Below are 144,179 nucleotides of genomic sequence, written 5' to 3'. Positions count from 1 at the left end.
AAAAACGTCCAAACATTGCCTAGAAATGGATGAGGAGCTACTGATTGAGGAGGAGGAAGAAGACATACACACGGCAAGGGTAGAACAACCCTTGCCGCAACCCCCTAAGCCTTCTACCCCACCCACCACAAGTAAGGACGTCCCAATTTCATTTCATTCTAATGTTATTCCTCCCAATGTCCCTTTTCCTAGTAGGTTTTTGATTCCCAAGCAAGAAGAGAGTGAAAAAGACATTGTGGAAGCTCTTCCAAAGGTGCAAAAGGATATTCCAATTCTTGGTGCAACAAAGCAAGTTCTAGATCGTGTTGAATATGTCAAAGGCCTTTGTTTCCCAAGAAGAATGATTCAAGAGAAAGTAGTGGCTAAAGAATGTCAAGACTTCACCAAAGAGGACAAAATTGAAACAACAAAGCCCAAAGAAGTTGAATTTGATGACATTGGACAAGTCACAACCATCATAGTAAATCTGGCCAAGTCCAATATCCCTGAAACTTTCAAAGGAGTGGTGTTTGTCATTGAATTCTTGTCGGACAAAGCAAGTAAGTCATCTTCTCCAATTTCCATTACATTTTATACTAACTTGATGATTTTGATGAATCAGGTACCTACACTAGAATCTAAACCAATGCCGGTTCATTTCAAGTATCATCGTCCATTCAAAGATCAAATCCATGCCGTGGGACCTAGGAATTGCTCTAACAACCAGATTTGAGTTTCTAAAACCCTTCACTTTGTTGCTTGTTTCTAATCTGCCAGTTTTGTTTTTAACTTGCTGTTTGTGTGAGTTTATGCTTGAAACATTGAGGACAATGTTTGATTTAAGTGTGGGGGGGGTAAATAAGTGTTTTTGATGCAAATTCGTGGGATTGTACCACCCATTACTTAGAGACTTGTTCCTTGCTGTTTTTAAGTGTTTTTGAGCTGTTTTAGAGTGTTTTAGTGTGTTTTGACAAAAAAATCCGAAAATCCCATAAAAATTTGAAAAATTGTTTTGAAAACCCAAAAAGAATTGTTTTAAGTTGTTTTTGTGTGTGTGTTTGTGTCTTAGGTTACCTTCCAACACAATGATGAGGATTCGGTTTGTAATTGCATGACTGTTAAAGAGAGTTATAAACATGGATAAAAGTTTGATTTACTCTTTGTTTATGCTTGGTTGTGGTTATAACTTATGAATTCACATGTAATCATAAAGAAAAAAATTAGTTTTTGTAACATGCTTGAAGGAAGGAACTCAAACAAACGCTACAACTTTGTGAGACTTGAGCCTGAACGTTTATTTGGAGAGTTAAAATCTGTGCATTATTGTTTTCTAAAAGTCGTTGCATGATCTCATTCTTCCTTGCTTGGTTACTACTTAGAAGGCGTTTCATCATTTAGTTCCAAATGCTAGAACTCATGCCCATTTCATTCAAAGCATGTTATTGATTTGCATAACACATATTCAAGATGAAGTTGTGTAGTTACCACCACCTTAGCCAAAAAGCCATGAATCCCCTATGTCATTATGTTTTGTAGGTTTTAACCCCATTGAGCCTTGTTTAGCCTTTTCTTTGTTAACCCACATTAACCTCACCTAGCCTAGTTTAGGACCATCCATACCCTTGTTCTTAAAGCATAGTAAAGCATGATTCGAATTGAATTCCTGTTGATCTATGTTGGCAGAAAACAAGTGTGGGGGAAGTATTTCTTTTGGAGATTTTGTGTGCCATAAGCACGGCAAAGAAAAGAAAAGAAAAGAAAAAAAAAAAAAATTCGTGGAAAAAGAAAAAATGAAGAAAAAAATATGAAAAGTATGAAAAAGAGTTGAAAAGTTGAGAAAAAGAGTTCCAAAGTATTGTTTGTTGAAGTGAGGGTCCAAAACAATGAATTCGGCCCTAAGGAGTTGTTCAATTCTCCCCCTTGTGTGTTAAAGTTAACTTCTGCACTCTAAGTGAATTCTAAGTCTCAATTTCATTGCTTTGCTTACTATTGCTTGAAGAACGTTTGTTTACCCTACCCTTTCTTTGTTAACCAAAACCCCAAGCCCCGTTACAACCCTTAACTTCTATCTTGAGTGTTGTGTATTTCAATTTGTAGAGTTTGAATTTGGTATGAGCATATGGTGTCACTGGTTCTCGCATCTAAGTAGTAGCATTCCATTCATGAGATCATATCGAAACATGCTTCTTAACTCTAGAAATTGCGTTCTTTGTGAAACATATATGTGAGCATTCGTTTTCATATCTACATCAATCTTCTCACATATGACTAGTGTAGGGTGTGGAGTTAGAAAATCTGAGTGAAAATAGAGTGTATATCTTGTAAGGAATTGAGGGAATTCTCTAAGGCATGTTACTACATTCAAAGCATTGTTTTAATTGATTACTTGTGAACTAGTAAGTTGTGGCTTTAATGAAGTATGTGCTTATGTGTAAAGATGACTCAAATTTGTGGGGATAACAATCTTTAATACGTCATGTGCATTGGAAATCCCTGAGGCAATTATTGGAAGGTTTAGATTGTGTTTTTGTTTTATTTTGCTCGAGGACTAGCAAAAGCTAAGTGTGGGGGAATTTGATAGGAGCATATTTATGCGCCTTAGTTTAGCTTGTTCTTGTGCATTTATAGTGTTTTTACTTAGTAAAGTAGTCTTTTAAGCTAGTTTTATGTGTTTTCAGGTTCTAAGGGCAAAGTATGCAAAGAGGTGCGAAATGGAGCATTTTAGAGCAAAATTGAGCTGGAATGGAGTGTATGCTAATGGAGCACAAGGAATGGACGAGTTTGAAGGTCAAAGGAGCTTAAGAAATGAAGAAATGCAAGTGAAGAACAAAGAATTCAGATTTGGAAACCAAAGTTTCTAAAGTTGGAAGTTTCTATTCTTGGAGGTTTCCATTTTCGAGAGTTTCTATTCTTGGCTTTGGGCTTTTAGATGACCTAAACCCTAATTCCTTGTGGACCCTAACCCTAGCCGCACCTAGGCCTCTAGAATATCTGATTTCCTTGCCTTGCAAGGCGTTCTAGAAGGCCCATCTCTAAACCCTAACCCTAGCCGCACCTTAGGCCTTATTCCCACTAAAAATCTGATTGTTTTAACCTAATTTCTAGTGGATTTGGGCTTCTAGAAACCCTAATCTGATTACCCTAGGGTTTTGGATGCCTATATATACTCATTACAACCCCTAGATCAGATCACAACCCTCTCCATAATCCAGAAATTAATCCTTCACGCCAGAAACCATTCCCCATCTTCAACAGCACCTATCCTTCATCATTCACCATATTTTCTGACCCAAAACCACCCTAGCCATCCCATACACCTATCCTACACACTTTTCCACCATTCTACACTATCCATAACCCCCAAAAACCATCACAAACCCCTGTGCCGCAACCAAGGAAGAGGAGGAAAGTTCTTAGATGTTCCTGCTGTGCAATTTAGATTGCTGGAATTTTTAGGTGTGATCTTTCTTATGTTTCAATGTTTCAATTCAATAAACTTTGTGTTGTGAGTATGAGGAACTAAACCCCTCTTAGTTAGGGGGTGATTCGAAACCATGTACATGCTTGCAATATGATTTGATTACATTCAGTTGTTATTTCATAAGTTGTGGATTCAATTCGTTCATCTATTTGATTGATAACTTATTTGTGTATGTTGATTGAGAGTGCACGCTTAGTTTTCATGCATGAATATGATGCTAGATTATGAGGGAGTTTCACCTAATAGTTACAATCTTATAATCACAAGTAGTGAAGGTCGCTTGAAAACGATCGCGTTGAATGAATTCTTGGCATAAGTTTCATGCAATTCATAGTAACGAATGCTTCGTCAATGCTTATGTTTTTCATAGAACTTAATGATTCTTGCTTGTATCTCTATTATGCAATTCATGTAGGGAACTTGTAGGGAATGTTTTGGGTTGTCGTATGCAATCATCCAACTTAATAACTTGTGGAGAAACTGAGGGTTAATTAGTGCAATTCACGGTTAATTTGGGGCGTTGAGTATTTATAATTTATTGGAAGAACAACTGAAAATCGTTTCGTTTGCAAGTGTGACATGTGTGGAGAAGAACCTCCTAACTAGCCTTTTATCCATCCTTTTCATCCAAAAACGTTTTACAATCTGTTTAGTTTTAAGTTTCTGTTTTGTTTTCAATTTTCGTCCAAAACAAATCCCCCTTTATTTTGAAGTCTTAGATTAGTTAGAAAGTGTTTTGATTTGTGTTTCTAAGTGTTTTGATTCAAGTTTTCACTCAAATTCGTCCAAGTTCTTGTTAGGTTCTCAAAACTGCCCAGAAAGTGGTTTTTAGGCAGTTTTGAGTCATTAGGTTGCTGTTATGAGTTTTAGGTTTGTTTAAGTGTTTTAACCTTTAGTTTTGCATTCTTTGAGTCTAGTTTAGTGGTTTAAACTTTGTTTTTGAGTTTTTAAGTCAGTTTCCAAGTGTTTAGCAATCCCTCCTAATCCCCGGTCTAGAACGATCCCTACTTACATCTCTACTACAATTTGACAAAAGAGGGTTTAATTTGTGTGCTTATATATTTCGCATCAAGTACCAAATGAGATTTAAGGAGTGCTGATAACAATTCCCCACACATTTAGATACATTAATTTAATATAATACATTTTGGTGCATATATTTCGGTACATACATTTCGGTACTAACATTTAAATACATTAGATCAATATAGTACATTTCGGTACTTGATAGGAGCATATTTATGCGACTTAGTGAGCTTGTTCTTGTGCATTTACATTGTGTTTTCTTAGTTAAATTAGTCTTTTAAGCTAGTTTCATGTGTTTTCAGGTTTTAAGGTCAAAGTATTCAAAACGATGCATTTTGGAGCCTTTTGGAGCAAGATTGAGCTTGGGATGGATATCACATGCTTGAAACGAAAGGAATGGACAAGAATGAAGGAGTCCTAATTGACGAAGGATTTCTAATCAACGAAGGAGTCCTAATTGAAGAAGGATTCCTAATCAACGAAGGATTCCTAATCAAAGATGGATTCCTAGAAGAAGGAGGATTCCTACTCAAACAAGGTTTCCTACTTGAAGTAGGAAAGTTAAGCCTAAAGTTTCCTATTTTGGGTTGATCTTTCCTAAACCTAAATGGCCTTAAGTTTCAGCAACATTGAAGATTTCCTAAGCATTTTTTGACACAAAGAAGGTTCTAGAACAATTTCCCATAGGTGTCGTACCAAATTCAGCAAGGGAACCTATTTTCCTTGCCTTGTAAGGCTTTCTAGAAGCCTTATCCTTCCCTCCCTATCCAGCTGCACCTCTTGGCCTTTTCCCTTGAAGATTCTGATTTTCTAAGCCTTTTTCTTGGTGGATTTGGTTTCTAGAAGCCCTAATCTAATTGCCCTAAGGTTTAGGTGCCTATAAATATGTATTTTACACCCCTTGCTGCAACTACCACCCCTCATACACATAAATTCACGCCAGAAACACTCCCCTTTCTCTGCCGCAGCCTTCCACTACCATTCTCCATAATTCCTGCCAAAAACCAACCCTTGTCGCACCACCAATCCATCATAAACACCACCATACTACCCCCATTCATTCTACACCATTCATAACCCCAAGAATCTGTCCTTAAGTTTTATGCCACAGCAAGGAGGAAGGAAGACAACCCATAGGCGTGCTTGTTGTTCAAGAGTTGATCGTTGGAGCGTCTAGGTGTTCTCTTTCTTTTGTTCTCAATGTCTAACTTTGTTTATCTTTGTTTCGTGAGTATGAGAACTTAAACCCCCCTTGGCTAGGGGGGATTTGAAACCATGTTTATGCTTGCTATATGATTTGATTACTTCTAATTGTGTTTCATAAGTTGTGAATTCAATTTGCTTATCGATATGAATTAAAACTGATTTGTGTGTGTTGGTTGGGAGTACACACTTAATTTTCATGCATAAATCTAATGCTAGGATATAAGGGAGTTTCACCTAATCGCTATGAACTTATATTCGCAAGTAGTAAAGGTTGTTGATCACAATCACGTTAGGTAAATTCTTGGCATAAGTTTCATGCAATTCATAGTAACAAGTGCCTCGTCAATGCTTATGGTTTTCGTAGAACTTAATGATTCTTGCTTGTATCTCTATTATGCAATTCATGTAGGGAACTTGTGGGCAATGCTTTGGGTTGTTGTATGCAATCATCCAATTCAATAACTTTAGGAAAATCTGAGGGTTAATTAGTGCAATTCACGGTTAATCTGGGGCGTTAAGAATTCATAATCTATTGAAAAGCAATTGGAAATCGTTTTGTATGCAAGTGTGACATGTGTGGAGAAGAACCCCTTAGCTAGCTTTCAATCCATTCACTTTAATCAAATTCGTTTTAAAATCTGTTCAGTTACAAAGTTTCTGTTTTGTTTTCAATTTCGTCAAAACCAAATCCCCATTTATTTTGAAGTGTTAGATTAGTTAGAAATCAATTTAGTTTGTGTTTCTAAGTGTCTTGAGTCAAGTTATAACCTATTTTCGTCCAAAATTGTGTTTTGTGTTCAAAACTGCCTAGATTGTGTTTTTAAGGCAGTTTTGAGTGTTTCTGTGCTGTTTTGAGTTGTTTAGTTTGTTTTAGTGTTTTAGAGTTTAGGTTTGCATTCTTTGAGTCTAGTTTAGTGTTTTAAACTTCGTTTTTACGTTTTTGAGTCAGTTTTCAAGTAATTTAGCAATCCCTACTAATCGCCGGCCTAGAACGATCCCTACTTACATACTTTGCTACAATTGATAAAAAGAGGGTTTAATTTGTGAGGTTATATATTTCGCATCAAATTTTTGGCGCCGTTGCTGGGGATTAGCAATTTTGCTAATCCCTTGGATTGTTTTATCTCAGTTGTTTAAATCGTTCCAGATTCTGACCTTGTTTTTGTTTTTTGTTTTAGGTACTAGTTTATGACTCGGAGTTCTCATCCGATTCGTGAACACATCTTGGACTTTGACGACGATTTCGAGCGAGAATTGAGACGAAAAGGAAGAATCCATAACCTAGTGAATCAAGTTCAAATTCAGAAGCCGAAGTTGAGTTTGAAGAAGAGGAACCCACGACAAGAGTGGGTGAAGTAGAGGAAGTCATGGCACAAGACAATCGTACAATCAAGGAACTTTCGGCTTCGAGATTGGACAATGTCGCACCCCTATGTATTCAATATCCCGCGGCTGCCCAAGGAAAGACCGAAGAGTTCGAGTTAAAATCAAGCTTGTTGCACCATATTCCAAAGTACCATGGATTGTCCATGGAGGATCCTAACAAGCACTTGAAAGAGTTCGAGGTGGTGTGTTCAAGCATGACTCCAATCAACGTCGATGTGAGCATATTGAAGATGAAGGCCTTTCCCTTTTCTCTCTTGGAAAAGGCGAAAGATTGGTTGTATGAATTAGCTCCCGGAACTGTCACATCTTGAGATAGCATGAAACGGGCTTTCTTGGAGAAGTTTTTCCCAACTTCTCGAGTTATTCTTCTACGAAAAAGGATAAGTGGAATTCAACAAGATGAAGGTGAATCTTTTCCTACTTATTATGAACATTTTAAATCTCTTGTTGCTTCTTGTCCACAACATCAAATGAAAGAGGAGCTTCTTCTACAATACTTCTACGAGGGGCTTCTACCAATTGAACGTCAAATACTAGATGCCTCAGCGGGAGGAGCTTTGGTGGACAAGACCCCCACGGCTGCAAAGACATTGATTGCTAATCGAGCATTGAATGCTCAACAATACGAAGGTGTTGGACAAAGGAGCACCCCACGGCAACACCAAGTGAATGAGGTAAGTGCCATCTCCGAACTTCAAAATCAAATGGCTAACCTTACTACTCTTCTTTCTCAGGTTGTGGAAGGACCAAAAGTAAAAAATGTAAGCGCTTGTGGCGTGTGCTCCACGCAATGACACCTTACGAACAAGTGCCCATAATTGATAGAGAATAGAGGGTAGGAGACCCTCAATGCCGTGGGTTTTGGCCAGCCATACCAACAAAGAAATGATCCCTTTTCTAATACATACAATCCGGGATGGAGGGATCATCTAAATTTCAAATGGCGAGAACCCCAACAAGGCCAACAACAAAGCACATTTAGGCAACAACCCCCGGGTTTCTATCAAAAGCCGTTTGCACCAACTCAACCCCAAACACAACCTGCCCAAAACAAATCAGGTTCTTCTATTGATAATGATTAGATTTTTTAATTACTAACTTTTATGGCGCAGGGTATGCAAACTAGGGACAAGAAGGTGGACGAGTTGGAGAAGCAAGTAGGGCAGATTGCGAAGTTTGTGGGCCAATTCCGAGAGCAAGGCAAGTTGCCTAGTTCAACCGTTGTCAACCCAAAAGGAGGATTTGAATCCGCCAAGGCAATCATGTTGCGAAGTGGGAAACAAGTGGGAACAGCCCCCCAACCATCTAAATCAGCCCCAAACGAGGTGGAAGAGTTGATAATTGAAGAGGAAGAGCAAAGCATGCCCACGGAAAAATGACGAACCACCTATGCCGCAAGCCTCAATGGCTCCTAAACCATCAAACTCGGCCAACAAGGTAAGGAAGTTCCAATTGTGATTAATTCTAACGTTGTTCCTCCAATTGTACCTTTTCCTCATAGGTTTATGCAATCAAAGAAAGAGGAGGCTGAAAAGGACATTTTGGAAACATTTAGAAAAGTTCAAGTCAATATCCCCCTTTTGGATGCAATTAAGCAAGTCCCGAGGTATGCCAAGTTTTTGAAGGAACTTTGCACCACTAGGAAGAGGATTTCAACCAAAGAGGTTGTAAAAGTAGGTGAAAACGTTTCAGCCATATTGCAACGCAAAATGCCCCCTAAATACGAAGATCCGGGTAGTTTTACAATTCCTTGTGTCATTGGTAATACTAGGTTTGAATCTGCCATGTTAGACTTAGGTGCATCTATAAATGTCATGCCATATTCAATTTATGCATCTATGAACCTAGGAGAGTTGAAAACTGATGGTGTAATCATACAATTGGCCGATAGATCTAATGCCTATCCAAAATGAGTTTTGGAAGATGTTTTAGTATAGGTTAATCGTTTGATCTTTTCGGTGGATTTCTACGTGCTTGAGATGGACGAGTCAGACCATGCCCCTTCATGGCCCATCCTCCTTGGAAGGCCATTCATGAAAACTGCTCTTACAAAGATTGATGTGTTTAATGGCACTTTGACGATGGAATTTTATAGGGAAGTCATTAATTTCAATCTTTCCGATTTTATGAAGTATCCTAGTGAGAATCATTTATGTTTTGCTATTGATGTAATTGACTCTTTGGCGCATGACCATTTTGACAAATTGAACGACGATGCACTTGAATTGGTCATTGCACGAGGAATGGACAAACAAAACATTGAAGCAACCACTTTGTGTTGGAAATATGCCCTGAAAATCAATCTTTGGAAGAAACCTTTCAAGACAAATAAATCGATGTATAGATGAATCTTATACATCAAATGGCAAAGATACTAATTAGGACTATCTCAATAAACGATATATGTCCTAAATAGTGTATCCATGGACAATGGATCGATTGAAGAAGTAATCTAATGATGTTAGACTACAGAGACCTTCTTCACATAACCAAATGTCCAAAAAGGTTCCTGGTCATTGGATTGTTGGAGGGATACTGACAATGCTTAGACCGGTTGATGTGAAAATTATGTTGACACACAAATTAACCCTCTTTTTATCAATTGTAGCAAAGTATGTAAGTAGGGATCGTTCTAAACCGGGGATTAGGAGGGATTGCAAAATCACTTGAAAACTGACTCAAATACGTAAAAACAAGTTTAAAACACTAAACTAGACTCAAAGAATGCAAAACTAAACTTTAAAACACCAAAACAAACCAAAAGACTCAAAACAGCCCAAAAACACTCAAAACTGCCTTAAAACCACAATCTGGGCAGTTTTGAACACTAGACACAAACTTGGACGAAAATTGGTTTTAACTTGACCTAAGACACTTAAAAACACAAACTAAAGTGATTTCTAACTACTATGACTCAACTAAGTAAAGGGGGATTGATTTTGGACGAATTTAACTTTGAAAACAAACTTTGACAAAAACGTTTTGATGAAAACTAAAATGGTGAAAGGCTAGTTAGAAGGTTCCTTCTCCACACATGAAACATATGCATACGACTCGATTTCCAATTACTCTTTCAATAAACCATGAATGACAATGCCCCAAATTAACTAGATTGACCAATTAATTCTCAGATTTCCCTAGATTCATTGAATTGAATGGGATACGCATTACAACCAAATTATTCTTATCAAGGACCCTACCTATGGAATACGCATGATAGAGACACATATCAAAGATCATTAAGTTCAATGGAAATCATAAGCATTGACGAGGCATTCATAACTATGGGATATGCATGTTACTCTTGCCTAAGATTCACTTAACACAATCGTGACTAGCGACTTTTACTACTTATGAATATAAGTTAATAACGATTAGGTGAAATTGCCTTATACTCTAGCATCAAATTCATGCATGCAAACTAAGTGTCGACCCTCAATCAACATACATAAACATGTTATCAATCAAATAGATAAGTAAACCACATTCACGATTCATGAAATCATAATTGGAAGAAATCAAGTTATATAAAACATATGATCATGGCTTTGAATTCCCCTCTAACTATAAAGAAATTAGTTCCTCATGTTCGCAAATAAACAAAGATAAATAAATTTAATCATTGACATAAAGATAGAAAACACCTAGAAACGCTCCATAATCCAAGCTCCTTGAATGGCATGCACGGCTCCAAGTTGTCTTCCTTCTTCTCCTTGCAAACTCACGGCACAATGAGGGATGGTTGGGGGTGAATGGTGTAGTGAAAATCTGGTAGAGGGTGGTGAATGAAAGGGTGCGGCAAGGCCTTGTATTTATAGGCTGAAAATCCCATCTCCTAGGTAGCCAAGGACAAGGTTTTAAAAGCCTAAGTTGCATAGGATAATAACATACAATCCTATAAGGAAAACAAGTCAAAAACCCAAAGGGATTGGGAGATAAGGTGCGGCACAAAGAGTGTGAAAAGATAAGGCTTCTAGAAATCTGAAATTCCAAGGGAATTAAGGTATAGGGTGCGGCACTTATCTAGGAAGGGATAGGGCTTCTAGAAATCCCATTTTAAGCATCCTAATCTAATTAGAAACCCTCCTAAGTGGCTGAAATGTGGATAGTTTAGGATAAGGATAAGATAGGATAGGATAAGATAAGCTAAGATAAGGTTATGGATGAGGTTTTGGATAAGATCCTTCTCTTGAGCTGATTCTTTGACTTTACTCTTCTTCTTCACATAGGAAACCTTGCTTGAGTCGGAAACTTCATTCGTCTAGGAATCCATTTTCAATTAGGACTCCTACATTGATTAGGAATCCTTCTTCATTTAGGAATCCTTCATGTAAGCTCTTTCCTACTTCAACTAGGAAACTTGGTATCTTCAATTCTTCAACTTTGAAACGCCTTCCAAGCTTCATCAATTCCTCAAATTCGTCCATCCCTTGTGCTTCATGTGCATGAACTCCATTCTAGCCCAATTTTGCTCCAAAATGCTCCAAATTGCATCCTTTTGCTCACTTTGTCTCTAAAACCTGAAAACACATGAAAATAGCTTAAAAGACTAACTTAACTAAGAAAACATAACATAAATGCATAAGAACTAGCTAACTAAGGCGCATAAATATGCTCCTATCACCGGTACATACTGTGTCTGCTTCAAATGGAAGGATGGAAAGCCTCATCCCATTCGTGTTGTGACACTAAGACAAGTATGTAGGTGCTCATTAAGGGAATGAGTTCACTGAACACAATCGAACGAGAGTACTTGCATGGAGGTCTACTCACATGTCAAGTAAGTAACTCTAATGGTTGGAATAACGTAAGTAGTCCTTTGACCTGAGGCATCGTCGTTGTCTTGTGGTTAAGTACTTAATCTTTGATTATGTCAAAGTCTCCCCATTCGCAGGTGTCCACGGCATAATTGGGGTTAAGCCACTTAGTCATGAAGGCAAGTGTATGCGCAACAAGGAATCTCTAATCCTCGATAAGAGAGGAAGAATACTCTAAGATATGATTCGGGAATCTTCGGCCGAAGTATCGAGCGTAATAAAGGAAAGCGTTCCTATACGACTCAAAAGAATCATATAAGAAGGAATAATCACATTAGGGGTTTGACATAATATTTCCATACCCTAGTAATGTGATTGAGAGTATTGTTTTAGAGAAGGATCGAATTACATTGTAATTCCAACTGAATAGGTTCTCCGAATAAACTTCTACATTAGCTTGGGTAGCCATGATATATGGTTAGATGTCACTCATGGCTTGTGAGTTCTTCTAAATGATTAAATGTAGTCGTCAAAGAAGAAGGTGAATTAAAAGTATGTTTTAATTCACTAAGTGATTGGATTAAATATAATCAATTGGATTGGTGCCAATCACCTCACTGTCTTGCTAATTAGAACCTAAAAGATTGTTCACCAATACACTATTGTAGTGAGTAACTAATGGATGATGGAAATAATTAATTGGATTAATTAAGTGTTGTGATTAATTTAGAAAGTCTAAAAAAATCATAAAAGCGATAAAGATCGTTTTGGGCTTAAAGAAACGTTCGGGTTTAATTGGGCCCATTGGGCCTAAACACATTGGGCTTTTATTCAAGCATTGGATGACTTGAAATATATAAAAGCCCAAAGCCCAAATCCAACACAAGAGGCCGGCCACTTTAAGTGGAAAGGGAGAGATATTTAGTCAAGTGGTTGACTAGGTTTCTTTTTGTCTATATAAGGAACTTTATAGAGATATTGTTCATTAGGGTTTTTGAAGTGTTAAAACAACAAAGAGGCAAAAGAAAAATAGCTCTCTAACACTACAAAGGCCGGCCACCTTAGGGGTTTTTTACTAACACATCTTTCACCCTTTTGGTTATTCCTTCATCCTTCTCACTACACTAGTAGGTGAGGATCTTTAGAGGTTTCCTACTTTGGAAACTTGAAGAGAACCTAGGAGCACTCATTCTAACAAAGTGGAGGAGGCAAGGAGGGAAGCTAGGCTCAAGGAGTTCAAGGAACAAAGGGCTTGGAGGTGGTCCATCCTTGGTCTCAAGTCTAGATCAAGAGGTATTAGACTAAACCTTCACTTTGTTCTTCTGTAAAATTGTTTTGATGCATAATATATAAACCTATGAACCTTGAAGGGGATTTGCATGACTATAGCTTTGATAATTTGTTATAAATGCTTCCGCTGCTTTCGTATATTAAATTTGATTTGTATATGCATGATAGTCATTTTGAAATCCCTATATGTGAAAACTCATATTTTTCCCTTCAATTGGTATCAGAGCCAAAGGTTTATGTATAATGTGTCCTGTTGGATTTTATGCATATGGGTATTAATATTATGTATGACATGATTATTGTTTCATTCAAAATATGTTTATCTTTTGTTTTTCAATAGTTGAAAAATGTTAGTCAAAAGTTGAGAAAGATATGTATGCAAAAATGTTTTGTATGCATGAATGAAAAATGAGTTTAGAACTAGTTTGACATATTATTTCTTCATTTAAAGTATGTTTGTCTTTTGTTTTTCAATGGTTGAAAAATATAAATCAAGAGTTGAAAAGATATGCATGTAAAAGTTGTTTTGTATGCATGAATGAAGAATAAGTCATGAACAAAATTTTGGGGTTTTGAACCAAAAGGGAGGGCACGGTTTTGGGGGTGGTTTTGGGTTGTGTTTGTGTTTTATTGTAAACCACTCACACATCCTTTTAAAGCTAGAAAAAAGGGTTCTTGTCACTTTTGTTTTTGGGTTTGAAAAATCACCAAGAATATACAAATCTTGAAAATGTGTTCATGGTTTTGTTCTTGGTGTTCATGGTTTGGTTTTAGGTGAAAATGGTTTTATTTGGTTTTCATGCATTGTTTTGTGGTTTTGGATGATGTTCATACCATCCATAACCATATCATATATTTATAAAACCCTAGACTTGACTAGGAGGATTTCCATCATTGTCGTGCACCACCATTACACTCCCTTTGGATTCCTATGCCATGCATCATCATCCATGTTCTTTCCATTGACTCATTTGTTGCATCATTCCACTTTTTTTCCTTTGTCTACCGTGTGCACAATATCCTTTCACCTTCATTATTTCAGATTTCATGCATCATTACATTGAATCATTTCACTCAATTGCTACACCATTCCTTGTTCCCTCCATCATTTCAAATTCATGCATCATTGCACTCAACACCAAGGTAAGCTTAAATTCAATTTATCTTGACCCCGTTTCACCAAATGTCCTTATTCCTTGTAGGATCAAGCAATCCAAGGAAGAACAATTCCAACAAGATGCATATTGGCAGCAAGAAAAGGAGTTCAATTCAAGACCTATGCAACCATGACAGCCTCATATACAATATGCTCAATCAAACTCAGGTTCGTCAATAGATTATGATCGAATTTTTGATGAAATAAATTCTTTGGTACAGGGCTCACAAAATCAAACCAAGGAGGCTCAACAAGATGGATATTGGCAGCAATCTGAGGAGTATTATTTAACACCTATGCAGCCACCACAGCTTCCCCTACAACAATTCCAATCAAATTCAAGTATGTCCACGGATAGTGATCAAATTTTTCAATTACTAACCTCTTTGGTGCAAGGGCAGCAAAATCAAAATGAAACAATGCTCAATCAAGCTAAGGAGATAAGCGAATTGAAAAATCAACTTGGAGAGATTATGGAGTTCACGGCACAAATTCAAGAGCAAAATGAACTCTCCAACTCAACTATTGAAAATTTGAAGGAAGATTTTGAAATCCATGATGCTATCACTTTGGGAAGTGCTATGGAGGTTGGAGGTGAACCCAAGACATCCAAACCAAGCCAAAACATGGATGAACAGCTGATGCTCGAAGAAGAGGAGAATAACAAAGTCGCGGCAAGGGAAGAACCACCCTTGCCGCAGCCCTATATGCCCTCTATGCCGTCCAATACAACCAAGGTAAGCTTAAATTCAATTTATCTTGACCCCGTTTCACCAAATGTCCTTATTCCTTGTAGGATCAAGCAATCCAAGGAAGAAGAGGGTGAGAAAGGCATATTCGAAACCTTTCCAAAGAATCAAGAGCAAGAAGTGGATGGGGAATGTCTAGAATTCATCAAAGAAGATACACTTGATACGAAAAATCCCAAAGAAGTTGAATTTTATGACACGGGACAAGTCATAACTCTCAAAACACCAAATCTAGCCAAGTCCCATATCCCTGCAACCTTCAAAGATGTGGTGTTCGTAATTGAGTTTGTGTCGGAACAAGTAAGTAAACCATCTTCTCCAACTTCGATTTTATTTTATACTAACTTGCTGATTTTGATGATTCAAACACCTACACTAGAATTTAAACCATTGCCGGATCACGTCAAGTATCACCTTCCATTCAAGGATCAATTCCAAGCTATGGGCCCTATCCAAGCTTAGAAGGAAGTTTCGTCCGGTTGGAAGACGTTAAAGCAAGCGCTTCTTGGGAGGCAACCCATGTATTCAAAAAAAGGAAGATCTTTGAATCGCTCCACAATCAGTTATGCGTTTCTAAAAACCTTCCATTTTCTGCAATTTTATTTCGCCATGATTGTCATTTTTATTTTTTGCTTGTGTAATTGTTTTTGGTGTGGGTTTATTTTGAAACATTGACAGATTTGCAGGGTATTTTTACATTCATTTTCATAAAAAAAAGGAACATTAAGCAGAAAATACAAGAGGAAGCCTTAACAAAGGCTGCTTTGGATAAGTCTCAGTAGTCGGCGGAGCCTCAGCAGTCGGCGGAGCCCCAGAAGGAGGAAACATCGGAGGTTGATTATTTGGAGCTTCATTACGCGGTATAGCCCCAGAAGACGAAGGCAAATGTTGTTGGAACAAACTCATAAACCTCTGATGATCAAGTAAAATCTGACCATCAGATTCCAGCATCTGGTTAATCTTCCTCTTCATGTTTGTAGCATAGTTATGTGCGAGCTTGTGCAACTGTTTATTCTCATGCTTGAGCCCTCTAATCTCCTATTTGAGACTCATCACTTCAGCCGCCAACGATTCAACTTGACGGGTTCGAGCAAATAGGCGCTGGACCATATTAGACACAGAACCTGCACACTGCACACTGAGAGCCAGAGAATCCTTAACAGCCAACTCATCAAACCGTTTGGAAAGTAATCTGTTATCTTTGGGAGTGACAAGGTTCCGAGCCACCACCGTAGCGGTCATATCATTATTCATCACCGAATCCCTAACGGTAAGAGGACCAGTAGCGGATATGAATGATGGGCGCCATATGTTGTCTGGAGAAGGCATGGCTGCCTCCTCACCAAGGTTTAAGTCAAAATGACGATCGGAGGGGCTAGACATTTTCAAAGGTGTTGAAGAAAGAAGTGGTCAGACAAGTCAAGATATTAGAAGTGCAAGAAGGGAGTTTCTACAGGCAGAAATTCAAGTGTGCTTTGAAACGTACTGCGTGCCTCTATAAAAATCAGCACATGACGGGATTTTAGAGATTGAAGAGGTGAGATCAGAAATTGAAGAGGCCAATTCAAAAATCGAAAAGGCGCTAGCTTTCTCAAAAGTTGGGCTTGCTCAGAAACCATGGGCCACTTCTTTTTCAGATTTGTCAGCACTTGTCACTTACAACCTCTGCACTCGACGGAGCTAAGAACTCGAAGAGGCGAGCTCAGAACTCGAAGAGGCAAGCTCAGAAATCAGAAAGGCATCTACTTTTCCAGACGTGTCAGCATCTGTCACGTGCACACTCAACTTTATGAAAATCACGGGCAGTTTGTCGAAGCACCGATTCCAGATATCGAAGAGGCACTTGCTTTTCCAGACATGTCAGCACTTGTCACATGCACACTCAGCCTTGCGGAAATTACGGGTATTCTGTCGAAGATTTCTTGTGAAGTAGAAAGCATGTGAAGTTTAGTGTTAAATCATCCAATGGTTGCCGACAAGAGTGAAAGAATAGTACCGGTTATTAATTCCTATAAATGTCAACCTTCACCCTCCATTGCAAGGCAGACATACATAACCTTTCTTCATCTCCGAGAATGCCTTCCCAACGAAGCCTCTCGAGTCACTCAGTGTTCCTTATTCCTTGGGGTACCTCTGCAAACAACTCATCCAAAGCAAAAGTATTTCATATCATGAAGGTTGAAAGCAAGAGTATCTCATATCATGCTTTTTCCCTTTCATTCTCCTTGTCGTTGTTTTCATCTGCGGGATAATGAGAAAGAGAGCAATCAGCCAGCACTTGGTATCAATCTTCCGATCTGGAACCGACTGCTTGGAACCCCTTCCTGATTGCTTACCTAGCCTTGCTCTCGAGTACTCATTTTCAACATCTTATGCTTCCTTTTCGTCTACCACATCTGCCTGGGGAACAGATAAAGGAAGTGAAAATGATACCTCGAAGAATGTGGAAACAATGTGCTAATTCATCCTTAGCTAGGGACAAGGAGAAAGAAAGCAAATGGTGGGCACTTGGAAAGATTGAAAAAAGAAACAGACCATCACCTCTACCTCGTGCTTGCCTGCCGTGCAGAAGAAACAAGCAGAGAAGAATGCAGACTACACAATCAAATCAACCCAGCAGAAGGAGTCTGATTTGAAACCAAGGAACTCTGATATTCCTCGCTTAGAATTCCAAACCAGTTCGAGATCAAAGCTGTGGAAAGTCAACAAGATCATCTATCTCCAAAACTAGATTTGCATTCTTAAACTCTACTCTGTCTGGTTTTTACTTTGCTATACTTGTCATGTTTATTCGTTGTTTGTTCGTTTGCTTGTTTTTGTGTGAGTTTATGCTTGAAACATTGAGAACAATGTTTGATTTAAGTGTGGGGGGGGGGGTAACCAAGTTGTTTTGCATGAAATTTGTAGGAGTTTATCACCCATTACTTCTAGTGTTGTTCCTTGATGTTTTTAAGCTGTTTTGGAGTGTTTTAGTGTGTTTTGACATAAAAATCCGAAAATCTCATAAAAATTTCAAAAATTGTTTTGAAAAACCCAAAAAAAGTTGTTTTTATGTGTTTGTTTGTGTCTTAGGGTACCTTCCAACACAATGATGACGATTTGATTTTTTATTACATGACTGTTAAAGAGAGCTATAAACATGGATGAAAATTTGATTTACTCTGTGGTATATGCTTGGTTGTGGTTATAATTTATAAATTCACATGCAATCATAAAGGAAAATTCAGTTTTTGTAACATGCTTGAAGGAAGGAACTCAAATGAATGCTACAACCTTGTGAGACTTGAGCCTAAAACGTTTATTTGGAGAGTTAATAATATGTGCACCATTATGTTCTAAAGTCGTTGCATGGTTTCATTATTCTTTGCTTGGTTGCTACTTAGAAGGCATTTCATCATTTAGTTCCAAATGCTAGAACTCATGCCTATTTCATTCAAAGCATGCTATTGATTTGCATAACACATATTCAAGATGAAGTTATGTAGTGACCACCAAAGCCAAATTGCCGTGCCCCTATTCCATTATATGTTTAAGTTTAACCCCGTTGAGCCTTGTTAAGCCTATGTTCTTTGTTAACCCATACTATCCTTACCTAGCCTAGTTTTAGGATCATCCATACCCTTGTTCTTGAAGCATAGTAAAACAAGACTTAAAATGAACTCCTTTTTTATCAATGTATTGCAGAAAGCGTGGGGGAAGTGATTCTTGTGTGTGTGTGTGTGCCAAAGTCCTTAATAAGGCACGGGTAGAAAAGAAAAAAAAAGAATTGAAAAGAGTATGAAAGAGAGCTCTAAAGTGTTGTTTGTTAAACAAGGGTCCAAAACATTGAATTCGGCCCTAAGTGTTGCATGAATCTTCCCTTTGCATTTAAAAGTTGATTCTGCATTCTAAAGTGATTTCCAAGTGTCTATTTCATTGCTTTGCTTGCTATCGCTTTAAGAATGTTTGGTATCCCTATCCTTTCTTTGTTAGCCAATACCCCCAAGCCCTGTTACAACCCTTGACTTCAATCTTGAGTGTTTCAATTTGTGGAGTTCAAAATTGGTATGAGCATATGGTGTCACTGGTTGTCGCATCTAAGTAGTAGCATTCCATTCATGAGATCATATCTAAACATGCTTAATAACTCTAGAAAATTGCTTTCTTTGTTATAACATATGTGAGTCCTAGTCTTTCGTGTTTACATCAATCTTCTCACATATACTAGTGTAGGGTGTGTAGTCAGAAAATGTGTGTGAAAATAGAGAGTATCTTGTAAGGAATTGAGCAAATTCTCTAAGGCATGTTATTACATTCAAAACATTATTCTAATTGGTTAATTGTGAACTAGTAAGTGGTGACTGTGATTAAGTATGTACTCAAGTGTAAAGATGACCAAAATCTGTGGGAATGATGATTTTTAACATGTCATGTTTCATTAAAAATCCCTGAGGCAAATGTTCAAAGGTCTAGGTTGTGTTTTGTTTGTTTCGTTTGTTTTATTTTGCTCGAGGACTAGCAAAAGCTAAGTGTGGGGGAATTTGATAGGAGCATATTTATGCGACTGAGTTAGCTTGTTCTCATACATTTACGTTGTTATTTCTTAGTTAATTATGTATTTTAAGCTATTTTCGTGTGTTTGTAGGTCCATAGGCCTTATAAAGCAATAAGATGCATTTTGGTGCATTTTGGAGCAATTTTTGGCTTGGAATGAATAGCACATACATGGAGCAAGGTGGATGGACGAAATTGAAGACTATAGAGGCTAGGAATGTGTTAAAAAGAAAGAAGAATTAATGTAAAAAGGACAAAGAGCTCAGCCACAAAGGGGTGTCACTCCACCATTCACCTTTCCATCATTGTCGTGCACCACCATTGCACTCCCTTTGGATTCCTATGCCTTGCATCATCATCCATGTTCCCTCCATTGACTCATTCGTTGCATCATTCCACTTCATTTCCTTTGTCTACCATGTGCACAATATCCTTTCACCTTCATTATTTCAGATTTCATGCATCATTACATTGAATCATTGCACTCAATTGCTACACCATTCCTTATTCCCTCCATCATTTCAGATTTCATGCATCATTACATTGAATCATTGCACTCAATTGCTACACTATTCCTTATTCCCTCCATCATTTCAGATTCATGCATCATTACATTGAATCATTTCACTTAATTGCTACATCATTCCTTGTTCCCTCTATCATTTCAGATTTCATGCATCATTACACTCAATTGCTACACCATTCCTTGTTCCCTCCATCATTTCAGATTTCATGAATCATTACATTGAATCATTGCACTCAATCGCTACACCATTCCTTGTTCCCTCCATCATTTCATATTTCATGCATTATTGTACTCAATTGTTACACCACTCCATGTTCCCCTCCATTGCCATGCACTTCCTCTATAAAAGAAAGTGTGTGTAACATAAATTGAGTGGATACTTTGTTAGATCATTCACTCCCATTTCAACACAACCTTCATCCAAACACATCCATTTACCTTCACATCCATTCCTCCATACAAACAAACCTTCAAACACTCACCAACACCTTGTGCCGTAGCAAAGGAAGGGAAGGAAAGTGTTTGGACGTGCTTGCTATCCAACTTGGATCGTTGGAGCGTTTAGGTGTTTTCTTTCCTTTGTTTCTAATGTTTAAATTCATTTCCTTTCATTTTTTTGTAAATATGAGTAGCTAAACCCCTCTTGGCTAGGGGTGATTTCAAAGCCATGACTATGTTTATTGCAATATAATTTGATAAATTCCAATTATGAACTCTTGAATCGTGAATGCAATTAGCTTAACTATTTGATTGATAACCTATTTGTATTTGTTGATTAATGGTCGACACTTAATTGGCATGCATAAATCCGATGCTAGAATATAAGAAAGTTTCACATAATCGTTACAAACTTATATTCATAAGTAGTAGAGGTTGCTTATAAACGATCGCGTTAAGTTCAATTCCTAGCATGAGTGACATGATGTCATAGTTGCAAGTGCTTTGTCAATGCTTATGATTTTCATTAAACGTAATGATCTTTGATTGTATCTCTATTATGATGTCATGTAGGGAACTTTTGAAGAATGTTTTGGGTTGTCGAATGATGTCATCCAATCCAATAAAACAAAGAAAATCTTAGAGTTAACTAGTGATGTCACGGTTAATTTGGAGGATTGTCATTCATAATTCAATGGAGTAGTAACTGGAAATCGAGTTATTTGCATACATGTCATGTGTGGAGAAGAAGCCTCTAGCTATCCCATCCATCATCTTATTTCTCAAATTTGTTTTACAATCTGTCTAGTTTTTAATACTTGTTTATTTGTTTCAACTTCGTCCAAAACTCAATCCCCCTTTACTTTAGTGTGTCTAATTAGTTAGAATCTGTTTTAATTTGTGTTTTTAAATGTTTTGATTCAAGTAAAAGTCAATTTTCGTCCAAAGTCATTCCTAGTGTCTAGTTTAAGTTTCTTTAGTTGTTTTAAGCTGTTTTGAGTATTTTAAGTTTTCTTTGAGTCTTGTGAGTCTTGTTAAGTATTTTAAAGTTTAGTTTTATGTTTTTGAGTCAGTTTAGAGGTTATTAGCAAGGCCTCCTAATCCCCGGTCCAAAAGGATCCCTACTTATACTTATATTACAGTTGTCAAAAGAATGTTAAAATTGTGTGTTAAGATAATTTTCGCATCAATGCATTCATCCAATTCAATGAAACTAGGAAAATCTGAGGGTTAATTAGTGCAATTTACAGTTAATCTAGGGCATTGAGGTTTATGGTTTATCGAAAGAACAACTGAACATCAATTTGTATTCAAGTGTGTCATGTGTTGAGAATGAACTCTAGCTAACCAATCATCCATATTTTTCCCTAATGTCGTGCACATTTATCTAAGTCTTTAATTTACTTGTTCTACTTTCAATTTCGTCAAAACCAATTCCCCCTTTACTTTGTTGAGTCATATTAGTTAGAAACTATTGTAGTTTGTGTTTTGAAGTGTTTTAAGTCAAGTTAAAACTAATTTTCGTCCAAATTCACTCTTAGTGTCTGTTTTGAGTCTATTAGCTTGTTTTGTGCTGTTTGAGTCATTTAAGTTGTTTTAGTATATTAGAGTCTAGTTTTGCATTCTTTGAGTCTAGTTTAGTGTTCCAAACTTATTTTTACGTTTTCAAGTCAATTTTAAGTGTTTTAGCAATCCCTCCTAATCCCCGGTCTAGAACGATCCCTACTTATACATATACTACAATTGTCAAAAGAGGGTTTAATTTGTGTGTTAAGTTAATTTTCGCATCAACCAGCGACCTTCACTACTTGTGAATATAAGTTTGTAACGATTATGTGAAACTCCCTTATATCCTAGCATCAGATTCAAGCATGCAAACTAAGTAGGCTCCTTAATCAACATACAAGAATAAGTTTTGAATAAAACAATTAAGCAAATTGCATTCACACTTTATGAAATCACAACTGGAATTAGTCAATTCATACTGCAAATATAATCATGGTTTAGAAATTCCCCCTAAATATAAGGGGTTTAGCTCCTCATGCTCACATAACAAAGATAAACAAACTTAAACATTGAAATCAAAAGATAGATTACACCTAAGAATGATCCAGCAATCCAAACTTGAATAGCAAGCACTCCAAGGGTCCTCCTTCTTCTCTTTGTTGCGGCACAAGGTATGGAAGGATGGATGAGTGGTAAATTATGGTGGTGGATGGATATAGGTGAGTTAGGGTGAAGGGTGGATGATGGAATGTGTTGATGGATGTCCTGAATGGTGCAGCAAAGGGCTTTATTTATAGGGGAAGGAAAGGACACAGCTAGGAATTAATTTGGGAAAGGTTTAAGACTCCAAATCCTCCAAGAAAAGGGAAACAAATCAGAATCCCAAGAGGAAAAGGCAAGTGAGGTGCGGCATCCTAAAAAGAAAGGGGAATGTGTTTGCCTTGCACGGTAAGGGAAAGGGAAAAGGGAAATAGGTGCGGCAAGGGGTTTTAGGAATGTAATTGGGTCTGAATTTAAGTCTCCTAATTTAATTAAAGATCCTCTTTCCAACTGGAAATTAAGTAGTGAAAGATTATGAAAGTTTAGGACAAAATAAGGTAACTTTGGCTAACATTCCTTCTTTCTTGCTTGCATCTTTAACTTCCTTTTCTTGAATTAATTTCTTCATAACTTTAGCATAATCCTAGCCTCTTTTGGTCTTCTATTTCGTCCATCCCTCTTGCTCCATGCATGTGATTTTTATTCCAAGCCCAAAACTGCTCCAAAATGCACTTTCTTGGTACTTTAGCCCTTTGGACCTACCAACACACGAAAATGGCTTGAAATACTAAATTAACTAAGAAATAACAACATAAATGCACAAGAACAAGCTAACTAAGTCGCATAAATATGCTCCTATCACGCTTGCGGCGACGGCCTGGCCAGTGGGCCAATGATGTCTTTTTAAGGTCATTTAGATGTTCTGATGTCATAATTGATATCCATATGAGGTGGTTTGAATGTTTGAACTTAGTTCATTATGATACATCACTTGACCTTTATATGAATCATGATGATTCGTCCGTTCGATCGTCACCAAACTTTAATACATTATAGTACGTAATATTTGAGGACCATAGAAACTTACGGATTGGGAATCCGACGAACGGATCTTCCCGAATTGGATTTGTAAGTTACTAAAATAAAATGTTGACCGCCAGTTGGTTTTGACAATTGGCGGAGATCCAACCGTTGGATCATGATGAAACCTTAGGACTTGTTCTAAAAATATAATGTGGATCCTTGGAAGTAACGAATCGGAAATCTGTGATGCAGATCTTCCTAATTGAATTACGTGGGGGGTGTGTTTTATGTAAATTATGTATTCTATTGGTTAAAACTCTGAGATGTGATTTGATATTGGGTCATAGGCGACGATGGTTCGTGATGTCCCAATATTTGTGCTAGGAAGTCATAACGCGGACCTATGATGCGTAAAATAACTAAACACACAAATTAACCCTCTTGTTGACAATTGTAGTATGGATAAGTAGGGATCATTCTTAAACCGGGGATTAGGAGGGATTGCTAAACACTCTAAACTGACTCAAATATGTAAAACAAAGTTTGAAACACTAAACTAGACTCAAAGAATGCAAATCTAAACTCTCAAACACTAAAACAAAACAAAAGACTCAAAACAGCACAAAGACACTTAAAACTGCCTGAAAAACACTTTCTGGGCAGTTTTGAACTCTAACACAAACTTGGACGAAATTGGGTTATAACTTGAATCAAAACACTTAAAAACACAAACTAAATTGATTTCTAACTAATCTAACACTTTAAAATAATGGGGGATTTGGTTTTGACGAATTTGAAAACAAAGAAAATAGATTGTAACTAAAACAGAGTTTTAAAACGAATTTGGATGAAACTATGGATAAAAGGATAGTTAGGAGGTTCTTCTCCACACATGACACACTTGCATACAAAACGATTTCCAGTTGCTTTTCAATAAGCTATGAATTCTCAACGCCCCAGATTAACCGTGAATTGCACTAATTAACCCTCAGATTTTCCAAAAGTTATTGAATTGGATGATTGCATATGACAACCCAAAGCATTCCCCACAAGTTCCCTACATGAATTGCATAATAGAGATACAAGTAAGAATCATTAAGTTCTATGAAAATCATAAGCATTGACGAAGCATTCGTTACTATGAATTGCATGAAACTTATGCCAAGAACTTACTTAAAGCGATTGTGACTAGTAACCTTCACTACTCGTGAATATAAGTTCGTAACGATTAGGTGAAACTCCCTTATATTCTAGCATCAAATTCATGCATGAAAATTAAGCGTGCACTCCCAACCAACATACACAATCAGTTTTTATACGAACGGATAAGTAAATTGAATTCACAACTTATAAAACACAACTGGATGTAATCAAATCATGTTGCAAGCATGAACATGGTTTCGAATCATCCCCTAACTAAGAGGGGTTTAGTTCCTCATACTCACAAAACAAAGATTATTGAATTGAAACATTGAAAACAAAAGAAAGATTACACCTAGAAACGCTCCAACAATCCAACGTCTTGAATGGCAAGCACGTCCAAGGGTCTCCTTCTTTCTTCTTTGCTGCGACACAAGGGTGTTTGGTGATGATTTGTGGTGAATTGTGGTGGTGGATGGATGTAGGTAGGCTATGATGAAGGATGGAATGCTTAGAATGGTCAGAAAGGGGTCTTATTTATAGGGAAAGGAAGGGCTACGAATTTATTAGATTTGGAATTAGAAATCAATGGAAAATAGGTAAGAAAGGTGCAGGAATTAAAGAGAATAGGAAAGGGAAATTCGACAGAAATTGTAGGACAGATTTAGGAATGTGTTTTGAGGCACATAATAGGTAAGAATCCTCTCCCCTTGTGTAGCAAGAATTGAAACAAAAGGGAATGTAATTTTGGGTCAGAAATAGGTAAGAAAGAATAAGAAATTAAAGAGAAATAGGTAACAAAGATGTGGCACAATATATGAAAGGTACTTAAGGTCAGAAATTAAAAGGAAAAGAGGATGTATGGTGCGGCAAGGGACAAGTGAGAAAGGGAAAGGTGTTTTTGGTTCAAAAATTAGGGAAACATGGCAAGGGAAATTGTTTCACAAGAGGAGACAAGGATGAAGCACAAAGGGGACAAGGCGCCACCTTTGTAGGAGGTGCTGAAATTGTGTCTTCTAAGCTTCCAAACTGACTTCTAACATCCTTTAGGCATTCAATTTCGTCAATCAATATTACTCCAAGCATAAGATATTCAATTCATGCCCAAAACCGCTCCAAAAGGCTCCAAAATGCATCTTTTTGCATACTTTGTCCTTAGAACCTGAAATTGCACGAAAATGACTTTAAACACTAAAATAACTAAGGAAAACAACATAAATGCCAAGAAACAAGCTAACTAAGTCGCATAAATATGCTCCTATCAACCTAAGGTGAGTTGGTCTTTCCCTTCCTATCGTGTATATATATATATATATATTATTGATAATTCCACAAACGGTTATAAATTGATTATTTCATATAATTACTGTGAATACCTTGAAGTACTTATGTGAACTACTGATAGGAGCATATTTATGCGACTTAGTGAGCTTGTTCTTGTGCATTTACGTTGTGTTTTCTTAGTTAAATCAGTCTTTTAAGCTATTTTCATGTGTTTTCAGGTTTTAAGGGCAAAATATGCAAAGTAGTGCATTTTGGAGCCTTTTAGCGCAAAATTGAGCTTGGAATGGATATCACATGCTTGGAACGAAAGGAATGGACGAGATTGAAGGATTCCTAATCAACAAGGGAGTCCTAATTAGAGATGGATTCCTGGTCAAAGATGGATTCCTAGAAGAATGAGGATTCTTACTCAAACAAGGTTTCCTACTTGAAGTAGGAAAGTTAAGCCTAAAGTTTCCTAATTTGGGTGGATCTTTCCTAAACCTAGATGGCCTTAAGTTCTAGCTATTTTGAAGGTTTCCTAAGCATTTTTGGACACAAAGAAAGGTTCTAGGACACTTCCCTATCCTTGTCATGAGTTATATCCTATTTCCCCTTGGTTTTGGGCTTCTAGAAGTCCTATCTTTTCCCCCATACCTGCCGTACCAATTTCAGCAAGGAAACCTCTTTTCCTTGCCTTGCAAGGCATTCTAGAAGCCTTATCCTTTCTTATCTAATCTACCGCACCTTTTGGCCTTTACCCTTGGGGATTCTGATTGTTTAAGCCTTTTTCCTTGTGGATTCGGATTTTACAAGTCCATATCTGATTTCCCTAGGGTTTTATGTGCCTATATATATTGTTATTTATGCCTTGGCCGAACGACCACCTCTCATATACATCAATTCACGCAAGAAATTCATCACCCTTCTCCGCCGCAGCAATCACCACTAATTCTCCATAATTCCTGACCAAAACTACCCCTTGCTGCACCATTCATCCATCCTAAACACTACCATACCATCTCCCATCCATTCTACACCATTCATAACCCCAAAACCTGTCCCCAAGCTTTGTGCTGCAGCAAGGAGGAAGGAGGAAATCGTGGCTGCACCTGCTGTCCAAGTTGGAGCGTCTAGGTGTTTTCTTTCTTTGGATTTCAATGTCTAAATTTATTTGTGTTTGCTTTGTGCGTATGAGGAACTAAACCCCCCTTGGCTAGGGGGGATTTGAAACCATGTTCATGCTTGCTATATAATTTGATTACTTTCAGTTGCGTTTCATAAGTTGTGAATTCAATTTGCTTATCTATATGAATTAAAACTGATTTGTGTGTGTTGGTTGAGAGTGCACGCTTAATTTTCATGCATAAATCTGATGCTAGGGTATAAGGGAGTTTCACCGAATTGTTATGAACTTATATTCATGAGTAGTAAAGGTTGCTAGTCACAATCGCGTTAAGTAAATTCTTGGCATAAGTTTCATGCAATTCATAGTAACAAGTGCCTCGTCAATGCTTATGATTTTCATAGAACTTAATGATTCTTGCTTGTATCTCTATTATGCAATTCATGTAGGGAACTTGTGGGGAATGCTTTGGGTTGTTGTATGCAATCATCCAATTCAATAACTTTAGGAAAATATGAGGGTTAATTAGTGCAATTCACGGTTAATCTGGGGTGTTGAGGATTCATAGTTTATTGAAAAGCAATTGGAAACTGTATTGTATGCAAGTGAGACATGTGTGGAGAAGAACCTCCTAGCTAGCCCATCATCCATCTAATTCACCAAATTTCGTTAAAATCTGTTTAAGTTTTTCTTGTTTTATTTCACTTAATTTTCGTTCAAAACCAAATCCCCTTTTCCTTTAGAGTGTCTAACTAGTTAGAATATGTTTTAGAGTGTGTTTTTAAGTGTTTTGAGTCAAGAAAACCCAAAAATTCGTCCAAAGGAGTGTTAGAGTTCAAATCTGCCCAGTTTGTGTTTTTAGGCAGATTTGAGTGTTTTTGTGCTGTTTTGAGTCTTTTGAGTTGTTTTAGTGTTTTAGAGTTTAGTTTTGCATTCTTTGAGTCTAGTTTAGTGTTTTAAACTTTGTTTTACGTTTTTAAGTCAGTTTTAAGTGTTTTAGCAATGCCTCCTAATCCCCGACCTAAAACGATCCCTACTTACATACTTTGCTACAATTGATAAAAAGTGGGTTTAATTTGTGTGCTTATATATTTCGCATCAAATTTTTGGCGCCGTTGCCGGGGATTAGCAAAGTTGCTAATCCCTTGGATCTGTTATTTTGTTTTGTTTTGTTCTAATTAATTCCAGATTCTGACCTTGTTTTGTTTTCTTGTTTTTAGGTACTAGTTTATGGCTCGGAGTTCTCATCTGTTTCGTGAACATATCTTGGTCTGTGACGACAATTTCGAGCGAGAGTTGAGACGAAAAAGGAAGAATCCAGAACCTAGTGAATCAAGTTCACATTCAGAGGCCGAATCTGAGTTTGAGGAGGAAGAACCCACGGCAAGGGTGGGTGAAGTAGTGCAAGACATGGCAGCGAACAATCGAACGATGAAGGAGCTTTCCACTTCGGGATTAGATAGTGCCTCACCCCTATGCATCCAATATCCCGCGGCTGTTCAAGGCAAGACTGAGGAATTCGAGTTGAAGTCAAGCTTGTTGCACCATATTCCGAAGTACCATGGGTTGTCAATGGAAAATCCCAACAAGCACTTGAAGGAGTTCGAGGTGGTGTGTTCAAGCATGACTCCTATCAACGTCAACGGGAGCATATTGAAGATGAAGGCGTTTCCCTTTTCTCTCTTGGAAAAGGCAAAAGATTGGTTGTATGAATTAGCTCCCGGAACTGTCACATCTTGGGAGAGCATGAAACGGGCCTTCTTGGAGAAGTTTTTCCCAACTTCTCGAGTCATTCTTCGACGAAAAAGGATAAGTCGAATTTAGCAAGATGAAGGTGAGTCTTTTCCTACATATTATGAATGCTTTAAATCTCTTGTTGCTTCTTGTCCACATCATCAAATGAAGGAGGAGCTTCTTCTACAATACTTCTACGAGAGGCTTCTACCAATTGAACGTCAAATGCTAGATGCCTCAGCGGGAGGAGCCTTGATAGACAAGACCCCCACAGCTGCAAAGACTTTGATTGCTAATCGAGCGTTGAATGCTCAACAATACGAAGGTGTTGGACAAAGAAGCACCCCACGGCAACGCCAAGTGAATGAGGTAAGTGCTATTTCCGAACTTCAAAATCAAATGGCTAACCTTACTACTCTTCTTTCTTAGGTTGTGGAAGGACCAAAAGTACAAAATGTGGCTGCTTATGACGTGTGCTCCATGCAAGGACATCTCACCGATAAGTGCCCACAATGGAGTGAGAACGGAGGGTGGGAGACACTCAATGCCGTGGGGTTTGGGAATCAATACCAGCCAAGGAATGATCCATTTTCTAATACATACAATCCGGGATGGAGAGATCATCCAAATTTTAAATGGAGAGAACCCCAACAAGGCCAACAACAAAGTGCATTTAGGCAACAACCCCCGGGTTTCTATAAAAAACCGTTTACACCAACCCAACCTCAAGCACAACCTGCCCAAAACAAATTAGGTTCATCCATTGATAATGATCAGATTTTTCAATTACTAACTTCTATGGCGCAGGGTATGCAAACTAGGGACAAAAAGGTGGACGAGTTAGAGAAGCAAGTAGGGCAGATTGCGGAGTTCATGGGGCAATTCCGAGAACAAGGAAAACTTCCTAGTTCAACCATTGTGAATCCGAAATGAGGCTTTGAATCTGCCAAGGCAATCATGCTAAGGAGTAGAAAAAAAGTTAGAACTGATCCACAACCATCTAAATCAACCCAAAGAGAGGACGAAAAGTTGCAATTCGAAGAGGAGGATCAAGCCAAGGCCACGGTAAGGAAGGAAGCACCCTTGCCGCAGCCTCCTACATCCTCTCATCCATCCAATCCGTCAACCATAGGTAAGAAAGTTCCAATTCCAATTAATTCTAACGTTATTCCTCCAAATGTACCCTTCCCTAGCAGATTTTTGCAAGCCAAGAACGAAGAGGAGGAAAAAGATGTTCTGGAGACGTTTAGAAAGGTGCATATCAATATCCCACTCCTTGAGGCTATTAAGCAAATCCCAAAGTATGCCAAGTTTTTTAAGAAGCTTTGTACAACAAGGAAACGTATTCGGGAGAAAGAAATGGTACATGTAAGTGAAAATTTCTCTGCAATGTTGCAAAGAAAGCTGCCACCTAAATGCAAAGATCCGGGTAGTTTCACAATTCCTTGTGTAATTGGTAATACAAGATTTGAGCATGCTATGCTAGATTTAGGTGCATCAATTAATGTCATGCCATATTCTGTGTATGCATCTATGAATTTAGGGAAACTAAAAAATGATGGTGTGATTATTCAATTAGCCGATCAATCTAACGCATATCCAAAATGAGTATTGGAAGATGTTTTGGTGCAGGTAGACCATTTGATTTTTCCTGCAGATTTCTATGTGCTTGATATGGAAGATTCAGGCCACTCTTCACCATCATCGCTCTTACTGGGACGAGCTTTCATGAAAACAGCTCAAACCAAGATTGACGTGGCCAAGGGAGCAGTAACCATGGCATTTGGTGGTGATATGATTAACTTTAAGATTTCTGAATCTGTTGAGAAGACTAATGATGTTCATTTTTGTTGTGCCATTAATGTAATTGAAAATATAGGGCATAAATGTTCAACACTAATCAAGAAGGATGTTTATTGCACCATAATCGAGGAGGGACTTGGATTAAAGCACAAGGAGCACGCCCCAACCTCCAAATCACCAAATCTGGCCGAGAGTACTCCTTGTGCATCTGTTCAATGTGCTGCCACTTCATTGCAGCACATGGGTGAGCCATCTTCTCCAATTTCAATTCCCATTTCAAATAATAGGTTGTTACCTTGTTTGGTGCAGGTACCTAGGTGCATTCAACGTGGTGGGAGAGTTCATGTTGATTTAGGGAAGCAAAACACCAAAATCAGGAAGGATCATTATCCCCTTCCATTCAAAGATCTAAAGCATGAAGTGGTTCGTAGGACATGTTGTAAAGGAAGCACCCCTCCATGCTGTGGGGTCCAATAAAGCTTCACAAGGAGTATCGTCTGGCTGCAAGACGTTAAAGCAAGAGCTACTTGAGAGGCAACCCATGCATTCAACAAAGGAAGACCTAGGAACCACTCCAATTCCATATTTGCGTTCCTCAAACCCTTCTCTTTGTTGTTATTTCGTTTCTGTCCTGTTGAATTCTTTAGTTGCTGTTTGCTTATTTATGTTTGGTTTTTGTGAGTTTATGCTTGAAACATTGAGGACAATGTTTGATTTAAGTGTGGGGGGGGGGGTAAACAAGTGCTTTTGATGCAAATTCGTAGGATTTTATCACCCATAACTTCCAATGTTGTTCCTTGCTATTTTTAAGTGGTTTTTAAGCTGTTTTGATGCATTTTAGTGTGTTTTACATAAAAATCCGAAAATCCCAGAAAAATTAAAAAAATTTGTTTTGAAAAGAAAAACCAAAAAGAGTTGTTTTGATTTGTTTTTGTGTGTTTGTTTGTGTCTTAGGGTACCTTCCAACACAATGATGAGGATTCGGTTTTTAATTGCATGACTGTTAAAGAGAGTTATAAACATGGATGAAAGTTTGATTTACTCTTTGGTTTATGCTTGGTTGTAGTTATAACTTATGAATTCACATGCAATCATAAAGGAAAAATTAGTTTTTGTAACATGCTTGAAGGAAGGAACTCAAACTAATGTTATAACCTTGTGAGACTTGAGCCTAAACGTTTATTTGGAGAGTTAATAATCTGTGCATTGTTGTTTTCTAAAGTTGTTGCATGATCTCATTATTCTTTGCTTGGTTACTACTTAGAATTCATCATTTAGTTCCAAATGCTAGAACTCATGCCCATTTCATTCAAAGCATGCTATTGATTTGCATAACCCATATTCAAGATGAAGTTGTGTAGTGACCACCACCAAAGCCAAATTGCCGTGAACCCTAATTCATTATATGTTTAAGTTTAACCCCGTTGAGCCTTGTGTAGCCTATGTTCTTTGTTAACCCACAATATCCTCACCTAGCCTAGATTAGGACCATCCATACCCTTGTTCTTGAAGCATAGTAAAGCATGACTCAAGATGAATTCCTTTTGATCAAGGAATTGTAGAAAACAAGTGTGGGGGAAGGGATGTGTGTGTATGCCATAGTCTTTAATGTGGCACGGGTAGAAAGAAAAAAAAAGAAAAATTAGTGGAAATTAGAAAGAAGAAAAAAAAAGTTCAAAAATGTATGAAAAAGAGTTCTAAAGTGTTGGTTGTTGGAGAAAGGGCCCAAACCATCGAATTTGGCCCTAAGTGTTGCATGAATCTTCCCTTTGTGTTTAAAAGTTGATTTCTGCATTCTAAAGTGAATTATAAAGTTTCGATTTCATTACTTTGCTTGCTATTACTTTAATAACGTTTGTTATCCCTATCCTTTCTTTGTTAACCAATACCCCAAGCCCCGTAATAACCCTTGACTTCAATCTTGAGTGTTATGTGTTTCAATTTGTGGAGTTTGAAGTTGGTATGAGCATATGGTGTCACTGGTTCTCGCATTTAAGTAGTAGCATTCCATTCATGAGATCATATCTAAATGCTTACTAACTCCAGAAACTGCTTTCTTTGTTATACATATATGTGAGCGTTCGTTTTCATGTCTACATCAATCTTCTCACATATAACTAGTATAGGGTGTGTAGTTAGAAAATCTGAGTGAAAATTGAGTGCATATCTTGTAAGGAATTGAGCAAATTCTCTAAGGCATGTTACTACATTCAAAACATTGTTTTACTTGATTAAATGTGAACTAGTAAGTGGTGACTATGATTAAGTATGTGCTCAAGTGTGAAGATGACTAAAATCCATGGGGATGATGGTTTTTAAGATGTCATGTGCATTGGAAATCCCTGAGGCAAACATTGGAAGGTTTAGGTTTTGTTTGTTTGTTTTGTTTCGTTTTGTTTTTCTTTTGTTTCTTTGTTTTGCTTGAGGACTAGCAAAAGCTAAGTGTGGGGGAATTTAATAGGAGCATATTTATGCGACTTAGTGAGCTTGTTCTTGTGCATTTACGTTGTGTTTTCTTAGTTAAATTAGTCTTTTAAGCTATTTTCATGTGTTTTCAGGTTTTAAAGGCAAAGTATGCAAAGTATTGCATTTTGGAGCCTTTTGGAGCAAAATTGAGCTTGGAATGGATATCACATGCTTGGAACGAAAGGAATGGACGAGATTGAAGGATTCCTAATTGAAGAAGGATTCCTAATCAACAAAGGAGTCCTAATTAGAAATGGATTCCTAGTCAAAGATGGATTCCTAGAAGAATGAGGATTCCTACTCAAACAAGGTTTCCTACTTGAAATAGGAAAGTTAAACCTAAAGTTTCCTAATTTGGGTGGATCTTTCCTAAACCTAGATGGCCTTAAGTTCCAGTTATTTTGAAGGTTTCCTAAGCATTTTTGGACACGAAGAAAGATTCTAGAACACTTCCCTATCCTTGCCGTGAGTTATATCCTATTTCCCCTTAGTTTTGGGCTTCTCGAAGTCCTATCTTTTTCCCCATACCTGCCGCACCAATTTCAGCAAGGAAACCTCTTTTCCTTGCCTTGCAAGGCATTCTAGAAGCCTTATCCTTTCTTATCTAATCTGCCGCACCTTTTGGCCTTTTCCCTTGGGGATTCTAATTGTTTAAGCCTTTTTCCTTGTGGATTTGGATTTTACAAGTCCATATCTGATTTCCCTAGGGTTTTATGTGCCTATATATATTTTTATTTATGCCTTGGCCGAACGACCACCTCTCATATACATCAATTCACGCCAGAAATTCATCACCCTTCTCTGCCGCAGCAATCACCACCAATTCTCCATAATTCCTAACCAAAACTACCCCTTGCCGCACCATCCATCCATCCTAAACACTACCATACCATCTCCCATCCATTCTACACCATTCATAACCCCAAAACCTGTCCCCAAGCTGTGTGCCGCAGCAAGGAGGAAAAAGGAAATCGTGGATGCACCTGCTGTCCAAGTTGGAGCGTCTAGGTGTTTTCTTTCTTTGGATTTCAATGTCTAAATTTATTTATCTTTCCTTTGTGCGTATGAGGAACTAAACGCCCCTTGGCTAGGGGGGGATTTGAAACCATGTTCATGCTTGTTATATAATTTGATTACTTTCAGTTGCGTTTCATAAGTTGTGAATTCAATTTGCTTATCTATATAAATTAAAATTGATTTGTTTGTGTTGGTTGAGAGTGCACACTTAATTTTCATGCATAAATCTGATGCTAGGGTATAAGGGAGTTTCACCTATTTTTTATGAACTTATATTCATGAGTAGTAAAGGTTGCTAATCACAATCGCGTTAAGTAAATTCTTGGCATAAGTTTCATGCAATTCATAGTAACAAGTGCCTCGTCAATGCTTATGATTTTCATAGAACTTAATGATTCTTGCTTGTATCTCTATTATGCAATTCATGTAGGGAACTTGGGGGGAATGCTTTGGGTTGTTGTATGCAATCATCCAATTCAATAACTTTAGGAAAATCTGAGGGTTAATTAGTGCATTTCACGGTTAATCTGAGGCGTTGAGGATTCATAGTTTATTGAAAAGCAATTGGAAACCGTTTTGTATGTCATCACTCATATATTTCATGCATTTATACCATCCATTTCTAAAGTCTTTGTGATGTTTTTGTGTTAAAATTGTGGTACTTTACCTTACCTTGTGTTAATGTACAATTAAATTTGCTTTAAGATTAATTTCAAGTAAAGTGGAGAAAAATAAAAAAGAAAGGAAAGGACACTTTGTGTTTTGTATAATTAAACATAATTCAGTCCGTTATTATGTGCAGATGGGTTCAAAATTTACCGGTTTCAATTATCTTTATCTAAAGTTGCAGACCACTACAATACCACTACATCTTAAAGCTTAAGTGGGGAGTGCATTGACAAAGGAATTGGGACGGTAGTGGAGAAAATAAAGAAAATAAAATAAGTAGAGATAGACACGGGCAGACTGGAAAGAAGCAGGGTGGAGAAAAGAGAACAAGCACTGTGAAAAAGAAGTAATAAAAAAAAGATTAAAAGAAGAAACGGAGGGATAAGAGAAGGGGAGAGAGGTCAGAAGTCGGGGGAATTTGGAAGGCAGGTCAGAGCCTTGCAGCGAGAGAAGAAGGACAGCTGCCTGACAGCTAGTGAGAGAAGCTGCACAGAAAACTGTGCGGAGAAAGAAGAGAGATTGTCAGAAGCACAGTCCACACGGGTAGAAGACCAGAGGCACGGGCGGACTGGCGAGCAGCGTGAGCCTCGGGGAGGAGAAAAACAGAAGCAGCAAGCTGCCTTCTCTCTCGGTTAAATCTTTCCAAACTTATATTTTATTTCTGTTTTAATAATGTGTAACTAAATTTATTTTGGCTAGAGGTTAATTCAAAGCCATGAATATATTTGTAATATGAATTGATTACCTTCAGTTGTGATTTCTGAGTTGTGATTTAATTTGCTTAACTGCTTAATTGATAACTTATTTTTGTATGTCGATTAAGAATGCATACTTAATTTACATGCATGAATTTGATGCTAGAATATAAGTGAATTTCACCTAATCGTTATGAACTTATATTCACAAGTAGTGAAGGTTGTTATCCACAATCGTGTTAAGTGAATTCTAGGCTGGATTAACATGCGTATTCCATAGTTATGAATGCATAGTCAATGTTTATGATTTCCGTTGAACTTAATGATCTTTGTTGAATGTCTCTATCATGCGTATTCCATAGTTAGGGACTTTGATGAGGAATAATTTGGTTGTAATGCGTATTCCATTCAATCCAATGAATCTAGGGAAATCTAAGAGTTAATTTAAGCGGACCTAATTAACTTGGAACATTGTCATTCACAATTTATTGAAAGAACAACTGAAAATCAATTTAGGTTGCATATGTGTCATATGTGGAGAAGAACCCTCTAGCTAGTCCGTCACCTATCCTTTCACCTTAATTCATGCTTTTGTCAATTCTGTAATTTATTTAAATTTAATTTACTTCTCGTCAAAACCAAACCCCCCCCCCATTATTAAATTATATTATTTAGTTAGTGTTCATTGTTGTTAGTCTTTTAATTCAATTTCCGTCCATTTTAGTTCCTAGTGTCTAATTTAATTGTTTTCATTATTTTGAGTCATTCTAAGTATGTTTCGAGTTATTAGAGTTTTTAGCCTAGTTTTGTGTCCTTGAGTCTTGTTTAATATTTTAAAATTAATTTAGAATAGATTAGCAATCCCTCCTAATCCCCGGCCTAGAACGATACCCTACTTACATCTATACTACAATTGTCAAAAAGAGGGTTTAATTTGTGTGTCAAGTAATTCTCGCATCAGTATGCAAGTGTGACATGTGTGGAGAAGAACCTCCTAGCTAGCCCATCATCCATCTAATTCACCAAATTTCGTTAAAATCTGTTTAAGTTTTTCTAGTTTTATTTCACTTAATTTTTGTTCAAAACCAAATCCCCTTTTTCTTTAGAGTGTCTAACTAGTTAGAATATGTTTTAGAGTGTGTGTTTAAAGTGTTTTGAGTCAAGAAAACCCAAAAATTCGTCCAAATGAGTGTTAGAGTTCAAATCTGCACAGTTTGTGTTTTTAGGCAGATTTGAGTGTTTTTGTGCTGTTTTGAATCTTTTGAGTTGTTTTAGTGTTTTAGAGTTTCGTTTTGCATTCTCTGAGTCTAGTTTAGTGTTTTAAACTTTGTTTTACGTTTTTGAGTCAGTTTTAAGTGTTTTTGCAATCCCTCATAATCCTCGGCCTAGAACGATCCCTACTTACGTACTTTGCTACAATTGATAAAAAAAGAGTTTAATTTGTGTGCTTATATATTTCGCATCAACTACTAATGGCTTGATCCTTGTTTAGGGTGTATAGGCAGTCTAACGAGACGTTAGATGCAGTCATACAATAATTGAGAGTAAACAATTGAAACAAAGCCTTGTTTGGGGAACTGGGCAAGGTGAAGGATTTTGGTAAAAAGGTGAGATTTAACCTTATGAATTGGTGATTAATGTTGGTCATACATCAATGTGTAAAGAATGAAGAATTTGATGTAAGGAAACATAAGTAATGATAATCAATTAAACTAGTGTTTAGTTGGGCTTGTCACCTATAATTATCCCCGAAAATGAATAATTCGGGAGTAGGGAGCTTATGCATTTTTATGCCACATATATATATATATATATATATATATATATATATATATATAATTGGAAATGCTATAACGTGGTTAAGTATTAGATTTCATCATGGTTTATTTATATGTATATTACTCGCACACAATTATTATGAACGCTTTGAAGTGCAAAGGTGAACGCAGGACACCCAGGTAAGTTCAGGTGAATTTATGGTGTTAGTTGAAATCATGGGGTTATGGTATGACTACATGTATGTTTAGGCAACTCCGACCTTGTCGTATAGGTTGCAATGATAGGCAACTTCGACACTGTCATACAGTTTGCCCATGAATTGTATATGTTACAATAGATACAGTTAGAGCTCATAAATCTGCACCCCGGTGTTAGTGCTCCCACCCGTGGCCAGGGCACAGTCCTTCACGTGATGTTCACCTCCCGCACCTTATGCTCACCTTGGATCCAAGGTAGGTGAACAGTCTTGTCGTACATACCACTTTAGGTGGTTCCGACTTGTGTGCAGGTATACTTATTGAGCTATGAATAAGTCGTACATATCACTAGAGGTGACTCCGACTTATGAGCTAGCATATGTGATGAGATATGTGATGAGCTAGCATATATGATGAGATATGTGATGAGCTAGCATATGTGACGAAATATGTGATGAGCTAGCATATGTGATGAGATATGGGTAAGTTGTACAAGTCACTATAGGTGACTCCGACTTGCGTGCTAGTACTGGTTATTAATCACATGATTATTGATATTGCCAATGCGATGCTGTGTTGTGATATATTTATGATCTTTCTAAAAACTATGTAGGTGTCACAGAGAGGAGTTATAATGTTTTATATGGGTTCTATTAAAATTTCATTTCCAGGGTCACTCACCATTGACTTGTTTTCGCCCTCCAAGTTTTATTAGTTGAGTTTTCTTATCGTCGAAGATTCATGGCGATTCTTAGTATTGGAGATTATTTCGAGGGTACGATTTTTAATTCACTCTACTGTACTTGCTTATGCTCTAACGTCAAGTGTGAAGTGGGTTCATTTCTGCTCACCAGCGCATGATGGTATTTAGGCACTCTTAGGTTTAAAGTTATTCACATTTTTCCACATCATCATACTTTATGGCTTCGTCACCCTCCAGCTGTTCGGCCAACACAGCTCGATTCAGAGTCCTAGTGGACATCTCGGGTTAGGGTGTGTCAATATTTATATTTTAATATTTTTAATCCCACAAATTATGGTTTTTTAATTTAAAATCTCATTTATATAAACAACTAAAATTTCTAATTTTTAATTAAAAAAATATAGTAATGTATATAGAAATAAATTATCACATTAATTTCAAGGACCTTGATCAAAAATTAAAAACCAACAAGATTTCAATAAAAAATATTCATAACTAAAGATCACATCCGAAGTCTCCCTTAGTAATACATGCATAGAAATATCATAATCAAAACCAAGATGATATTTCCCCATGTTGATGGTCTATTGCTTTTGAAATCAACGGCCACGTTTGTTGAAATGTACGACTCCGATAAATCGCTAACCGTATAATTTGGGTTTGATCCATACAAAGCTTGAACACCTTCAATGTCATCAAGATGCAAATCGACCTTCCTGTCCCGAGGCTTCAAACTCGGATACATAACAGCCTCTTTCACCAAACTATGCCCCAACCCTAGTAAATGTCCAATCTCATGCACCGCCACCGACTCCAAATCCACGGCCACCATGGACTTCTCCTTCCGAAAGTCCACTGCCCACCTCTCCGCTGCATCAAGGTGGAGCCTTCCGCTCACAGGCGAAAACGAGTGGGCCAAAATCCCTAGCACCCCATCAAAAGGCTCTCCATCCCCATGATCACCGCTATAAAACCCTATTTTGATGTCGGCAAAGCCGTAGTCATTAGTCTCCATGAAACTCACCGGAATCACGGATGCCCATCTGGAGAAAGCACGTTTAAACACATGCTGTATATCGGATAAGCTCAAGTAGTTAATCAGGTTGTCATTAGAGATTGCGTAGGTGAGTGTCATGGGCTTCATACGCACCCACCTAGGTTTTTCAGGAAAATACACGTAATGTTGTATGCCATGCAACGTGAAACTATGGTGTATATACTCTGATTTTCTGGCGGCAGCGTAGCTGTCGCTCCGAGCATAGAAGAATGCCTCGATTTTCTTCAATGTGTCGGAGGCTATCGTTGGCACTGTTCTAGTGGAAAAGGATGGCGTTACGTTTAGCAGCAACAAGAAGAAGAAGGAGAGGTAGAGACAATAACTGAATAACAGAGACATGGCAGGAAAAGCTAGCAGTTAAAGGGATTGGAGGGTTTGGAAGGTAGCTTTAATATGAAGGACAAATAAAATGTTAGGGATAATTTGGTTCTAGCCATACTGAAATTATAACGGAGTGTTGGGAGGAATCTGTGTGTTGTTTTATGGTAGTAGGTCCTTTTCATTACTATGTGAAGATCCGACTTTTCAGTTGCTTTTGATCATGATTTGAAATATGAGTCAATAAAATTGTAACAATTAATCATGGGACTATACTAACGGATCTAGCAATAATAACACAGTGACCAAGTACTACGGTTTAGTGATATTCCTCTTCACTTATAAGTGATAGGTCTTAGGTTCGATTCTCGCCATAGGCAAATTTCAACTACATTATTGCTAGCCTATTATGAGGTTTATTCCACTCTCCCATCCCTTTTTTCTAAATAATATCGTTTGTTCATAAAATAAAATAAAACAATAATAAAACAGTGTGAAACCAACTAATAGATTTATCCTAAATCGATCCTGTAACCGTTGATGAGGATGATCCGGCATATGATGCTCAGATAATGTTGTGCTAACACCTGATACCAACACTGAATGTATATGATTATCTATATCCTATAAATGTACTCTTAATTAATTAAGCTTTCTTTTCATGTTAATTTTGATTAAAAGATCTGTCATATATATACTCATCACATTTCTCACAAAAATGGAATCCACTTGTTGACACATTACTCATTAATTATTGCAATCTCATTTGGTTAAAAGTATCTTTATATACATACAAGCGATATTTCATTTATATTTATCTAAACTATAATTACAGAATGTAGAAAAAGTGTACATGTTCTAACCAAGTTGAGTAAGTCCAAATTTGGTTGGTTAACTCCTAACGGATTTAGCTTCCATCCCGGGATCTCTGCCATCCCTCCAAAAGCCCCAGATCCTGTAGTTGTTGATTCCAAAAAAAAATCCTATTTATTTCATAACCTTGCTAATCTAACGTTAATTTCATTTGATATAGAGGACAAAGCTCCATTTAGTATACCTATTGAATTCCTACTAATACCATGTTCCATACTAATAGTTAATCTGGTGGTGGTTTGGGAAATCATTAGCTTCCAGGTCCAATGTTGGTTGTTGATCTCTAGTTTGGTATGTATGGTAAGAAAAAAACTAAAATGCCCGATGATTTGCACTCATGGTCGTTAGGATGCTATGATAATTTTAGACGTGTGGATGACTCAATCGGTCAAACTTGAGAAAGCAAGCAGCTAGTGTGCTGCTTTCTTAGATTTGGACTTAAAGAGGACTCAATGTTGGACTCTTTGAAAGTCACGAACAACTACCATGTTAGGAAACTGCAAAACATAGAGTTGCTTCCTTACTACTAAAATAAATTTTTACTGTTAGTTCATATATTACTTGTCAAGGAAGCTTGACACTACCTACTTTCTAACAGAAAAATCATTGGTACAGCAGCTATCTGCAATATTATCAATTCCAACTGCTGTACTATTGAGTTTATGTGGTTCTACGGATATGCTTTTTCCCACTGTTCCAAAAAACCCAGCCTAGCATAGTCTAGGCCCCCCGCCTAGGCGCTAGACGGTTGGTCACCGTTTCGATTAATGCTTAGACGTTTGGAAATTAAGAAAGGGTGCCTAGACCGCCTAGGCACCTTGCCTAGCCTACCCAGACCCACCTAGGCACCCGCCTAGGTTGCGACTCACTTAGATAGAAAATAGATAACTTTCATTTTGCATTTTTTTTTCAATAAATTGTAAGAGACTTGTTGAATACTTAAATGAATACACATTGTATGCATGTTGCCCATGTTTTCATTATGTTCCAATATTTCCTAATATATATATTATTCTATTTTGTAGTTTATAATGAAATTATATATATTTTAAGAATAAACAGACACTTATTTACAGGAAATATAATAAATTTACTTAAATTTGCTTACTCCGCCTAGGCACTAGGCCCTAGCTTACTGTCCGACTAGCGCCTAGCGTCTCTTAGAACCTTGTTTTTTCCTCAAAGTTTATAGATTGATAATTGAAAGATAACAAACGTTATTAACGCCTAACCATCCTATTTGTAGTGCCTCTTAAGGAGCTTTAGCAGTCCAATATAATTAAAATTAAACAATTAATAACAAAATGTGATAACAACGTCTTTAAAATTTAAATCCTTATAAAACATTGTAAAGATAAAATTTGGCTTAAAGTGCCCTTACATCACATCAAATTGGTATGTTTGATGCGCGTTGTTGTTCCTTTAAAACGACGGGTCATCAGAGTCAAATTTGCAAAACATACATTATTCTTGCTGCCTAACTTGTGTCTCTAATCGAACGGGGACCATTACTGACTTCGGATTAATATGTGTGCTAATTTGTTTAGTTTTATTTTCAATTGTTTTAATGTTCAAGCATTGCTACCAGAAAAACACTAGCAAACTAAAATAAATTGGTAAACCAACTTGTCAGTACGATGCATTTAGAGGAATCAATTTTAATTTTCTTAAAATAATTTTAGGGAGCTTTAACAAAAAAATGGCTTGGGCTAATTTTCATTTAACCAAAAATCGCCCTAAACTATTACTTGAAAAAAAACTTAAGTTTTAACCATAAGGATATATATCAAATCCTTAAAAAAACAAAAAACATGCGCTCAATAAAAAGCCCAACCCACAGAACAATTACTATTCCAAAAATGCCCCTAATGGAACTTTAACGCAGACCCGTTACCAAAACAACGGTTACCACTTTCAATCCACCAGCTCCACCGCCTTAATTATACCAACCACTCCTACAAACTAGCAAATAGAACCAAATTTGAACCCCACAAACAATAATCCATTCCGCAAAATCCAATTTCAACTTCAAAATCCAATTTTCAAACAAAAATGTGCACATCAATGGTAGAAGAACAACAAATTTCCGACGAACAAGAGGCACTAAACCGGAATCTTTGTTAAATTCTGACTTTGAAATTCAGTAATATGTATGTTTGCATGTTCGTGATTCCATAAACCTATCAATTCTTACTTAGAAAACACTACAAAACGATTAATTTTCTTTTTACTGCATTATGATAACTACTCATTTTTTTTCGAAACTGAAATTCCATATGTTTCCTACTTTTTCAATTTCATGTATAACTTTGGGATAGTTCAAGCAATATTGTGTGTTATTTTTGCTTCAAATCTACAATTACTGTTGATTATATTGTTCTAGATCAAGAAATAGTGTTTATTTTGTTACAGCTCATAAATATTGGGGGTTATTTTTTTATCAATTTCACAAAATAGTGAGCGTTATGATGCTTAAATTCCAGAAATAATGTTCGGTTTTGCTCATTTTCCATATAAATACCGTGGAATATTTCATAAATAGTGTGGATTAATTTTTCTAGATCCATAAACAGTGTTTAATTGTTATATCTCATAAATATTGGGGGGGTTATTTTTTATCATTTTCACAAAACAGTACGGGTTATTATGCTTTAATTCCATAAACACTATTGCCTTTTTGTTCTAGTTCAAGAAATAATGTGCATTATGTTAATTCATAATCATAAAAAGTGGGGGATGTTTTGTTGTAGTTCACGGACTAATGTTGATTTTGCTCCCTTTCATAAACAATGTGGATTGTTTTGGGTTTGTTTGCTTCCTTCCATAAACAATGTGGGTTATATTGTTCTAGATCCAGAAATAGTGTGGGATATTTCATAAACAGTGTTTATTATTTTACATATCATAAATATTGGAGATTATTTTATCAATTTCACAAAATAGTACAGGTTACTAAGTTGTAATTCCATAAACACTATTGTTTTTTGTTCTAGTTCGAGAAATAGTGTGCGTTATGTTAATTCATAACCATAAAAAGTGTAGGATGTTTTGTTGTAGTTCATGGACTAATATTGATTTTTCTCCCTTCCATAAACAACGTGGGTTGTTTTGGTTTAGTTTTGTTCCCTTTCCTTATAAATAGTGTGGATTGATTTTCCTCCCTTTCATAAATATTGTAAGTTTACTTTTGTTTTTGGTTAGTTTGATGTAATTCCACAAGTAGAGTTTATTTTCGTACCTTCCAGGAACATTGTGGCTTATTTTGGTTCATTTCATAAATGGTGTGAGTTTATTAAGCGTAGTTCCAGAAATAACATGCGTTACTTTGATATAGTTTAAGAAATAGTGTCCTAACAATTTTCATTGATGCTGATGGAACAAACAAAACCACGTACAAAGAAGAGTAAAACTAATAAAAAAGAAGGTAAAAAAAAGAAGGAATATGAGAAATCAGTCAAAGACGAAACACCTGAGGGTGCAAAAAGATATCATTGCACTCATATGTGCCCACCTCATTCAGTGACTGCAGTTTACTAAATCTGAAACTTACATGGAGTTTCCTAGAAAATATGTGGGAACTTGGAGCAGATAAACAAGTAAAACTAGGCAAAAGGAGTAAGGGACTATCACTTCAAGATGCTTGACAAAGCACATAAAAAAAAAGGAGGAAGGAGAAGAGCCGACAACAAGTGGATTCACTGTCCTTGTTTTGGTAAGTAATCAAAATACTAGTATGAAAATAATGAAGAATTTATTTTGAAAAACATGTTCATTTGAATAACATCTATAGCATGCAATTAACAAATTAAAGGCGGAATCATGCTTGTATGCATTCAAAAACAAAACATTACCCATGAAATTCAAAGCCTAGTAGATTGGTGAACCAATAATCAACTCAAAACAAAGTGAGTTGAAATTAATACCTTTGTAGATTCCTCTTTGCATAAGCAAAGGCTAATCACCCAAAGAGATAGGGCCTTCATTCCTTGCTTCTTAGATCCATGGATTTGGATGGAAGAATAGGTTCTCCAAGTTCCCAAAATTGAGAACCTCTAAGTCTCTTCACCAAGGTTTGATTGTAGAATAAATGAGTGACCTTGGAGTAGTAGGATTGCTAGATGTACCCTCCAAGGTGTTGGCCTCTTTAGAGAGAAAATGGAGAGACAATTCTCACCCATTTTCACCCAAAATAAACCCTTAATCACATTAATGAATATTTGGCTATAAAGTCATTTATATAGTCACTTCTTTAAGTGACCTAAACAACCAAAACCCTAATTCATCACCATATGGCCGGCCACCTAAGGAATTTTGGGCTTTTGGGCTTTAATGAATCTTTATTCATTAAATTGTCATACAACTTAAGTTAATGGGCTTGACGTTCGAAGCCCATTGGGCCTTAAGGTCCAAAACTATCCCGAGGTCTTTAAAGAACTTATTCGTTTGATTAATTAACATATTAATTAATCCTTGCCATAAATAAATGATTAAACCATTTAATCATTCTTACTCATTTCCGTTTAATCTTCAATCTCCACCTTTTATGGTGTGCGATCCATTAGGTTCCTTTTAGCGAGGCAGTGGGCGATTAAAACAATTTTACATCGATTGTGAATTGAAACAATTTTCAATTCTCCCTTTAGTGGTTATACACGTATAGGGCTTCCACAAACCATGGTTGACGCCTAGCAGCATGTCATGGTTACCCAAGCTAATCAGAAGAGGTTAGAGAACCTATTCAGTTCGGGATTACAAATGCAATACGGTCCTTCTCTAATCTAATACTCTTGACCACATTGTTTGGTATGATAGTTTATTTACTCATGTCTACCATCCAATGTGAATCGTTTGCTTATATGATTTCCTTGAATGTGATTTGGAATGCATTCCCCAATCTCATTCATACTCTGGCCAGAGATTCCAAATCATATCATAGAGTATTCTCCCTCAACTGTTTGAAGGTTAGAGATCCCTTGTTGCGCATTTACTTGTCTCCATAGCTAAGTGGCTTAACCCCAACGATGCCGTGACACCCCTAGGGGGTGAATTAGACATAATCAAAGATTAAGGACTTAACCACAAGACAACTGTGATGCCTCAGGTCAAAGGACTACTTTGCATTATCCCAACCATGAGTTCTCATGTGACATGGAATATAAGAACTCTTCGTTGATCACGTTCAGTGAACTCATTCTCTTATTGAGCACCTACGTACTTGTCTTGATGTCACACACACCAATGACTCGAGACTAGTCACTCTCCCTGAGAGAAGACACAGTACGTACTGATCTTAACGGACTGTCAATGCCCAATTGGTAATCCTATGATCAGGAACATTTAGGATGTGTCTACGAAAGAATGGTCTCATTAATCTAACTTCATTAGATTGCATTCTCCCAATCACATATTCCTTGGACTTTATCGTTTAAGCATATAACATTTATATGAGACGGCTCAAACAATAATCTTTGCCCTTTATATGTTAAACTAGATTAGTTTAACATTTGAAATGTCCGTAAAGTATCATCATATGATTGGTTTTAGGGCACATTTCCAACAAATAACATGAATTGTTTCTTACAAATTTCGTACAACTAACTTCACTTTCTTAATTCATACAGTACTGGGTATGTCTTCACACAAAACTAGTGGAGATAATAGAACAACAGAAAAACATGATTCCAGCAATCACAAGATGAGACACAAGCATAATCCATAAAGCAATCAAGGATGTCCCAGTGGAAAAAATCAAGGTAATCACTAATAATCAATATATTTCACTTTGAAATGATGTTTTCCAACACAAAAAGAATGACATTATCATATAAAATGACACCTATCTAATGTGACTGTATGTAGATTAAGGATGTCATTCCTTCTGATCAGCCTCATGTGGAGCCTTCGAAAGCACAACGATAAAAAAAGAAGGCAAATAAAAGGAAGCAAACTACATTCAAGGTGATAAAATCAAACAGAGAACACATACCACAAGAGGTACCAAACAATCTCCAAACAAAAAAAACTCTCACATATAACCAATAATATCTATAAACAATTAACTAATTCTATAAAAAAAAAATTGTTCATTAATTGTGTGTTTTGGTCATTTCCATAAAATAGTGTGGCTTATTATGTTTATGTTTCATAAATAGTTTGAGTAATTATGTTGTAGTTCCAGAAATAGTGTGCCTATTTCATAAACAGTGTTGGTTAATTTCATAAATAGTGTGTCTATTTCATAATGTTGGTTATTTTCATAAATAGTGTGTCTATGTCATAAACAGTGTTGGCTATTTAAAAAATAAAAAGGGTTAGATTACTCTTAGTTCCAAAACCAGTGCGGCTTAATTTGGTTAAGTTTCATAAATAGTGTGGTTGAGTTTCTGAAAAAATGTTGCACATTTTTATGCAAATTGACAAATATGTAATGTTATTGTGTCTAGATTGGTTTTGAAGTTCCTTCTACTCAACCACAAGAACAATCTTCAAATGGAAAACGGCATAAAAAGAGAGCAAAGAAAGGGATGAAAAATGATGCCGAAATTGCTAAGGATCATTCTAAAAATAAAGACGAACATAACATAGAAAACCTAACAGGGCTTGATTAGAATTTGATTAACAACAAGCAAGAAAATGATGCTTGAAAAGATACAGTGGAGGATCATTCCAAAAAGAAAAACGAACCTAACAAATAAGATACAACATAGCTTGATCGAAATTTGAACAACAACAGGCATCAAACTGATGAACCAAAGAATAATCAACATCAATGAAGCCTAAACAGAATTCGACCAACGGTTCGGTGAGGAAATGATCAAGCTAGATGCCACTGTCAAGAAACACATCATCGACATGGATATAGCTAAGAGTGAAGAGTTATTCAACGAGTTCAAGTAAGCTATGAGCATTGCTGAGAAGAGGTACATAACCTTTAGGGAGATGATGACACGTCTAGTTGACACATCAAACAGAAAGTGCTTGATATTGGATCAAATCAACAAAATGCTCAATAATGAAATTGCAAAGCTTCTCCGAAAAGTATAGATTCATTAGAAGAAGAGCAATGCACATAATGTTGAAATGTTAAATATATAGTCATTGAACAGTGCAAATACTCTGAAGATTAATGATTATTTGAATCATATTGGGGTTTTGAAAAAGAAGATAGAAGAAGGTCAATCAAATGTGGTTGAAATGGAACCTTCACAAATTCTAAATTTGAATGCTTCTGCACAAGAACTTCCAGAAGACTTGCAATATAAGAAAAAACCATCACTAGTACAAAATGCAGCTGAAATACAAGTTCATTCGAAGACACCAAAGTGGAACCAATTCCAAATGCAACTGATATGGAAGTTCAAATGGAGACACCAACAGCGGAAGCAATTCCAAATGTGGCCCAAATGGAAGTTTAGATGAAGGCACCAATATTGGATGATGTACAAAAGGATGACAATAAAGGAAAACAATATGTCACTGATGGAAAGGTAAGACGAGAACAATGGTCCTAAATGTACATGTCAAGGATGACAGGAAACTGAATCTTGATCTAGGGTCGACTATGGCTGCACCAAAAAAAAAACAAGGTTAAACACAAGTTTGCAGCGAGTGATAGCAAAAGTCCTTCAGTCATGCATTCACGAGAAGAAACTTTGGACCCTGTCATTGAAAAAGAGAATGAGAAGCCTAAAGGTGAATCACCTTTGAAGACGAAATTTGAAGCAACACAAGTTGAAGCCATAAAAGGTGAACTACCTGCCAAGAATGACGTGGAATCCCATTTGAAGGCTATCATTGAAGAGCCAGAGAATAAGCCTAAAAAGAAAGAAACTAAAAAGAAGGCAACTGAAAAGATGACAAAATGGGAGAAAAATAGTAATGCCCTTCAAATACAGGGGTATACAAGTTGCTGGATTAAGAAACAAATGAAAAAAATCAAGGAGTATTACAAACAATATGAATTGTAAGTTTACATTATTGACAAAAGAAATTTATATATAACATTTAAAATTATGTACTTAATAAATATGTATGTATAATTTTTTTTTTCTTACACAAGGACTACTTTTGGTTGATACTGAAGACAGAGAACATGGCCACTGAGCTTGTTGTGCTAAGGAGTGATTTGACGTCATTCTTTGTGGATGGAGCAATTGAGGCGAAATTAATTGATGCTTCTTTCTACATCATGTTTGAAAATAAAACGAAAGGAACTAAATCTCTATATTTCTTCCTACAACTTTGTAAGTGCCAAAATACTTTTTCAACCAGTATGTGGTTCTGTAATTTCATAAATAGAGTATAATAATTGGTTCATTTCATAAACAATGTATCTTTCTTGTTCCAGCTTCATAGTTAGTGTCAACCTATTCTCAGCACCAAAAAATAGTGACTAGTTCCTAGTTTACTTTCATAAATAGGGCCCAACTTTCTTCATCTAGTTTCATAAATAGTGCAAGCTCTTGGTTAACTTTCATAAATAATGCCTTGTTCTTGGTCCACTTTCATAAATAGTACCCAATTTTTGGTCCACTTTCATAAATAGTGTATAGTTTTTCCTATAGTTTCATACATAATGTTTGATTATTCATGCAGTTTCATATATAGTGTTTAGTTATTCCTTTAGTTTCATAAAAATGTCTAGTTATTCCATCAGTTTCATAAGTAGTGTTCAATTATTCCTGCAGTTTCATAAGTAGTGTATCACTATTGGTTTAGTTTTCATAAATAGTATGCCTAGACAACTATTGTTCATTTGTTTAATATAATATTTATTCTTATTCAAATAGAATGACATGGAGATGGAAATACCAAAGAGTGATATAGAATATCTTGACCAACGTTTGAAGACAATATTGGAAGAAAATGTGGATAAGGTTGGCAAAGTATTCATCTTGATGAAGCACTACATCCAGTTCACCTTGATAGTTTGGGGCATTCAAAAATGAACAATGGCACATTACAATTCCAAACTACCAAAGCTTGAAGGAGGTAGAGACCAATATTTTGACCATGCTCTGTGTGACAACCCGTCCTTAACTTTACGATTTTATTAACTTTAAATGAGTTAATTGACGAAAGTGCCTAGAGGTGAGATTGTTGACTTTTATTGGCCGTCTCTTCGTGACATGTACAAGCTACTATTTTATTGTATTCTCGAAGTACAAGGATCAAAAGAGAGATGAATTCACAGAGCTGAAACAAGGAAAAATGTTAGTCGTAGAGTACGAGCAAAAGTTCACTGACTTATCCCGTTATTGTCCCGAAATCGCTAGGAAACCAAAAGAGATGCGCCATTAGTTTAAAAAGGGGACTCGTAAGCGACTATGTTCTTTGGTGACTTTTACTCCATGCTCTACCTACCAAGAATTCTTTAGGGTTCTGCTTCGTGGTTCTGCTTCGTGTCGAAGATTCCAAGAATTCTCCTGATGATGATGATGATGAGAATAACAATAATGACTAGAAGAATAATAACAGGGGGCAGTCATCCTTTGGTCCTTGAAAGACTCAGAGTTTCAAGAGAAGCAGTAATAGTTTTGGATCATCGAGCTGTGGTTCAAGTTCTAATACGCTGCGAAGGGGCGGCAAGTCCACATGCAGTTGTCTCTTTCAGAACCAGAGGAACTCTAGCAATTCTGGTGCTCAGCTTTGTCGCAGATGCAATAGTCGCCACTACTGTGAGTGTAAGAGGATGAGTAGTGGATGTTACATATGCGGTCAAACAAGGCACATAGCTAATCAGTGTCTGCAAAATCAGCCTTCTACACTACCACCTGCAATTCCTGTCCAGCAGATTCAAGGACCTGGTACCTACCAGCAGACAGATTATGGTGGTGCTTTCCACTATTAGGGTGACATCTCCCAGTATCGAAGATGAGCATATTAGTACCCACATGATCCTTATTACCAGGGCGGCTATCCCTAGTACCAGGGAGGTTATACACCGTATTAGGGCGACGAATCACAGTGGTATGCTGGAGGACAATACCAGAATCTTAATGTGGCTTCTAGCAGCGACGGTTTGACTTGGACAACTAATCAAACAAATCAAGGTTGAGGTAATCAGGGATGCATGATAGGCGCATATTTATGCGCCTTAGTTAGCTAGTTCTTATGCATTTTCGTTAGGTTTTCTTAGTTTAAGTAGTCTTTTAAGCTAGTTTCATGCGTTTTCAGGTTTTAATGGCATATTACATAAAAAGATGCAATTTGGAGCTTTTTGGAGCAAAAGTGAGCTTAGAGTGAATAACACCTGCTTGGAACAAACGGTTTGGATGAAATTGAAGATTTGAAGATTTGAGGATTCCTAATCCAAGAAGGATTCCTAATCAACGATGGAGTCCTAATTGAAGAAGGATTCCTAATCAACGAAGGAGTCCTAATTGAAAAAGGATTCCTAATCAACGAAGGATTCCTAGTTGAAGATGGATTCTTAGAAGAAAGAAGATTCCTACTCAAACAAGGTTTCCTACTTGAAGTAGGAAAGTTAAGCCTAAAAGTTTCTACTTTGGGTTGATCTTTCCTAAACCTAGATGGCCTTGAGTTTCAGCAACACTAGAAGGTTCCTAAGCATTGGAAGACACAAAGAAGGGTTTTAGAATATTTCCTCATCCTTGCCGTGGGTTAGGGCCTATGGCCATTTGGTTTTGGGCTTTCTAGAAGCCCAGTCCTTATTTCCTAAATCCATGCCGCACCTAGCCCTTGTTGGAATCTGTTTTCCTTGCCTTGCAAGGCTTTCTAGAAGCCTTATCTCATCCTATCCATACCTGCCGCACCTTGTGGACTTTTTCCCTCTCTAATTCTGATTTCTAGGCCTTTTTCCTTGTGGATTTGGGTTATTCAAGTCCATATCTGATTTACCAAGGGTTTTAAGTGCCTATATATACTCATAAACCCCTTTGGCCGAATTCACCAGCTCCTATATTCATAAATCATGCTAGAAACTCATCTACCCTTTCTGCCACAACCCTCACTCACCATACTCCATATTTTCTGACCCTAAACACCTTGCCGCACCCCCCATCAATCCTAAACCCTTCCATACCATTCCCTACCCATTCTCCCATACAAATACCACCCAAACCCTGCTCTTAGACCAAGTGACGCAACAAGGAGGAAGGAAGACTTCGTGGATGCACCTGTTGTCCAGTTGGATCATCTAGGTGTTTTCTTTCTTTGGATTTTAATGTCTAAATTTATGTATCTTTGCTTTGCGAGTATGAGGAACTAAACCCCCCTTGGCTAGGGGGGGATTCGAAACCATGTTTATGCTTGCGATATGATTTGATTACTTCTAATTGCGTTTCATAAGTTGTGAATTGAATTTGCTTATCTACATGAATTAAAACTGATTTGTGTGTGTTGGTTGAGAGTGCACGCTTAATTTTCATGCATAAGTTTAATGCTAGGATATAAAGGATTTTCACCTAATCGTTATGAACTTATATTCACAAGTAGTAAAGGTTGTTGATCACAATCGTGTTAAGTAAATTCTTGGCATAAGTTTCATGCGCTTTCATAGTAACAAGTGCCTTGCCAATGCTTATGATTTCCATAGAACTTAATGATCTTTGATTGTTTATCTATTATGCGCTTTCATGTAGGTAACTTTTAAGGAATAATTTGATTGTGATGCGCTATTTCCATTCAATTCAATGATTAAAGGGAAATCTGAAAGTTAATTTAAGCGTACCTAATTAACTTGGGGTGTTGGGAATTCATGGTTTATTGAGAAGCAATTGGAAATCGTTTTGTATGCACGTGTGACATGTGTGGAGAAGAACCCCTTAACTAGCTTTTCATCCATTCAATTTAATCAAATTCGTTTTAGAATCTGTTCAATTTACAAGTTTTGTTTTTGTTTTCAATTTTAGTCAAAACCAAATCCCCATTTATTTTGAAGTGTTAGATTAGTTAGAAATCAGTTTAGTTTGTGTTTTTAAGTGTCTTGAGCCAAGTTTAAACCTCTTTTCGTCCAATTTTGTGTTTGTGTTCAAAACTGCCCAGAAAGTGTTTTTAAGGCAGTTTTGAGTGTTTATTTGCTGTTTTGAGTCTTTTGCTTTGTTTTGGTGTTTTATAGTTTAGTTTTGCATTCTTTGAGTCTAGTTTAGTGTTTTAAACTTTGTTTTTACGTTTTGAGTCAGTTTTCAAGTGATTTAGCAATCCCTCCTAATCCCCGGCCTAAAATGATCCCTACTTACATACTTTGCGACAATTGATAAAAAGAAGGTTTAATTTGTGTGCTTATATATTTTGCAGCAACCAAAATCAGACTAATAAGGGTCGTGGAGGAAGACAGCAAGTGCCAGGTCATGTCAACAACATTACCTGGCAGGATGCTTAGGGGAACCTCGACTTGATTATGGGTACGTTGAATGTTCGTGGTCATTTTGCTAGAATCTTAATTGACTCGGGTGTTACTCATTCGGTTATTTCCCATATGTTTGCTCAAAAGACTAAACCTTACCCTACTCCCCTCAGTTATGAGTTGGAGTTCTCAATGCCTAGGGGTGAAATTTGTTATGTTAGTTGTCCATATAGACAATACCTTCCGTATTATCTATGGAATTCGAATCCGAACCTTATAAATTATGATTTCTGTTTTCTATCTCATTGGTCCTTATTTACGATATCAGCATATCGATTTACGCTTAACCTATTATTTTTAGCCTAGTATTTTTCATGTTTATAGACGAATTCTCTCATCTCTCCTACACCCTCATCTCGATTTCGTCCTCTTTCTCGTGAACCACCGGCCTTACCAGCTCCGGCAAGACTGACCACTCACTGGATCAACATCCTCAACTCTTCCCTACAAAGACCCATTGGAAACTATACTTGTTTTATGGCGAGACTAACACAGCCCGACTCGAAATGTCCACTAAGTTGTGCTAGTCGACACCTGGAAGGTGAAGAAACCATAAAGTGTAGTGATGTGGAAAATAGAATAAATTTAAACCTAAAAGTGCCTAAATACAAGAGTACACTGTCAATGGTTACCCCCCCACACTTAAATCAAACATTGTCCTCAATGTTTCAAGCATATACTCACACCAAAAACAAGCAAATAATAAACGACAAATAAACATGACAAATATGGCAAAGTAAAAACCAGACAGAGTAGAGTTTAAGAACGCAAATCTGGTTTTGGAAATAGTTGATCTTGTTGACTTTCCACAGCTTTGATCTTGAACTGGATTGGAATTGTACGGCGAAGCTTTTCTCTTTGGTGATGTTGCAGTTCCTTATTTGTTCTCCAAGCAGATGTGGCAGCTTCTCTAGTTCTTCATCTCAGACTCCTTCCGCTGGGATGATTGTGCAAGCTGCATTCTTCTCTGCTTGTTTCTTCTGCACGACGGGCAGGCACGAGGGAGAGGTGTTGGTCTGTTTCTTTCTTCAATCTTTCCAAGTGCCCACCTCTTGCTCTCTTTCTCCTTGTCCTTAGTTGAGGATGAATCAGCACGTTGTCTCCACATGCTTCGAGGTATCATCTTCACTTCCCTTTATGATATGAAATACTTGTGCTCTGGATGGGTTGTTTGCAGGGGTATCCCAGGGGATGAGAAATATAGAGTGACTCGAGAGGGTTTGTTGGAAAGCCATTTCAGAGAGATGAAGAAGTGCTGAGAGGGTGTGCCTTTGATGTGGAAGGCGAAGGTAGATACTTATAAGGCTTTTCTTCACAACCGGAACTATTCTCTCACTCATTGTCGGCAGCCGGTGGATGGATGAATAGTACAAATTACGCGCTTTCTGACAAAGCTGCCCGTAATTTCTGCAAAGCTGCAAGTTGCATGTGACGAGTGACGACACGTCTGGACAAATTGATCTTTTGAAATCTGGGGTTCGGCTCGTGGTTCTGAGCAAGCCCATTTTTTGACAAATGAAACGCCTCTTTTGAGAAAAGAATCCGGCTTTTGAGAAATGAGCCTCGACTCTTCGATTTGCGAGAGGACGCTTCTTCGATTTTTGAGGAGCGCCTCTTTGATTTCTTCTTTTTATAGAGGCATTAATTTTGTTCCACAACACACTTGAGCTCCCTCCTGTAAACACTCCCTTCTTGCACTTCCGAAATCTTAATTTGTCTGATCTCTTCTTTCTCCAAAACCTCTGAAAAATGTCTGGCCCTTCTGATCGTCGTTTTGATTTGAACCTTGGTGAAGGTGCAGCCCCGCCTTCTCCAGACAACATATGACACCCGTCCTTCATATCCCCTACTGGTCCTCTCACCGTTGGGGATTCGGTGATGAAAAATGACATGACTGCTGCGGTGCTGGCTCGGAACCTTGTCACCCCAGAGATAACAGACTGCTCGCTAGACGGTCTGATGAATTGGCGGTTAAGGAGTGTCTGGCTCTTAGCGTGCAGTGTGCGGGTTCTGTGTCCAACATGGCCCAACGCCTATTTGCTCGAACCCGTCACGTTGAATCGTTGGTGGCTGAAATACAGAGTCTCAAAGAGGAGATTAGAGGACTCAAGCATGAAAATAAACAATTGCACAAGCTTGCACACAGTTATGCCACAAACATGAAGAGGAAAATTGACCAGCTACAGGAAACTGATGGTCAGATTTTACTTGATCACCGGAGGTTTGTGGGTTTGTTCCAACAGCATCTGCCTTCGTCTTCTAGGGCGGCACCGCGTAGTGAAGCTCCAACTGATCAACCTCCGATACCTCCTCCTTCCGTGGCCCCACCGACTGCTGAGACTCCGCCGACTACTGCAACTCTGCCGACTACTACGACCTCTCCCAAGCAGCCTTTGTGAAGGCTCCCTCTTGTATTATGCTATGTTTCTTTATTTTCCAGTTTGCTATTCATTTCCACGGAGTTTAATGTTAAAATCCTTTGCATATTTGTTAATGTTTCAAAATAGAAAATCATAACAAAAAATAATTAAACAAGTAATAAAATTGACAATCAAGCAGAATAAATGGGTTGCCTCCCTTAAAGCACTTGCTTTAACGTCTTCCAGCTGGACGAAACTTCCTTCCAAAACTTAATTAAACCCCGTGGCATGGGGTTGATCTTTGAATGGGAGGTGATACTGGAAATGATCCGGGAATGGTTTAAATGTGGGTTCCTGAATCATTAACAACATATTAGTATAAAACAAAATTGAAATTCGGGGCGATGGCTTACCTGTGCGCTCCGACATGAACTCAAGAATAAACACCCCTTCGAAAGTTGTAGGACTAGAAAATTTAGCCAGATTTGGTGTTTTGAGAGTTATGACTTGTCCCGTGTCATAAAATCCAACTTCTTTGGAAATTGTCGTCTCATGTATATCCTTATTGATGAATTCTAGACATTCCCCATCCACTTCTTGCTCTTGATTCTTTGGAAAGGTTTCAAAGATGCCTTTCTCACCCTCTTCTTCCTTGGATTGCATGATCCTGCAAGGAATAAAGACATTTAGTGGAACGGGGTCAGGACGAATTGAATTTGGGCTTACCTTGGTTGTAGTGGACGACATAGAGGGCATATGGGGCTGCGGCAAGGGTGTTGGCGCTAGGGTAGGCTGCGGCAATGGTGGTTCTTCCTTTGCCGTGGCCTTGTTATCCTCCTCTTCTTCGAGCAGCAGCTGTTCATCCATGTTTTGGCTTGGTTTGGACATCTTGGGTTCATCTCCAACCTCTATGCCACTTTCCAAGTTGATAGCTTCAATAATTTCAACAGTTGAGTCAGTTACTTCACTTTGTTCTTGCATTTGCCACATGAATTCCGCGATCTCTCCCATTTGATTCTTCAATTCGCTCATCACTTGGGCTTGATTTTGTGATTCCTGCGTCAAAGAAGTTAGTACATCAAGAATTTGAGCACAATCTATTGACGAACCTGAATTCGGTTGGAATTGTTGCGGGGCAGGTTGTGGTGGCTGCATAGGCGTTGTATAGAATTCCTCATATGGCTGCCAATATTCTCCTTGTTGAGCCTCATTGGCTTGATTTTGTGAGCCCTGCGCCAAAGAATTTATTTCATCAAAAATTTGATCATAATCTATTAATGAACTTGAGTTTGGTTGGGTATATTGTATATGAGTTTGTGGTGGCTGCGCAGGGCTTGAATAGAACTCATTATATGGTTGCCAATATCCTTCGTGTTGAACTGGTTGAGGTTCCCACCACATAGTGTTTGAATGATCACTCCAATCTGAATTATACGTGTTGGAAAACAAGTTGTTCATTGATTGATTATGATCATGATAACTCTCCCAACTTCTTTGTGGATGTTGATTAGCTTGATATCCTTGCGTATAGGACACATCGAATGTAGGGGTGCTTTGAATTGTGGTCCTTTCGATGTACTGTGACAATTGAGAAGTAAGATTTGCCATTTGAGCTTGAAGATTAGCAATTGCCATGTCTTACTTCTTTTAGTACCTGATATCAAAGGAATAAAACTAAATCAAATATCATAAGTAAACAAAACAGGGTAATTATAAAAAATAAAAATAAAAAAATAAAAAAAAACAAAACAAAGTCAGAAACTGAAAACAAAAGACACGAAAATAAACAAAAAGAAATAACAAGGGATTAGCGACTTTGCTAATCCCCGGCAACGGCGCCAAAATTTGATGTGAAAAATAAGTTAACACACAAAATTAAACCCTCTTTTTATCAAATGTAGTAAAGTATGTAAGTAGGGATCGTTCTAGGCCGGGGATTAGGAGGGATTGCTAAACACTTGAAAACTGACTTAAAAACATAAAAACAAAATTTAAAACACTAAACTAGACTCAAAGAATGCAAAACTATACTTTAAAATACTTAAACAAACATAAAACTCAAAACAGCAACCTAATGACTCAAAACTGCCTAAAAACCACTTTCTGGGCAGTTTTGAGAACCTAACAAGAACTTGGACGAAGTTGGATGAAAACTTGAATCAAAACACTTAGAAACACAAATCAAAACACTTTCTAACTAATCTAAGACTTCAAAATAAAGGGGGATTGGTTTTGACGAATTTAAAATAAAATAAGAACTTTGTAAAACAAAACAGGTTTTAAAACGACTTTGGTTTAAAACTTATGGATGGAAGGCTAGCTAGGAGGTTCTTCTCCACACATGACACACTTGCAAACAAAATGATTTTCAGTTGTTCTTTCAATAAATTATGAAACTCAACACCCCAAGTTAATTAGATACGCTTAAATTAACTTTCAAGTTCTCCTTAAGTTAATGAATTGGATGGAAAAGCGCATACAACAATTCAAAGCATTCCTCAAAGGTTCCTTACGTGATGAGCACAATAAAGATACAATCAAGAATCATGAAGCACAATGAGAACTATAAGTGTTGACGAGGCATTCGTTACTATGATGAGCATGAAACTAGTGCCAAGAATTCATTCAACGCGATCGTTTTCAAGCGACCTTCACTACTTGTGATTATAAGATTGTAACTATTAGGTGAAACTCTCTCATAATCTAGCATCATATTCATGCATGAAAACTAAGCGTGCACTCTCAATCAACATACACAAATAAGTTATCAATCAAGTAGATGAACGAATTGAATCCGCAACTTATGAAATAACAACTGAATGTAATCAAATCATATTGCAAGCATGTACATGGTTTCGAATCACCCCCCAACTAAGGGGGTTTAGTTCCTCATTCTTGCAATACAAAGATACATAAAATTAGACATTAAAATCAAAGGAAAGAAAACACCTAAAATGCTCCAACTTGGAAAGCAAGTGCATTAATGGATCTCCCTTCCTCCTTGTTGCGGCATGATGCTTGTGGACAGATTTTTTGGTGGATTTATGGTGTAGAATGGATGGGGAATGATATGGAGGGGTTTAGGGTGAGTGTGGAAGAGTGTTTGATGGTTGGAAGGTGGTGGAGAACTAGGCAAAGAGGGTGGAAGAAGGTGGAGTGGCTGTTATGTTTTCTAGGCACTAGAATGGTGTTTTTGGGGTGTTTTGCTTCCTAGGGTGTGTATGGACGAATTTCTGTGATAAAATGATGAATATGGGGGATTTTCCTTTGGCCAAGGGGTGTAAACATGTATTTATAGGCCCCAAAAACCTTAGAAAATCAGGTTAGGCTAGGGATGAAATGCATGGCAAGTTGGTGTGTGTGGTGTGCAATGGTCCAAGGGTGAAAATGAAGTGATGATGCAAAGTGTGAAGGGTAAAATGGAGTGGTGTTGCAGCTAGGGAGCATGAATGATTGTGTACATTGCATAGAGATGGAAAGGGAGGTGAAATGTGTCAACAAATGGGTCAAAGGTGCAACAACATGTGTGACACATGCCCTTGGATTCCAAATGTGAATGATGGAGCATCAATTGGTGCATGTAATGGATGTAAAGGTTGTCTAAAATCTAATGGGTGAAGGGAACAAGAGGTATCAAGCAATTGAGTGAAATAATTAAATGAATTAAAGCATGAAATCAGAAATTATGTAGGGGACAAGAGTGATCAACCATGGCATGGGAATCCAAAGGGAATTCTATGTGTTTTGCATGGCAAGGAGTGTGCAACTTGGAGTGACAAATTTTTGGGCTGAATTCTTTATCTTTTGGACACTAATTCTTCACATTCTTGGCCTCTTTAGTTCTCAAATTCGTCCATCCACTTTGGCTCATGCATTTGCTATCCATTCCAAGCCCGAAACATGCTCCAAAGGCCTCCAAAATGCATCTTCTTGCATACTTTGTACTTAGAGTCTTTCACTTTGCATGTGGGCTTCTTTGCATGTGTATGAGTTGTCATTGTTTATCCTTGCAATTACACACACACACTTGCACACACATATGCCCAAAACGTCCATCCTCATGCATGCAATCCATTTGAGCCCAATATTGATTCAACATGCACCAAAATGCACTTTTCTTGCCAAGGTTGTTATTAAGACCTACAAACAAATGAAAATGGCTTTAAACACTAAAATAACTAAAGAAACACAACGTAAACGCACAAGAACAAGCCAATTAAGTCGCATAAATATGCTCATATCATTCCACGAACCATGAGTGACACCTAGCAGTATGTCATGGCTACCTAAGCTAATTAGAAGAGGTGGAGAACCTATTCAGTTTAAGATTACAATGCAATAAAGTCTTTCTCTAATACATTACTCTTGACCACATTGTTTGGTTTGATAGTTAATTCATGTCTACTATCCAATGTGATTCTCTTACTTATATAATTACCTTGAATGTGATTTGGAACGACTTCCTAAATCTCATTCATACTCTGGCCAGAGATTCTTAATCATATCATAAAGTATTCTCCCTCAAACGGTTTAAAGGTTAAAAATCCCTTGTTGTGCATTCACTTGCCTCTATGGCTAAGTGGCTTAACCCCAATTATGTTGTGGACACCCTCTGATGGAGTGACTTTGACATAGTCAAAGATCAAGGACCTAACCACAAGGCAACTATGACGCCTCAGGTTAAAGGACTACTTTGCATTATCCCAACCATGAGTTCTCATGTGACATGAATAAGAGAACTCTTTGTTGATCGTGTTCAGTGGACTCATTCTCTATTGAGCACCTACATGCTTATCTTGGTGTCCGTCACACTAATGACTCGAGACCAGTCACTCTCCTTAAGAGAAGACATAGCACATACTGATCTTAACGGACCGTCAATGCCCAATTGGTAATCCTATGATCAGGAACGTTTAGGATATGTATACGAAAGAGAATGGTCTCATGAATCTAACTTCTTTAGATCACATTCTCCCAATTACATATTCCTTAGACTTATCATTTAAGCATATAACATTTAAACAAGATTAGTTTAACATGTGAAATGTCCGTAAAGTATCATCATATGATTGGTTTTAAGGCACATTTCCAACAATCTCCCACTTGCACTAAAGCCAATCAGCTTGGTCATCAGTGATGATACCTTTTCTAAATTCATTTCAAAAATGGTTGAGTGGTAGGCCTAGACAATGGATATCTATATGTTATCCATAGAAGCAACCTTAAGACTAACGACGTCACCATTATACATGATTCTCAATCATGTGGTTCAGTTTCTCATTTGAGTTCGGATCTTGATGAGACCTTGATTCCCTAGCATGAGCTATCACCCCATTAGTGTCATAGTGTCGGCACACTAGAGACACTTTCTGGTTGGAACCAAAATGGAGAGTTCATAAATGAACTTTCCCATCCAAACAACAATGTTGTAAACTTCTATATAGCGATATATTTTGCATGATGGAACACACTAAAGTCATTAGTTTTAACGTTTCCACCCAAATATCACTTTAGTCATAATAAAGAGATATCCTATTATCTCTTTCACCCTCCAGGTTGTAGTTGCTGAGCTTTCATTTCTTGGCAAATCTTGGTATAGATGATTACCTTCAATAGTATAATTCTCACCCTATCTTACTGTAATGTAGTTATGCTTTGACATTACATGTGAAATGAGTTCATTCTCGCTCACAACGTACTCTTATACTTAGGCACTTTTAGGTTTAAATTTACTTACATTTCCCACATTACTACGCTTTATGGCTTCATCACCTTCCAGGTGTCAGCCAGCACAGCTTGATTCGGAGTCCTAGTGGACATTTGAGGCTGGGGTGTGTCACTCTATAAGTGGTAAGAACAAAACGTTACTAAAATCCATTTTATGTACTACATTTCAAATGAAAATAAATGATTTCATACAAAACTTTCTATTTTTTTATTTTTTTATTTTTTTTGCAGCGAGGTAAGATCCGAACAATATACAAAAACTTCAAGAGTGACAACACCTTAATAATTGAAAGCTACAAGGGTTCTGCATAACAGCGAGAAGACTTGTAAGTACAAAATTTATAGTAGATAAGCATTCAAATTCTACAATTAATGTTACTTCAAATATAAATGACATCATTATTTGTCATCTAATGCTATCGAGTGCCAATGAACATTGTTTATGAGTAAGTTTATACAATTTCTGAAACTAATAAAGGCCTGTGAGATTATGAGGGTAGAGATCAATCAAGTTCATTCAAGCGGTGATGTTTTTTACATTGTTATCTCCTTTTGATATTAAAATCGTACTAAATCTTATTAATCAACACCCAATAAAAAAATTTTACCTATCTGTTAGTTGGAAAAACAGAAGTAAAAGCAACAATACTAGATTAATATCAAATATATTAATAAGTTTACACTATTTATGAATAAGTTTACATTATTCCTGAAATTAAAAATAAAACATATTTATTCTTTATATTTTAAAAACAATAAAATATATCACCAAGTGATCGAAAAGGTACAAACAAAATAAAAAAAAAACCAAACAATAGTACAAAAATAAAGCCCAATAAAGTTCCAACAAATTTTATCAACTACCCAAGACACCAACCCCGTGCAAACAAACCTACATTAGTGAATGCAGCCAAATTTGCATTTCCAAAAACTAGATAACAAAAAACTAGCAAAAGGTCCTCAATTCTCCATATCATCGATTTTCCATCATCCAAGTTATTCACAGAAAAAAACCGAGCAAAAATTTTCGAACTTCATCAGCCACTTCTTCACACAAATCTACGTAAAGAACAAACGTAACAATCTTACTCTATAAATTAGATCAACTTGAATTAACTACAAGCAATGACATGCAAGAACTTAAACATCATTTTGGTAAAATCAATTTTTTTTCTCTTCACTCAACATCATGTTATCACAGATCCACGTGATCGGATCATATTTATATATATTTTTACTTCGAATTCACTCGTCTTTTCTTGGTTAGTTCCTTATATTTTTGAGCTATTTACGTTATTTTTGTGTTTATAGGATCTGTTATGCAATATTACCTTTTATTGTCACATGATAATATTAATTTACATTTTATAAACAAGGTTTGTCCCTCTCTATGTCTAGATGTTGAAAGACAAGCAAAAAAAATAATAATAAAAAGAAGCTGCCCAAGACAGCTAAGGGGAGAATTGAAAGAGGAATCCAAGGAGGGCAGCGGGAGATTAGGCAGACAAAGAAAACCTTTGCAGCTGGCGAGAGAAAGAGGAAATGAGAAGACTGCGACAAAGGGAATCCAAAGAAGAAAGCAGGATAATTAGAGGGGAGGATGTGAGGCGGACAGAAAGTGGAGAGAAAAGGGGTAGGCTGCACTTGGGCAGCTGAGAGAGAAAGCGGGAGAATTAAATAAGAAATATAAGTAAATATAAGAGGGGGAGAAGCGAGAGGCGAGGGGAGTCTTGGGGGGGAGACGGACAAGAAGGAAGGCAGAGGCTGCCATTTGGCAGCAGAGAGCAGGAAGCGGCATAGTGAGAAGGCAGAGAGCTGCCCTTTGGGCAGCCTTGCCTGACGAGAAGAAGGAGTGAGACGCGAGGGAGTGACGCGAGGCAGAGACGCAAGGGGAAGGACAGTACAGGGCGGCTCGCAGACAGCATCAGGAAGAAAGTCAGGCAGGGCTGAAGTGGTTACAGAGGGCACGAACGCAGCAGATCCTTTCTTTCGGTTTAATCTTTCCAAACTCCTATTTTATTTCTGTTTTAATAATGTGTAATTAAATTTATTTTGGCTAGAGGTTAATTCAAAGCCATGAATATATTTGTAATATGAATTGATTACCTTCGGTTGTGATTTCATAAGTTGTGATTTCAATTTACTTATCCGTTCGTATAAAAACTTATTTGTGTATGTTGGTTGAGAGTGCACGCTTAATTTACATGCATGAATTTGATGCTAGAATATAAATGAATTTCACCTAATCGTTATGAACTTATATTCACAAGTAGTGAAGGTTGTTATCCACAATCGTGTTAAGTGAATTCTTGGCAAGAGTATCATGCTTTTCATAGTTACGAATGCCTCGTCAATGCTTATAGTTTTCACAAAGTTTAATGATCTTTAATTGTATCTCTATTGTGCTTTTCACGTAGGGGACTTTTGAAGAATGTTTTGAATTGTTGTATGCGTTTTTCCGTCCAATTCAATAACTTAAGGAAAACTTGAAGATTAAAAAAGTGCTGTTCACGGTTAATCTGGAGTATTGAGATTCACAATTTATTGAAAGAACAACTGAAAATCAATTTAGGTTGCATATGTGTCATGTGTGGAGAAGAACCCTCTAGCTAGTCCGTCATTTATCATTTTACCTTAATTTTATGTTTTTATCAATTCTGTAATTTAATTAAGTTTAATTTACTTTTCATCAAAACCAAACATCCATCCATTATTAAATTATATTATTTAGTTAGTTTTCTTTGTTTTTAGTCTTTTAATTCAATTTCCGTCCATTTCAATTCCTAGTGTCTAATTTGATTGTTTTCATTATTTTGAGTCATTTTAAGTGTGTTTCGAGTTATTAGAGTTTTTAGCCTAGTTTTGTGTCCTTGAGTCTTGTTTAATATTTTTAATTTAATTTAGAATAGATTAGCAATCCCTCCTAATCCCCGGCCTAGAACGATACCCTACTTACATCTATACTACAATTGTCAAAAAGAGGGTTTAATTTGTGTGTCACCACGCAACTAACACTTTTAACTAACTTAGATTGTAATGTATAAATTTATATCATCCTACGTTGCACTTACTACTGTGATTTCATATTTGTGCTTTATTCACTTCAACAAAATAAAAAGATTTTTGCAGATCTACAAAATACTTTGCGTTTTTTTTCTTCACTTTAATAAACAATCCCTTATATTGTTATATTTTCATAAATAATTTACAAAATATCTTGAGTTTCAGAAATAGTTAAAAAAAAATTCTTCAGCTTCATAATTAGTCTCCAAAATATCCTTAGGTTCATAAATAGTTTGCTATTTTAGCTTACATTTCTTAAATAGTTTGCAATTTAACTTCAATTTAAGAAATAGTTTAACATCTATCTTATTGTACTCTTCTATTTGCACTATATTCATCTATTAGGAAATATAAACTTTTGTTCAGTTATAAAAGTAATTGCTCTTTATATATAATAATGTGTCCTCGTATTTATTTTGATTGGTCATGTTCAACTTGCATTCAAAATTCATTGTTTTTGCAGATGGTCTTAGCTAACATAAAACTCCAAATGTTAAGCTCAACCAATACCAGTGTTCAAATCATATCAACAACCACCAAAATGACGCAACAAAGAAAAATAGTTGGAATACATAAAAGATATCACATACAAAGAAGGAAACAATTCATCTCTAGATTAAAAACATTATTGAATAAGACATTGTTGCAGAACCAATGCAAAACACACACAAAAAAGGGCACGTAAAACAACCACAACAAAGGAAAAAAAAAGGAAGAAGGAAGTTAAAGAAAAGAATGAAGATGGATCAAAGAGGTAGAAGAAAAACTTTCAAAAGCTGCAATAGCCAATAGTGACTAAGGGAGAGAAAAAAGAAAAAGTGAATTATGTTTCCGAATCAAACAAGGAACAAAATGAAGAAGGCACGGTCCTTGATGACGGAATACCACAAACAATTAAACTTGATGCTGGACAACAAACATTCCAGGAGAAATGTGTTATTAATGACAAAAGTAATAGATCAAGAAGTAGACACTGAAAACAATGATGCTCTTGAGAAAAATGACGTGCAAGGTAAAAAGAAAACACTTAGAAGAACAACAACCAAAGAGAAAAAGAAAGTCATAGTAGACACTCGCTCATTCAATTTGGATTTAAAAGATGAGCCCTCATCACAGCCGGGTGACTTTCCACCAACAAATCACACAGACAAAGGCATGAAATGGACCCAACTTTAAGTGTACAAGATGCTAAAACCAGATGACAGAAGGAGATTAATTTAGTTCAACTTAAAAGAGAACATGTAAGTACTACGAACACTCTTAAATCAACGTTTAGTGCACAAAAAGCTTTTCTTGTATAACAATACCATCTTAATATATATCCAAAAAAAATTTCCACTTTTCTGCAATGATGAGTACTAGACAGTAGATAGTACATATTTCAACTATTATCGAATAATGGTGTTGAAAGAAGATATGCACAGTTTAATGGCAAACGAACCTATATCAACTCAGATAGTTGATTCTTTTTTCTACATGAAAAGAGAGAAGGAGAATACCCATGAACAAATGAACTTCCATGTCCCCACAACAATATTTGTAAGTATATAAGTAGTTTTCCATCCTGTAACTTTTTAATCAACTGTATGCAGTATAAAGTTCAAAATATAATACAACTAATCTTCTGTGTATATAGCTATATGAACAAATAAAATATGTGATCATGATGTTTTATGCATATTAAACTATAAATTAGTTTCATGAACCATTCTTTACTAAACTTGATTTTCATTAAACTAGCACAATATCAATGAACAAAGCATTGAAGCAACTATGCAAAACAAGAAATTTCTCTACAACCAATTGATGGACCAATGTGGAAAAGTATCAAAGATTTTCTTTCCATTGTTTCATTACAACCACCTCTCCTTGGCAGTTTTGGACACCAATACTATTGAAATGACCCATTACAATTTTCTTCAATAAAGTTCAAAAGATGATGATCTGTAATTTGATTCCTACTGGGAAAATGCAGCAATAGTGGTAAGGAAAATAACAAACCATCCCTAAAAACCTCTATCATATTTACTGACAAACAAGTATATTATTAATCTCTATAATTTTATTCAAGGCAACTTTGTCTAGTATTGGCTTGGTAAGGCAAGATAATCAACAAAGAGTTATACAAATCTTATAAATTCAGCTCAAAACACAATTAAGAAAATAAATTCCATTAAAAGTGACTTTGAAGACAAGACATGTGCACAATAGAAATCAACTTCGTAAGTAAAAAAATTTACAAAATATCTACTTCTACATACATTTGTGTTTTATGCAATTTAAGAAACAGTGTAAAATCTTCATATAGTTCTAAACATAGATATTTTTTTTTTTCAGCAACTGCTTATAGCAAACTTCATTTTTCTTCAATCCTCATATTCATTCACAACTTAAATATATATGTAAATTTAGGTCAAATTGCGGATTATACATGATAAGCTTCATTGATCAACTCTCGAAGAATCATAAAGTTCAAGGACGTATCAATGATTACCAAGTAATAAAAGCATGCAAAGATATCGTCACCAATTTGATGAACCATGAATTTAGTTGGCTAAAGGAACAAGAAGCATTTATTAAAATCTCACAAAGACTGACAAGCATTAGACATTAAAATCAAATTTTTATAATACGGATTATACGTAATTCTGATGTGCATTTACTTCTTAAAAGTACAAGTTTAGTTTTAATGTGGTTTCACATATATTACATTGTTATTGTTATATATGTGTGTGTGTATGTGTTTCATTTCATAAAGTAAAGTTTAATTTAGTTTGCTTTGTATGAATATAAGCGGAACAACAAAAATAGCCAAATTTATGTAGCAAATTAATATTAATAAGATGTTGAAACATCAAAAGTCATAAACATGGCTATTCATAGGCAATTATAATATATATGTGTGTGTGTGTGTGTGTGTGCGCGCGCGCTTGTGTTGCATTTCATAATGTAAAGTTGAATCTAGTTTGCTTTGTATGAATGTATGGGTTATATAGCAAATTAACATTAATAAGATGTTAAATTATCAAAAGCCATAAACATGGATATTTCTAAAAATAAGTATCACTATTTCTGCATTCATAGGCAACTATTTCTGAAACTATAGACCTAATCCTACCTGCTACAAGTGACAGTCTTCTTAGTCACATTGATTTCACCAGTAGATTTAATCCTACTTTTCTTTGGTCTTCTAGACGGAATATTCGTCATTAGAGGCCTCACACCATTTATGATAGTATCAACATTCGGCTAATCCACCATGCCCGTTATCCTTGAATTCCACCATGTAATCATCAAAATCAAATGGAGTAGATGCATATGCAAAATTTGCTAAAGGATTCATCATTTTCTTCTTTAGTCCCTCACTAACAGTCTTTGAAAATAAAGTACTAACATTCTATTTCAAATGAACAACACAAAACGAATGAGGCCTCAATATACTAGATAATATTGTTAAGAACCATCTCCAATTTGCTATCGTTTCTTAATCAACAATAGCATAATAAAAATCTCTGCACAACAAAAAGAAAAATGTATTGTTAAATGTCAACTACATTTGAAACTGTGATTGAACTATTTTTTAAACTATGTCTGTAACTTTTTTCCTTTATTTAATAATAAAATCAAACATCCATGCACAACAAAAAGAAATAAATAGAGTCAAGTGTCAACTACTTATGAAATTGTGATATAGCTACTAGTATATATGTTATGGAACTATTTATTAAACTGTGCTTCAACTATTTATGAAAATTTTTGCATAGCAAGATACTAAAGAAAAACAAAATAGAGAGAAGTGTGCCCTTGTATTTGCTCTTGATAACAGTACCATCAAAGAATATAATCGGGTAACAAAACATGAAACCTTTAATCCATGCATCATAAGAAATGAACAAACGAAGAAATCTATTGGTCTCTAGTACAACTTCAAGCTCAAACATATATCTGTGATTGCTTGAACGGGCAGATTCACAATATCAAGGCATGAACTTATAACCATTGACATCGTCACCATTTAGCTAAAAAATGCCCTTTCTTTGTCAAAGTATGCAATAGCATAATCAATATCTAATCTATAAAACTGTTTTAGGTTTGAAATAATCTCATACGGGTTAATAAGAGGATTTGATTAAACCTTATCCTTATGAGAGAAACAACAAATTGATGGCCAACAACTTTGTTTTTCTTTTTTTTGAATCATATCCTTGCATGTATGCACATTATGCAACTACCAAATAACGAAAAAGTCATTATTATCACATTTGGGCACATAAGCACGCAAAAAACAACAATCAGATTCCTTCCCAGAACACTCAACACTAATGCAATTCTTATCATTCTTCAAATACTTCAAATCAAAACTACATTCAACAGAAAATTTGCCCTCAGATGCTATGTAACTATCTCATCCACATGACATATAATTATGGATACCATGAGAACCATACTTCCCTAAATGATAATGTTCACTGACAATACTCATAGAGTCTGATGTACGACATGAAATTGATACGTTATCCGTAGGTAACTGAACTACAGAACCATTACATTTATCCATAACCGATATTTCTATGATGAATTTTTCAGCAACATCAAGAACTATCAACATATTCATAACATCGACATTACAATCTAAGAGACAAGTAGGATGTTCATTCAAAACATATCGCCACTCAAAAGAACCAAGTCTCAAACCATTAAACCTAAAACAAAGATCAACACAAATTTGATCGAATGTATAAGTTGATGAAATAAAACTAACGATGTATAAACCATCATATGTAAACTGAGCTAGTTTACCTTTCTCCATAACTATTGAAAAAAAAAACAAAAAATTACAAATCAATACACAATATTTAATGCAGATAACAATTAACAGCAACAAAATGTAACACACACACACACCACAACTATTTATTAATCTATTGCAAAATTGAATCCAATATTTGTAAAACTAAACAATAACTACTTTTTGAACATATAAAATGAACCAAAAACTAACACTATTTCTAAAGCAACAAACAAATTAAAAAAAAAATTACTATAATAGCCACTAATTTAGAAACTATTATAATACTACATTCAGTAATTATGCAAAATTAAACACAGCCAGTGTGATGAACAAAAATTAATTAATTAAAATTTTCTGAAAAATGGAAACAAAAACATCTATAAAAAAACATACAATATAAACAAACAAAAAAAAGGAAAACAATTCAAAATTACTTGTGATTCTTCAAAATAGTAAAATCTAAACTGAGAATTTCAAAAAATAGGAATAAACTAACTGATATCTTGTAATTCGAACACAAATTAACAAAAAATATATCAGTTAAGGCAAAAGCTAAACATATTACTTGCAAAACTAAACAACAAAGTTGTATTCAAGCCTGTAATACAAAGTCGATTACATCCAAACAATGAAGCTATGAAGAACAGCTCAAATTACGGAACTATAGTGAAACGATGAACAATAACGAATATCAAGATTTAAAAATAGAACCTTAGAACCTTCAACCAGTTTCAGAAAAAAGATTGAAGAACTGGGCTTATTTCAAAAAACCTAAACTAATAGAAATGAACACACGAAAATCAGGATTTCAAAATCACCTCTCAAAACATTCAACCAGTTCCCGAAAAAAGATTGAAGAACGCTGCAACAGTTTTGCAAAAAAAAGGCCTTCCATTCGGTTGTGCTGATTTCAATAACTAAACTAACGGATTAATTAACATAAGTTATCTTAAAATGTAGGGGTAAAATTCACAAATTAGCATGTTATTTGGTTTTGTCAAAACCCAAAGTTTTCAAGCCCTATTGGTTAGTTTGCCTATAATTTTAAGGGTTGTTTTATACACATCCCATATTTTGTTGACTCCAGCTCACGTACTTATCACACCTCACATACTTTTCGATTTTATCCTTACACCTAATGGCTGAGTCAGAAAATTTTTGGTGGGTGGGCTAAGTTAAAATTATTACAATTTCAAGTATGAACTTTTAAAATCCAAACAATAAACACATAAACTCACAGCTATATCAAGAACTAAAAACAAAGTGGCCAAGAACTTAGTAATTGATAAGAGAAATCAATAAGTCTGCAGACTAAGAGTCGAAGAAGATATGTCTATGTTTGAGTGCCTCTTTGTCTTTTGCAAGAGTTGTAAGGTATTGTTTTTTAGATTTCAAAATGTCTAGTCAGGTCTGTAACTCTGTATTGAATTAACAAACAGCTTTCATAAGTTATGAGTGAGTGTATTGAGTGGTTAAAGGTTACAATCTACAAAGAGCCACGTATTGCAATAATAACAATGAAGTTTTTAATTTTACTATAAATTTTTATTGTTGGTTAATGTAGTTAGTTTTTTAGCATTTAAAATACTTTTATTGTTTTATATTCTCTAAAAGAAAACTAATTAGGATTCAGACGTTATATTATTTGGGTGGGCAAGAACCATAAAAAAAAAATCATTTAATAGCTGACCTAATTAGTATTTTTAATGTTAAAAACCTCAAACCCTCCCTATGCTAGAGCCCATGTACATGGCTCCACCAGTGATTACACCTCACACTCTACATACACCCCCACCTTTTCCACTTGAATTCCACATCAACATCTTTGAGATTTATGTCAAATAGGGATTTTTAGACCATCTCCAAAGGAGATGTCAAATTTTAAACATAAGAATTAAATTTGAAGGCTTATGGCATATTGATCTTTTTTTTTTTAAATTTTGTTCTCCACCCGATATGTCAAATTTAAATTATTGTTTTCTTGCATTTTTGTTGTTCCTAGTTATTTTAGTATTTTAAGCTATTTTCGTGTGTTTGTAGGTCCAAATGGCTAAAGTAGCAAGAAAGTACAATTTGGAGCATTTTGGGCCTGGAATGGATAGTACATGCTTAGAGCAAGGTGGATGGACGAATTTGAAGTTCAAAGGAGGCTACAAATGAGCAAAGACATGAAGGAAATAAATTCAAGACATAAGAAATCAAAGACCCAGCAATAAAGAAGGAATGTTAGCCAACTTACCTTATTTTGTCCTAATCCTACACCACCTAATTTTCAGCTGCAAAAGAGGATCCTTAATTATTTTAGGACACTTAAATAATGATTCTAGAAGGCCTAAACCCATTCCTATAGGGTGCCGCACATTTCCTTACCTTCCCTTCCCTTTGCCGCACCTATTTCTTCGAGAAAACCCTTTCCCTTGCCGTGCAAGGCATTCCCCATTCCCTCTAGGATCCTGTCACACCCTTCTTACCCTTTTCCTCTTGAATTCTGACATTTAATTACCCTTTTTCTTTAAGGATTTCGTGTACAAATCTGTCTCCAAAATTAATTAGGGCTTTAACTCTCTTCCCCTATATATAATAGACCTTGCCGCACCATTAATCATCATCCATCAGCACATCCCATCCTTCATCACCCATTCACAAAACACAATACACATCATCCCAACCTTCATCCACACCTTGTGCTGCAACAAAGAAGAAGAAGGAGGACCCTTGGACGTGCTTGCCATTCAAGCTTGGATTGCTGGAAAGTTTTTAGGTGTAATCCATCTTTTGTTTCCAATGTTTAATTTAAGTCATCTTTGTTTTGTGAACATGAGGAGCTAAACTCGTTTTAGCTAGACGAGAATTCAAAGCCATGAACATATTTGCAATATGAATTGATTGCTTCCAGTTGTGATTTCATAAATTGTGAATGCAATTTACTTCACTGTTTGATTCAGAACTTATTCTTGTTTGTTGATTAAGGATGCATACTTAGTTTGCATGCATAAATTTGATGCTAAGGGAGTTTCACCTAATTGTTATGAACTTATATTCATAAGTAGTGGAGGTTGCTAGTCATAATCATGTTAAGTAAATTCTTGGCAGGAGTATCATACTGTTCATAGTTACGAATGCCTTGTCAATGCTTATGATTTTTATAAAGCTTAATGATCTTTGATTGTATCTCTATTATGCTGTTCATGTAGGGAACTATTGATGAATAATTTGGTTGCCGATGCGTTATCCATCCAATTCAATGACTTAAGGAAAATCCGAGGTTTAATTAGTGTTGTTCATGGTTAATCTGGGGTGTTGAGGTTCATGGTTTATTGTAAAAGCAACTGGAAATCGATTTATATGCAAGTGTGTCATGTGTGGAGAAGACCCTTTAGCTAGCCAATCACCCATATTTTCCCCTAATTTCATGCCAAACTTGTTTAAGTCTTTAATTTACTTGTCTTTACTTTAAATTCGTCAAAAACCCAATCCCCTTTACTTTGTTGTGTCAAATTAGTTAGAATTTGTCCAAACTTGTGTTTTTAAGTGTTTTTAGTCAAGTTAAAATCAATTTTCGTCCATATCACCCTTTAGTGTCTAGTTTGAGTCTATTTGATTATTTTGTGTTGTTTTGAGTCTCTTTAATTTATTTCGAGTTCTTTGAGTTTAGTTAAGTGTTTTCAAGCCTAGTTGTGTGTTTTTAAGTCAGTTTTAAGTAGATTAGCAATCCCTCATAATCCTTGACCCAGAGCGATCCCTACTTACATCTTTACTACAATTGTCAATAAGAGGGTTTAATTTGAGTGTTAGTTTAAATTACATCAAATTTTTGGCGCCGTTGCCGAGGATTAGCAAGTTTCCTAATCCTCCTTGTTTCCTTTTCGTATATTTTGCTTTAGTTTTTGACTTTGTTTTGTTTTCTTGTTTTTAGGTACTAGTTTATGACTCGAAGTTTTCAACTGGTTCGTGAGCATATCTTTGATTTTGACGACGATTTTGAACGAACTTTGAGAAGGAAGAGGAATCAACAAGAGTCTAACCCACCTAACCCTGAACCCGTGCTTGAACAAGAAGAAGTAGAAGAAGAGGCCACAGCTCAGGAACTAGAGGAAGCACAAGTCATGGCAGCGGACAATCGAACAATCAAGGAACTTTCAGCTTCGGGATTGGACAATGCCGTGCCCTTATGCATTCAATATCCCACGGCAGCTCAAGGCAAGACTGAAAAGTTCAAGTTGAAGTCCAGTTTGTTAGAAATGTGCCCTAAAACCAATCATATGATGATACTTTACGGACATTTCACATGTTAAACTAATCTAGTTTAATATCAAGGGCAAAGATTATTGTTTGAGCCGTCTCATATAAATGTTATACGCTTAAACGATAAGTACAAGGAATATGTGATTGGGAGAATGCAATCTAAAGAAGTTAGATTCATGAGACCATTCTTTCGTAGACACATCCTAAACGTTCCTGATCATAGGATTGCCAATTGGGCATTGATAGTCCGTTAAGATCAGTACGTGTTGTGTCGTCTTTCAGGGAGAGTGATTAGTCTCGAAGTCATTGGTGTGTGTGACATCAAGACAAGTACGTAGGTGCTCAATAGAGAATGAGTTCACTGAACACGATCAACGAAGAGTTCTCATATTCATGTCACATGAGAACTCATGGTTGGGATAATGCAAAGTAGTCCCTTGACCTGAGGCATCACAGTTGTCTTGTGGTTAAGTCCTTGATCTTTGATTATGTCAAAGTCACTCCATCAGGAGGGTGTCCACAGCATAGTTGGGGTTAAGCCACTTAGCTATGGAGGCAAGTGAATGCGCAACAAGGGATCTCTAACCTTCAAACTGTTTGAAGGAGAATACTCTATGATATGATTAAGAATCTCTGGCCAGAGTATGAATGAGATTTAGGAAAGTCGTTCCAAATCACATTCAAGGTAATCATATAAGCACACGAATTACATTGGATAGTAGACATGAATAAACTATCAAACCAAACAATGTGGTCAAGAGTATTGTATTAGAGAAAGACCGTATTGCATTTGTAATCCTAAACTGAATAGGTTTTCTACCTCTTCTGATTAGCTTGGGTAACCATGATATGCTGCTAGGTGTCACTCTTGGTTTGTAGAAGCCCTAAACGTGTATAAACACTAAAGGGAGAATTGAAAGTAAGTTTCAATTCACAATCGATTTGAAAGAGTTTTAATCGCCCACTGCCTCGCTAAAAGGAACCTAATGGATCGTACACCGTGTAAGGCAGAGATTGAAGAAACAACGGAGATGAGTAAGAATAATTAAATGGTTTAATTATTTATGGCAAGGATTAATTAATATGTTAATTAATCAAACGAATAAGTTCGTTAAAGACCTCGAGATAGTTTTGGACCTTAAGGCCCAATGGGCTTCGAACGTCAAAGCCCATGGACTTAAGTTGTATGACAACTTAATGAATAAAGATTCACAAGGGCCCAAAAGCCCAAATCCCTTAAAGTGGCCGGCCATGTTAGAAGAATGGCTTTTTGGTTCTTTAGGTCACTTATTTGAAGGGACTATATAAAGGACTTTATAGCCTAAATTCATTAAGGGGTTTCTTTTAGGAAATTGGAGTGAACACAAAGCTCTCCTTTCTCTCTAAAGAGGCCGGCCCCCTTGGAGGGATTAGCTAGCAATCCCACTCCTCCAAGGTCACTCATTTCTTCTCCAATCTAACCTTGGTGTAGACACTTAGAGGTTCTCAATTTTGGGAACTTGGAGAACCATATTCTTCCATCCAAATCCATGGATCTAAGAAGCAAGGAATGAAGGCTCTCTCTTTGGGTGATTAGCCTTTGCTTATGCAAAGAGGAATCTACAAAGGTATAAATTTCAACTCACTTTGTTTTGAGTTGAGGCTTGGTTCACCAATCTACTAGGCTTTGAATTTCATGGGTAATGTTTTGTTTTTTAGTGCATGCAGGCATGTTTCCGCCTTTAATTGTTAATTGCATGCTATTTGATGTTGCTCAAATGAACATGTTTTCACAAAATCATCTTCACAGTTTGCAGCATCACATTCCAAAGTACCATGGGCTGTCCATGGAGGATCCAAACAAGCATTTGAAGGAATTTGAAGTGGTTTGTTCAAGCATGACCTTAGTTAACGTCGATGGAAGCATATTGAAGATGAAGCATATTGAAGATGAAAGTTTTTCCATTCTCTCTTTTGGAAAAGGCTAAAGATTGGTTGTACGAATTGGCACTTGGAACCATCACTTTTTGGGAGAGCATGAATAGAGCATTCTTAGAGAAGTTCTTTCCAACATCAAGAGTCATTCTTTTGAGGAAGAGGATTAGTGGCATTCAACAAAATCAAGGAAAATCCTTTCTGGCGTATTATAAGCATTTCAAGACTCTCGTTGCATTATGTCCTCAACATTAAATGAAAGAAAAACTTCTCCTTCAATATTTCTACGAAGGACTTCTTCCAATTGAAAGACAAATGCTAGATGCCTCAGTGGGAGGAGCTTTGGTTAACAAAACACCCGTTGCTGCCAAGACCCTAATTGGCAACTGAGCCTTGAATGCACAATAATACGAAGGAGTTGGACAAAGAGAACCCCCACAACAGCAACATGTGAATGAGAGAGCCCCTACTGCAGCAACATATGAATGAGGTAAGTGCAATTTCTAAAATTCAATCTCAATTGGCTAATCTCACTTTTCTTGTGTCATAGGTTGTTGAAAGACCCAAAGTGCAAGAAAACACAATCTGTGATGTGTGCTTTATACAAGGACACCAATCTGAAAAATGCCTTCAATTGATCAAGAATGGAGGATGGGAAAGTGCCAATGCCATTGGGTTTCAAGGCCAAAATTAGCCCAAATATTATCCATACTCCAACACTTACAATCCAGGCTAAAAAGATCATCCAAATATGAAGTGGAGGGAGTTTCAACAACCTCAACAACAAGAAGGATTTCGACAACCACAACCTGGGATGTTTCCAAGGCCATACGCACCAACACAACCCCAACCACAATTTGCCCAACCAAAATCAGGTTCATCTATGGATAATGATCAAATTGTTCAATTATTAACCACTATGCGCAGGGAATGCAAAATCAAGCAAAAAAGGTGGATGAGTTGGAGAAGCAAATGAGGCAAATGGCAGAATTCATGGGCCAATTCAGAGAGCAAGGCAGATTGTCTAGTTCAACCGTTGTCAACCCGAAGGGAGGATTTGAAACTCCAAGGCAATCACGTTAAGAAGTGGAAGAGAAGTTGGAACTAACCCAAAACCATCCAAATCAAGCCAAAAGGAGGACGAGAAACTGCAATTCGAGGAGGAACAACAAGACAAAGCCTCGACAAGGATTGAACAACCCTTGCCTTAGCCCCCTAAACCTTCCAATTCGGCCAATTTAGGTAAGGTTGGTTCAAATTCTGTTAATTCAAATGTTATTCCACTAAATGTGCCATTCCCTAGCAAGTTTAGGCAATCCAAGAAGGGAGAGAGTGGCAAGGACATCATTGAGACATTTAGGAAGGTGCAAGTCAATATCCCGCTCATTGATGCAATAAAGCAAATTCCAAAGTATGCTAAGTTTTTTTAAGAATCTTTGTACAACAAAGAAATGAATTAGGGAGAAAGAGGTGGTACATGTAAGTGAAAATGTCTCTGCCATGTTGCAAAGGAAGCTGCCACCTAAATGCAAAGATCCAAGTAGTTTCACTATCCCTTGTGTAATTGGTAATACAAGGTTTAAACATGCTATGGTAGATTTAGGTGCTTCTATTAATGTCATGCCATATTCTGTTTATGCATATATGAATCTAGGACAGCTTAAAAATGATAAAGTTATCATCCAATTAGCCGATCATTTTAATGCATATCCAAAAGGAGTTTTGGAAGATGTTTTGGTGCAGGTTAACCATTTGATTTTTCTGGTCGATTTCTATGTGCTTGAGATGGAAGATTCAGGCCATTCTCCTCCATTGCCAATCTTACTTGGATGAACTTTCATGAAAACAGCCCAAACCAAGATTGATGTGGTCAAATGAGCATTAACAATGGAGTTTGGTGGTGATATGATTAAATTTAATGTGTCTGAATCTATTGAGAATCCTAATGATGTTCGTTCTTGTTTTGTCATTGATGTAATTAAAAATATAGGGCAGGAACTTTCAGCACTAATCAAGAAGGATGTGTCAAGAACCATCATCGAAGAGGGAATTGATGCGTAAATAGATAAGCACACAAATTAAACCCTCTTTTGTTAAATTGTAGTAAAGATGTAAGTAGGGATCGTTCTAAACCGGGGATTAGGAGGGATTGCTAAACTCTTGAAAACTAACTCAATAACGTAAAAACGAAGTTTCAAACACTAAACTAGACTCAAAGAATGTAAAATTAAAAGTTAAAACACTTAAACAAACATAAAACTCAAAACAGCAACCTAATGACTCAAAACTGCCTAAAAACCACTTTCTGGGCAGTTTTGAGAACCTAACAAGAACTTGGACGAAGTTGGATGAAAACTTGGATCAAAACACTTAGAAACACAAATCAAAACACTTTCTAACTAATCTAAGACTTCAAAATAAAGGGGGATTTGTTTTGGACGAAATTTGAAAACAAAACAGAAACTTTAAAACAAAACAGATTGTAAAACGTTTTTGGATGAAAATGATGGATAAAAGGCTAGTTAGGAGGTTCTTCTCCACACATGTCACACTTGCAAACAAAACGATTTTCAGTTGTTCTTCCAATAAATTATGAAACTCAACACCCCAAGTTAATTAGATACGCTTAAATTAACCTTCAAGTTCTCCTTAAGTTAATGAATTGGATGGGAAAGCGCATACAACAATTCAAAGCATTCCTCAAAGGTTCCTTACGTGATGAGCACAATAAAGATACAATCAAGAATCATGAAGCACAATGAGAACTATAAGTGTTGACGAGGCATTCGTTACTGATAGGAGCATATTTATGCGCCTTAGTTAGTTAGTTCTTATGCATTTATGTTGTGTTTTCTTAGTTAAGTTAGTCTTTTAAGCTATTTTCATGTGTTTTCAGGTTTTAGAGACAAAGTGAGCAAAAGGATGCAATTTGGAGCATTTTGGAGCAAAATTGGGCTAAAATGGAGTTCATGCACATGAAGCACAAGGGATGGACGAATTTGAGGAATTGGTGAAGCTAGGAAGGCGTTTCAAAGTTGAAGAATTGAAGATACAAAGTTTCCTAGTTGAAGAAGGAAATGACTTGAATGAAGGAGTCCTAATTGAAGATGGATTCCTAGATATATGAAGTTTCCTACTCAAGCAAGGTTTCCTACATGAAGAAGAAGAATTAAACCCAAAGAATCAGCTCAAGATAAGGAGTATTATCCAAAACCTCATCCATAACCTTATCTTAGCTTATCTTATCCAATCAAACCTTATCCTATCCTATCTTATCCTTATCCTAAACTATCCACATTCCAGCCACTTAGGAGGGTTTCTAATTAGATTAGGATGCTTAAAATGGGATTTCTAGAGGACCTTATCTTATCCTACCAAGATGACACCTAGGAACCTTTCTAGAAGCCTAAAAATCTGCCTTGCATTATCTTCTAGAACCCTAGATCCTTGCCGCACCTAATACCTATTTCCCTTGGGATTTTTGGTTTCTAGAAGTCTTATCTTTTCACACTCTTTCTGCTGCACATTATCTCCCAATCCCTTTGGATTTTTGACTTGTTTTCCTTATAGGATTGGATGTTATTATCCTATGCAATTTAGGCCTTTAAAACCTTGTCCTTTGCTACCTAGGAGATGGGATTTTCAGCCTATAAATACAAGGCCTTGCCGCACATATCACTCACCACCCTCTACCAGATTTTCACTACACCATTCACCATTCATACCTCTTGTGCCGTGAGTTTGCAAGGAGAAGAAGGAAGACAACTTGGAGCCGTGCATGCCATTCAAGGAGCTTGGATTGTGGAGCGTTTCTAGGTGTTTTCTATCTTTATGTCAATGTTTAAATTTATTTGTCTTTGTGTATTTGCGAACATGAGGAACTAATTTCTTTATAGTTAGAGGGGAATTCAAAGCCATGATCATATGTTTTATATGACTTGATTTCTTCCAATTATGATTTCATGAATCGCGAATGTGGTTTACTTATCTATTTGATTGATAACATGTTTATGTATGTTGATTGAGGGTCGACACTTAGTTTGCATGCATGAATTTGATGCTAGAGTATAAGGGAATTTCACCTAATCGTTATTAACTTATATTCTTAAGTAGTAAAAGTCGCTAGTCACGATTGTGTTAAGTGAATCATAGGCAAGAGTAACATGCGTATCCCATAGTTATGAATGCCTCGTCAATGCTTATGATTTCTATTGAACTTAATGATCTTTGATATGTGTCTATCATGCGTATTCCATAGTTAGGGTCCTTGATAAGAATAATTTGGTTGTAATGCGTATCCCATTCAATTCAATGAATCTAGGGAAATCTGAGAGTTAATTGGTCAATCTAGTTAATTTGGGGCATTGTCATTCATGGTTCGTTGAAAGAGTAATTGGAGATTGAGTCGTATGCATATGTTTCATGTGTGGAGAGGGAACCTTCTAACTAGCCTTTCCCCATTCTATTTCATCAAAATCGTTTTCATTAAAGTTTGTTTTTAAAGTTTTTGTTTTAAAAGTTAAATTCGTCCAAAATCAATCCCCATTTACTTAGTTGAGTCATAGTAGTTAGAAATCACTTTAGTTTATGTTTTTAAGTGTCTTAGGTCAAGATAAAACCAATTTTCGTCCAAGGTTGAGTCTAGTGTTCAAAACTGCCCAGATTGTGGTTTTAAGGCAGTTTTGAGTGTTTTTGGGCTGTTTTGAGTCTTTTGGTTTGTTTTGGTGTTTTAAAGTTTAGTTTTGCATTCTTTGAGTTTAGTTTAGTGTTTTAAACTTGTTTTTACGTATTTGAGTCCGTTTTCAAGTGATTTTGCAATCCCTCCTAATCCCCGGTTTAGAACGATCCCTACTTACATACTTTGCTACAATTGATAAAAAGAGGGTTAATTTGAGTGTCAACATAATTTTCACATCAGTTACTATGATGAGCATGAAACTCGTGCCAAGAATTCATTCAACGCGATCGTTTTCAAGCGACCTTCACTACTTGTGATTATAAGATTGTAACTATTAGGTGAAACTCCCTCATAATCTAGCATCATATTCATGCATGAAAACTAAGCGTGCACTCTCAATCAACATACACAAATAAGTTATCAATCAAGTAGATGAACGAATTGAATCCACAACTTATGAAATAACAACTGAATGTAATCAAATCATATTGCAAGCATGTATATGGTTTCGAATCACCCCCCAACTAAGGGGGTTTAGTTCCTCATACTCACAACACAAAGTTTATTGAATTGAAATATTGAAAACATAAGAAAGATTACACCTAAAAGTTCCAGCAATCTGCAATAGACTAGCAAGCACATTCAAGAGCACTCATTCTTCCTTCTTGCTGCGGCACAAGGTATGGAGATGATTTGGATGGGTTTTGGATGATGGAGAATGGTGGGAAAGTGTCTAGGATGGGTGTATGGCACGCTAGGAAGGTTTTGGGGTCAGAAAATATGGATTTGGGTGAAGGTTGGGCACAGCAAAGGTGAGGGAAAGGTTTCTGGCGTGAATGGAGTTGTATGGATGTGTGTGGAATGTTTTGTGGCTGCAACAAGGAGGTTTATTTAAAGGAAAACAGAAATTAAAACCCTAGGTTGATTAGGAAATCAGAAATTAAGTCTAAGGATTCTAGAATTAGGAAATAAATCAGAAAATTAAAGGAAAGGACAAGGGAAATTCGGCTAGGGTTTAAAACACAAAAGGAAGGTGTTTTAAAGCATAAAAACAGGAAATAAGGAAGAGGAAATGCAAAGGGGGGTGTGGCAAGGGTTCAAAAGGGTTCTAGGCTTTTGTTTTGTGTCCTAGAATGCTTAGAAAGTCTTCATAATTGCTGGAACTTTTAGGGACAATTAGGAAAAATCAAACCAAAGTAGGAAACCTTGGCTTAACTTTCCTACTTCAAGTAGGAATCCTTGTTGGAGGAGGAATCCTTGTTCTTCTAGGAATCCATCTTCAATTAGGAATCCTCATGTGATTAGGAATCCATCTTCAATTAGGAATCCTTCGTTGATTAGGAATCCTTCGTCGATTAGGAATCCTTCGTCGATTAGGAATCCTCCTTCATGTAAGCACTTTCCTACTTCAACTAGGAAACCTTGTTGAAGTAGGAATCATCATCTTCAAGTCTTCAAATTCGTCCAAACCTGGGCTCCAATCATGTGATAATCATTCCAAGCCCAATTTTGCTCCAAAAAGCTCCAAAATGCATCTTCTTGCATCCTTTGGCCTTAAAACCTGAAAACACATAAAACTAGCTTAAAATACTACTTTAACTAAGAAAACACCATGGAAATGCATAAGAACTAGCTAACTAAGGCGCATAAATATGCTCCTATCAGGAATTGGAGTGGACCACAAAGAACACGCCACTACCCTCAAAACATCCAATTTGGCAGAGAGCACACCTAATGCATTTGTTGACAGTGCTGTTGAAGGGAAAATTATGAGATTAATACATGGGATTTCTAAATGACTAGCATGCATATACAATTCAAAATTTATATACATGAGCAACAGAAGCAATTTATCAAATAATAATCAAAGCTATAGTCATGCAAATCCCCTTCAAGGTTCATAGGTTTATATATAATGCATCAAAACATTTTATTAAAGAACAAAGTGAAAGTTTTAGTCCTATACCTCTTGATCTAGACTTGAGACCAAGGATGGACCACCTCCAAGCCCTTTGTTCCTTGAAGTCCTTGAGCCTAGCCTCCCTCCTTGCCTCCTCCATTTTGTTAGCAAGAGTGCTCCAAGGTTCTCCTTAAGTCTCCAAAGGAGAAGACCTCTAAATATCCACACCCACTAGTGTAGTGAGATGGATGGAGGAATAACCAAAAGGGTGAAAGATTGTTAGCTAAAACACCCTCTAGGTGGCCGGCCTTTGTGGTTTTAGAGAGCTATTTTCTTTTGCCTCTTTGTTGTTCAAAAACACACAAAACCCCTAAGGATTAAAACTCTATAAAGTTCCTTATATAGACAAAAAGAAACCTAGTCAACAACTTGACTAAATATCTCTCTCTTTCCACTTGCAAGGGCCGGCCACTTTGTGTTGGTTTGGGCTTTGGGCTTTTATATATTTCTAGTCATCCAATGCTTGAATAAAAGCCCAATGGGCCCAATTAAACCCGAACGTTTCTTTAAGCCCAAAACGATCTTTTATCGCTTTTATGATTTCTTTAGACTTTCTAAATTAATCACAACACTTAATTAATTCAATTAATTATTTCCATCATCCATTAATTACTCACTACAAGAGTGTATCGGTGTACAATCATTTTAGGTTCTAATTAGCAAGGCAGTGAGGTGATTGACATCAATCCAATTGATTATATTTAATCCAATCACTTAGTGAATAAAAACTTCATTTTAATTCACCTTTCTTCTTTGATGACTACATTTAATCATCTAGAAGTGTTGGAAATGTGCCCTAAAACCAATCATGTGATGATACTTTACGGACATTTCACATGTTAAACTAATCTGGTTTAATATAAAGGGCAAAGATTATTGTTTGAGCGGTCTCATATAAATGTTATATGCTTAAACGATAAAGTCCAAGGAATATGTGATTGGAAGAATGTAATCTAATGAAGTTAGATTCATGAGACCATTCTTTCGTAGACACATCCTAAATGTTCCTGATCATAGGATTGACAATTGGGCATTGACAGTCCGTCAAGATCGGTACGTGCTATGTCTTCTCTCAGGGAGAGTGACTAGTCTCGAGTCATTGGTGTGTGTGACATCAAGACAAGTACGTAGGTGCTCAGTAGAGAATGAGTTCACTGAACGCGATCAACGAAGAGTTCTCATACTCATGTCACATGAGAACTCATGTTTAGGATAATGCAAATTAGTCCTTTGACCTGAGGCATCACAGTTGTCTTGTGGTTAAGTCCTTGATCTTTGATTATGTCAATGTCACCCCATCGGGGTGTCCACGGCATCGTTGGGGTTAAGCCACTTAGTCATGGAGGCAAGTGAATGCGCAACAAGGGATCTCTAACCTTCAAACCGTTTGAGGGAGAATACTCTATGATATGATTTAGAATCTCTGGCCAGAGTATGAATGAGATTTAGAAAAGTCGTTCTAAATCACATTCAAGGAAATCATATAAGAACACGAATCACATTGGATAGTAGACATGAATAAATAAACTATCAAACCAAACAATGTGGTCAGGAGTATTAGATTAGAGAAAGACCGTATTGCATTTGTAATCCTAAACTGAATAGGTTCTTAACCTCTTCTGATTAGCTTGGGTAACCATGACATACGGCTAGGTGTCACTCATGGTTTGTGGAAGCCCTAAAAGTGTATTATCACTAAAGGGAGAATTGAAAGTAAGTTTCAATTCATAATCGATTTGAAAGAGTTTTGATCGCCCACTGCCTCGCTAAAAGGAACCTAATGGATCGTACACCGTATAAGGTGGAGATGGATGAAACAAACTAAATGAGTAAGAATAATTGAATAGTTTAATTATTTATGGCAAGGATTAATTAATATGTTAATTAATCAAACGAATAAGTTCGTTAAAGACCTCGGGATAGGTTTTGGACCTTAAGGCCCAATGGGCTTCGAACGTCAAGCCCATTGACTTAAGTTGTATGACAACTTAATGAATAATGATTCACTAAGACCCAAAAGCCCAAACAACCCCCCATGGCCGGCCATATAGAGAAAGGGTAGTGAACTTGCTTTAATTACAAGTTTGCCACTCAAATGAATAAAGGTATAAATATGACTTTATAGCCTTTTATTAAAAAAAAAAGGGTTTGTTTTAGAGAAAATTGGTGAGAATTGTCTCTCCATTTCTCTCTAGAAAGGCCGGCCACCATGGAAGTTGTAGCTAGCCATCTATTCTTCCATGGTCACTCATTTATCATCCATACTCTCCTTGGTGTAGATCCATCCAAATCCATGGATCTTAGATACAAGGAATGAAGGCCCTATCTCTTGGGTGATTAACCTTTGTTTAAATACAAAGAGGAATCTACAAAGGTATATATTTCAACTCACTTTGTTTTGAGTTGATTCTTGGTTCACCAATCTACTAGGCTTTGAATTTCATGGTTAATGTTTTGTTTTTAAGTGCATGCTAGCATGATTCCGCCTTTAATTGTTAATTGCATGCTTATAGATGTTGCTTAAATGAACATGTTTTCTCAAAATATTCCTTCAAGTGGTATCAGAGCCTAGGTCTAGTAGTTGGTGAATCCTTTTGGGTTTTGTAGTTCATAGTTTGTGATTTAAAAGTTGTAATTGTTACAAGCTTTATTCTTGCTTCTTTGAATATAAATTTTGTTAGAAAATTTGCCATCTCAAATGTTGTAGATGTAGTTCATATGAGCATGAATATTGGAGCTAAAATTTGGTGCCATGCTTTTGGGAAAATTCGGCCAAATCCAAAGGGTGGATTTTTGGGTTCTTGTTTGACTTGTTAAAAGTGTTTTCAAGTGACTTTTGGAACCCTTATGTACCCTAGTTTGGTTAGATGTTATTTCCCTAAAGTTTGAATGGTTTTGGAATGTTTTTGGGTGGAAAAAGTTCATGGAAAAATTTTGGGTTTTTCATGAATGTTCTTCATTGTTCTTGACATTTTTGCCAAGAACAAAAAGGTTTGTGTTTTGATTCAAAGTTTTGATTTATTTCATAAAGTTTATGTTTTATGCATTTTCAAATGTTTAAATGTTTTAGATATTTGTTTAAATGGTGTAAGAGGTGTAAGAGATGTAAGAGATATGGTGATGGGTGTGTAAGGATTAATTTCCTTTCACACACACCACTTGCACCACTTGCAAGCTTTATGTCAAAACTCACAAATCAACACACACATCACTAACTTCTTCTTCCAAAACCGGCCACCCTACTAGTGGGGGTACTTTTGGGGCTTTTATGCAATTACATAAAGTTTTGATACTTTTGTGTATTTGCACTTTGGCCCAAAAGTTAACGTTTTTACGTTTAGGTCCAAAAACGCTAAAGGACAAATTGTTTTGATCCTTTAATGAAGTTTTTGCATTGATTAAATTTTGGGTTCTAATGTAATTACATGAAGTAGTGGACTTTTGTGTCTTTACAAAGTGACCCCAAAAGTTTTGCAATATAGCCCAAAAGTTGAGGTTAATTGCTTTATGGCCCAAAAGTTGTGGTTATTGCATATTGGCCCAAATTAAGTAGAGAACAAAATTGTTTTGTCTCTTTAAATGAGAATTGGATTTTCATTTTGTTTAGCTCCATTTAAATCAATTTTATGGATACAAAAACCAAATGAAAATGTTGCATTCAATTTAATTAGTTAAAGTGTTAATTAATTAAAGGGTGATTATGAAACTAAGCCTAATATAATTGAGCTATGTGATAGGCCATTTCAAATTTGTTTGAACCATGGGAATGTGTAGATTAGATTTTGGTTGTAATTTGATTTGATCAAATGTTGTAAAAGGGCTTAAGCTCTTCTTTACTTTAAAGTAATTTGTTTTATGCAAATGTTGTAATGAGCATAAGCTCACCTTTACTTTGAAGTACTTCTTTCTTGCTTTATATGATATGCATGAAAATGAAGTAGTTGGGTCCAACGCCCCTAAGACAACACGCCTTAATATGATTAAACGCGTAACTAAAATCAATCATCATCCCTAGACCGAGATTCAACACAAGGCTCGTGTTGAATCTAAACAAAGGTTCATAGTCATCCTAAGGCCCTAAGGCAACTATATAGTCCATCAAATGAATGCAAAGGTTATGTTAGTAGTATCATATACTCTTGCTTTAAAAACCGTTTTATAAGCATAGTGGGAGTATTATATACAACTAAAAACAATCATATGGACCAATAGTTGTAATAGGACCAAAATTGTTTTAATAGAGATTAAAATGTATATTTATATGTGATGAGACCTAAAACCCTCAACCAAACAATTATTAAGTTGATAAGCGTGAGAGTGCTTTGAACACTCTTTCGTAGGCCTTCCACCGTGGTGGCTCCAATCGTTTATGACTTGTACACCGGCTTCACCCTATCATGGGGGAGTACAAAGTGCATGCTTATACTCAGGAGGAATCCATAAACATATGATGAGGTTAGTGTAGGCAACGAGGATGGCCGACATCGTATCATCGTGAGGCTATTCTTGAACCCCTTCACGAACTAAGCATGGTGGGAATGACTTAACTAAGTGCAATGGAGCCAACATCATATCATTGTGAGGTGACATTCTCTAGAGGCCAAATAAGATGGGTACTTGCATTAGTTGCAAATGAGTAAGCGTACTCTCTCATTATTATTGTTGCTAGCCAATATGGAGTTCTTCTGAGGTGGGCTTGGTAATGGTGAGCCTCCCATAACCTACTAAGAGTTTCATCCAAAACTCTCGAATTCCAATGAGGGATATGGAATTTGCCAAAAATAGTGGGTGGTGCTATTTGATTTAAAGACCCGAATCAAATGGCTTAAAATCAATCAATTTATATTCGTTATGTATTTGTTTACCAAAATATTTGCAAACGCTATCCAACACTTGACAAATAAAAGCCGAAAGTTTAGTTTCCGGACTTAGTACTACAAAACCATAGATTGTCTTTAATGGCTTGTAAATGTACCTAAGTAGTCTCATCCTCACAATCTTCCTATTGATAATGTATCATTAGAAGAATATGTTAGAAAGGTCTATCATGAAGAGGACAACACAAACAACCAATGCTTAATCCTTTGTTAAATGAACAAAGGAACTTACGAAGATTAGCATAATGACAAGGACACTTTTAGTGTTATTAGTTCTTCACTTACAAATCGTTGTATGAAGAAATAATAGTTGCTTTGAACAACCCTTAGTCAATGCAAACACTAGTGCTTGTTTCTTTGTTAAATGAACAAAGAACTTGAGAAGAAAGCACAAAGGCATGGACACTTTATGTGCCATGATTCTTCACTTACAAATTGTTGTATGAAGAAATGAGAGTTGCCTTGTACAACTCTTGAAGGTTTGTAATTATGTTTAGAACATAATGGTTGGTTGACAAAAATAGTCCATTAACATGGACTTATAATGATTTTGAATCATTAAGTGTTGAAGTGATAAAACATTTAATGAGACGGAAACTAGGCAAGGACTTCACCTTTGTGTCCCTATCCTTATGGTTCACTAAGTTTATTGTAAACTATATAATGAACAATAACCACATGCTCTCCAAAATGTTTGATGTGTATAACACAATTGAAATAAGTTTCAAGAGAGATAGTGGGAGTTTAGGGACCATGACTATTGTAGTCAAAGGAGAAGTCAAATGAAGAAGATAAGAATTAACTCCAAGGGAACAAACTTTCTTTATGAAAGGATGGACATTGGAAGGGGTATTTGCAAGAAATGTCTTGCAAATGTCAAGAACACACCTTTCGAAGGTGTTGTAAATTGTTCTTGAAAAGTTCAAAACAGTTGGTTCTTCTACTTGAATGCTTGATTCCGTATTAGTAACTATGTTTTACAATCGTTGTAAAAGTGTGACTAATAAGAAGTAGAAGATATATGAGAGAAGGAAAAGGTGCTTCACATTCGGAAAGTGAATCAAATATAGATCTCTGCGAAAGCAGATGGTACTTACTTCCTCATATGAACTACCAAAGAAATTGGAAAAACATAGATTGTCTTTATATTCCAATTTTAAGGAACTAAATTCCGTCACTATGTGAAATGGATAAATGTTTTGTTTGACAAAACATTGTTCTTTATTAATCAATGATTGGATTATGGTAATCTAATTGATTGTCTCTATAGTAGAGATAATATGGTGGTGTTAACTGTTTAGAACATAATGATGCTTAAAACCCAAAAAGGTTGCAAGGTAGTGACTAATCCCAACTAAGTTGTGATTCCTCTAAAAACATAAGTTATGAGTTGGTGAAAGATGGATGCTTTGGATCGTTAGATCCGGATCCAATGCCTTCTTGTTAAAATTGTATAGAGGCAAAATGTTTGAATCTTCATTCTTTTGGAAAGAATAAAGAATCACAAAGTTGTTGAGGCTAATTCACTTAGATGTTAGTGGCACTTGTCCACAACATAATACTACTCATGTTGTATGACATTCACCGAAGATCACCCTCGGTTGGACTATAGTTTATTTTAAATAAACACAAGTCCGAATACTTTGCAAAAGGTTTCAAGGAATTCAAGAAATGTAAGTTGATGAGTAAGACGTCTAAAGTATTTACATCCTTAGATTTGATCCAAGGAATGGTAACACTTTAGAATAGTTTTCTTGAAAGATATCAAGGAAAGAAGCATCATAAGATAATAGATTTCTCCATTAGGAGAAGAACGAACTTGAATAAGATTTAGTTCGTTGGATATTATCAATTACCCATATATAGGATATATATGCTTCTAAGACAATATGATTGTCAATTAGAAGATCTTCCAAATTTTTCATGACTCCATAAGATGTAGTTGGAAAGAAAGACAAATCTTAAGCATGTTAAGATTTGGGGTTGTGTGTTAATACACAATATTTGTTTGATAACAATCTTGTAGGATATCCTTAAATTAACTTTTGGATATGGCTTCTATAAACCAACTAACAAATGTTGTTTTGTTGGATAGTTCATTGTAATCCTACAATGTGATTTGCCTAAGAGCAAATGAACGAAGGATAGAACTCAAAGAATGGGTTCTTTGAGAGACAAGAAAGTAATCAACAAATATAACAACCTAGTTCCTATACCACAAGCTCCAAGGTAGTCGAGAAGGATTTATAAACCGTCTCAGTTGAATGGTTTGAACTTTATGACTATGTCATAGAGTTGAACCTCTTAATTCGAAAGAAATAAGAATGAAAATCCTTATGACTACATTGAGTGCATATACGATATATACTCATGGGAATGGTAAAGTACCATTTGACCCGAAATAATGAAACCTTCATAAGCTAATTGGTAGCTTAAGGTGACTACAATCAAAGAGAATGGTTGACTTTGAAGGAACCATTTTTGACGTAGTCTTAGTTTCAATTAATTCGAAGATTGCTAGCTACAACTAAATGGTGATTCAATATTTGGACATAATATAGGTTTCCGAAACCATTATTAAGATAGTCTTGATAATATATGTCTAAAAATATGAATCACAAGACATGTAAGTTGTAGAGATCCATCCATCATGGATCTTAGCAAGCTAGTGGGAGCTATAAGCATCTTATGAGAGAAAGGTCAAATCGTTTGCTTTCTCATAAAGATGTAAATGAATCTTTTGTTTACTAGGTTTACAAAAGATTAGTGGGAGTTAGTCATATTCCTAAATTTGTATGTATATATATATATATATATAAATATATATCTGATATATATGAATGTATATATGATTTATTAATTTTGGAAATGAAATGAATATTTCTTCGTTAAAGTTATGACTTTAAGCATTCTATAACGATAGAATGTATATGGGAGACATAGTCTATATACATGGGATGGAAATCTATATTGATAGATTTCAAGATATAATTTGATTATATCAATCCCTAATAATAGACAAAAGTTGCTAGGAAGTTTCTCATATGATGATAAACTTCAATTAGAAGGATGACTCTAGTGTGACTAGCAAGTTGCCCTTCTCAAAGGGAACGTACCCTTTGACTCCCAAAGAAATAATGCGTAAGTAGAATCCTTTATGCATACGCACAAAGGTGATTTATGTATTTCATATTGTATGAAAAACATTGATATGAGTTGTACCTAGAACGGTACAAGATGATATCAGTGCAAGCCCAGGATCAGAACCATGGCAACTGTCAAGTGAATCCTTAAGTATTTAAGAAATACTAAAGGATAGATTCCTCAAAGAATGAGGAAGAATTAGAGTAACGTAATGGAAGCGTAAATGTATTAGATTATGAATCTAATCCATCATTGGATGTTTCTTCATTATGAATGAAGAGATAAACAGATATCTCTTTATTACGACTAAAGAGATATTTGGATGGAAACATTAAAGTAATGACTTTAGTGTGTTCCATTATGAATGCAAAATATATTGCCATATAGAAGTTTGCAACAATGTTGTTTGGATGGGAAAGTTCATTTAGTGAACTCTCTATTCTGTTCCAACCAGAAAGTGTATCTAGTGTACTGACACTATGACACTAATGGGGCGATAGCTCAAGCCTGGGAATCAAGGTCTCATCAAGATCCAAACTCATATGAGAGACTGAACCACATGATTGAGAATCATGTATAATGGTGACGTCGTTATTCTCAAGGTTGCTTCTATGGATAACATATAGATATCCATTGCCTAGGCCTACTATTCAGCCATTTATGACATGACTACAGAAGAGGTATCATCACTGATGACCAAGCTGATTGGCTCTAGTGCAAGTGGAAGATTGTTGGAAATGTGCCCTAAAACCAATCATGTGATGATACTTTACGGACATTTCACATGTTAAACTAATCTGGTTTAATATAAAGGGCAAAGATTATTGTTTGAGCGGTCTTATATAAATGTTATATGCTTAAACGATAAAGTCCAAGGAATATGTGATTGGAAGAATGTAATCTAATGAAGTTAGATTCATGAGACCATTCTTTCGTAGACACATCCTAAATGTTCCTGATCATAGGATTGACAATTGGGCATTGACAGTCCGTCAAGATCGGTACGTGCTATGTCTTCTCTCAGGGAGAGTGACTAGTCTCGAGTCATTGGTGTGTGTGACATCAAGACAAGTACGTAGGTGCTCAGTAGAGAATGAGTTCACTGAACGCGATCAACGAAGAGTTCTCATACTCATGTCACATGAGAACTCATGTTTGGGATAATGCAAATTAGTCCTTTGACCTGAGGCATCACAGTTGTCTTGTGGTTAAGTCCTTGATCTTTGATTATGTCAATGTCACCCCATCGGGGTGTCCACGGCATCGTTGGGGTTAAGCCACTTAGTCATGGAGGCAAGTGAATGCGCAACAAGGGATCTCTAACCTTCAAACCGTTTGAGGGAGAATACTCTATGATATGATTTAGAATCTCTGGCCAGAGTATTAATGAGATTTAGAAAAGTCGTTCTAAATCACATTCAAGGAAATCATATAAGAACACGAATCACATTGGATAGTAGACATGAATAAATAAACTATCAAACCAAACAATGTGGTCAGGAGTATTAGATTAGAGAAAGACCGTATTGCATTTGTAATCCTAAACTGAATAGGTTCTTAACCTCTTCTGATTAGCTTGGGTAACCATGACATACGGCTAGGTGTCACTCATGGTTTGTGGAAGCCCTAAAAGTGTATTATCACTAAAGGGAGAATTGAAAGTAAGTTTCAATTCATAATCGATTTGAAAGAGTTTTGATCGCCCACTGCCTCGCTAAAAGGAACCTAATGGATCGTACACCGTATAAGGTGGAGATGGATGAAACAAACTAAATGAGTAAGAATAATTGAATAGTTTAATTATTTATGGCAAGGATTAATTAATATGTTAATTAATCAAACGAATAAGTTCGTTAAAGACCTCGGGATAGGTTTTGGACCTTAAGGCCCAATGGGCTTCGAACGTCAAGCCCATTGACTTAAGTTGTATGACAACTTAATGAATAATGATTCACTAAGACCCAAAAGCCCAAACAACCCCCCATGGCCGGCCATATAGAGAAAGGGTAGTGAACTTGCTTTAATTACAAGTTTGCCACTCAAATGAATAAAGGTATAAATATGACTTTATAGCCTTTTATTAAAAAAAAAAGGGTTTGTTTTAGAGAAAATTGGTGAGAATTGTCTCTCCATTTCTCTCTAGAAAGGCCGGCCACCATGGAAGTTGTAGCTGGCCATCTATTCTTCCATGGTCACTCATTTATCATCCATACTCTCCTTGGTGTAGATCCATCCAAATCCATGGATCTTAGATGCAAGGAATGAAGGCCCTATCTCTTGGGTGATTAACCTTTGTTTAAATACAAAGAGGAATCTACAAAGGTATATATTTCAACTCACTTTGTTTTGAGTTGATTCTTGGTTCACCAATCTACTAGGCTTTGAATTTCATGGTTAATGTTTTGTTTTTAAGTGCATGCTAGCATGATTCCGCCTTTAATTGTTAATTGCATGCTTATAGATGTTGCTTAAATGAACATGTTTTCTCAAAATATTCCTTCAAGAAGAACTCACAAGCTATGAGTGACATCTAACCATATGTCATAGCTACCCAAGCTAATGTAGAAGTTGTTCGGAGAACCTATTCAGTTGGAATTACAATGTAATTCGATCCTTCTCTAAAACAATACTCTCAATCACATTACTAGGGTATGGATATATTATGTCAAACCCCTAATGTGATTATTCCTTCTTATATGATTCATTTGAGTCGTATAGGAACGCTTTCCTTTATTACGCTCGATACTTCGGCCGAAGATTCCCAAATCATATCTTAGAGTATTCTTCCTCTCTAATCGAGGATTCGAGATTCCTTGTTGTGTATTCACTTGCCTTCATGACTAAGTGGCTTAACCCCAATTATGCCGTGGACATCCGCGAATGGGGTGACTTTGACATAATCAAAGATTAAGTACTTAGCCACAAGACAACGACGATGCCTCAGGTCAAAGGACTACTTACATTATTCCAACCATTAGAGTTACTTGCTTGACATGTGAGTAGACCTCCATGCAAGTACTCTCGTTCGATTGTGTTCAGTGAACTCATTCTCTTAATGAGCACCTACATACTTGTCTTAGTGTCACTACACAAATGGGATGAGACTTTCCATTCTTCCATTTAAAGCGGACACAGTATGTACTGGTCTAAGCATTGTCAGTGTCCCTCCGACAATCCAATGACCAGGAACCTTTTTGGACATAATGGTTATGTGAAGAAGGTCTCTATAGTCTAACATCATTAGATTACTTCTTCAATCGATCCATTGACCATGGATTCATTAATAAGGACATATATCGTTTATTGAGATAGTCCTAATTAGTATCTTTGCCATTTGATGTATAAGAGTCATCCATACATCGATTCATTTGTCCTGAAAGGTTTTTTCCAAAGATTGACTTTCAGGGCATATTTCCAACAATCTCCCACTTGCACTAAAGTCAATCACTAGTGTATCTTATACATCTTGTTGAGAGAGCTTATGCTCGTAGGTTAACTTGGTTATGTATTAATCCCTTTTATTATTTAAAAGGGATTTACTTATCAAATGTTTCCAAAACATTTGATGATGTCTCTTTCTTATGTTTGAATACTTTGATGAGACCTTGATTCCATGGCTTGAGCTATCGCCCCATTACGTCGTAGTATCCTACTAACGACCTTATGGTTTGGATTCAATCATTGGTTCTATAAGAACCCCTTCATTCAAAACACCTTTTGAAGCAGTTTCTAAAACTATATATCGTCATATATTTCGTTTGTATACTTTATACAAACTTTGCTCCAACCTTGAGACCATTGTAGTACAATACTAACAATCATTCATATGATTAGTACTTCATCCATTATGAAGTTCCATTTGTTAAAATGGCTTATTTTCACTTTGGTTAACAACCTAAGTGAATGCACGCTTCCAGAGTCCCACTCTGATGTTTATTTCTTAAAGGCAATAATACTCTGTCAGTTGCTTTGGTTCTGATCCTGGGATTTAGTAATATCTTATAGTGACAACCTTTGTGGTTCTTCACTTTTGGATATCTACTTCACAAGTCAATACATGTGTCCCTTTTGTGATTTTATGACACATTCATTATAAGGGTTATGAAAGTGATTTCCTATCATATAGGAAAATGCTTTCTTAAATCTACAACATTTGAGATTTAATTCCCATATAACATTATTGAGATAGCCTTGCTATATCAATAAGTCCAATTTCAAGTCTATACTTCAAAATTGACCATGTCATGTTTTGTCATTTCTCGAGTAACATCTATGTTTTATCAAGTCTATCGAATAGACTTTATTTTCATCTTGTTGCTCAAATTATGACATCACTCCCACTGGCCTTGTTGTAAATTAGCATTCATTCAAAAATAACAATTATATTTTCTTGATTTGAATGCATATTGCTCCCACTAACTTAAATGAATCACACACAAAAGAATTCCTTCTCAAGTAATTCCATGAAATGTGTGACTTGCTTTATCAAGTCTATTCATTTAAATTATATGGTGTCATACACCATACTTCAAGTTTTAGTCATACTAAGACCTTTAATGTAGTCATATAAGAATTATCCAAGTCTTTAGTGGAAGCATGGCTCCTACTAAGGATATAGAAACTCAACCATTCCTTCTAGTGAAGGATGATTTTGTGAAAACATGTTCATTTGAATAACATCTATAGCATGCATTTAACAATTAAAAGGCGGAATCATGCTTGCATGCATTCAAAAACAAAACATTACCCATGAAATTCAAAGCCTAGTAGATTGGTGAACCAAGAATCAACTCAAAACAAAGTGAGTTGAAATTTATACCTTTGTAGATTCCTCTTTGCATAAGCAAAGGCTAATCACCCAAGGGAGGGCCTTCATTCCTTGCTTCTTAGATCCATGGATTTGGATGGAAGAATATGGTTCTCCAAGTTCCCAAAATTGAGAACCTCTAAGTATCCACACCAAGGTAAGATTGATGAAGAAATGAGTGACCTTGGAGTAGTGGGATTGCTAGATACACCCTCCAAGGGGGCCGGCCTCTTCAGAGAGAAAAGAGAGCTTTGTGTTCTCTCCAATTCCCTAAAAGAAACCCTAAATGAATTTTGGCTATAAAGTCATATTTATACCTTAATTCATTGGAGTGGCAAACTTGTAAATAAGTCCAAAACCCACTCCATCTCTAAATGGCCGGCCTTAAGGGTTTCATTGGGCTTTTAAGGCCTTTGTGAATTATTAGTCATTAAGTTGTTATACAACTTAAGTCAATGGGCTTGACGTTCGAAGCCCATTGGGCCTTGAGGCCCATAACTAAACCCGTGGTCTTTAACGAACTTATTCGCTTGATTATTTAACATATTAATTAATCCTTGCCATAAATAATTAAACCATTTAATTATTCTTACTCATCTCCATTGTTTCTTCAATCTCCACCTTACACGGTGTACGATCCATTAGGTTCCTTTTAGCGAGGCAGTGGGCGATTAAAACTCTTTAAAATCGATTGTGAATTGAAAATTACTTTCAATTCTCCCTTTAGTGTTTACACACGTTTAGGGCTTCCACAAACCAAGAGTGACACCTAGCAGCATATCATGGTTACCCAAGCTAATCAGAAGAGGTAGAGAACCTATTCAGTTTAGGATTATAAATGCAATACGGTCTTTTTCTAATGCAATACTCTTGACCACATTGTTTGGTTTGATAGTTTATTTATTCATGTCTACTATCCAATGTGATTCGTGTGCTTATATGATTACCTTGAATGTGATTTAGAACGACTTTTCTAAATCTCATTCATACTCTGGCCAGAGATTCTAAATCATATCATAAAGTATTCTCCCCCAACGGTTTGAAGGTTAGAGATCCCTTGTTGCGCATTCACTTGTCTCCATGACTAAGTGGCTTAACCCCAATGATGCCATGGACACCCCGATGGGGTGACTTTGACATAATCAAAGATCAAGGACTTAACCACAAGACAACTGTGATGCCGCAGGTCAAAGGACTACTTTGCATTATCCCAACCATGAGTTCTCATGTGACATGAATATGAGAACTCTTCGTTGATCGTGTTCAGTGAACTCATTCTCTATTGAGCACCTACGTACTTGACTTGATGTCACACACACCAATGACTCGAGACTAGTCACTTTCCCTGAGAGAAGACAGAGTACGTACTGATCTTAACGGACTGTCAATGCCCAATTGGCAATCCTATGATCAGGAACATTTAGGATGTGTCTACAAAAGAATGGTCTCATGAATCTAACTTCTTTAGATCACATTCTCCCAATCACATATTCCTTGGACTTATCGTTTAAGCATATAACATTTATATGAGACGGCTCAAACAATAATATTTGCCCTTGATATTAAACTAGATTATTTTAACATGTGAAATGTCCGTAAAGTATCATCATATTATTGGTTTTAGGGCACATTTCCAACATCTAGGTGGTTGATATAATTCTTTATCAAAACTACATAGAGCAATATTGTTACATGAGATGTTGAATTTGGTTTGTCTTGTTGTTAAACCATATGTTGTGACTCATTTTGAAACTTATTCCCTTTTGTTTCATCAACTTGTCCATATGCTTGGTTATTTAGCTTGTTCTCATAAAAGAGAATTATGGACAACTCTCAACATATAACCATTTTATGCTAGGTTGACGAAACCAACATTCAAAGACTATTCTTTAGAATGTCACACAACATAGAATTTTAACGTTTGAAGAGCTTGAGTCCTTTTAACAATTAAAATTGCAAACTCTTAATAATAGTCAAATACTATTACTCTTTAGACAACTATAAACCAATCATATTCAAGTTTATATCCATTTTCACACCTCCCACTATTTCTCATGACTTTAATGAGAAATCACTTCATACATTCAAAATGTATAAAAGTGGAGTATATTGGAAGAAGACATTGTGTAGTAGCTTTAAAACATTTCAAGCTTATTTGTTTCAATCTTCACTAAGTTAATGTCTTGTTATTAAGTGACTAAAGTCTTTAAACATTTTATAGATTTAGACACTTCTTTCTTGGTTTAATCACTAACACAATTGACATTTTAAAACCTTTTAAAGAATGCCCAATTAGTGGTTCAAAATTACTAATTGAATCAAGAGTGATCTTGATCATTGTGTTTCAAGTGATAACCATATAAGAAACGTTTTTCTTATTACTTATATCATTATAATGTGATCTTCCTTTTCTTCAAGAAAGGATACTCTAGACTTTTGTCAATTCATATAGAACTCAGAAGTGGACAAATGGAACCAAATCTAAAGATTCATTGTATCCTTTTATGTCCTACATGTGAGATCTATCCATAATTGATAAATCTAAAGTTTGGTTATCACATTACAATAAGTGATATAACTCTTGTATCTCAACTAGGATACAACAAGACAATTTTCAATTCATAACACTACTTTAAGGAAATAGTATATTAAAAAGGCATTTTTCACATTACATTAATATGATAGTTCAAACATTCATAATGTTTAATACAAAAAGTATTAGCTCTATACATTTAGAGACTAATTTAAATACCTTTATACATTTAGGCACTAATAGTGGTCTTCCATCATATGAAGCCACATAAAAAGTTCTTAACAAAATAAGAAAGTTTAAAGACAATCTTTAATGCCTAACTAACTTCCTAAGTAGTAAGCAAAAAACATAGTGGCCGAACCCTTCACCACATTTTCCTTGCTTGTTCATCTTCTACTTGGCTTCTCCACCTATATACAATTATACAAGTGATTAGCTCTTTATATCAAATATAAATATTTAGAAGATCTAACATTTAGAATTGAAGATAAGAACATAAACCATACCTTGTGGCTTGTCCTTAAGACTTGCAAGGTATAACCTGCAATTCCTCCTCCAATGCCCCTCCTTTCCATAGTGGTGGCAAGTCCCTTTGGGCTCCTTTGCCTTCTTTTTCCTCACTCCTCCTTTCGGCTTAGGAGTGGGTGGCTTCTTCTCCTTCCCTTTGCCTTTGCCTTGCGGCTTGGCCTTGGAAGAGGATGGCTTGTTGTAGACTACTGTAGAAGTCCCTACAACGTTCTCTTTCTTCATAGTCTTCTTGGCAGTTACTAACATATTTAGTAACTCAGAGGGAGTACTACCATCTTATTCATATTGTAGTTCATTACGAACTGCGCGAATGAATCAGAAAGAGAAGCCAATATGAAGTCCTGGGCCAATTCCCCGTCAAGTGGAGTACCAAGGTTCTCCAATTGTTCAATGAATCCTATCATCTTCAGTACATGTTGATGCACTGGAGCCCCCTTGACCATCTTGGTCTTCACAAGTTCACAAACAGTGCTAAAGCGACGGTTGCGCGTCCCTTCACCATATAACTCCGTAAGATAGAGTATTATGGAAGATGCACTGTCCATGCCCTCGTGCTGTCTCTGTAGCTCCTCATTCATGGAAGCCAACAGATAGCACTTGGCTTGTGTGTCATCCTCAACGTGCTTGTCAAACTTAGCACGTTCATCCTCAGTAGCCCCAGGGCCGAGAGGTATGTGAGGTGGAGCCTTGTCTAGTACGTAAACAATCTTCTCCAATGTTAGGAGAATCTTGACATTACGATACCATGATGGGAAATTGTGCCCCTCTAGGCAATGTTTGTCGAGTATTTTCGCGAGTGTGCTTCCAACCATATCTAAATACATAAACAATAAAATAATTAGTTTGATTGTTGATTAAGTCAAACGATTCGGGTCTTTAAACCGAATGACACCACCCACTATTTTTGGAAAATTCCATACCCCTCAAGATAGAATCCGGGAGTTTTCAAAGAAAGCTCCTAGCGGGTTATGGGAGGCTCACTATTACCAAGCCCACCTCACGATGATACGATGTTGGCTAGCAAAAATAATAATGAGAGGGTACAATTACCCATTCACAACAACCTCTTGTGATTACCCATCTTTTTGGCCTCTAGAGAGCAATGCCTCACGATGATACGATGTTGGCATCATTTCTCTTAGTTAAGATCTTTCCCACCATGCCGGTTTAGATAGGGGTTCAAGCATGACCTCACGATGATACGATGTCGGCCACACTCGTTGCCTACCTTAACCTCATCAAATGTTTTAAATAAACTCCTCTTGAGTATAAGCATGCACTTTGCCCTCCCCCATGATAGGGTGAAGGCGATGTACAAGTCATAAACGATTGGAGCCTACCACGGTGGAAGGCCACGAAAAAGTGTTCAAAGCACTCTTACGCTTTCAACTTAATATTGTATGTTGGTTGAGGGATTTTAAGGTCTCATCAATTTTATTTATTTAATCATATTCAAATAAATAATGTCCTATTACAACTACTAGTCCAAAGTTAATGAAATTAGTAGCATATTATATCCCCACTATTCGTTTTCATAAAACAAATCAATATCAAAACATTTTTCAAAATATTGGTGATATATATAACTACTAATTGTTTTCATTATAGTTTAGTAGCGTATGATACTCCCACTATTTGTTTTAAGAAAAACAAATCAATATCAAAAACTAATTTTTCAAATATTGGAAGTAACTACTACTACTAAGGTTTTTGCATTCCTTTGAAATTGGACTTTATAGTTATCTTAGGCTCTTGGATGACCATGGACTTCTTAGGTTATTGCAACAATGAGCCAACATTGTTGAATATAAACTCGGGGAGGTTGTGTCAATTTAATTACGTGCTTTTCAATCCAATTAAAACATTTTCATTGAGCCATTAGAAATGAAAGACAATCATTCATTGCTAATTAGGGCATTGGACCCATTTAATCTTTAGTCTCATGTCAAAAACCCTCTTTTAGTTATGTCTCCTTACCAATAGTTAAAGAAACTCTAGTCTAGCACTAGAGGGAATCAACTAACTAAAAGAGATAAAGAAATAATAAGAATTACAAACCGATTTGTACAAATTCCTACAAATTACACATACTAAGAGGGAGAGATAGATTAATGTCAAATGTGACAAGGTCCAACAAAAACAGTAATTAAAACACATTCCCAAGGTTCAAACAATTTGATTTTAGCGCCTTATCTTATAGCTCAATTATCGTTTAAGGCATAAGTCCATAGTCACCCTTTTCTAACTACTTAATCACATTAAATAATCAAAATGGAATGCAACATGAACATTTAGATTTAGTGCATATGGGCATAATAGAATTATGAGTTTAACAACTAACAAAATTAAAATCAAATATTTTAACTTTCTAGTTAGTAGGGGCCTAAATGCAAATAAGAAAAAGTTAGGGGTCAAACCGTAAATACTTAAAAGTATAAAATATCTTTTTTCAATTACAAAAGACCCCCCAAGTGGATAAATCCACTAGGGTGGCCAGCCACATTAAGGGGAGATGGGAAGTCTCACCCATCTTGCTTTAATTCAATGCAAGGTAGAAAAATCCAAATTTGCATGTCACTTGGTTGTGGCTTAAATGGCTTTAATGAAAAAGGTGATGGAAATCTCCTAGACAAGTCTAGGGTTTTTAAAAGTTTTAATATGGTTATGGATGGTAAGAACATCATCCAAAACCATAAAACTATGCATGAAAACCAAATAAAACCATTTTCACCCAAAATCAAACTATGAACACCAAGAACAAAACCATGAACACTTTTTCAAGATTTGTGTATTCTTGGTGATTTTTCAAACCCAAAAAACTAAAGTGACAAGGTTTCTACTTTCTAGCTTTAAAATGATGTGTGAGTGTCTTACAATAAAACACAAACACATGCCCAAAAATCCCCAAAACCGTGCCAACCACAAAGAACAAAACCCCAAATTTTGTTCATGACTTACTCTTCATTCATGCATCTAAAACACCTTTTTACATGCATATCTTTTTCAACTCTTGATTTATATTTTTCAACCATTGAAAAACAAAAGATAAACATACTTTAAATGAAGAAATAATATGTCAAATTAGTTCAAAACTCAATTTTCATTCATACATACAAAACATCTTTTGCATACATATCTTTCTCAACTATTGACTAACATTTTTCAACTATTGAAAAACAAAAGATAAACATATTTTGAATGAAGCAATAATTATGTCATACATAATATTAATACCCATATGCATAAAATCTAAAAGGACACATTATACATAAACCTTTGGCACTGATACCACTTGAAGGGAAAATTATGAGATTAACACATGGGATTTCTAAATGACTAGCATGCATATACAATTCAAAATTTATATACATGAGCAACGGAAGCAATTTATCAAATAATAATCAAAGCTATAGTCATGCAAATCCCCTTCAAGGTTCATAGGTTTATATATAATGCATCAAAACATTTTATTAAAGAACAAAGTGAAAGTTTTAGTCTTATACCTCTTGATCTAGACTTGAGACCAAGGATGGACCACCTCCAAGCCCTTTGTTCCTTGAAGTCCTTGAGCCTAGCCTCCCTCCTTGCCTCCTCCACTTTGTTAGTAAGAGTGCTCCAAGGTTCTCCTTAAGTCTCCAAAGGAGAAGACCTCTAAATATCCACACCCACTAGTGTAGTGAGATGGATGGAGGAATAACCAAAAGGGTGAAAGATTGTTAGCTAAAACACCCTCTAGGTGGCCGGCCTTTGTGGTTTTAGAGAGCTATTTTCTTTTGCCTCTTTGTTGTTCAAAAATACACAAAACCCCTAAGGATTAAAACTCTATAAAGTTCCTTATATAGACAAAAAGAAACCTAGTCAACAACTTGACTAAATATCTCTCTCTTTCCACTTGCAAGGGCCGGCCCCTTTGTTTTGGTTTGGGCTTTGGGCTTTTATATATTTCTAGTCATCCAATGCTTGAATAAAAGCCCAATGGGTTTAGGCCCAATGGGCCCAATTAAACCCGAACGTTTCTTTAAGCCCAAAACGATCTTTTATCGCTTTTATGATTTCTTTAGACTTTCTAAATTAATCACAACACTTAATTAATTCAATTAATTATTTCCATCATCCATTAATTACTCACTACAAGAGTGTATCGGTGTACAATCATTTTAGGTTCTAATTAGCAAGGCAGTGAGGTGATTGACATCAATCCAATTGATTATATTTAATCCAATCACTTAGTGAATAAAAACTTCATTTTAATTCACCTTTCTTCTTTGATGACTACATTTAATCATCTAGAAGAACTCACAAGCTATGAGTGACATCAAACCATATGTCATAGCTACCCAAGCTAATGTAGAAGTTGTTCGGAGAACCTATTCAGTTGGAATTACAATGTAATTCGATCATTCTCTAAAACAATACTCTCAATCACATTACTAGGGTATGGATATATTATGTCAAACCCCTAATGTGATTATTCCTTCTTATATGATTCATTTGAGTCGTATAGGAATGCTTTCCTTTATTACGCTCGATACTTCGGCCGAAGATTCCCGAATCATATCTTAGAGTATTCTTCCTCTCTAATCGAGGATTAGAGATTCCTTGTTGCGCATTCACTTGCCTTCATGACTAAGTGGCTTAACCCTAATTATGCCGTGGACATCCGCGAATGGGGTGACTTTGACATAATCAAAGATTAAGTACTTAGCCACAAGACAACGACGATGCCTCAGGTTAAAGGACTACTTACATTATTCCAACCATTAGAGTTACTTGCTTGACATGTGAGTAGACCTCCATGCAAGTACTCTCGTTCGATTGTGTTCAGTGAACTCATTCTCTTAATGAGCACCTACATACTTGTCTTAGTGTCACTACACAAATGGGATGAGACTTTCCATTCTTCCATTTGAAGCGGACACAGTATGTACTGGTCTAAGCATTGTCAGTGTCCCTCCGACAATCCAATGACCAGGAACCTTTTTGGACATAATGGTTATGTGAAGAAGGTCTCTGTAGTCTAACATCATTAGATTACTTCTTCAATCGATCCATTGTCCATGGATTCATTAATAAGGACATATATCGTTTATTGAGATAGTCCTAATTAGTATCTTTGCCATTTGATGTATAAGAGTCATCCATACATCGATTCATTTGTCCTGAAAGGTTTCTTCCAAAGATTGACTTTCAGGGCATATTTCCAACAGTTGTTACTTTTGAGCCTTCGTTGCAATATATTGGTGAGCCATCTAGTCCAATTCCAATTCCCATTTCAAATAATAGGTTGTTACCTTGTATGGTGCAGGTCCCCAATTGAATCCAAGCTGGTGGGAATAATTACATTGATTTTAGGAAGCTCAACACCACAATCAGGAAGGATTACTATCCCCTTCAATTCATTGAGCCAAATCAGGGGAATTTCGAGGAGCATGTGGTGGAGGAAATACCCCTCAATGCCATGGGCTCCAATGAAGCTTAAAAAGAGGTATCGTCCGGCTGGAAGATGTTAAAGCAAGTGCTTCTTGGGAGGCAACCCATGTATTCAAATAAGGAAGACCTAGGAATCGCTTCATAAGCAGATTTGCGTTCCTAAACCCTACTCTTTATTGCTTATACTTTGCCATGATAGTTGTGTTTGTTCGTTGTGTTGTTTTGATGGTTGGAGTGTAAGACTTTGTTTAAAACATTGAGGACAATGTTTGGTTTAAGTGTGGAGGGGTAAACAAAGTGTTTTTCATTGATTTTCGTGGTATTTTACCACCTATCACTTCTATAGTTGTTTTTTACTGTTTAAGTGTTTTTAGTGTGTTTTGAAGTGTTTTAGTGTGTTTTGAAAGAAAAATACGAAAATTTGAAAAAAAAAATTAGAAAAAGTATTGAAAAAACCAAACAGAGTCATTTTTGTGTGTTTGTTTGTGTCTTAGGGTACCTTCCAACACAATGATGAGGATTTGGTTGTTAATTCCATGACTGTTAAAGAAAGTTACAAACATGGATGGAACTTTGATATACTTTTTGGTTAATACTTGGTTGTAGTTGATGTTTACGAATTCACATGTAATCACAAAGGAAAAAAAATAAGCTTTTGTAACATGCTTGAAGGAAGGAACTCAAACTAAAGCTACAACCTTGAGAGACTTGAGCCTAAACTTTGATTGGAGGAAGGAACTCAAACTAAAGCTTTTGTAACATGCTTGAAGGAAGGAACTCAAACTAAAGCTACAAACTAAAGCTTTTGTAACATGTTTTCTAAAGTCGTTGCATGATCTCATTGTTTCTTTGCTTGGTTGCTACTTAGAATGCGTTTTCATCATTATAGTTCTAAATACTAGAACTCATGCCCGTCTCATTCAAAGCTTAAAATTGAGTGCATAACATATAACAAGATCAAGTTGTTTAGTAGTTACCACCAGAGCCAAAAAGCCTTAATCCCTTGCATATGTTTTGTAGGTTTAACCCCTTTGAGCCTTATTTAGCCTATTTTCTTTGTTAGCCACATTATCCCTACCTAGCCAAGAATAGAACTATCCATACCCTTGTTCTTAAAGTATAGTGGAGCATGACTTAGAGGGAATTCCTTTTGAGCAACAGTATTGCAGAAAAACAAGTGTGGCGGAATGTTATCCCCAACGAAAAAAGAAAATAAAATAAAAAAAAAAGAAGAAAAAAAATCGTGAAAAAGAAAAGAAAAGGAAAGAAAAAGAGTTCTAAATAAGTGAGAATGAACTCACAAGTACTGGTTGTTGAAGAAAGGGTCCAAAAGTGTGAATCTGGCTCTAAGAGTTTTGTGAATCTTCCCTTTGTGTTTAAAGTGGTTTTGTGCATTCAAAAATTGAATTCTAAGTGTCAATTTCATTACTTTCCTTACTATTGCTTTAAGCATGTTTGTCTATCCTTACCTTTCTTTGTTAGCCAATACCTTAACCCTGTTACAACCCTTAGACTTCTATCTTCGATGTTATCTGTTTCAATCTGTGGAGTTTGAAATTGGTATGAGCATATGGAATCCCTGGTTCTTAATTCTAAGTAGTAGCATTTCGTTCATGAGATCATATATATATACATGCATTAATAATTCCAGAAAGTGCCTTCTTTGTTTAACAACATATGTGAGTACTAGTCTACATGTTTACATGAATCTTCTCACATATACTTAGTGTAGGGAGTGTAGTTAGAAAAGCTGTGTGAAAATAGAGAGTATATCCAGTGAGGAATTGAGGGAATTCTCTAAAGCATGTTACTACATTCAAAATGTTGTTTTAACTGATTAAATGCGAGCTAGTAAGTGGTGACTATGATTAAGTGTGTGCTTGAGGGTAAGGATGGCTAAAATCTATCTGAGTGGTGATCTTTGGCATGTCATGTTTCATTGGAAATTCTTGAGGCGAATGTTGGAAGGTCTAGGTTATGTTTTGTTTCTTTTGTTTGTTTTGTTTTGCTCGAGGACTAGCAAAAGCTAAGTGTGGGGGAATTTGATAGGAGCATATTTATACGACTTAGTTAGCTCATTTTCTTGCATTTTTGTTGTTAGTTCCTAGTTATTTTATTATTTTAAGCTATTTTCGTGTGTTTGTAGGTCCAAAGGGCTAAAGTAGCAAGAAAGTGCAATTTGGAATGGATAGCACATGCTAGGAGCAAGGTGGATGGATGAATTTGAAGTTCAAATGAGGCTAGGAATGAGCAAATACATGAAGGAAATAAATTCAAGACAAAAGAAATCAAAGAGCCCAGCAATAAAGAAGGAATGTTAGCCAAGTTACCTTATTTTGTCCTAATCCTACACCACCTAATTTCTAGCTGCAAAAGAGGATCCTTAATTATTTTAGGACACTTAAATAATGATTCTAAAAGGCGTAAACCCATTCCTATAGGGTGGCACACCTTTCCTTTCCTTCCCTTCCCCTTGCCACACCTATTTCTTCTAGAAAACCATTTCCCTTGCCGTGCAAGGCATTCCCCTTTCCCTCTAGGATCCTGCCGTACCCTGCTTACCCTTTTCCTCTTGAATTCTGACATTTAATTACCCTTTTTCTTTGAGAATTTGGTGTACAAATCTGTCTCCAAAATTAATTAGGGTTTTAACTCTCTTCCCCTGTATATAATAGACCTTGTTGCACCATTCATCATCATCCATCAACACAACACATCCCATCCTTCATCACCCATTCACAAAACATAATACACATCATCCCAACCTTCACCCACACCTTGTGCCGCATCAAAGAAGAAGAAGGAGGACCCTTGGATGTGTTTGCCATTCAAGCTTGGATTGCTGGAACATTTTTAGCTAGAGGAGAATTCAAAGCCATGAACATATTTGGAATATGAATTGATTACTTCCAGTTGTGATTTCACAAATCGTGAATGCAATTTACTTAACTGTTTTATTCAGAACTTGTTCTTGTTTGTTAATTAAGGATGCATACTTAGTTTGCATGCATGAATTTGATGCTAGAATATAAGGGAGTTTCACCTAATTGTTATGAACTTATATTCATAAGTAGTGGAGGTTGCTAGTCACAATCGTGTTAAGTAATTCCTGGCAGGAGTATCATGATGTTCATAGTTACGAATGTCTTGTCAATGCTTATGATTTTCACAAAGCTTAATGATCTTTGATTGTATCTTTATTATGTTATTCATGTAGGGAACTATTGAAGAATAATTTGGTTGCCGATGCGTTATCCATCCAATTCAATGACTTAAGGAAAATCCGAGGGTTAATTAGTGTTGTTCATGGTTAATCTGGGGTGTTGAGGTTCATGGTTTATTGTAAAAGCAACTGGAAATCAATTTGTATCCAAGTGTGTCATGTTTGGAGAAGACCCTTTAGCTAGCCAATCACCCATATTTTCCCCTAATATCGTGCCAAACTTGTTTAAGTCTTTACTTTAAATTCGTCAAAAACCCAATCCCCTTTACTATGTTGTGTCAAATTAGTTAGAATCTTTCCAAACTTGTGTTTTTAAGTGTTTTTAGTCAAGTTAAAATCAATTTTCGTCCAAATCACCCTTTAGTGTCTAGTTTGAGTCTATTTCATTATTTTGTACTGTTTTGAGTCTCTTTAATTTATTTCAAGTTCTTTGAGTTTAGTTAAGTGTTTTCAGGCCTATTTTTGTGTTTTTAAGTCAGTTTTAAGTAGGGTTTTAACTCTCTTCCCCTGTATATAATAAACCTTGTTGCACCATTCATCACAATAGCCCTTGCTGGAACGTCAGTTTTAAGTCAGTTTTAACTCTCTTCCCCTATTTTTGTGTTTTTAAGTCAGTTTTAAGTAGAGTTTAGCTCTTCATCTTTAATTTTGGCCTATTTTTGTTTTCATGCCAAAATTAATTAGGGTTTTAACTCTCTTCCCCTGTATATAATAGACCTTGTTGCACCATTCATCATCATCCATCAACACAACACATCCCATCCTTCATCACCCATTCACAAAACATAATACACATTATCCCAACCTTCACCCACACCTTGTGCCGCATCAAAGAAGAAGAATGAGGACCTTTGGACGTGCTTGCCATTCAAACTTGGATTGCTGGAACGTTTTTAGGTGTAATCCATCTTTTGTTTCCAATGTTTAATTTAAGTCATCTTTGTTTTGTGAACATGAGGAGCTAAACTCGTTTTAGCTAGAGGAGAATTCAAAGCCATGAACATATTTGCAATATGAATTGATTGCTTCCAGTTGTGATTTCATAAATTGTGAATGCAATTTACTTCACTGTTTGATTCAGAACTTATTCTTGTTTGTTGATTAAGGATGCATACTTAGTTTGCATGCATAAATTTGATGCTAAGGGAGTTTCACCTAATTGTTATGAACTTATATTCATAAGTAGTGGAGGTTGCTAGTCATAATCATGTGAAGTAAATTCTTGGCAGGAGTATCATACTGTTCATAGTTACTAATGCCTTGTCAATGCTTATGATTTTTATAAAGCTTAATGATCTTTGATTGTATCTCTATTATGCTGTTCATGTAGGGAACTATTGATGAATAATTTGGTTGCCGATGCGTTATCCATCCAATTCAATGACTTAAGGAAAATCCGAGGTTTAATTAGTGCTGTTCACGGTTAATCTGGGGTGTTGAGGTTCATGGTTTATTGTAAAAGCAACTGGAAATCGATTTATATGCAAGTGTGCCATGTGTGGAGAAGACCCTTTAGCTAGCCAATCACCCATATTTTCCCCTAATTTCGTGCCAAACTCGTTTAAGTCTTTAATTTACTTGTCTTTACTTTAAATTCGTCAAAAACCCAATCCCCTTTACTTTGTTGTGTCAAATTAGTTAGAATCTGTCCAAACTTGTGTTTTTAAGTGTTTTTAGTCAAGTTAAAATCAATTTTCGTCCATATCACCCTTTAGTGTCTAGTTTGAGTCTATTTGATTATTTTGTGTTGTTTTGAGTCTCTTTAATTTATTTCGAGTTCTTTGAGTCTAGTTAAGTGTTTTCAAGCCTAGTTGTGTGTTTTTAAGTCAGTTTTAAGTAGATTAGCAATCCCTCATAATCCTTTGAAGGATTTATTTTGAAAAACATGTTCATTTGAGCAACATCATATAGCATGCAATTAACAATTAAAAGGCGGAATCATGCTTGCATGCACTCAAAAACAAAACATTACCATGAAATTCAAAGCCTAGTAGATTGTTGAACCAATAATCAACTCAAAACAAAGTGAGTTGAAATTAATACCTTTGTAGATTCCTCTTTGCATAAGCAAAGGCTAATCACCCAAAGAGATAGGGCCTTCATTCCTTGCTTCTTAGATCCATGGATTTGGATGGAAGAATAGGTTCTCTAAGTTCCCAAAATTGAGAACCTCTAAGTCTCTTCACCAAGGTTTGATTGTAGAAGAAATGAGTGACCTTGGAGTAGTAGGATTGCTAGATGTACCCTCCAAGGTGTTAGCTTCTTTAGAGAGAAAATGGAGAGACAATTCTCACCCATTTTCACCCAAAATAAACCCTTAATCACACTAATGAATATTTGGCTATAAAGTCCTTTATATAGTCACTTCTTTAAGTGACCTAAACAACCAAAACCCTAATTCATCACCATATGGCCGGCCACCTAAGGAATTTTGGGCTTTTGGGCTTTAATGAATCTTTATTCATTAAATTGTCATACAACTTAAGTTAATGGGCTTGACGTTCGAAGCCCATTGGGCCTTAAGGTCCAAAACTATCCCGAGGTCTTTAACGAACTTATTCGTTTGATTAATTAACATATTAATTAATCCTTGCCATAAATAAATGATTAAACCATTTAATCATTCTTACTCATTTCCGTTTAATCTTCAATCTCCACCTTTTATGGTGTGCGATCCATTAGGTTTCTTTTAGCGAGGCAGTGGGCGATTAAAACAATTTTACATCGATTGTGAATTGAAACAATTTTCAATTCTCCCTTTAGTGGTTATACACGTATAGGGCTTCCACAAACCATGGTTGACGCCTAGCAGCATGTCATGGTTACCCAAGCTAATCAGAAGAGGTTAGAGAACCTATTCAGTTCGGGATTACAAATGCAATACGGTCCTTCTCTAATCTAATACTCTTGACCACATTGTTTGGTATGATAGTTTATTTACTCATGTCTACTATCCAATGTGAATCGTTTGCTTATATGATTTCCTTGAATGTGATTTGGAACGCATTCCCCAATCTCATTCATACTCTGGCCAGAGATTCCAAATCATATCATAGAGTATTCTCCCTCAACTGTTTGAAGGTTAGAGATCCCTTGTTGCGCATTTACTTGTCTCCATAGCTAAGTGGCTTAACCCCAACGATGCCGTGACACCCCTAGGGGGTGAATTAGACATAATCAAAGATTAAGGACTTAACCACAAGACAACTGTGATGCCTCAGGTCAAAGGACTACTTTGCATTATCCCAACCATGAGTTCTCATGTGACATGGAATATAAGAACTCTTCGTTGATCACGTTCAGTGAACTCATTCTCTTATTGAGCACCTACGTACTTGTCTTGATGTCACACACACCAATGACTCGAGACTAGTCACTCTCCCTGAGAGAAGACACAGTACGTACTGATCTTAACGGACTGTCAATGCCCAATTGGTAATCCTATGATCAGGAACATTTAGGATGTGTCTACGAAAGAATGGTCTCATTAATCTAACTTCATTAGATTGCATTCTCCCAATCACATATTCCTTGGACTTTATCGTTTAAGCATATAACATTTATATGAGACGGCTCAAACAATAATCTTTGCCCTTTATATGTTAAACTAGATTAGTTTAACATTTGAAATGTCCGTAAAGTATCATCATATGATTGGTTTTAGGGCACATTTCCAACAATCTCCCACTTGCACTAGAGCCAATCAGCATTGGTCATCAGTGATGATACCTCTTCTGTAGTCATTTCATAAATGGCTGAGTAGTAGGCCTAGTCAATGGATATCTATATGTGTTATCCACAGAAGCAACCTTGAGAATAACGACGTCACCATTATACATGATTCTCAATCATGTGGTTCAGTCTCTCATTTGTGTTCGGATCTTGATGAGACCTTGATTCCCAGGCTTGAGCTATCGCCCCATTAGTGTCATACACTTTCTGGTTGGAATCGAATAGAGAGTTCATAAATGAACTTTCCCATCCAAACAACATTTTTGTAAACTTCTATATGGCAATATATCTTGCATTCATAATGGAACACACTAAAGTCATTACTTTAATGTTTCCATCCAAATATCTCTTTAGTCATAATAAAGAGATATTTGTTTATCTCTTCATTCATAATGAAGAAACATCCAATGATGTATCAGATTCATAATCTAATACATTTACGCTTCCATTACGTTACTCTAATTCTTCCTCATTCTTTGAGGAATCTATCCTTAAGTATTTCTTAAATACTTAAGGACTCACTTGACAGTTGCCACGGTTCTGATCCTGGGCTTGCACTGATATCGTCTTGTACCGTTCTAGGTACAACTCATATCAATGTTTTTCATACAATATGAAATACATAAATCACCTTTCTGCTTACGCATAAAGGATTCTATTTACGCATTATTTCTTTGGGAGTCAACAACTTCTTAGTCTTACTAGAATTGTCCATTTGATTGAAGTTTATCATCATATGAGAAACTTCCCAGCATCTCTTGTCTATTATTAGGGATTGATACAATCCAATTATATCCTAAAATCTATCAATATAGATTTCATTCCCATGTATATAGACTATATCCTCCATATACATTCTATCGTTTATAGAATGCTTAAAGTCATAACTTTAACAAAGAAGAATTCATTTCATTTCCAAAATTAATATATCATATATATTTTAAATTTTAGGAACATGATTAACTCCCACTAATCTTTTGTAAACCTAGTAAACAAAAGATTTATTTACATCTTTATAAGCAATCAAACGATTTGATCTTTTTCTCATAAGATGCAAATAGCTCCCACTAGCTTGCTAAGATCCATGATGGATGGATCTCTACAACTTACATGTCTTGTGATTCATAGTTTTAGACATATATTATCAAGACTATCTTAATAATGTCCAAACATTGAATCACCATTTAGTTGTAGCTAGCAATCTTCGAATTAATTGAAACTAAGACTATCTCAAAGATGGTTTCTTCAAAGTCAACCATTTTCTTTGATTGTAGTCACCTTAAGCTACCAATTAGCTATGAAGGTTTCATTATTTCGAGTCAAATGGTACTTTACCATTTCCTTGAGTATATATCGTATATGCACTCAATGTAGTCATAAGGATTTTCATTCTTATCGACTACCTTGGAGCTTGTGGTATAGGAACTAGGTTGTTATATTTGTTGATTACTATCTTGTCTCTCAAAGAACCCATTCTTTGAGTTCTATCTCTCGTTCATTTGCTTTTAGGCAAATCACATTGTAGAATTACAATGAACTACCCAACAAAACAACATTTGTTAGTTGGTTTATAGAAGCGATATCCAAAAGTTATTTTAAGGATATCCTACAAGATTGTTATCAAACAAATATTGCTTATTAGCACACAACCCCAAATCTTTAACATGCTTAAGATTTGTCTTTCTTTTCCAACTACATCTTATGGAGTCATGAAAATATTGGAAGATCTTCTCATCGACAATCATATTGTTTTAGAAGTATATATCCTATATATGGGTAATAGATAACATTTAACGAACTAAATCTTATTCAAGTTCGTTCTTCTCCTAATGGAGAAATACATTATCTTATGATGCTATTTTCCTTGATATCTTTCAAGGAAACTCATCTAAAGTGTTACCTTTCCTTGGATCAAATCTAAGGAGGTAAATACTTTAGATATCTTACTCATCTATTTACATTTCTTGATTTCTTTGAAACCTTTTGCAAAGTATTCGGACTTGTGTTTATTCAAAATAAACTATAGTCCAACCGAGAGTGATCTTCGGTGAATGTCATATAACATGAGTAGTATTATGTTGTGGACAAGTGCCACTAACATCTAAGTGAATTAACCTCAACAACTTTGTGATTCTTTCTTCTTTCAAAAAGAATAAAGATTCGAACATTTCGCCTCTATACAATTTTAACAAGAAGGTATTGGATCCGGATCTAACGATCCAAAGCATCCTTGTTTCACCAACTTGTAACTTATGTTTTAGAGGTATCACAATTTAGTTGGGATTAGTCACTACCTTGCAACCTTTTGGGTTTTAAGCATCATTATATTCTAAACAGTTAACACTACCATATCATCTCTACTATAGAGACAATCAATTAGATTACTATAATCCAATTTCTTTGGTAGTTCATATGAGGAAGTAAGTACTATCTGCTTTCGCAGAGATCTATATCTTATTCACGTTCCGTATGTGAAGCACCTTTTCTTCTCTCATATATCTTCTACTTCTTATTAGTCATACTTTTACAACGATTTGTAAAACATAGTTACTAATACGGAATCATACATTCAAGTAGAAGAACCAACTGTTTTGAACTATTCAAGAACAATTTACAACACCTTCGAAAGGTGTGTTCTTGACACTTGCAAGACATTTCTTGCAAATACCCCTTCCAATGTCCATCATTTCATAAAGAAAGTTTGTTCCCTTAGAGTTATCTATCTTCTTTATTTGACTTTCACCTTTGACTACATTAGTCATGGTCCCTAAACTCCCACTATCTCTCTTGAAACCTTTTTTTTCAATTGTGTTATACACATCAAACAATTTGGAGAGTATGTGGTTATTGTTCACTACATAGTTTACCATAAACTTAGTGAACCATTAGGATAGGGAAACAAAGGTGAAGTCCTTGCCTAGTTTCCGTCTCGTTAAGTGGTTTAACACTTCAACACTCAATGATTCAAAATCATCATAAGTCCATGTTAATGGACTATTTTTGTCAACCAACCATTATGTTCTAAACATAATTACAAACTTTCAAGAGTTGTACAAGGCAACTCTCATTTCTTCATACAACAATTTGTAAGTGAAGAATCATGGCACATAAAGTGTCCATGCCCTTGTGCTTACTTCTCAAGTTCTTTGTTCAATTAACAAAGAAATAAGCACTAAGTGTTTGTATTGACTAAGGGTTGTTCAAAGCAACTCTTATTTCTTCATACAACAATTTGTAATTGAAGAATTATGACATTAAAAGTGTTGTCCTCTCTATGATAGACCTTTTCTAACATATTCTTCTAATGATACATTATCAATAGGAAGATTGTGAGGATGAGACTACTTAGGTACTTTTACAAGCCATTAAAGACAATCTATGGTTTTGTAGTACCAAGTCCGTAAACTAAACGTTCGGCTTTTATTTGTCAAGTGTTGGATAGCGTTTGCAAATATATTGGTAAACAAATACATAACGAATATAAATTGATTGAATTTAAGCCATTTGATTCGGGTCTTTAAATCAAAATAGCACCACCCACTATTTTTGGCAAATTCCATATCCCTCATTGGAATTCGAGAGTTTTGGATGAAACTCTTAGTAGGTTATGAGAGGCTCACTATTACCAAGCCCACCTCAGAAGAACTCCATATTGGCTAGCAACAATAATAATGAGAGAGTACGCTTACTCATTTGCAACTAATGCAAGTACCCATCTTGTTTGGCCTCTAGAGAATGATGCCTCAGAAGAACTCCATATTGGCACCATTGCACTTAGTTAAGTCATTCCCACCATGCTAGTTCAAGTAGGGGTTCAAGAATGGCCTCAGAAGAACTCCATATTGGCCACACTCGTTGCCTACCTTTCACTTCATCATATGTTTATAGGCTTCTCCTGAATGTAAGCACATACTTTGCAACCCCAGAACTGGACGAATACGGTGTATGAGTCACAAACGATTGAAGCCTACCACGGTGGAAGGCCACGAAAGAGTGTTCAAAGCACTCTCCGCTTTATCAACTTAATAATGGTTTGGTTGAGGGTTTTAGGTCTCATCACATATCAATATACATTTTAATCTCTATTAAAACAATTTTGGTCCTATTACAACTATTGGTCCATATGATTGTTTTAGTTGTACATAATACTCCCACTATGCTTTTAAAACGGTTTTTAAAGCAAGAGTATATGTTACTACTAACATAAGGTTTGCATTCATTTGATGGACTATATAGTTGCCTTAGGGCCTTAGGATGACTATGAACCTTTGTTTAGATTCAACACGAGCCTTGTGTTGAATCTCGGTCTAGGGATGGAGATTGATTTTAGTTACGCGTTTAATCACATTAAGGCGTGTTGTCTTAGGGGCGTTGGACCCAATTACTTCATTTTCATGCATATCATATAAAGCAAGAAAGAAATACTTCAAAGTAAAGGATGAGCTTATGCTCATTACAACATTTGCATAAAACAAATTACCTTAAAGTAAAGAAGGACTTATGCCCTTTTACAACATTTGATCAAATCAAATTACAACCAAAATCTAATCTACACATTCCCATGGTTCAAACAAATTTGAAACGCCTTTCACATAGCTCAATTATATTAGGCTTAGGTTCATAATCATCCTTTAATTAATTAACGCTTTAACTAATTAATTGAATGCAACATTTTCATTTGGTTTTTGTATCCATAAAATTGATTTAAGTGGAGCTAAACAAAATGAAAATCCAATTCTCATTTAAAGAGACAAAACAATTTTGTTCTCATCCTATTTGGGCCATCATGCAATAACCACAACTTTTTGGGCCATATTGCGAAAACATAAACTTTTGGGGTCACTTTGTAAAAACACAAAAGTCACTACTTCATGTAAATACAACTAGAACCCAAAATTTAAATAAATTCAAAAACTTCATTAAAGGAGCAAAACAATTTGTCCTTTAGCGTTTTTAGGCCTTAACGTCAAAACGTAAACTTTCGGGTCAAAGTACAAATACACAAAAGTATCAAAACTTTATGTAATTGCATAAAAGCCCCAAAAATACCCTATTTTATTAGGGTGGCCGGTTTTTAGGGATAAAAATGAGTGGTGGGTGTTTTGATTTATTAGTTTTGTCAAAAACAATCAAGTAGTGCTTTCACCTTTCATAAAAATAATATATGTTTTGATGATTGATATTTCTTTCATCATTTATACAAATATTTAACACTTTAAATACTTTCATAAAAATAATATATGTTTTGATGATTGATGTTTCCATCATCATTTATACAAATATTTAACACTTTAAATACATGATAAATCATTTGAAAAACATATATCATAAACTTTATGAAATAAATCAAAACTTTGAATCAAAACACAAACCTTTGTGTTCTTGGCAAGAACATCAAGAACATATGAAGAACATCCATGAAAACGCATAAGAGCTCCATGAATGTTTTCAAGCCAAAAAACTCAAATTTTCATCATTCAAAATGAGGCTAACATCCTAGGGTACTTAGGGGTTCCAAAAGTCACCTTAAAACCATTTTAACAAGACAAACATGAACCCAAAAAATCACCCTTTGGATTTGGCCGAAAATTCCCAAAATCATGGCACCAAATTTTAGCTCCAATATTCATGCTCATATGAACTACATCTACAACATTTGAGATGGCAAATTTTCAAACAAAATTTACATTCAAAGAAGCAAGAATAAAGCTTGTAACAATTACAACTTTTAAATCACAAACTTATGAACTACAAAACCCAAAAGGATTCACCAACTACTAGACCTAGGCTCTGATACCACTTGAAGGATTTATTTTGAAAAACATGTTCATTTGAGCAACATCATATAGCATGCAATTAACAATTAAAAGGCGGAATCATGCTTGCATGCACTCAAAAACAAAACATTACCATGAAATTCAAAGCCTAGTAGATTGTTGAACCAATAATCAACTCAAAACAAAGTGAGTTGAAATTAATACCTTTGTAGATTCCTCTTTGCATAAGCAAAGGCTAATCACCCAAAGAGATAGGGCCTTCATTCCTTGCTTCTTGGATCCATGGATTTGGATGGAAGAATAGGTTCTCTAAGTTCCCAAAATTGAGAACCTCTAAGTCTCTTCACCAAGGTTTGATTGTAGAAGAAATGAGTGACCTTGGAGTAGTAGGATTGCTAGATGTACCCTCCAAGGTGTTAGCTTCTTTAGAGAGAAAATGGAGAGACAATTCTCACCCATTTTCACCCAAAATAAACCCTTAATCACACTAATGAATATTTGGCTATAAAGTCCTTTATATAGTCACTTCTTTAAGTGACCTAAACAACCAAAACCCTAATTCATCACCATATGGCCGGCCACCTAAGGAATTTTGGGCTTTTGGGCTTTAATGAATCTTTATTCATTAAATTGTCATACAACTTAAGTTAATGGGCTTGACGTTCGAAGCCCATTGGGCCTTAAGGTCCAAAACTATCCCGAGGTCTTTAACGAACTTATTCGTTTGATTAATTAACATATTAATTAATCCTTGCCATAAATAAATGATTAAACCATTTAATCATTCTTACTCATTTCCGTTTAATCTTCAATCTCCACCTTTTATGGTGTGCGATCCATTAGGTTCCTTTTAGCGAGGCAGTGGGCGATTAAAACAATTTTACATCGATTGTGAATTGAAACAATTTTCAATTCTCCCTTTAGTGGTTATACACGTATAGGGCTTCCACAAACCATGGTTGACGCCTAGCAGCATGTCATGGTTACCCAAGCTAATCAGAAGAGGTTAGAGAACCTATTCAGTTCGGGATTACAAATGCAATACGGTCCTTCTCTAATCTAATACTCTTGACCACATTGTTTGGTATGATAGTTTATTTACTCATGTCTACTATCCAATGTGAATCGTTTGCTTATATGATTTCCTTGAATGTGATTTGGAACGCATTCCCCAATCTCATTCATACTCTGGCCAGAGATTCCAAATCATATCATAGAGTATTCTCCCTCAACTGTTTGAAGGTTAGAGATCCCTTGTTGCGCATTTACTTGTCTCCATAGCTAAGTGGCTTAACCCCAACGATGCCGTGACACCCCTAGGGGGTGAATTAGACATAATCAAAGATTAAGGACTTAACCACAAGACAACTGTGATGCCTCAGGTCAAAGGACTACTTTGCATTATCCCAACCATGAGTTCTCATGTGACATGGAATATAAGAACTCTTCGTTGATCACGTTCAGTGAACTCATTCTCTTATTGAGCACCTACGTACTTGTCTTGATGTCACACACACCAATGACTCGAGACTAGTCACTCTCCCTGAGAGAAGACACAGTACGTACTGATCTTAACGGACTGTCAATGCCCAATTGGTAATCCTATGATCAGGAACATTTAGGATGTGTCTACGAAAGAATGGTCTCATTAATCTAACTTCATTAGATTGCATTCTCCCAATCACATATTCCTTGGACTTTATCGTTTAAGCATATAACATTTATATGAGACGGCTCAAACAATAATCTTTGCCCTTTATATGTTAAACTAGATTAGTTTAACATTTGAAATGTCCGTAAAGTATCATCATATGATTGGTTTTAGGGCACATTTCCAACATCCTTGACCTAGAGCGATCCCTACTTACATCTTTACTACAATTGTCAATAAGAGGGTTTTATTTGAGTTCTAGTTTATATCACATCACAAAACATTTATTACTCACTAAATATAGAGTTGACACTATTGTAAAATTTGACAGCAACTCCTTCTGCTACCATTCCATGTCATGCCACATAGGATTTGACATTTCGGTTGGAAAACACTATTGTTGTCTTTTTTACGTTATTACTGATGTGGACTTTTTGACAACTCGTACGGAGATGCTCTTAGGATTTCCATATTCTCTATTCAATTTTTTTAATAATAGTGTATTTTATCTTGTTTACTGTTAAGGGTCAACATCCCTATATGTTGTAATAGTTATTCAATTAATGAACTTGAGAAGTAATAAATCACAAAGTATCAGCCATATTTCTCTTCTATCTACTTCACGATCCTCTATCTATTATCATGGCCTCCATTACTGCTACATGTGGAGCCAAAAATAATAAAAAAAATTATGGAGGTGACACGTTGGACTTTTAGGTTGAAAGGACAAAATTACCCTTGAGGCATACCGGCATTCCCACTCGCATGCGACGGACAATAACGGCCTCAATCAAGAAAGAGTCAAAGGTGATCAAAATGGTATTTATTCAAATCCCTCTTATCACTCCTCATCAAATCTTTATTCAAAAGGTAACTCCCAAAACTTCCTATTTAATTTGGGATTAATTACATTAATTGCAAGATATTATTTCACATAATATCTTGCAATTATTCTCCAAATACAACATATATGGCTGGCTACTACTCTCCAAATAGGGCCGGCAACTCCCCTATAAATAGCCCTATTATCCCATAAAAAAGCTAAGCCATTTGCTACTCACAAACTCCTACACGCATTCTTTTCAGAATTCTAACTTTGTCATTGGAAATTCTTCGACCAATGCCCTGATGTGAAATTTAACTAACACTCAAATTAAAACCCTATAATTGTAGTATATGAAAGTAGGGATCGTTTTAGGCTGGGGATTAGAAGGGCTACTAATCTACACAAATTAAACTTTAAAACACTAAACTAGATTTGAAAACACTTAACTAGACTTAAAGAACTCAAAACAAACTAAAAAGACTCAAAATAGCACAAACCAATCAAATAGACTCAAACTAGACACTAGAGGGTGAATTGGATGAAAATTGATTTTAACTTGACTCAAAACACTTAAAAACACAAATTGGATAGATTCTAACTAACTTGACATAGCAAAGTAAATGGGATTGGGTTTTTGATGAATTTAAAGTAAAGACAAGTAAATTAAAAACTTAAGCAAATTTAGCACGAATTTGGGGGAAAATATGGGTGATTGGCTAGCTAGAGGGTTCTTCTCCACACATGACACACTTGCATACAAATCGATTTCCAGTTGCTTTTCCAATAAGCCATGAACCTCAACGCCCCAGATTAACCGTGAATAGCACTAATTAACCCTCGGATTTTCCTTAAGTCATTGAATTGGATGGACAACACATTGGCAACCAAATTATTCTTTAATAGTTCCCTACCTGAACAGCATAATAGAGATACAATCAAAGGTCATTAAGCTTTGTGAAAATCATAAGCATTGACAAGGCATTTGTAACTATGACAACATGATACTCCTGCCAGGAATTCAATTAACACGATTGTGACTAGCAACCTCCACTACTTGTGAATATAAGTTCATAACTAATGCGAAAATTATCTTAACACACAAATTTAACCCTCTTTTGACAATTGTAGTACAAGTATAAGTAGGGATCGTTCTGGACCGGGGATTAGGTGGGCTTGCTAATAACCTCTAAACTGACTCAAAAACATAAAACTAAACTTAAAAACACTTAACAAGACTCACAAGACTCAAAGCAAACTTAAAATACTCAAAACAGCTTAAAACAACCAAATAAACTTAAACTTGACACTAGGAATGACTTTGGATGAAAATTGACTTTTACTTGAATCAAAACACTTAAAAACACAAACTAAAACAGATTTGAAACACTTTGAAACAAGAAACTAAAAGGGGGGTTTTGATTTGGATGAAGTTGAAACAAACAAACAAGTATGAAAAACTAGAGAGATTGTAAAACAAATGTGAGAAATAAGATGATGGATGGGATAGCTAGAGGCTTTTTCTCCACACATGACATGTATGCAAATAACTCGATTTCCAGTTATTAATTCATTGAATTATGAACGACAATGCTCCAAATTAACCGTGACATCATTAGTTAACTCTCAGATTTTCCTTGTTTTATTGGATTGGATGACATCATTCGACAATCTAAAACATTCTTCTAAAGTTCCCTACATGAAATCATAATAGAGATATAATCAAAGATCATTACGTTTAATGAAAATCATAAGCATTGACAAAGCACTTGCAACTATGACATCATGTTACTCATGCTAGAATTAAACTTAACGCGATCGTTTATAAGCGACCTCCACTACTTATGAATATAAGTTTGTAACGATTATGTGAAACTTTCTTATATTCTAGCATTGGATTTATGCGTGCCAATTAAGTGTCGACCCTTAATCAACAAATACAAATAAGTTATCAATAAAATAGTTAACCCAATTGCATTTACGATTCAAGAGTTCATAACTGGAATTTATCAAATCATATTACACACATAATCATGGCTTTGAAATCACCCCTAGCCAAGAGGGGTTTGGCCACTCATATTCACAACAAAACAAAACAAAATGAATTTAAACATTGGAAACAAAAGAAAGAAACCACCTAAACGCTCCAACGATCCAAGTTGGACAGCAAGCATGTCCAAGCACTTTCTTTCCCTTCCTTTGCTACGGCACAAGGTGTTGGTAAGTGTTTGAGGGTTTTTTTGTATGGAGGAATGGATGTGAAGATGAATGGATGTGTTTGGATGAAGGTTGTATTGAATGCGGCAAAGAGTGGAGAATTGTGTAGATGATGTGTGTGTGTGTTTTGGATTGATATCTCTCCTCTTTGTTATGGTGAAGGGTGGATGTATTTATAGGCTAGGGAGAGGACCACCATCTAATTAAGGTGGTAGTGGAGTATGTTGTGGTAATGAGTGGATGTAATGGGTGTAGTGGGTGAATGTTTGGTAATGAGTGGATGTAATGGGTGTAGTGGGTGAGTATTGTGGTAATGAGTGGATGTAATTGGTGTAGTGGGTGAATGTTTGGTAATGAGTGTATGTAATGGGTGTAGTGGATGAGGGTTTGGTAATGAGTGGATGTAATGGGTGTAGTGGATGGATGTTTGGTAATGAGTGGATGTAATGGGTGTAGTGGATGGATGTTTGTAGTTGTAGGTCAACACACTTGCACACACACATGCTGATTTCTAGCCTTCTAATCTTCAAAAACGTCCATCCTCGTGTCTCCATGCTTGCACTATCCAATCTTGGCCCAAAAATGCTCCAAAATGCTCCAAATAGCACTTTGTTGCCAACTTTGTTATTTGAACCTACAAACACACGAAAATAGCTTAAAGTACTAAAATAACTAGAATTAAACTAAGTAAATGCCAAGAAACAAGCTAACTAAGTTGCATAAATATGCTCCTATCAAATTCCCCCACGCTTAGCTTTTGCTAGTTCTCGAGCAAAACAAAAGAACAAAACGAAACAAAACAAACAAAACACAACCTAACCTTCTAACATTTGCCTCAGGGATTTCCAATGCACATGACATGTTAAAAATCATGATTGCCACAGATTTTGGTTATCTTCACACTTGAGCACAAACTTAATCACAGTCACTACTTACTAGTTCACAATTAACCAATGAAAACAATGTTTTGAATGTAGTAACATGCCTTAGAGAATTTGCTCAATTCCTTACAAGATACTCTCTATTTTCACACACATTTTCTGACTACACACCCTACACTAGAGACTGGGACTCACATATGTTATAACAAAGGAAGCAATTTTCTGGAGTTATTAAGCATGTTTTGATATGATCTCATGAATTGTATGCTACTACTTAGATGCAAGAACCAGTGACACAATATGCTCATACCAATTTTGAACTCCATAAATTGAAACGCACAACACTCAAGATTGAAGTCAAGGGTTGTAATAGGGCTTGGGGGTAATGGCTAACAAAGAAAGAATAGGAATAACAAATGTTCTTAAAGCGATAGCAAGCAAAGCAATGAAATAGACACCTAGAATTCACTTTAGAATGTAGAATCAACTTTTCCATACAAAGGGAAGATTCATGCAACACTTAGGGCCAAATTCAATGTTTTGGACCCTTTTTTAACAAACAACACTTTAGAGCTTTTTTTCATACCTTTTTTTCTTTTTTTTCTTTTCTCTACCCGTGCCTTATTAAGGACTTTGGTACACACACACACAAGAATCACTTCCCCCACACTTGCTTTCTGCAATACATTGATAAAAAAGGAGTTTATTTTAGGTCATGCTTTACTATGCTTCAAGAACAAGGGTATGGATGATCCTAAAACTAGGCTAGGTAAGGATAGTGTGGGCTAACAAAGAACTGATGCGAAATAGATAAGCACACAAATTAAACCCTCTTTTTGTCAAATTGTAGTAAAGATGTAAGTAGGGATCGTTCTAGACCGGGGATTAGGAGGGATTGCTAAACACTTGGAAACTGACTTAAAAACTCTAAAACAAGGTTTAAAACACTAAACTAGACTCAAAGAATGCAAAACTAAACTTTAAAACACTTAAACAAACCTAAAACTCAAAACAGCAACCTAATGACTCAAAACTGCCTAAAAACCACTTTCTGGGCAGTTTTGAGAACCTAACAAGAACTTGGACGAAATTGAGTGAAAACTTGAATCAAAACACTTAGAAACACAAATCAAAACACTTTCTAACTAATCTAAGACTTCAAAATAAAGGGGGATTTGTTTTGGACGAAAATTGAAAACAAAACAGAGACTTAAAACTAAACAGATTGTAAAACGTTTTTGGATGAAAAGGATGGTTAAAAGGCTAGTTAGGAGGTTCTTCTCCACACATGTCACACTTGCACACAAAACGATTTTCAGTTGTTCTTCCAATAAATTATGAATACTCAACGCCCCAAATTAACCGTGAATTGCACTAATTAACCCTCAGTTTTTCCACAAGTTATTAGGTTGGATGATTGCATACGACAACCCAAAACATTCCCTACAAGTTCCCTACATGAATTGCATAATAGAGATACAAGCACGAATCATTACGTTCTATGAAAAACATAAGCATTGACGAAGCATTTGTTACTATGAATTGCATGAAACTTATGCTAAGAATTCATTCAACGCGATCGTTTTCAAGCGACCTTCACTACTTGTGATTATAAGATTGTAACTATTAGGTGAAACTCCCTCATAATCTAGCATCATATTCATGCATGAAAACTAAGCGTGCACTCTCAATCAACATACACAAATAAATTATCAATCAAATAGATGAACGAATTAAATCCACAACTTATGAAATAACAACTGAATGTAATCAAATCATATTGCAAGCATGTACATGGTTTCGAATTACCCCCCAACTAAGGGGGTTTAGTTTCTCATACTCACAACACAAAATTTATTGAATTGAAACATCGAAGACATAAGAAAGATTACACCTAAAACGCCCAAGAATTCCACTTTGAATTTCTGCACGTCAAGCTCATCTTCTTCTTCTCCTTGCTGCGGCAGAGATGGTTAAGGGGACTTTTGGATGTGATTTTGGTTTAGGAAGGGAATTAGGATGGTATGGTGGTGCGGCAAGAGGTGTGGATGGTGTATGGAGATGGAGAATGGTGGCTGGAGTAGAGGGATGGCTGCGGCAAGGTGTATGGGTGTGGCTGGAATGGATGAAGGCTGCGGCAAGGTGTGGGAATAGGGTTTAGACGATTTCTGATTTGTAGAGTGGGAGAGCTTCGGCCAAAGGAGTAAAACACATATATATAGGCACCTAAAACCCTAATGAAATCAGATTGAAACAATGGGCTAGGGTTAAGGTTTGTAAAATAGGGCTTCTAGGATGGAAAGGTGCGGCATGGGCTTAGGGTAAATAATCAGATTTTTTTGCAAGTGAACAAGGCCTAGGTGCGGCTGATTAAGTGGCTAGGGTTAGGGTTTAGGTGCGACATAGGTCCAAGAAGTAAGGATGGGTCATCCAAAAGCCCAAAGCCGAGAATAGAAACTCACGAAAATGGAAACCTCCAAGAATAGAAACTTCCAACTTTAGAAACTTTGGTTGCCAATTCCAATTTAGGAAAGATCAACCCAAAATGGAAACTTTTAGGCTTAGCTTTCCTACTTCAAGTAGGAAACCTCAAATCTTCAACTCTTCAATTCCATCCCAACCTTGTGTTTCAAGCATGTCCTTTTCAATCCAAGCTCATATTTTGCTCCAAAAGCTCCAACTTGCATCATTTCATGTAATATGTCCTTTAAACCTGAAAACACATGAAAGTAGCTTAAAAGACTACTTTAACGAAGAAAACATAACAAAGATGCATAAGAACTAGCTAACTAAGGCGCATAAATATGCTCCTATCAAATTCCCCCACACTTAGTGATGTGAAAATTATGTTGACACTCAAATTAACCCTCTTTTTATCAATTGTAGCAAAGTATGTAAGTAGGGATCGTTCTAAACCGGGGATTAGGAGGGATTGCAAAATCACTTGAAAACTGACTCAAATATGTAAAAACAAGTTTAAAACACTAAACTAGACTTAAAGAATGCAAAACTAAACTTTAAAACACCAAAACAAACCAAAAGACTCAAAACAGCACCAAAACATTCAAAACTGCCTTAAAAACACAATCTGGGCAGTTTTGGACACTAAGCACCAAATTGGACGAATTTGGGTTTTAACTTGAATCAAAACACTTAAAAACACAAAGTAAAACACTTACTAACTAATTTGACACTTTAAAACAAAGGGGGATTGGTTTTGGACGAATTTAAAAACAAAACAAACTTTGTAAATTAGAACAGATTGTAAAAACGAATTTGATTTAAATGGGTGAATGGAAGGCTAGCTAAGGGGTTCATCTCCACACATGTTATACTTGCATACAAAACGATTTCCAATTGCTTTTCAATAAACCATGAATTCTCAATGCCCCAAGTTAATTAGGTTCGCTTAAATTAACCTTCAGATTTTCCTAACGTTATTGAATTGGATGATTGCATACGACAACCCAAACATTCCCCACAAGCCCCCTACATGATTGCATAATAGAGATACAAGCAAGAATCATTAAGTTCTATGAAAACCATAAGCATTGACGAAGCACTTGTTACTATGATTGCATGAAACTTATGCCAAGAATTTACTTAACGCGATTGAGATCATCAACCTTTACTACTTGTGAATATAATTCCATAACGATTAGGTGAAATTTCCTTATATCCTAGCATTCAATTTATGCATGATAATTAAGCGTGCACTCTCAACCAATACACATAAATCAATGTAATTCGCATAGATAAGTAAATTGAATTCACAACTTATGAAACGCAATTAGAAGTAATCAAATCATAACGCAAGCATAAACATGTATTTCGAATCCCCCCCTAGCCAAGGGGGGTTTAGTTCCTCATACGCACAAAACAAAGAGAATTGAATTTAAACATTGAAATTAAAGGAAAAGAAACACCTAGAAATTCCAGCGACGCGAACTTGAATTGCATGAACTTCCGAGCTTCCTTCTCCTCCTCCTTGGTGCGGCAAAGGTTCTAGGGACTAGTTTAGGACCTTAGGTGTATGGATGCATGGTTATGGAGGGATGTAGTAGTGTTTAGGGGAAGGGAATGGTGCGGCAAAGGTGTGGAGAGAGTTTGGACGAATTTCTGGAGTGAATTGTGAATTGTGGTGAGTGGTGATCTGATTTAGGGGTTAATAGGAGTATATATAGGCACTTAAAACCCTAGGGTAATCAGATATGGACTTGGATAACCCAAATCCACAAGGAAATAGGTCTAAACAATCAGATTTTGCAAGGGAAAAGGGGTCCTAGGTGCGGCAGGGATAGGATAAGGTGGATAAGGCTTCTAGAAAGCCTTGCAAGGCAAGGAAATCAGATTTCTAGAAGCTAGGGTGCGGCACCAATGTAGGGATTAGGGATAGGGCTTCTAGAAAGCCCCAAAACTGATAGGAATTGCATGAAACCCACGGCAAGGATGTAAACTTTCTAGAAACTTCTCATTTGTGTCCTACAACACTTAGGAGTCCTTCTAGCATTAGGAAAACATGTGAAAATCCTCCCTTGACTTGGAATTCTTCTCCTTCTTCATCTTGGATTCCTTTTCCTTCTTGGACTTGGAAAACTTCTTTGTTGCTGAAACTTGATGCCATTTGGATTTAACTTTCCTACTTCAAGTAGGAAACCTTGTTTGAGTAGGAATCTTCATCTTCTAGGAATCCCAATTCAACTAGGAAACCCATTTTGACTAGGAATCCTAATTCAACTAGGATTCCATCTTCACTTAGGCGCTTTCCTACTTCGACTAGGAAACCTTGTTCAAGTAGGAAACATCATCTTGAAATCTTCAATTTCGTCCATCCTCTTGGCTCCAAGCATATGACATCCATTCCAAGCTCAACTTTGCTCCAAAAGACTCCAAAATGCATCCTTTTGCATACTTTGCCCTTAGAACCTGAAAACACATAAAACTAGCTTAAAAGACTACTTTACTAAGCAAAAACACTATAAATGCACAAGAACAAGCTAAACTAAGGCGCATAAATATGCTCCTATCACTTAGCTTTTGCTAGTCCTCGAGCAAAACAAACAAAAGAAAGAAAACAAAACGAAACAAACTAACCAAAACAAAACCTAAACCTTCCAACGTTTGCCTCAGGGATTTCCAATGCACATGACATGTTAAAGATTGCTATCCCCACAGAGTTGAGTCATCTTTACACAAGCACATACTTAATTAAAGCCACCACTTACTAATTCACAAGTAATCAATCAAAACAATGCTTTGAATGTAGTAACATGTCTTAGAGAATTCCCTCAATTCCTTACAAGATATACACTCTATTTTCACTCAGATTTTCTAACTCCACACCCTACACTAGTCATATGTGAGAAGATTGATGTAGATATGAAAACGAATGCTCACATATATGTTTCACAAAGAACGCAATTTCTAGAGTTAAGAAGCATGTTTGGATATGATCTCATGAATGGAATGCTACTACTTAGATGCGAGAACCAGTGACACCATATGCTCATACCAAATTCAAACTCCACAAATTGAAACACATAACACTCGAGATAGAAGTTACGGGTTGTAATGGGGCTTAAGGTATTGGCTAACAAAAACGGATATGGAAAACAAACGTTCTTCAAGCAATAGTAAGCAAAGCAATGAAATTGAGACTTAGAATTCACTTAGATTGCAGAAATTAACTTTAACACACAAGGGGGATACTTAAACAACTTCTTAGGGCCGAATTCATTGTTTTGGACCCTTACTTCAACAAACAATACTTTGGAAGTCTTTGTCTCAACTTTTCAACTCTTTTTTTTTTTTTTTACTTCTCATACTTTTTCTTCATTTTTTTCTTTTTTTTTTTCCTTTTCTTTCCACACGTGCCTATGGCACACAAAATCACAAAAGAAATACTTCCCCCACACTTGTTTTCTGCCAACATAAATCAAAAGGAATTCAATTTGAATCATGCTTTACTATGCTTTAAGAACAAGGTATGGATGGTCCTAATCTAGGCTAGGTGAGGATAATGTGGGTTAACAACAACATAGGCTAAACAAGGCTCAACGGGGTTAAACTTAAACATAAAATGATATGGGATACACGGCAGTTTGGCTAAGGTGGTGGTAACTACACAACTTTATCTTGAATATGTGTTATGCAAATCAATAACATGCTTTGAATGAAATGGGCATGAGTTCTAGCATTTGGAACTAAATGATGAAACGCCTTCTAAATAGTAACCAAGCAAGGAATAATGAGATCATGCAACGACTTAGAAAACAAAGAATGCACAGATTTTAACTCTCCAAATAAACGTTTAGGCTCAAGTCTCACAAGGTTGTAGCGTTAGTTTGAGTTCCTTCCTTCAAGCATGTTACAAAAACTGATTTTTTTCTTTTATGATTGCATGTGAATTCATAAGTTATAACCACAACCAAGCATAAACAAAGAGTAAATCAAACTTTCATCCATGTTAATCACTCTCTTTAACAGTCATGCACTTAAAAACCAAATCCTCATCATTGTGTTGGAAGGTACCCTAAGACACAAACAAACACACAAAAACAACTCTTTTTGGGTTTTTAAAACAAATTTTTCAAATTTTTATGTGATTTTCGGATTTTTACTTCAAAACACACTAAAACACACCAAAACTGCTCAAAAAGACTTAAAAACAGCAAGGAACAAGTCTCCAAGTTAAGGGTGATAAAATCCCACGAATTTGCATTTAAAACACTTAGTTACCCCCCCCACATTTAAATCAAACATTGTCCTCAATGTTTCAAGCATAAAATCACACTAAACAAAAAGAAACACACAAACAGCAACTAAAACAACTAAATAGGCAGATTCGAAATAAATAACAAAGTGAAGAGTTTAGGAACGCAAATCTGGAATTGAAGTAATTCCTTGGTCTTCCTTTGTTGAATTGCATGGGTTGCCTCCCAAGTAGCGCTTTCCTTAACGTCGTACAGCCGGACGAAAAACACAATCATGCCCCATTGGAGCCCACGGCATGGAGTGGGATCTCCTCCACAACCTGCCCCACAAAGTTCTTGTACATTGCATCCTTGAACGGAAATGGATAGTGATGTTTGTTGATGGGTGCGTTGTGTTGCCTAAGGTTCATGTTCATGCGCCCACCATCGGAGATTTGCTTGGGTGCCTACACCAAAGAAGGAAACCACCTATCAACTTTAATGGGAATTGGATTTGGACTAGGTGCCTTACCTTGGTGTTGTGATGAAGTGGCAGCAGCATGAACTTTTTTTCTCATGGTGTTCTCGGTCACATTGGGTATCTTAAGGGCAGTGGCCGTGGGGTCCTTATGCTCTACTCCAATTCCCTCGTCTTGCATGGCTCTTGATGCAACCTTTGTGTTAGGGGCTGAATGGTCTGTCCCTATCTTTTGTATTGTATCCATAACACAACAAGAACGAACAACGTTAGGAGTTTCAATGGATTCAGAAATTTTAAAACAAATCATATCACCACCAAATGCCATAGTTACTTCTCCTTTGGCTACATCAATCTTGGTTTGAGCCGTTTTCATGAAAGGCCGTCCAAGAAGAATGGGCAATGAAGGAGCATGATCTGATTCATCCATCTCAAGAACATAGAAATCCGCCGGAAAGATCAAATGATTAACCTGCACCAAAACATCTTCCACAACTCCCTTTGGATATGCATTAGATCTATCGGCCAATTGTATGATTACACCATCATTTTTTAACTTGCCTAGGTTCATAGATGCATAAATTGAATATGGCATAACATTTATGGATGCACCTAAGTCTAACATGGCAGATTTGAACCTAGTATTACCAATGACACAAGGAATGGTGAAACTACCCGGATCTTTGCATTTAGGAGGTAGTTTACGTTGTATCATGGCAGACACATTCTCACTTACCTGTACCACTTCTTTCTCCCGAAAACGTTTCTTTGTTGTACAAAGCTTCTTCAAACACTTGGCGTACTTCGGGATTTGCTTGATTGCATCCAAGAGAGGTATGTTAACTTGAACCTTCCTAAATGTCTCTAGAACATCTTTTTCCTCCTCTTCATTCTTGAATTGCAAAAATCTGCTAGGAAAGGGCACATTGGGTGGAATAATGTTAGAATTAACCAAACTTGGACTCATCTTACCTAGGGTGGACGGATTGGATGGCTTAGGGGCCATGGGTGCTTGCGGCAAAGGTGGTGCTACCTTTGCCGTGAGTGGACTTGGTGTCTCCTCTTCAGATTTCAACGTTTCATCCTCTTTGGGACCTGATTTTGGTGGTGTAGGACCTGCCCCAACTTCTTTTCCACTCCTTAGCATGATTGCATTGGCGGTTTCAAAACCTCCTTTTGGATTCGCAATGGTTGAATTAGGAAGCTTTCCTTGTTCTCTAAACTGCCCAACAAACTCCGCAATCTGCCCAATTTGCTTCTCCAATTGATCTACCCTAATGTTCGTGCTTTGCATTGCTTGGGTTTGCTTTTCCTGCCCATAAGTCAACTTGGTTAGTATCTTAAAAAGTGCATCATTGTCTAGGGACGTACCTGAAGCATTTGGGTCAGATTGTGGTTGGTTTTGATTGGGTGTGTATGGCTTGGTGAAGAACCCCGGGGGTTGTTGCCTAAAGCCTCCTTGGTTTTGAGGTTGTTGGGGCTCCCTCCACTTGAAATTTGGGTGGTCTCTCCAACCGGGATTATATGTGTTTGAATATGGATCGTTCCTTGGTTGGTTGTGACCTTGAAACCCAATTGCATGGGCGCTTTCCCATCCACCATTTTCAATCAACTGTGGACACTTTTCAGAGACATGTCCTTGGATGGAACATACGCCACATACAATTGGTCCTTGCATCTTCATGCCCTCGGCCATCTGAGACACAAGAGAAGTAAGATTAGCCAATTGTGAATGAAGATCGGAAGTTGTACTTACCTCATGTACTTGGTGCCGTGGGGGTCCCCTTTGGCCTACTCCCTCATATTGTTGAGCGTTCAACGCTCGATTAGAGATCAAGATCTTGGCAGCCATGGGTGTTTTGTCCACCAATGCTCCCACCGCCGAAGCATCAAGCATTTAACGTTCTACAGGTAGGAGACCCTCGTAGAAATATTGCAAAAGCAACTCCTCCTTCATCTGATGCTGTGGACAAGAAGCAACAAGTGATTTAAATCGTTCATAATATGTAGGAAAAGACTCACCTTCTTCTTGCTGAATTCCGCTTATCTTTTTGCGTAGGAGGATGATGTGAGAAGTTGGAAAGAACTTCTCCAAGAACGCTCTCTTCATACTCTCCCAAGAAGTGACAGTGCCGGGAGCTAACTCGTATAACCAATCCTTAGCTTTATCCATCAAAGAGAATGGAAAAGCCTTCATCTTCAAGATACATCCGTCAACATTGACGGGAGTCATACTAGAGCAAACAACTTCAAATTCTTTCAAATGTTTGTTAGGATCTTCCATGGACAAGCCATGGTATTTAGGAATATGCTGAAGCAAACTTGACTTTAATTCAAACTCGTCCGTCTTACCTTGGGCAGCCGTGGGGTATTGGATGCACAAGGGTGCGGCATTATCCAAACCTGAGGCGGAAAGCTCTTTGAGTGTACGGTTGTCCACCGCCATGCCTTGGACTTCTTCAAATATCCCTGCCGTGGCCTCCTCCTCTTCTTGTACGTTTTCTTCAAGGTCAGATTCGGAATTGGGTGGATGGTGTTCTTGCTGGTTTCTAACTCTTCTCAATTTCCTCTCAAAGTCGTCGTCAAAATCCAAGATGTTCGCACGAATCGTTTGAGAGCTTCTAGTCATACACTAGTACCTAAGAAACAAGAAACCAAATTAGATCAGAAACTTAAACAAAATCAGAAACAAAGTGAAATAAAAGAAACAAAAACAATCCAAGGGATTAGCAAATTTGCTAATCCCCGGCAACGGCGCCAAAAATTTGATGCGAAATAGATAAGCACACAAATTAAACCCTCTTTTTGTCAAATTGTAGTAAAGATGTAAGTAGGGATCGTTCTAGACCGGGGATTAGGAGGGATTGCTAAACACTTGGAAACTGACTTAAAAACTCTAAAACAAGGTTTAAAACACTAAACTAGACTCAAAGAATGCAAAACTAAACTTTAAAACACTTAAACAAACCTAAAACTCAAAACAGCAACCTAATGACTCAAAACTGCCTAAAAACCACTTTCTGGGCAGTTTTGAGAACCTAACAAGAACTTGGACGAAATTGAGTGAAAACTTGAATCAAAACACTTAGAAACACAAATCAAAACACTTTCTAACTAATCTAAGACTTCAAAATAAAGGGGGATTTGTTTTGGACGAAAATTGAAAACAAAACAGAGACTTAAAACTAAACAGATTGTAAAACGTTTTTGGATGAAAAGGATGGTTAAAAGGCTAGTTAGGAGGTTCTTCTCCACACATGTCACACTTGCACACAAAACGATTTTCAGTTGTTCTTCCAATAAATTATGAATACTCAACGCCCCAAATTAACCGTGAATTGCACTAATTAACCCTCAGTTTTTCCACAAGTTATTAGGTTGGATGATTGCATACGACAACCCAAAACATTCCCTACAAGTTCCCTACATGAATTGCATAATAGAGATACAAGCACGAATCATTACGTTCTATGAAAAACATAAGCATTGACGAAGCATTTGTTACTATGAATTGCATGAAACTTATGCTAAGAATTCATTCAACGCGATCGTTTTCAAGCGACCTTCACTACTTGTGATTATAAGATTGTAACTATTAGGTGAAACTCCCTCATAATCTAGCATCATATTCATGCATGAAAACTAAGCGTGCACTCTCAATCAACATACACAAATAAATTATCAATCAAATAGATGAACGAATTAAATCCACAACTTATGAAATAACAACTGAATGTAATCAAATCCTATTGCAAGCATGTACATGGTTTCGAATTACCCCCCAACTAAGGGGGTTTAGTTTCTCATACTCACAACACAAAATTTATTGAATTGAAACATCGAAGACATAAGAAAGATTACACCTAAAACGCCCAAGAATTCCACTTTGAATTTCTGCACGTCAAGCTCCTCTTCTTCTTCTCCTTGCTGCGGCAGAGATGGTTAAGGGGACTTTTGGATGTGATTTTGGTTTAGGAAAGGAATTAGGATGGTATGGTGGTGCGGCAAGAGGTGTGGATGGTGTATGGAGATGGAGAATGGTGGCTGGAGTAGAGGGATGGCTGCGGCAAGGTGTATGGGTGTGGCTGGAATGGATGAAGGCTGCGGCAAGGTGTGGGAATAGGGTTTAGACGATTTCTGATTTGTAGAGTGGGAGAGCTTCGGCCAAAGGAGTAAAACACATATATATAGGCACCTAAAACCCTAATGAAATCAGATTGAAACAATGGGCTAGGGTTAAGGTTTGTAAAATAGGGCTTCTAGGATGGAAAGGTGCGGCATGGGCTTAGGGTAAATAATCAGATTTTTTTGCATGTGAACAAGGCCTAGGTGCGGCTGATTAAGTGGCTAGGGTTAGGGTTTAGGTGCGACATAGGTCCAAGAAGTAAGGATGGGTCATCCAAAAGCCCAAAGCCGAGAATAGAAACTCACGAAAATGGAAACCTCCAAGAATAGAAACTTCCAACTTTAGAAACTTTGGTTGCCAATTCCAATTTAGGAAAGATCAACCCAAAATGGAAACTTTTAGGCTTAGCTTTCCTACTTCAAGTAGGAAACCTCAAATCTTCAACTCTTCAATTCCATCCCAACCTTGTGTTCCAAGCATGTCCTTTTCAATCCAAGCTCATATTTTGCTCCAAAAGCTCCAACTTGCATCATTTCATGTAATATGTCCTTTAAACCTGAAAACACATGAAAGTAGCTTAAAAGACTACTTTAACGAAGAAAACATAACAAAGATGCATAAGAACTAGCTAACTAAGGCGCATAAATATGCTCCTATCAAGAACATAGGCTTAACAAGGCTCAACGGGGTTAAACTTAAACACATAATGAAATAGGGGCATGGCAATTTGGCTTTGGTGGTCACTACACAACTTCATCTTGAATATGTGTTATGCAAATGAATAGCATGCTTTGAATGAAATAGGCATGAGTTCTAGCATTTGGAACTAAATGATGAAACGCCTTCTAAGTAGCAACCAAGCAAAGAATAATGAGATCATGCAACGACTTTAGAAACCAATGATTCACAGATTATTAACTCTTCAAATAAACGTTTAGGCTCAAGTCTCTCAAGGTTGTAGCGTTCATTTGAGTTCCTTCCTTCAAGCATTTTACAAAAACTGATTTTTCCTTTATGATTGCATGTGAATTCATAAATTATAACCACAACCAAGCATACACCAAAGAGTAAATCAATTTTCATCCATGTTTATAATTCTCTTTAACAGTCATGTAATTAAAAACCAAATCCTCATCATTGTGTTGGAAGGTACCCTAAGACACAAATAAACACACAAAAACAACTCTTTTTGGGTTTTTCAAAACAATTTTTTTTCAAATTTTTATGAGATTTTTGGATTTTTATGTCAAAACACAATAAAACACTCCAAAACAGCTTAAAAACACTTAAAAACAGCAAGGAACAACACTAGAGGTAATGGGTGATAAACTCCTACGAATTTCATGCAAAACAACTTGGTTACCCCTCCTCCCCACACTTAAATCAAACATTGTCCTCAATGTTTCAAGCATAAACTCACACAAAAACAAGCAAACAAACAAACAACGAATAAACATGACAAGTATGGTAAAGTAAAAACCAGACAAAGTAGAGTTTAAGAACGCAAATCTGGTTTTGGAATTAGATGATCTTGGCGACTTTCCACAGCTTTGATCTCGAACTGGTTCGGAATTCTGAGCAAGGAATATCAGAGTTCCTTGGTTTCAAATCAGACTCCTTCTGCTGGGTTGATTTGATTGTGCAGTCTGCATTCTTCTCTACTTGTTTCTTCTGCACAGCAGGCAGGCACGAGGTAGAGGTGACGGTCTGTTTCTTTCTTCAATCTTTCCAAATGCCCACCATTTGCTTTCTTTCTCCTTGTCCCTAGTTGAGGATGAATTAGCACATTGTCTCCACATGCTTCGAGGTATCATTTTCACTTCCCTTATCTGTTTCCCAGGCAGATGTGGTAGACAAAGATGAAGCATAAGATGTTGAAGATGAGTACTCGAGAGCAAGGCTAGGTAAGCAATCAGGAAGGGGTTCCAAGCAGTCGGTTCCAGATCGAAAGATTGATACCAAGTGCTGGCTGATTGCTCTCTTTCTCCTTGTCCTGCAGATGAAAACAACGACAAGGCGAAGGACAGGGAGAAAGCATGATATGAGATACTCTTGCTTTCAACCTTCATGATATGAAATACTTTTGCTTTGGATTAGTTGTTTGCAGAGGTACCCCAAGGAATAAGGAACACTGAGTGACTCAAGAGGCTTCGTTGGGAAGGCATTCTTAGAGATGAAGAAAGGTTATGTATGTCTGCCTTGCAATGGAGGGTGAAGGTTGACATTTATAGGAATTAATAACCGGTACCATTCTTTCACTCTTGTCAACAACCGTTGGATGATTTAACAGTAAACTTCATGTGCGTTCTACTTTACAAGAAATCTTCGACAGATTGCCTATAATTTCCGCAAGGCTGAGTGTGCATGTGACATGCGCTGACACGTCTGGAAAAGCAAATGCCTCTTTAATATCTGGAATCGGCGCTTCGACAAACTGCCCTTGATTTTCGCAAAGCTGAGTGTGCATGTGACAGGCGCTGACACGTCTGGAAAAGCAAGTGCCTTTTCGATATATGGAATCGACTCTTCGACAAACTGCCCGTGATTTCTGCGAAGCTGAGTGTGCATGTGACAGATGCTGATATGTCTGGAAAAACAGATGCCTCTTCGATTTCTGAGCTTGCCTCTTTGAGTTCTGAGCTTGCCTCTTCGAGTTCTGAGCTCCGTCGAGTGCAGAGGTTGCATGTGACAAGTGCGGATAAATCTGGAAAAGAAGATTAGCTCGTGGTTTCTGAGCAAGCCCCGCTTTTGAGAAAGTTAGCGCCTCTTCGATTTTTGAATTGGCCTCTTTGATTTCTAAGCTCGCCTCTTCGATCTCTGGAATCCCGTCGAGTGCTGGTTTTTATAGAGGCACGCAGTACGTTTCAAAGCACACTTAAATTTCTGCATGTAGAAACTCAATTCTTGCAATTCTACGATCTTGACTTGTCCGACCTCTTCTTTCTTCAACACCTTTGAAAATGTCTGCCCCTTCGACCGAAGTTTTGACTTGAACCTTGGTGAAGAGACAGCCATGCCTTCTCCAGACAACATATGGCGCCTATCCATCGTATCCCCTACTGGTTCTCTTACCATTGGGGATTCGGTGATGAAGAATAATATGATCGCTGCGGTGGTGGCCCTGACCCTTGTCACTCCCAAAGATAACAGATTGCTTTCCAAACGGTCTGATGAGTTGGCTGTTAAGGATTCTCTAACTCTCAGTGTGCAGTGTGCAGGTTCTGTGTCTAATATGGCCTAACGTCTATTTGCTCGAAACCGTCAAGTTGAATCGTTGGTGTCTGAAGTGATGAGTCTCAAACAAGAGATTAGAGGGCTCAAGCATGAGAATAAACTGTTGAACAAGCTCGCACATAACTATGCTACAAACATGAAGAGGAAGATTGACCAGATGCAGGAATTTGATGGTCAGATTTTACTTGGTCATCAGAGGTTTATGGGTTTGTTCCAACAGTATTTGCCTTCGTCTTCTGGGGCTGTACCGCGTAATGAAGCTCCAAATGATCAACCTCCAATGCCTCTTCCTTCTGGGGTTCTGCCAACTGCTGAGGCTCCGCTGACTACTGAGACTTCTCCTAAGCAGCCTTTGTGAAGGCTTCTTATTGTATTTTCTGCTTAATGTTCCCTTTTTGTTCCATGAAAATGAATGTAAAAATACCTTGCATAACTGTCAATGTCTCAAAAATAAACCCACACCCAAAAATAATTAAATAAGCAACAAATAAAAATGACAATCATGGCAAAATAAAATGCAAAAAAAGGAAGGTTTTTAGAAACGCAAAACTGATTGTGGAGCGATTCAAAAATCTTCCTCATTTGAATACATGGGTTGCCTCCTAAGAAGCGCTTGCTTTAACGTCTTTCAGCAGGACGATACCTCATTCTAAGCTTGCCCATAGCATGGAATTGATCGTTGAATGGAAGGTGATACTTGACGTGATCCGGCAATGGTTTAAATTCTAGTGTAGGTGCCTGAATCATCAAAATCAGCAAGTTAGTATAAAATAAAATCGAAGTTGGAAAAGATGGCTTACTTGCTTGCTCTGACACAAACTCAATTTCAAACACCACATCTTTGAAGGTTGCAAGGATATGGGACTTGGCCAGATTTGGTGTTTTGAGAGTTATGATTTGTCCCGTGTCATAAAATCCAACTTCTTTGGGATTTTTCATCTCAAGTGTATCTTCTTTGATGAATTCTAGACATTCCCCATCCACTTCTTGCTCTTGATTCGTTGGAAAGGTTTCGAAGATGCCTTTCTCACCCTCTTCTTCCTTGGATTGCATGATCCTACAATGAATAAGGATATTTGGTGAAACAGGGTCAAGACAAATTGAATTTAGGCTTACCTTGGTTGTAGTGGATGGCATAGAAGGCATATGGGGCCGCGGCAAGGGTGGTTCTTCCTTTGCCGTGGCCTTGTTATTCTCCTCTTCTTCGAGCAGCAGCTGTTCATCCATGTTTTGGCTTGGTTTGGATGTCTTGGGTTCACCTCCAACCTCCATAGCACTTCCCAAAGTGATAGCATCATGGATTTCAAAATCTTCAGTCAAATTTTCGATAGTTGAGTTGGATAGCTCACTTTGCTCTTGAATTTGTGCCGTGAACTCCATAATCTCTCCAAGTTGATTTTTCAATTCACTCATCTCCTTAGCTTGATTGAGCATTGTTTCATTTTGAATTTGCTGCCCCTGCATCAAAGAGGTTAGTAATTGAAAAATTTGATCATTATCCGTGGACATACTTGAATTTGATTAGAATTGTTGTAGGGGAAGCTGTAGTGGCTGCATAGGTGTTAAATAAAACTCCTTAGATTGCTACCAATATCCATCTTGTTGAGCCTTCTTGGCTTGATTTTGTGAACCCTGCACCAAAGAATTTATTACATCAAAAATTCGATCACAATCTATTGACGAACCTGAGTTTGATTGAGCATATTGTATATGAGGTTATGATGGCTGCATAGGACTTGAATGGAACTCTTCTTGCTGCCAATATCCATCTTGTTGGAATTGTTAAGGTTCTATGTAATCTGAATAATCTCTCCAATCCGAATTGTAAGCGTTGGAAAACATGCTGTCCCATGATTGGCTATGGCCTTGATAACCCTTAGCATCTTCATTCGCAGCGAATTGAAAATATTGCTCAGTTGGATATCCTTGCCCATAGGACACACCAGATGTATGGACACTTTGCATTGTGGTCCTTTCGGCATATTGTGACAATTGAGAAGTAAGTTCTACCAATTGAGCTTGAATGGTAGCAAAATCCATGTCATACTTCTTGAAGGGAAAATTATGAGATTCTAGAATGGGATTTCATAAAGACTATCATGCATATACAAATCAAATTTAATATACGAAAGCAGCGGAAGCATTTATAACATATTATCAAAGCTATAGTCATGCAAATCCCCTTCAAGGTTCATAGGTTTATATATAATGCATCAAAAAACAATTTTTAGAATCAAGAACAAAGTGAAGGTTAGTCTTATACCTCTTGATCTAGACTTGAGACCAAGGATGGACCACCTCCAAGCCCTTTGCTCCTTGAAATCCTTGAGCCTAGCTTCCCTCCTTGCCTCCTCCACTTTGTTACAATGAGTGCTCCTAGGTTCTCTTCAAGTTCCCAAAGTAGGAAACCTCTAAAGATCCTCACCCACTAGTGTAGTGAGAAGGATGAAGGAATAACCAAAAGGGTGTAAGAGATGTTAGTAAAAACCCCCTTATGGTGGCCGGCCTTTGTGGTTCAAGAGAGCTATTTTCTTTTGCCTCTTTTGTTGTTCAAAACTCACAAAAACCCTAATGAACTTTATCTCTATAAAGTTCTTTATATAGACAAAAGAAACCTAGTCAACAACTTGACTAAATATCTCACATTTCCTCACCTAAAGTGGCCGGCCCCTTTATGTTGTTTTTGGGCTTTGGGCTTTTATTATTTCAAGTCATCCAATGCTTGAATAAAAGCCCAATGGGTTTAGGCCCAATGGGCCTAATTAAACCCGAACGTTTCTTTAAGCCCAAAACAATCTTTATCGCTTTTATGATTTCTTTAGACTTTTCTAAATTAATCACAACACATAATTAATCCAATTAATTGTTTCCATCATCCATTAGTTACTCACTACAATAGTGTATTGGTGAACAACCTTTTAGGTTCTAATTAGCAAGGCAGTGAGGTGATTGGCATCAATCCAATTGCTCATATTTAATTCAATCACTTAGTGAATTAAAACTTCATTTTAATTCACCTTTCTTCTTTGATGACTACATTTAATCATCTAGAAGAACTCACAAGCTATGAGTGACATCTAACCATATGTCATAGCTACCCAAGCTAATGTAGAAGTTTATTCGGAGAACCTAGTCAGTTGGAATTACAATGTAATTCAATCCTTCTCTAATACAATACTCTCAATCACATCATTAGGGTATGGATATATCATGTCAAACCCCTAATGTGATTATTCCTTCTTATATGATCCAATTGAGTCGTATAGGAACGCTTTCCTTTATTACGCTCGATACTTCGGCCGAAGATTCCCGAATCATATCTTAGAGTATTCTTCCTCTCTTATCGAGGATTAGAGATTCCTTGTTGCGCATACACTTGCCTTCATGACTAAGTGGCTTAACCCCAACTATGCCATTGACATTCTGATAGAGTGACTTTGACATAATCAAAGATTAAGTACTTAACCACAAGACAACGACGATGCCTCAGGTCAAAGGATTACTTACATTATTCCAACCATTTGAGTTACTTGCTTGACATGTGAGTAGACCTCCATGCAAGTACTCTGATTCGATTGTATTCAGTGAACTCATTCCCTTAATGAGCACCTACATACTTGTCTTAGTGTCACAACACGAATGGGTTGAGACTTTCCATCCTTCCAATTGAAGCGAACACAGCATGTACTGGTCTAAGCATTGTCAGTATCCCTCCGACAATCCAATGACCAGGAACCTTTTGGACATAATGGTTATGTGAAGAAGGTCTTTGTAGTCTAACATCATTAGATTACTTCTTCAATCGATCCATTGTCCATGGATTCACTATTCAGGACATATATCGTTTATTGAGATAGTCCTAATTAGTATCTTTGCCATTTGATGTATAAGAATCATCCATACATCGATTCATTTGTCCTGAAAGATTTCTTCCAAAGATTGACTTTCAGGGCATATTTCCAACACTTCTCTAGTACCTGAAATCAAGGAAACAAAACTAAATCAAATATCGAAAGTGAAAAAAAAAAAAAAACAAACAAACACAGAAACAAAGTCAGTAACTAAAAACAAAAGACACGAAAATAAACAAAAAGAAATAACAAGGGATTAGCAAAGTTGCTACTCCCTGGCAATGCGCCAAAAACTTGAGGCGAAAATTATCTTAACACACAAATTTAACTCTCTTTTAACAATTGTAGTACAAGTATAAGTAGGGATCGTTCTGGACCGGGGATTAAGAGGGCTTGCTAATAACCTCTAAACTGACTCAAAAACATAAAACTAAACTTAAAAACACTTAACAAGACTCACAAGACTCAAAGCAAACTTAAAATACTCAAAACAGCTTAAAACAACAAAATAAACTTAAACTAGACACTAGGAATGACTTTGGACGAAAATTGCTTTTACTTGAATCAAAACACTTAAAAACACTGATAGGAGCATATTTATGCGCCTTAGTTAGTTAGTTCTTATGCATTTATGTTGTGTTTTCTTAGTTAAGTTAGTCTTTTAAGCTATTTTCATGTGTTTTCAGGTTTTAGAGACAAAGTGAGCAAAAGGATGCAATTTGGAGCATTTTGGAGCAAAATTGGGCTAAAATGGAGTTCATGCACGTGAAGCTAGGAAGGCGTTTCAAAGTTGAAGAATTGAAGATACAAAGTTTCCTAGTTGAAGAAGGAAATGACTTGAATGAAGAATTCCTAAATGAATTGGGATTCCTAATCACTAAAGGAGTCCTAATTGAAGATGGATTCCTAGATATATGAAGTTTCCTACTCAAGCAAGGTTTCCTACATGAAGAAGAAGAATTAAAGCCAAAGAATCAGCTCAAGATAAGGAGTATTATCCAAAACCTCATCCATAACCTTATCTTAGCTTATCTTATCCAATCAAACCTTATCCTATCCTATCTTATCCTTATCCTAAACTATCCACATTCCAGCCACTTAGGAGGGTTTCTAATTAGATTAGGATGCTTAAAATGGGATTTCTAGAAGACCTTATCTAATCCTACCAAGATGACACCTAGGAACCTTTCTAGAAGCCTAAAAATCTGCCTTGCATTATCTTCTAGAACCCTAGATCCTTGCCGCACCTAATACCTATTTCCCTTGGGATTTTTGGTTTCTAGAAGTCTTATCTTTTCACACTCTTTCTGCTGCACATTATCTCCCAATCCCTTTGGGTTTTTGACTTGTTTTCCTTATAGGATTGGATGTTATTATCCTATGCAATTTAGGCCTTTAAAACCTTGTCCTTTGCTACCTAGGAGATGGGATTTTCAGCCTATAAATACAAGGCCTTGCCGCACATATCACTCACCACCCTCTACCAGATTTTCACTACACCATTCACCATTCATACCTCTTGTGCCGTGAGTTTGCAAGGAGAAGAAGGAAGACAACTTGGAGCCGTGCATGCCATTCAAGGAGCTTGGATTGTGGAGCGTTTCTAGGTGTTTTCTATCTTTATGTCAATGTTTAAATTTATTTGTCTTTGTGTATTTGCGAACATGAGGAACTAATTTCTTTATAGTTAGAGGGGAATTCAAAGCCATGATCATATGTTTTATATGACTTGATTTCTTCCAATTATGATTTCATGAATCGCGAATGTGGTTTACTTATCTATTTGATTGATAACATGTTTATGTATGTTGATTGAGGGTCGACACTTAGTTTGCATGCATGAATTTGATGCTAGAGTGTAAGGGAATTTCACCTAATCGTTATTAACTTATATTCATAAGTAGTAAAAGTCGCTAGTCACGATTGTGTTAAGTAAATCCTAGGCAAGAGTAACATGCGTATCCCATAGTTATGAATGCCTCGTCAATGCTTATGATTTCCATTGAACTTAATGATCTTTGATATGTGTCTCTATCATGCATATTCCATAGTTAGGGTCCTTGATAAGAATAATTTGGTTGTAATGCGTATCCCATTCAATTCAATGAATCTAGGGAAATCTGAGAGTTAATTGGTCAATCTAGTTAATTTGGGGCATTGTCATTCATGGTTCGTTGAAAGAATAATTGGAGATCGAGTCGTATGCATAGGTTTCATGTGTGGAGAAGGAACCCTCTAACTAGCCTTTCCCCATTCTATTTCATCAAAATCGTTTTCATTAAAGTTTGTTTTTAAAGTTTTTGTTTTAAAAGTTAAATTCGTCCAAAATCAATCCCCATTTACTTAGTTGAGTCATAGTAGTTAGAAATCACTTTAGTTTATGTTTTTAAGTGTCTTAGGTCAAGATAAAACCAATTTTCGTCCAAGATTGAGTCTAGTGTTCAAAACTGCCCAGATTGTGGTTTTAAGGCAGTTTTGAGTGTTTTTGGGCTGTTTTGAGTCTTTTGGTTTGTTTTGGTGTTTTAAAGTTTAGTTTTGCATTCTTTGAGTTTAGTTTAGTGTTTTAAACTTGTTTTTACGTATTTGAGTCCGTTTTCAAGTGATTTTGCAATCCCTCCTAATCCCCGGTTTAGAACGATCCCTACTTACATACTTTGCTACAATTGATAAAAAGAGGGTTAATTTGAGTGTCAACATAATTTTCACATCAAACACAAACTAAAACAGATTTGAACACTTTGAAACAAGAAACTAAAAGAGGTGTTTTGATTTGGATGAAGTTGAAACAAACAAACAAATATGAAAAACTAGAGAGATTGTAAAACAAATGTGAGAAATAAGATGATGGATGGGATAGCTAGAGGCTTTTTCTCCACACATGACATGTATGCAAATAACTCGATTTCCAGTTACTACTTCATTGAATTATGAACGACAATGCTCCAAATTAACCGTGACATCATTAGTTAACTCTCAGATTTTCCTTGTTTTATTAGATTGGATGACATCATTCTACAACCCAAAACATTCTTCTAGAGTTCCCTACATGAAATCATAATAGAGATACAATCAAAGATCATTACGTTTAATGAAAATCATAAGTATTGACAAAGCACTTGCAACTATGACATCATGTTACTCATGTTAGAATTAAACTTAACGCGATCGTTTATAAGCGACCTCCACTACTTATGAATATAAGTTTGTAACGATTATGTGAAACTTTCTTATATTCTAGCATCGGATTTATGCGTGCCAATTAAGTGTCGACCCTTAATCAACAAATACAAATAAGTTATCAATCAAATAGTTAAGCCAATTCCATTTACAATTCAAGAGTTCATAACTGGAATTTATCAAATCATATTACACACATAATCATGGCTTTGAAATCACCCCTAGCCAAGAGGGGTTTGGCCACTCATATTCACAACAAAACAAAAGAAAATGAATTTAAACATTGGAAACAAAAGAAAGAAAACACCTGAATGCTCCAACTATCCAAGTTAGACAGTAAGCACGTCCAAGCACTTTCCTTGCCTTCCTTTGCTACGGCACAAGGTGTTGGTAAGTGTTTGAAGGTTTGTTTGTATAGAGGAATGGATGTGTTTGGATGAAGGTTGTATTGAATGCGGCAAAGAGTGGAGGATTGTGTAGATGATGTGTGTGTGTGTTTTGCATTCATATCTCTCCTCCTTGTTATGGTGAAGGGTGGTTGTATTTATAGGCTAGGGAGAGGACCACCATCTAATTAAGGTGGTAGTGGGTGAATGTTTGGTAATGAGTGGATGTAATGGGTGTAGTGGGTGAGTATTGTGGTAATGAGTGGATGTAATTGGTGTAGTGGTTGAATGTTTGGTAATGAGTAGATGTATTGGGTGTAGTGGATGGATGTTTGGTAATGAGTGGATGTAATGGGTGTAGTGGATGAGTGTTTGGTAATGAGTGGATGTAATGGGTGTAGTGGATGGATGTTTGGTAATGAGTAGATATAATGGGTGTAGTGGATGAGTGTTTGGTAATGAGTGGATGTAATGGGTGTAGTGGATAGATATTTGTAGTTGTAGGTCAACACACTTGCACACACACATGCTGATTTCTAGCCTTCTAATCTTCAAAAACGTCCATCCTCATGTCTCCATGCTTGCACTATCCAATCTTGGCCCAAAAATGCTCCAAAATGCTCCAAATAGCACTTTGTTGACAACTTTGTTATTTGAACCTACAAACACACGAAAATAGCTTAAAGTACTAAAATAACTAGAATTAAACTAAGTAAATGCCAAGAAACAAGCTAACTAAGTTGCATAAATATGCTCCTATCAATAACTATTAGGTGAAAGTCCCTTATATTTTAGCATCAAATCCCTACATGCAAACTCAGTGTGCACCCTTAATCAACAAACAAGAATAAGTTCTGAATCAAACAGTTAAGTAAATTGCATTCACGATTCATGAAATCACATTTGGAAGTCATCAATTCATATTGCAAATATGATCATGGCTTTGAATTTCCCCCTAGCTAAAACAAGTTTAACTCATGTTTGTAATTAAACAAAGACAATTAAATTTAAACATTGAAAACAAAGATAAAATACACCTTGAAACGCTCCAACAATCCAACGTCTTGAAT

General features: G+C 36.4%; 1 protein-coding gene across 1 annotated transcript; it reads right to left on the bottom strand.

Annotated features, from left to right (window-relative positions):
- Positions 1 to 38,638: 38,638 nt before the first annotated feature.
- On the bottom strand, positions 38,639 to 39,645 carry LOC103425134 (metalloendoproteinase 4-MMP-like). The gene has a single exon (XM_008363203.4). The coding sequence runs from the start codon at positions 39,582 to 39,584 to the stop codon at positions 38,709 to 38,711; it is 876 nt and encodes a 291-aa protein (XP_008361425.1). The 5' UTR covers positions 39,585 to 39,645; the 3' UTR covers positions 38,639 to 38,708.
- Between the last annotated feature and the right edge of the window lie 104,534 nt (positions 39,646 to 144,179).

This window comes from Malus domestica, chromosome 02 (genome assembly GCF_042453785.1).
Source record: "Malus domestica chromosome 02, GDT2T_hap1".
Classification (NCBI taxonomy): Eukaryota; Viridiplantae; Streptophyta; class Magnoliopsida; order Rosales; family Rosaceae; genus Malus; species Malus domestica.
This window is presented reverse-complemented; position numbering and strand designations above follow the sequence as displayed.

What these genes read in the sequence shown, in the direction of transcription:
- LOC103425134 (XM_008363203.4), bottom strand. Translation starts at nt 39,584, where the DNA reads ATGTCTCTGTTATTCAGTTATTGTCTCTACCTCTCCTTCTTCTTCTTG.